The following is a 121,896-nucleotide window of genomic DNA, read 5'->3' as shown; positions in this document are numbered from 1 at the left end:
AGAAACCTCCCCACCCTACACGTCATGCTGTGACCTGAACATATCCATCACCGTAGGCAGAGAAAGTTAACCAAGTGTGTTTGGCTTTGCTAATTGTCAGAGACTGGAGGACACACAGAAGGCTTTTCTCTTCCCGCCAGCCAGCTTACCTTCCCTGGTTCAGTTAACTTCAGCTCAAACAATCACTTGCTCTTTTGTTCCGTGCTTCATCTTTCAGCGCCCGTGATGGCTCTTAATTACTGTGACACTGCAGAACTGCCGGCTAAAAATATCTGAAGTAACAGAAGGAAAGGTTTTGCTTCTTGCAAGAGGAGGATGTGGTAGAATTATACCACAGCTTGTGAAGGAATTGATCAGCCAATTGATGAAGCCTTTCTGGTAACCTTTCCCTATACTTTTATGGCCTATTGTTGCCTGCTGGGGGAAAAAAACCATAAATGAGCTCAAAGCTGAGTAAGGGAAATTGTGGATAAGTGTTTGCAATTTGGCTTTGGACTGACACAGTGTGATTGCACTCAAAGAATGTGAAGTCTTTGCACTGGCAGCAGTACTTGAATGTGGGACTATAGGATTCACACTGGAAAAAGAGTGGATGTTTGCAACGATTGAAATGAACAATTCCAGCTAGAGAGTGGCTGAACAGAGCCAAGTAAACCCTTCACCCTGACAAAGAACTGGCGGGAGGACTGTGGAAACTCATCCAACATTTTACCAACATGAATGCAGAGTAATAGGTCAGTGAGAAGCATTTCTGTATTTTAATGGCACTCTTAGAATCCAATTCAGTTTAAAACAAAAGTTGTTTTACAAATATGTGGAGAATGCAGAAGGCTGGAGAGGGAGCAAGTGGCCTGCATCCTCCATCTGCTCCATCCTCCCTCTGCTCTCACGCAAGGGACTGCCAACTGCAAGTCCTCCTCCTTGGTGGACAGAAAGGTAAATGGAAGCACTGCCCCAACCCAAGGGTCATAAACTTCTTCCATTCTGCAGGGACACAGATGCACCCCAGGCCCCACATCCCACGTTTCACAGGTGCCAGGGCTCTCGAGGCCCAAAGCCAAGCAGCAGGAAAACTACAACTGGTTTAGTTGATTAGGTGGTGTTGGATGATAGGTTGGACGCAATGATCTTGAAGGTCTCTTCCAACCTGGTCTGGTCTCGTCTATTCTATTCTATTCTATTCTATTCTATTCTATTCTATTCTATTCTATTCTATTCTATTCTATTCTATTCTATTCTATTCCATTCCTATTCCATTCCTATTCCATTCCCATTCCATTCCCATTCCATTCCAGTCTATTCCATTCCAGTCTATTCCATTCCAGTCTTTTCTATTCCATTCTATTCCATTCCATTCCATTCTATTCTATTCCATTCCATCTGCAACACACAAACCTATGCTCCCACGTCAGAAATGAGGCTGCAGAACCACAGAGAAAGAGGAAGTATCCCAAGACAAGCAGCACTCTTTCCTGACAAGAGATGTTGGGGATCGCTTATCTCTGAGAGGGAATGGAGCAGGAGGATGTGAGAGAAGCATCCACTGGACAAACAAACCAGAAACAGCAGACTGGCTGCATCTGCTCTTCAAGTGTTTTGCAAGAGGCAGTGAAGCATGGAAAGGGACCTCTTTTTTTCTGAGCAAAATTCCTAGTTAGACCCTGATGGCTCACTGCTGCAGGATGCTGGGGGGAAAAATGAAAAAAGCCAAGCAAACCCAAACCCAGAACTGCAATCAGTCTGGAGAAGGAGCCAGAGCTTCCATGAGGAACAGTGCATGCAGCCATTGGCCACAACACAGCCTCCTGCTTCACAGACCTGTGTGAATTACTCACAGGACAGTAAGAATTTTTCTGGATGCTCTTCTCAAACACTGGATGCTCCACTGCTGAAAGCAAATTGGTCCCAACTTGATACTCAATATGATGAGTGTTCAAGGAATGGGGAGGCAGAAATGTTTGCAGTAGAAGGTACAAAAGCAGCCCCAAAATTTCACTTCCACTGAAAAATGTCACCCCACTGGTTCCTCATGCCTCAACTGTAGAACACTGCTGGCCAGCTGCCAGCAAGAACTGACCATCTGCCACCAGCATCCATGGAGAAGCGTCCTGCTGCAGCCTTGCTCTCCTATTCTCAGCACTAAGAGGTACTACATGAGGGCACCTGCACTGGGGTGCTGCAGTGACCCTCAGAGCCTCCCAAACCAGCAGTGCAGAGACCTCTCTGCCTGCCTAAGTATCAGCTAATGACTTCCTAGGGGCAATTTCCCAGGCTGTGTAAAACCTGTCACACCTAACTGCAGAACTACCTGGCTGACAGCAAAAGCAGATCTTCAGCACTAGCAATCCCAGATGAAGAGAAAAAAGGAGCACTTCAGTCGTGGTTTGCACTGGGCTGGAGCACTTCACCCTCAAGTTGCTGGAGACAAGAGTCAAAGAGGTGGAAAAAATGGTTTCAAACCCCCAAATTCGGGCTGCTAGGAGCAGTAAGCATGGAGGACAAGTCCAGACTGCCTCTGGAGGAGGACCCTTCTGGCAAGCTGAGCCTTGTGCAGGGCAATGACCTGTGGTGCTCTGGCTCATCCAGGCAGCCAAGTGCCCACCAATGACCAGTGCTGTCTGGGTTTGCCTTCTGGAGACAGAGGTGAAAATCAAAACCCCAGTCTGAAGAAGCAATTAAGCCAAGGCCTACCTCTTGAGAACACATACCTTGAGTTGTGTGGGTAACAGCTGAGAGGTTTAGAAAATCTGGATTCATTTTTATTACAAAAGCCATTCTTCTCAGAGATTTAGCAAGAGTTGGGTTTTTTACATATCAGCCTCAAAATCACCTCTCTTTACAAAGTTCTCAGCATAGAAGGAAAATCCCAACAGGATTTACAAAGCCACTGCAGGTCACGAGCACAGGAGCTGAGGCTGCAATGAATCAGAAAGGACATTTGTCACTACAGGTGTAGGAACAACTACCTGAACTGCTTAAGGGTTTAATCACAAACCTCAGGGCTGGGGCTTTATTTAAAACAGATGCATAGCTCAAAAGAAAAATCATCACTACAAAGAGGCACGTGGTGTTTAGCTGATGGCATTCACTCTGAAACCCAAACAGGGAAACTAATCCACTTCTCAGCAGCTAATTTGGTTTTTTTTCTTGCACTGTTTACCTACTTTACTGAAGTATTTTCATCCCAGAGCCTCACCAAGCATCTTAGAATATTAATGAGTGAAGGCTGGCAGCACTCCAGCGTTGGCAAACAAGAAAGTAACAATTCCCATTTTATCCACAGGGAAACTGAGGCACTGGGATTCTTCAGATCCAGGTGACTGCAGAAAGAAAACTCCTGGATCTTGATTCTCTTACTGACAGGTCTGACTGGACAGAGTTGTCCTCCTCTTTGTGGGATGGCTGGAGTCCATGCTCAGATGAAGCCTGAGCAGATTCAGGGTAGAGATACATCCCTGGTGCAGAGGCAGCATATCCAGGCTTGCAAGAAACAGAACATTTAGGGCTAATAGGTTTGAAAGTTAGTACTCTGTTACAGCACACCCTGCCTTATCAGAGTTGCTCTTCCCATCCATGATTACTTAGATCTTAATCCTGTGTGGTTTGAAGTACCTCCAAGCTCCTCCTCGGGGTTTTCTCATGGCTTGAGCTGCCAGTTTTCAATGAATCAGTCTGAGCAACAGCCTGAGTACAAAACACTCTTGAAGCCTAAAAGTCAGCAGATGGCTACACACAGAAAATAAGGAGGAAAATCCCTTGGAATACACTGTGCAGGAGTTCCAGGACTCTAGCAGGGACCTTTACAATGCCAGGAGATTCACACAGAAAGCATCTGCTGCTTTCTCTAGTGCAGGCTGCATTGCAGGTGACAGCAGCAGTGTGTGAACCACAAAGTGCCCTCTTCACCTGGCCTTCTAAACCTGCTGGCAACCTTGCACAGTTTGTTCATTTTTGTCCCTAGACCCATTCTCCAGAAAAGGTCTGATCCCACTGAACAACAAAGCTGTATTTTACAGAAAAGAAAACAAAGGCAAAATTTCACATGTCCATACACCAGTGGGACAGAAAAGCAACTAAGTCCTCAGGTCCTGAGCACAAAAACCACAGGCAAAGGCAGAAAACGTGGTCCAGGTGATAAAGTGCAATTATTAGTAGTAGTATTTCAGTTGTGCAAAAAGAGAAAAGTTTCCCAGTTCTGTAGTTTCACTTCTTGGTGATTTTATTTGACTTCTAATCAGAGCTCTTCCTGCTTCTGTCCCCATCTTTCCAGTACTGTTCAGTCTGCATTTCTGTCAGGCGTGAGAGAGTCCGCTGAAAGGCAAAGATCTCCTCTTCTCCTGTAAACATGGAGAGTCCTTTGGCAGAATCCTACATTAACACACAAGAAGAGTGCCACAGACCTGTGAGAGATGCAGCTGTGCTGGAGTGCATCCTGCCTAACTCCTGAGGCTGGGTGCTTTACAGCCTTTTGACAATTTAAGGCAGCACCACAACAATTAAAGCTAACATCCAGAAATAAACCAAAGCCACCTACTCCAGCTAGGCAGCCCTGTGAAGGAGCACAGCAAAACCATCACTTGGCTTTAAACCAACAGCTTAACCATCTCTATTCGCTTCTCTGTTGACTAACTGCATACTGGGTTAGAAAAGTAATTTTAAAAGTCATTAACCAGGTTACAGGGAAAAGGAAAAGCAGGATAAGCAACATCCAAAACAGTTCTGTTTGTGAGGGTCTGTAGGAGGTCCAGGGAGAACTTAGAACACCCTTCCAGTACCTGAGGGGGGCTACAGAAGAGCTGGGGAGGGACTTCTGAGAAGGGTTTGCAGTGACAGGACAAGGGGCAAAGGATTGAAGTTGAGGAGGGCAGATTTAGATTGGGTATCAGGAAGAAATTCTTTCCACTGAGGGTAGTGAGACCCTGGAACAGGTTGCCCAGGGAGGTTGTGGAGGTGTTCAAGGCCAGGTTGGTGAGGCCTTGAGCAACCTGGTCTAGTGGGAGGTGTCCCTGTCCATTGCAGGGTGGTTGGAACTAGATGATCTTGAAGGTCCCTTCCAACCCAAACCATTCTGTGATTCTAACATGGACCTAAACAGCCTAGGAAGAGGTAGAACAGACCATCTTTTATTTCTGTAGTTTCAATGTAGGGGCTAAACTTAAATCAGTATTTTCCAGTATGACTGAGCAGCTATCATGATTAACAATCCAAATGGCTCTCTATATTGTGGCCTTTCCTTTGGCTATGACTAAAGAGCAGGCCTTGCAAGGATGAGAGCAACAGCTCTCTGCAGAAAAAGCAGCAAATCACCAGTTCAATGCTCACTTGATTCCTCTTCCTGAAACGCTGCTGTCATGATGAGACCAAAACCAATTTCCTTACAAAAGGGAGAGGATGATACTATCATGTACCTGGCTCAGGTCCAAATCATCCATCAACACTCTGTTGTCCTCCAGCTCACCACTGCCATGTTCTACCAGGAACAGGCTTTGGAGAGGAGTCACTGCAGAACAAATGATGCGCACCTGAGGGGAGGGAAGCAGGGAACAGCAGCATCAGTTGGGCTTTACAGAAAAGGGATCAAACACAGGTTTTATCAAAAGCAAATCTCAAATCACAACCACTTTGGTTTTTCACAGGTGTTTTCCCTTCCCCTGATCAGCACTGCTGTCACAGATTTACCTCTGTGGCTACCTCGGGTTAGGAAAGAAATAACATCCCTATTCAAGAGAGGAAAATGGGCTCAGGCTTCAATTTATGGCCATGCTTAATTCTCTCTGAAATAATCATTCAAAAATACCTGCTCAATTGCCTTTGCTGCAATGTGGCCTTTTATGTGAAGCTGGGATGATGTTTCTAGCTCATTCTGCTTCTGTTTTCCAGATGACCACTACAGAAAGCCTCACTTCAAACCCATAGTACCAGCCAGGGTTTAGAGCTCCCAATCCAATACCTATGGGAGAGGCTTGGCTCTCACCTTGTGCTCATAGAAGGTGTCAATGAGAGTAATGAAGCGACGAGCTTGTGTCCTTTTGGCCATCGTGAGAAGCGGGATGTCGCGGACAAAGACTGTGTCAAAGTGCTTCGATAGCTCCAGGTAGTCGCTGGCCCCAAGAGGCTGAAACAAAACAAACTGTAAGAAAGGGAAACCCAGGACAGGATGATTCCTAAACACTGCATCCTGAACTGCTGCAGCTACAGAAGAGAGGGTGTGAAGGCTAATTATCTTCTTGGTTTTCTTTCTTCTTACCACAGAATCACCCAGATTGGACGGCACCTCTAAAGGTCATCTAGTCCAACCCTGCTGCAGTGAGCAGGGCCAGCCTCAGGTCACCATCTCCTATCTTGCCTCAGGAATGCCTGTTTGCCCCTGTCTGCACAGGTATATACAGGTGTGGTGTTCCAGAGTTTAAGAAGTGGCTCTTCTGCATCCTGACAACCTCAAAGTAATTACTTAAACCATAATCCACAGAGCAGAGGTCAACCTAAAGCATAAGTCATTTGAGCAGCTCTAAGGGTGCTTTCCCACAGCAGCATTTGCAAACACAAAGGCATATCCTAGTTACTAACTCCTCAACTGATCTGCATTTAGTTCACCCAAGGCTAAGCCAAACTGGGGAGGGGGGGTGGAAATCTCAGGTCCTAAGTACTACAAGTAAGATGAAACAGACAAAGATACAAATCTGCAGCTGTTCCTCTGTTCATAGTTTCACCTGCAATGATGAAACCAAACTCTCTAGTAAGAACTTATCAGTGTCTATTTTGTATACCTTAACCATCCACAAGGAAAATGGGTTGAGGGCCAGGTGGCACTACTGCCAGAGATTCTGGCTGTACAGAAGCTCCACTGAGGGGCACAAACTTTTCAGTATTGCCTGCAGACCCTTTCTCCTCACCTCACAGCAAGTATTGGCTGAGTCCTGACTGCCAAGCTCAGCCTAGGTACCAGGAGCAGTGCCAAATGATTTCAGACACTTAGCACTGTTCTCCCTATAAACCTTCAGGGCTGAAATTCATTTTCTGAGCTTCACCCATTCACAGAAAGTATTTCATTTCAGGCAGTAGCATACATGAAGGCATTACTTCCTCTGAAGTTGCTAATGAAGCTACAAATCCTCCTAATATTGCTACATATATATGTAATCCTCTTATTAAAAGTTTAGCCTGATTAAACTGGTCCTTCTAAAAATAACTGCTTGGTTTGGTGTGTGGGGCTGGGACTGTCTGGTCTTGTTTGCTTCACCAATCATCCATCACAACTCAGCTTCAGAGCCAGCCCATATTAACATAACAATTGCCACTTACCACTCCTTACCAGTTCTTTCACAGCCTGCGATTCATTCTTTCTTAAAACACACCTAAATATTAACAGGAGAAGGCTCTTTCCTCGGCCATTTTTTTCCCTGCCCGTGTGTGTGTGTAAGGTAAAACTGTTGTAGAGTTTGGTCATTAACTCTGATGGCAGGAGTCAGCATTTTCTAGGCATCACACTAATGCAAAAAGCATTACCAGTAGCCTGGGCTAGCCTCCTGACAAAGTGTTTGCTCCACTTCAGCCTGCTTGACTGAGTTCTCACCTTCACTGGGTTTTGTTTCTCTGTCTACTTAATGCATTTCCAGCTATCATCAGCTCAGCTCAAGTAGGATGTTTATCCTTTGGAGCTCCCTGTGGACTGTTTTCAGAGTTAGTGTTTCTATTATATATTCCCTTTAATTAAAGCATAAAGCATCCTTCTTCTTTCTTGACTCATCAGTGACAAAGCAGCTCATCTTTCAGAGGTTGTCTGAAGAACACAGAATGCTTTACATGGATTATTTCATCTCACAACATTTATTTGCCTTGATATTGGAAGATATTCCAGGGCCAGTTCTAACAACATCCTGAAGAGCAGTGATTGACAATAACTACAATTTAGTGCAGTTGCTCCAGCACTTCCCAAAACCAAAACACAGTTTGAAAACAGGCAATATTTACAACTTAAAACATTAAGCAGTAATAAAAGACTACAGAGCTCTTTCTGTTGTTTTCAAAGAAGCCACACTCTTATCACTGAAAAAAAATGGAGCACTGAGGTCATGTTTCAAGATCACAGTTCAGGAAGGGAACAGAACTGGAGTTCAAGAAAGGAACAGAAGTGGAACACTGCATCCGGTTCTGGTGCCCCCAGCATAAGAGGGACATGGAACTGCTAGAACAGATCCAGAGGAGGCCATGAAGAAGATCAGAGGGCTGGAGAACCTCCCCTATCATGACAGGCTGAGGGAGTTGGGGATGTTCAGCCTGGAGAAGAGAAGACTCCAAGGGAGACCTTAAAGCAGCCACAAGAAACCTGGGAAAGGACTTTTTACAAGGGCTTTGTAGTGACAGAATGAGATGGAATGGATTGAAGCTTGAGGAGGGCGGATTTAGACTGGAGATTAGGAAGACATTCTTGACAGTGAGGGTGGTGAGACACTGGAACAGGTTGCCCTGGGAGGTAATGGATGCCCCCTCCCTGGAGGTGTTCATGCCCAGTCTTTTTATGGCCTTTCCAAATGCTTGTGTGGAAGGACAACCCTTCCCAGGTTGTTCATCAACTTCCATGCACTTCTGTATCAAACCTTTACCATTTAACATGCCTGTTCTTTAGCTTAGCCCTCCACAAACCCCAGGTTAATAGATGTATCAGGTTCAGTCACAATGCCCATTGGCACTTGGCAGTTGGATGATTATTTAACTACCTAATGAGGAGATGCTGGGATCCACGAAGCAAAGTTACTCAACCTTTACAAGGCAAAGGCTAAAATGTGCCGTTTTGAGCACACGACAAAGCTGTGCTCCCAGCAGAGGGCAGCAGCTGCTATCCACAAGTGAGAGGAAGACTTTGAAAGACAGTCCTGGGAGGAAGACTTTGTCCCCTTACCCCCTTAGGACCCTGGAAGATCACATCGTGGTCTAAGCTATTTAAAGCAGCTCAAGGTTCAAGCCAAACTGTCACAACTGCCAACCCTCAAAGCAAATTTTAAATGGGAAGTCAAGGGAGAGAGCTGGCAGAGGGTGGTTATTCTAAGGCATAATCAACACTGACCTGGATGTGTAAATGAAGAGAAAGGAAAGCACTCTGCTGGGGGCAGCAAGACTTAAGTTTTCATGGCTGCTAGTTTGTGACATTGAGATTTTACAATCAAGTGTTCTCTTCTGTGGATCTTCCTTTGCAGTACATCTTTCTCAGCCTCCCACTTTCTTGTTCTTAAGCACCTCATGATGCCTGTCAACTTACCTACCATTTGGCAATTTTATTATCTCATTGAAGTACATGAAGCATTCCCTGGGCTAAAGACTTTCCAAAGTGTTTGTTGGCAGCATGACGCTATAATCAAACCAATATAATAGCATATCAATATCATCAATCAGCACCCTGAGCTGAATGTGCTACCGGCCCAGTGAGGTTCTGCTTCAGGTGCCTTTTTTCTTTTTAAATAGAGAGTTTTCATGTCTCAGATATTTATGTCCCTTTCAGACACTGACTTTTCATGCTTCAGGTTTTTCTTCTTTTCAGATAAGTGACTTTTAATGGCTCAGATTTTTGTTTGCTTTTTAAGCAGTGGCTTCATAGTGTGGCCAGCAGGAGCAGGGAGGTCATTGTGCCCCTGTACTCAGCACTGGTTAGGCCACACCTTGAGTCCTGTGTCCAGGTCTGGGCCCCTCAGTTTAGGAAGGATTTTGAGTTGCTGGAAGGTGTCCAGAGAAGGGCAACAAAGCTGGGGAGGGGTCTGGAGCACAGCCCTGTGAGGAGAGGCTGAGGGAGCTGGGGTTTTTTAGCCTGGAGAAGAAGATGCTCAGGGGAGACCTTCTTGCTCTCTACAACTACCTGAAGGGAGGCTGTAGCCAGGTGGGGGTTGGTCTCTTCTCCCAGGCAACCACCAACAGAACAAGAGGACACAGTCTCAAGTTGTGCCAGGGTAGGTTTAAACTGGATGTTAGGAATAAGTTCTTCACAGAAGGAGAGATTGGCCACCAGAAAGTGCTGCCCAGGGAGGTGTGGAGTCACCATCCCTGGAGGTGTTTAAGAAGAGCCTGGCTGAGGCACTTGGTGCCATGGTTTAGTTGATTAGATGGTGCTGGGTGATAGGTTGGACTTGATCTTGAAGGTCTTTTCCAACCTGGTTAATTCTGTATTCATGTTTCAGAATTTTTTTTTCTGTGTAAATAGTGAGGTTTAGTTTCAGATTTTTTTCCCCTTTTAAACAGAGAGTTTTCATGGCTCAGATTTTTTTTTCCTCCTCCTTTTTAAATAGTGAGGTTTTGTGTTTCAGATGTTATTTTCCTTTTTAAATAATGACTTTTTATCTTTCAGATTTTATTTCCTTTACAAATAGTGACTTTTCATGTTTCAGGTGGGTTTTTTTCCCATTTTAAATAGTGAGGTTTTGTCTTTCAGATACTTTTTTCCTTTTCAAAGAGTGATTTTTCCTGCTTCAGATTTTACTTCCTTTTCACATAGTGACTTGTCCTGCTTCAGCTTTTACTTCCCTTTCAAATAGTGACTTTTCCTGCTTCAGATTTTGCTTCCTTTTCAAAGAGTGACTTTTCCTGCTTCAGCTTTTACTTCCTTTTCAAAGAGTGACTTTTCCTGTTTCAGGCTTGGGTTTTTCCCCCCTCCCATTTTAAATAGTGAGTTTTTGTGTTGCAGCTTTTGTTTCCCCCCTCTTTTTAAGCTGTGAAAAGTCTGAGTGTGAACTACTGTGGATTGGGCTTGGGTACTCACTCTGTCACACAGCTCTTCAAACGTGGAGTCTGCAATGGTTCCACATGCTTTATTCAGCCTCAGCTCTCTGCCTTGCACTTTTAGAATCCTTGGTCTAGTTACTATGGGAACATGAACAAAGACTCAATCTTCTCTGGATAATTACTATAAAATTCATCTCTTACAGATAGGAAATGCATAGCTTGATGAATAATAGCACATGATTCAACACATAAATTAGACAAAATGCTGATACAATGACTGCCACTTGAGTGTGGCATCAACCCATATACAGCAATGGAACTTATTAATTGGTCAGTGGAGATTGGGCATTGTGTTCTAAATGTATTCTCTTTCAAGAGAAATTAACTTACGTACAATCATTTTGTTTCTGAGCCAGCTCATCAAACAACTTATCCATGACAGCCTCCACATCAGCTTCACTTGTGCTACAGTGAAAAGAATAATAGAATATGAAATTAATAACACTTGAAGCCAACATCAAACAGCTGCCTGAGCCTGCTTAGCTTTTTGCCCATCAAAAAAAAAAGAGAGAGAGAGAGAGAACAGGATGTTATGCTCTAAATACAAACATTAGATTTAGAATACACTTAAAAGTAGAGAATATTAACTCTCAGGTAGATGATTCTGCCTTATTTGCATACACTGAAAGACTTCTGTGTTTGGAGCTGTTTCCAGTAATGAGGCAATACAGGCTGAGCAGATCCATTAACACTATGTGTACACAATGAGGGAAAAAAGGCTTCTGCCTCTATCTTGCATGCAAAATAAGAGCAAACAGACAAGGCAAGGCAGTCAAGCACCTCAAGGAGTATCCCTGGAAATTTCTGAGGGGAGAGTTTGTGAAATTAAATATTGCAGCATCTTCCTGGGGGAGTGGGAGGTGTGGAAATCAAGACAACTGACTGTTGCAAAATGAAAGCACAACATCCCACATACCTGCGTGGTATTACCGGAGCCATCAGTTTCCCTCCCTCTGTCCCCAGTGCCATTTGGGGAAAGGCAAACCACAGCTAGTGAAAAGGCAAACTACCTGTGCTGAGAGCTGGAGTAAAGTTTATATTCATCTTCTGGTGGCAACAAGAATTAAAAAAATCAGTCTGCTCAGAGGGTATCTTCTGGGAGTGAATGGGTCAGAGGGCCAGCCTTTCTGTGCTTCATTCTTCATGAAGCTAAGAGAACATTTCCAGCTGTTTGCTGGTTTGGGGTTCCCCCCCCCCCCCCCCCCAGCTAGTTTAAAAGCTGAGAACAGTAAATTAATGCTATGGTAGAGGCCAAACTAGAATTAGGATCCTGAATGGTTCACTGAAGTTTGTACAATCCCATCTGGGGTGAAAAGTTTACTTTTTAAGACTCCAGTTGCATCATTTCACACAGTTCTACACTTCCTGTGAAGGGTAAGTGCTGATCAGCATACCACAGTTCCTGTCCTCTTCATCAGGCCTCAAACTCCTCAGAAATCTGAAGAGCAGAACTGAAATGACTGCTTTTTAGCTCAAGCTTAACAAGAGCAAACCTTGCAGATACAAAGAACTGGGAGGAGAAAAACCCCACCACAGTAAGTTCTAGAGGTAATCAACATCCTTTAAGCCTCGAGCAACCTGGTCTAGTGGAAGATGTCCCTGGCAATGCCAGGGGGGTTGGAACTTTAAAGTCCTTTCCAATCCAACCCATTCTATGAATCCCCCACTGAAAGAACAGGAAACTGACTTCTCAACAATCTCTGCCACTCACTTATCTCAAGTTTTACCGCAGAACACCATGAAATACTTTGGCTGGGCACTACTCCTGAGTCAGAGATCACAGGATGTTAGGGATGCTCCTATTTCTTCTCCTCTGAGAGCTTAGACACAGGCATTATGTCCAGCCTACTACCTGCTGTAAGCACACATGTGCTCTTCCTTTCTTTAGAGCATGGGCAGCAGGGAAAGAGAATGGTAGGTGTTCTCCACAGATACCAAACAAAGTCACAGAGTGGAATGGGCACAGGCCACAGGCAAGGACAGCTACACACAGGCATCAGAAAGGAGCCACGATGAGCACTGCTGAGGTGAGAGTGGTGGCTGCAAACAGCACTTCTGAGCAGACAGCACAGAACTTCAAGCAGAGTCAGGCCAGAATATAGAAAAGGGGTCAGGTCTCTTGAGTTCATACAGTCACACTCTATCTGGAGACACAGAATCTGCATTTGATCTGGTTCCCATTTAAATTCTGTCTCCTTCCAGAAGCAGAGTGAGTTACCTGTTACAATTCTACCAAGCTGCACTCCTCCTGCCACGCAAACCACCCCAATTCCTTACTTTTATTATCAAGTGATACAAGCAGACTCCATTCCAAACACCTGCCACATCAACACTGCACCTTCCTTAATGGAACCATGACTTCAAAATCAATATTGCATGCTGAGCCGAAAGATCCAATAGGTTACAAATCACATTTTAAGCTACTGTTGTACTGCCTTACTCAGGTGGGCACTGATTAAATGGTAATATAAGAGAAAATACGAGAGAGAAAAGCCACAATGCAAAGGTTTCAAAGTGTTTTAAAGCCTGTTTCTCGCAGGCAGATAAATGCTGCACAACTGGGAACAGATTTTTACATGCCCTTATTTGCAAATAAAGTGCTGAACAAATTTTGTCCTGGTAAACAGAAACAATCTGTCAAAACAGGAGGGGGGGTGGGGGTGGTTTTGAGTTTATTTTTCTGGTTTAAATCCACAGCACTGGAAACACCCAACATTAAATGAATCCTTGTCAGTGGATTTCTATAAATACTTAATTACTTAAATACAATAAGGATGCTCTTCCATTAGAAGAGAATTGTGCAATCTCTTACAAGAGGATATTCATTACTTTCTAACCATCTGTCACTTCAGTTCTCCAAACACCACACCTCCCCCCCCACCCCCCAAAAAAAAGAAAATCTAATTAGTTTTTATTCAGGCACCCATTAGAAATGATGCTCTGTGTGGATACTGGAAATGTAGTTTAATGAAGTTAATCTCAGGGCATAATGGAAGGCGGTTTGCTGGACCAGAAGGCATAGAAAGGAAAAGTCACACTCTGCTAATTCTGCTGTACATTTTTCATTCCCCATTGGCTAGGGAATTATTGGCTAAGAAGAAGGGGAGTTAAAACAAAAGGGTAAATACCATATCATAAGATAAACTTACAGGTAGTAGAGTTTTCCAGCAGCAGGAAGCACTCGTTTCCTGTAGTCTATTCCAGAATCAAGCTGGACTACGCTGCAGTACTTCTACAGAGACACAAAAAAAAAGAGAGAGAAAAAGAATAACTCTCCTCAAGCTGTGCTAGAGAGAAGCCAGACTGCTGTGCTAAACCATCAGCCTGAACAAGAGCTGCAAACCTGGAATTCAGAACCACAAAATCAAAGTCTCCTTTACAATTAACGAAGCAAAGAAATACGATGGAAGTCATTCACACAGCCCCAACAGCCCAACAAAAAGTAACCATTTCCCCAAAGGCCATCCACTAGAAATTGAATACAGACTGGAAGCATGGGGGAACGAAATGAGAGTGGCTGTTGCTTGCTCTGAATAGTGCTTTGCTGGGGGAGTGTGTGAAGATAATGATTTTCACGTTACAGAACACACATTTAGAGGAAACAGAAAATGAGGAGCAATGAAAGTTTAAGAGACCACAGTCGAGTTCTAACAACAGAGGCAGCTGAAACTACTTCTGCTCTCTAGCTGAAACCAATTTTACTTTCCCCTTCTGCTCAGAAGATTACACATTTTATTAGTCTGACATCAAATATATGAACAACATATATTTTGCCTCGCCACAAAACAGACTGAAGAATAAAGGGTCATAAACAAAGCTTTGTAGCACAGAGAGTTTGTTTCATTATGTCCAAAATCACTCAGAAAAGGATCTTTTTATTTTCCCCTTTTCCCCTTTAAACAACCTCTATGATTCCAAGTCTGAGTAGTTCCAATGATTGCCTCTATTAGAAAACTGAGAGCCAGCTGTGCTAAAGGGTAGGGTATTCTTTTGATTCAAGGCCTGAGGCTGAGAGGGAAATTCTCACTAACCTCAGCTAGATGAAGATTTTACACCCTCTGGCAAAGGGAATAGCTCTGCTTATCTCTTATTACTACCAGCAACATCCACAACTTATGGGTATTACATACATTAGAAGCTATAGAAGCTGTAAAGGAAAGGGAAGAGAAGGTGTTTAATATTTTAGCAAACATACCTCTATCAGCAATTTAATTACAGCAATAAAACTTGGCTCTGTAGAATTCCACACCATGACAATCCCTTGGATTGCTCAGCACCCCACTAAATTACTCTGCTTCTTCACTGCACCATGAATTATTAGTTTATCATAATACTCTGGTTAAGCATCTCACATTTTCAGGGTCCAATTTTTCATAGCCTCCTTGGGGCCATTCAAGTACCAACACTGGCAATGTCCAATCTCATTTATAGCCACTATATTGCAGCAGGGGGGGAAACAAACAACTGCCCTACATTTCAGAACAACTATCATCAGTGATTTAAGGAACACTGGGACTGGCTGCCCAGGGGGGTTGTGGAGTCTCCCTCTCTGGAGACAGTCAAGACCCACCTGGATGCCTCCTGTGTGATCTGCTCTAGGTGATGCTGCTCTGACAGGGGGGGTTGGACTGGAGGAGCTTTCAAGGTCCCTTCCAGCCCCTAACATTCTGTGATTCGGTGTGATTCTCTGAACAAAGGCCCTCTGGAACAAATGCTTAGCTTACAGATATCTGCAGGAGTGACTGTGCTGACTCACAGCACTCATTTTCTGCCCTTGGCTATTTCTGAAGGTTCACTTAACTATTTTGATCCTCCCACATTTCCACAAAGATATACAGCTGGGAAAAAAAAATGAAGAGGAAGGTAGTGAAAAGAAAACCATCCTGGAACCAGAGAATCCCAGGAAAATCCATGTGTCTTTAATTCTGGTAAGTGAAAAAGCCATGCTAATCAAATCATTATCTTGGGCTAAGGCTACTGCAAACACAATAGCATGGGTGCTACAATATTATTATAATCTATTCCCTTTCTTTTCATGAAAGCTTACAAAGAAAGAGAATAACAGAGCAGAAGAAAAAAGTTCCAGAGGCATGTAATAATATGCACAAGGGAGGGAGGGAGGATGTTTAAGCTTTTCTTCCAAGCATCAGTCTGGCAGTCAAGGCCAGAGGGAAGATTCCTGAATTTCCCAGCAAAGCTGCTGTACTTGGCTTTCCTTTGCCAGGCCCTGCTGTTGAACATCTTTCTGCCTAATAAACATTTTGCCCATTCAACATCTTTCTGCCCAGTGTTTTACCCACATCTTCCTGCCCGGTATTTTATCCCCATCTTCCTGCCCAATGTTCTGTTTGGCTGTGCTGCCAGTCCTTTGTGAGTCTGAGACCTAACACTGCAGGGAGTGAGTTTGGGAGGTTAGAACTGTCCATGGAAACACTACCAGTGTAGCTCTGAAGATGCATTTCTTCTGATTCCTTTCCTTTTTTCCCCTTCACAATAATTAGTATTATGAGTGTTCAGAGGAAATCACTATCATTAGTGACATCAGTTAAGAAAAGCTGGTCTGTGCTCAAAAGCTTATTTATGGCTTTTTGGCCTCTTTTAAGCTACAAATGATTGCACTGGTATCAACAAGACAATGCTCCTGCCTCACAGAAGCAGAAAATCAGCAGTGGCATTTAGAAACCCTGCAGGTTTCAGAGGGGGACAGGGGAAGGAGAAGGTAGGCTTCTCTACTTCTTACCCTCCATCTTTTAGTAACCCAGGGAAAAACCTAGTGGAACACTGGAACAGGCTGCCCAGGGAGGTGGGAAATATTCAAGGTGAGGCCCTGGGCAGCCTGGTCTAGTTGGGGATGTTCCTGCCAACTGCAGGGAGGTTGGACTGGATGACCTTTGGAGGTCCCTTCCAGCCCAGACCATTCTGATTCTAAGAACACACAGAGAATTTCTACTTTCTCTCCCCATCTTTGGACTAACTTCCCCAGCACTGGGCTGATTAAACTCCACAGATGTGATTGCACCCTCACACTCACTAATCACCACCACGGAATCCTAATCAACAGCCAAAGGACTAACTGGAGTGCTCAGATTGTTAGCACTTAATTGCCAAAGCCAGGACTGTAACTACTGGTTCCCAGTTATTAAAATGGAGATCTCAACTTTAAAATTTCATCTGCTTGGGCTAAACTTCTGCCTTTCTTTGGAAATAAATACTCCACATTTAAGCTCCAGTTAGTCTGGGCTGTCCTCGTGGAACCATCTACCGTTTCCAACAGATTCTCTGTTCCACTGAGACATTTCAAGTCTGCCTTGCCCTATTCAATTCCAATGCATGAAATTAATCAGTCATGCAATGTATTTTGAAGTCATTTGTGTATTTATGTATACAAAGAACAAATACAATTACAGAATTGAAAATGCAATTAGTTAAGTTACAAATAAAGCACGATCAGGCTCCCATTCCCACTGAAGTGGCAGAGGAACTCTTCATTCCAGAAGGGAGGGGGGGAAAAAGCCCACCACAAAAGACAAAGCCTCAAGGCTCAGCTAGAGGCAGAACACTTAACAACCTCCAGACAGAATAGAGAAAATCAGATTCTCATCCCATTCTTATACCTACTGTATAAAGTTATTAATTATAGACTAATAGGATTTCCCCCCCCCCTTCCTGTAAGCACCTCTAATATTCCTTTGTTGCCACAATCAAGAATGGTGGCTATTAAAATACTCAGCTGCAGAAGAAATTAAAGCACACAACATGACAGATTGCTAAGTGGAGGAAAAGAGGATTCAGAGGATTTCAAAAGGCAGGCAGAGTTAACTGGATAACCTGCAAGTTCTCAAGAGCTGTGTTTTCCATGTGCCACAACCCCCCCTGAAATGCTAATAGGTGGCCTTGCTATCCACATTAAACACTCTACCAAATACCATGTGAGCTCAAATATTGTGATCTGCTCCTGACCCTTGAACATGCAGGTGAGAAGCTATCTCTTAACTTTACTGAAGACCAACATAAGTCAACCCATGAGGGTAGTGGAACACTGCAATGGATTACCCAGGGAGTTAGTGGAAGCTCCATCCCTGGAGATACTCAAGGTCAGGCTCAATGAGGCTCTGAGCAACCTGATCTAGTGGAGGATGTCCCTGCTCACTGGAGGGTGTTGCACCAGATGACCTTTGGAAGTCTCTTCCAACCCAAACCATTCTATAATCATGCAGACACATGGTGAGAATCCTCAGCCAGGAACAGAGTTTCTCAGGTACAGAGTTCCCCAGACTTAACCTCTTGTGTTTTTCATTGACTCCATACAGTATTATCAACCAGAACATTGTTTCTTCTTCCTTACAATTAGAAAGAAATTATTTTCAGTGAGGGTGGAAGAGGTTGCCCAGGGAGGTTGTGGATGCCCCTTCCCTGGAGGTGTTCAAGGCCAGATTGGATGAGGCCTTGAGCAGCCTGGGCTAGTGGAAGGTGTCCCTGCCCATGGCAGCGGGGCTGGAACTAGGTAACTTTCAAGGTCCCTTCCAACCCAAACCATTTTATGAATCTATGAACACTTTAATTCAGCAATTTCAAGGAAAGGTTTTTTCATCCAAGTGACACAAATTGATACCATGTGGCCTCAAAGATTCCCCAGTGATTCATAATTGTGGTAGAACAAGAATCACAGAATCATAGAATTGTCAGGCTTGGAAGTGACCTCAAGGATCCTCTAGTTCCAACCCCCCTGCCATAGGCAGGCACCCCTCACATTAGAGCAGGTTGCTCAGAGCCATATCCAGCTTGCCCTTAAAAACCTTAAGGGCTGGGGCTTCCACCACCTCCCTGTGCAACCTGTTCCTGTCAAGCAAAACCAGTGTGCCATGAAAAAAATTCTTTCTGCCCCACAAAGCACAGCCACAGGTTTAAACTGTGGGGTACTCTCAGAAAGTTATCAGCAAGTGACAATCACCAGCATGTTTCAGAGCACGAAACTGGTGCAACTGGAACTCAAGAACTGGGCAGGTCTGTCTGCAGCCTGCTGAGAGAGGTGTCCAAAGTTAAGAGCTGTGTTTCCCGTCCTATGCAGCTCTAAAAGGAGACCAACCAGATCACTGGTCACAAGCAAGCATGGTACAGGTGGAGGACATTCAGAGGGCTCTGCTCCTTTCATCTATGTTTAAAATTGGTACAAAGAGAGGGTAAAGTAATCAAGTTTGTAACACTCCTAACTTTCTGATACACTGCTTCATGGGAACAAAATTATTTGGTGATGCATTAAAAATGTGGTCCAAGTGCTGCTGGGTGTGCAGACAGTTTTTGTCTCCCTGTTCGTGTGTTGCTGAAACAGTAGACTTTAAAGAAAATGTCAATGAATCCTCACAAGCACCATACATGACCTGTGGGGTAATTAGCAATCATTTAAAAGCAGCAAGACTAAAATGTTCTATTCTTTATTACTGGCAGCTCTTGTCTTGATCAGCATTTTAATAAAGATGGTTCATTGCTGAGACAGTTCCATGAATCAGTCATAATTACATTCTGACACGCAGTGAATAGTAAAGCAAAACTAAATATCACTTCATCAACCTTTCTCACCTTTCTGCAAGTATTAAGTGTAAATAATTTTTACACACAACCTTACAACAGAACAATCTGTGTATTTCTTAGCTTTGTGCATGCTCTACCCTAACTGAATTTTCTGTGACCTATACCTGGGGGGAAAAAAAAAAGCCCACCACCACCTTACAATCAGGCATAATTACTTAGCCTTGCATGATATTCAGGTGTTGCCTTTCACAGCTTGAATCAGCTTCAAGCACAAAAGGCTGTTTGTTCTACAAAATGCTCTAAGGGGTTAACTACTCTCTTTTTTGGGGGGGGCGGGTTGTTTTTTTATAGTCTTTTCCCTCATATTCTTCATCAGCTGCAATAATGAAATATGGGAAATTGCTACAATAGCCTTAGACACTTCTTGTCCAGAGGAGGACCATGAAATTGATCAGGGGGATGGAGCACCTCTGCTATGAAGACAAGCTGAGGGGGCTGGGGGTGGTCAGCTTGGAGAAGAGAAGGCTCCAGGGAGACCTAACAGCAGCCTGCCAGTACCTGAAGGGGGCTACAAGAAGGCTGCAAAGGCCTGGGATGACAGCATGAGGGGCAATGGTTTGAAATGAGAGAAGAGCAGATTTAGATTGGATGTTAGGAACAAGTTCTGCACCATAAGGGTGGTGGAACACTGGGACATGTTGCTCAGGGAAAAGAGAAAGGAAGAAAAAGAGGGAAAAAAGGAGAAAAAAAGGAGGGAAAAAAGGAGAAAAAAAGGAGGGAAAAAAGGAGGGAAAAAAGGAGGGAAAAAAGGAGGGAAAAAAGGAGGGAAAAAAGGAGGGAAAAAAGGAGGGAAAAAAGGAGGGAAAAAAGGAGGGAAAAAAGGAGGGAAAAAAGGAGGGAAAAAAGGAGGGAAAAAAGGAGGGAAAAAAGGAGGGAAAAAAGGAGGGAAAAAAGGAGGGAAAAAAGGAGGGAAAAAAGGAGGGAAAAAAGGAGGGAAAAAAGGAGGGAAAAAAGGAGGGAAAAAAGGAGGGAAAAAAGGAGGGAAAAAAGGAGGAAAAAAGGAGAAAAAAAGGAGGGAAAAAAGGAGAAAAAAGGAGGGAAAAAAAGAGAAAAAAAGGAGAAAAAAAGGAGGGAAAAAAGGAGGGGAAAAAAGGAGAAAAAAAGGAGGAAAAAAGGAGGGAAAAAAGGAGAAAAAAGGAGGGAAAAAAGGAGAAAAAAGGAGGGAAAAAAGGAGAAAAAAAGGAGAAAAAAAGGAGGGAAAAAAGGAGAAAAAAGGAGGGAAAAAAAGAGGAAAAAAAAGGAGAAAAAAAAAGGAGGAAAAAAGGAGAAAAAAAAAGGAGGAAAAAAAGGAGAAAAAAAAAAAGGAGGAAAAAAAGGAGAAAAAAAAAAAAAGGAGGCAAAAAGAGGAGGGAAAAAAGGGAGGCGAAAAAACAGAGGGGAAAAAAGAGGGGAAAAAAAGGAGGAAAAATCCTCCTTGCAGAGAAAATACCAACAAACCCCCCACACCCAAACCCCACGCAAACCAAACCCACCCCACAACCCACTGCCTACCATTCTGTTCTGCTGAACACCCAGCAGTGAGTGCAACTTTCGGTCTCCTGCTACACAAACTGGGGTGGTGTGTGAAAAGCAAATGCCAAGAGTTCACCCTGACTTTCTAACGTGATCTTTCACAAGCTAAGGGTCAGAGTCACCCCTAATGCAGGGAGTTTGCTGGAATGGTATCCTAGATGAAGTTACTTGTTTAGATTTCTTGCTTTTTCTTTTTTCCCCCTGGTGTTTTTCCTTTTAATGTCTGATTTGTTATTTCTTTGCCCGGTATTAGCCTTTGCTCCTGCCAGAACTGTTGGCAGGCAGGAGAAAGAGAAAAACCCACCCAACCAACCAACCAAACACAAAAAGTAGCCTTGATTTACAAAGCTGGATTTCCCAGAATGATGATGATTAATAATAATAATAATAAAAATAGTGATTAAGATCTAAACAAAGGCTAAAAGATGGCTTAGGTTTCGCTCTGATGAGGGCTGCTGCCTCATTACCAACCACTGAAAACTTCTGCTGGGTTTTGTTTCAAGGGAATCCAAAAGTCCTTGCTGTAAAGCAGGCTGGGGGGTGAGGGCTCCATTCACTCTTTCTGTACCACCACCATTATGTAAGAAGTATAAAACACTGCCTTTATGCTGCCAAGCCACAATGACTCTTCTCACATCAAAGAGTTTGCACCACTAGGGTTAGTTTGGGGTTTTTTTCTCTCTCTCTTTTTTTTTTTTCCTTTCCCTCCCCTCTGAAATTTATTCAAGCCAAGGGCAGGGAGACAACAATTCATACACACTAATTACACCTAATTATCTATTCCTCTTTTTTTATTATCCTTCCCACCAGCTTCGGCCAGTCTTAGTCGCTATCTGGGTTTCTCACAACCTCCCCTTGCCCTGTCCATCCAACTCCCCAGCAAAAGTCTTTGAAGAGCACAGTCCTGGCTTCTCAGAATGTTAACAATGTCAGGTTCAACTCAAATCAAATTATTCTATGCTTTGGGGGGGGTGTTTTTGACACGTTTCTGTGTTAAATATGAAGGCCTCTCGGTTAATTTGGCAAATTCCTCACATCTCTTCGTGGCTAGAATTGCTGGTAACACCCTCTCTTGCAGGAGCTTCTCCTCATGCTTTCTTTTCATGATCTAAATGAAATGTTTATTGGATTAAAGTCCTTCTCTGCAGACCTCCACGGTGGCCTGTGACAAAGAGCTTAAAAGGTTTATTAATTGGCTGGGGCTTTGGCGGGGGAGGCAGGACCTCATTTCACATTACATCACGAGCAAATAAAACTGCCACGTGCAATTAGACTAATTTCCCCTGATACAGCAGGAATCAACTATTCCATACCTATCATATGCTTTAATTTACCCATTTTAACCAAGCAAGCAATAACTCAGGATATCCTAACAAGTAAAGGCAGGGAGAAGGCAGGGAGCCTAACACCGAGCTACAGTAGCAACTGTTTGATCCGAAGATAAAAGTTGTGTTCTGCATCTAAAGAAACTGTCTGGGACCAAGCAAGCAAACAAACAAGTAAATAAATAAAAACAAGTAAATAAATACACTGGGAGCAAGCAAGCAAACAATGAAAGAAAGAAATAAACTGGGAGCAAGCAAACAAATACATAAATAAACTGTCTGGGAGCAAGCAAACAAACAACTATACTGCCTGGGGGTGTGTGTGTGTGTCCAAGACAGACACAGAAGGTAACCAAACTGAACAGCTCAGTATCTAGAGACTACACCAAAGCAACAGGTATGTTGCGAAACACAGTGAGAATTAAGTGGCCTGAACTACAGACTTCAAATAATCCTTGTGCTGAAATGTAACACACACAGAGGCTTAGAAGGCTCGAAGGCAGAAAGGGTTTGGTAACTTCTAATCTGACACCTCGCCTTCCCAGATACAACATTTTGTTAGCTGCTGGTCTTACAAATTGGCCTTAGCTACAATCAGCCAGAAATTGTGGTGCTGCTCAGCACAAAGCCTCTTGCAATAGTGCTGTATTTTCCATTTTTTTTCATTTCTTCTGTGTTTAATTAGGTACACTTCACAAAAGATGTGTACTTCTATTACTCGCAGAAAGAGAGAAGGAGAACAAATGCTCCTTCTACTTAGGGGTTTGCTTGGTTACATACTAAGAAGGGAAACAAAAGGCCCAACATCTTCAGTAATGAAAAAGTCAATTGATAGGCGAAGCCATCACAATATCAAAGGCCTAATCCCTGCAATTCTGACTCAGGTGACAGTTCACAGGGGTCAGAGTGGCTGACACTGACCTCAAAAGCAGGTTTTAACTATTCAACATACTGAAAGCTGCTGGGCTATCACACCATTAGACTGGAACAAACTGACAAATCAATTTCATCAAGGAGATGACTTTTTTCTGAGGGGGGAGGAGAGGCAGATCTGCCAATCAACAAATCCCTGCATTTCTCACACAGGTGGTTGGACAAAAGCTGGGAGCACCATCAAAGACATTTTACATCTACCAAATGCCTTTGTACAAAACCAAACACCCCTCCCACCCCCCCACCCCCCAATTTCCTTAGGGGCAAGCTCTAGATGTTCTAAGCAAATATTTTTTGTGTATTCAAACCACAGTTATTGAGAAGTGAAAATACTTTTCAATTCCTCCATTTCTTGCTTTGTAAGGCAGGATGCATTTTAATTAAAACCTGAGTAGGCAACAATGTCAATAAACAATCCTGACTCAATTTGGAGAAAGCCAGTGAACAACACAGCTCATGAAAACACACTGCTTTCCATTTGAGAGGAGTGGAAAATGCTTAACCAAATCAAAGAAAGAATGATTTGCTCCCTTCATAGCAGAAAAGGGAAACCAAAGTTCACTGTAAGGAGCTCAGAGTAGTTTCATGCCCAACTGACAGCAGGTTTCTGGCTGATTGTTTCTCTTTGGTTAAAGCAAAAGGCAGGTAGGCAAAGCTAAACATTTCATTTTAAAACGGTGCCTCAGTTTTACTCAGGCTATGAAAAGCCCTAAAACTTCCTGATTTTCAGTCAGACTTCTGTGCAGTGCACATCTCCCAGACGAAGAAAATGCAGAAGTCAACATATTTGGTACTTTGACTCAGTCTGACATTTTAAAACTTCACATTGCAGTTCCAGGAGACCTCTGGAAGCCCAAAACTGCACATTTGAGCTACAGGCTCTACAAAACAAACTATCTGAGGTGCTTTCCTTCCTGACTGTCCAGAGAATGAAGCACTGAACTCATCAGCAAGTTAGAACTGGGATTTCAGAAGAGTTAAGGGCTGATGCAAGTATCTCCATTCAGCATCTGCAAAACCTAAAACATGGTCAGCATGACTGCCGGAGCAGCCAGGTAAGGTGTGCATTCTCTTCCATTTTTTAAGACCCTCGCTTCAGAGCTTACATCAGGGCTGCTGCAGACACAGAGCTTTATTTGTCTATCAGTTCTTTAAATGCTTAGAAATTTTTCCTCATCAGTTTAGATGAACAATTGAAGAAAGTAGCTGAGAGGGTTTCTCTTTCCAAGAACTGCCTTTCTTTTGGGGGAAAAAAAACCACCAGCAAAACACCACTACAAAAATCATCACATTAGGAGTTCCATGCACTTCAAAATTCTTGGGAAGAGATGCTGCAAGATTAAAAGCTCAATCAGAAGGGACTGAACCTAATTGCAATTACAGAATTAGAAGATTTTCCTTTCTAATACTTCTGATCTCTGTTAAGCTCTGTCTCTGTAAAATTTGAGAGACTGAAGCAGCACTGCTGCAGAAACTAAGCCCTAAGCTGCATCCAGCTCTGGAGCCCTCAACACAGGAAGGACATGGAGCTGATGGAGCATGTCCAGAGGAGGGCCATGAAGATGATCAGGGGGCTGGAACATCTCTGCTATGGGGACAGGCTGAAGGAGCTGGGGCTGTTCAGCCTGGAGAAGAGAAGGCTCCAGGGAGACCTAATAACAACCTGCCAGTACCTGAAGGCTGCAGAGAGACTGTTTACAAAAGCCTGCAGTGACAGGACAATGGGTTTGAAATTAGAGAAGAGATTCAGACTGGATGTTACGAACAAGTTCTGCACCACGAGGTGGGTGAAACACTGCAACAGGTTGCCCAGGGAGGCAGTTGAGGCCCCATCCCTGGAGCTACTCAAGGTCAGGCTGGACAAGGCTCTGAGCAACCTGATCTAGTGGAAGATGTCCCTGCTGACTGCAGAGGGGTTGGACTGGATGAACTTTGGAGGTCCCTTCCAATCCAAACCATTCTAGGATTCTATAATAAAGAATATTGCATGCCAAAGACTTTTAGCCACAACTGGACTCTTTCAAGCAGTTCCCTGAGGTCGTTCTTGAACTGAAGCACCCAGAACTGGACACAATATTCCAGATGCAGCCTCACCAGGGCAGAGCAGAGTGAAACCTCACAGATGACAACTCAGAAAACCACTTACACACAAGAAAGACCCAGAAACAAAGTAATTGAGGGGTACATACTGAGTGCTACTTTCCTTCCACCAAAGGCACACTGAGCTTTTGTAGCACAATAAATGTAAGACAATAAATGTAAGGCAGCCCCAGGTAGAGTACAGGAGAACTGTTGGAGGAATATTGTGTTACACAGCACATTCACCCCAGTCAAAAAAGCCTTTTCTAAACAAATTCTGCTGCCTGAGTCAGAAAGATAACTTCTTCTCATAACAAAAACAGTCCAGTTTTTGAGATGTGTTAATTCTAGAGAGCAAGAGCTCCTTTTTGCCTTACCTTCAATTATTTTTTGCCCCAGCCAGTTAAAGCACAAACATGTTATCTGGAAACAAGCATCAAAGTGATCCTGTGGAAATCTCTAATTTATTAACACAGCAGGCAAAACTGAAAAGCATTTAACAAGTGACTCACCTTCAGCACAGCTATGAATGGTACAAAATTAGCTCTCTGAAGACCATTTTTGTAGAGATCTGAAAGAAAGGAAATCAGTACCATTTTGCTACTTAGTCTTAATAACAATGTCAGCTTGTCTTCTAGTCTGGCAAATCAAACTCTGCATTGCTAGAGAGAGGAAGGGAAGAAAGGTAGGAAATGAAAGCTGAAATTGATTTCTTTTGCTGTATGAAAATTCAATACATTCTCAAGGAAGAAAGGAATGTCCTGGGAAAGTCTGAAAATGGCAGGGAGTGAAAGATGACTTAAATTTCTAATGGCATATAGCTGATTTCAGCAGAAGAAATAAGCAGCATCTGTTTTCAAGCAAGGATATAACAAAGGATTTGGAACCCCTGCGTGCTCAAAAGCCATACAGACCTGGGGATTATATAGAGGGATCCACCCAGGTAGTCATTCTCTGTCTAAAAATATTGTTAGAAATGGAAGCAATTCTCCACTTAATTCCCAATGAATGGCCTCAAACTAGGCTGTGAAAATGGCATCTTGACAAGGCATCCTGCTTTGTCTTGGTGGATCAAGTCTGTGAGTTTCCAAGTCAGAAACTGGGAAGCTCTATGTACTCTTCACTTCCACTCCCTGCTGCAGAATATGACTTTTTCCCCATCCTGGAATACACCCAAAGCAGAAGCAATATCTCACTCTTTCATCAAATATCCTCCCACTGGCTTGGACAGAGTAGAGAGGATCAGAAAACACAGAAGGATTTGAGGGGAGGTGGGGGGAGGAACATCTTGAGTTTGAGAGAAAGGAGGAATAAGACTTAGTGAAAAACCTTCCTTCCTTAAGAATAGGGGAGAAAAACCAAGGGACAAATTGAAGTATCTCAGATTTGTGAAGGCCAGAGAGTTTATTAACAATAAATGCAGTATGATTTTAATATGATTGTTCTGCAAGGCACTGAGGTTCATTGTACTGGGACAATAGCAGCAGCATGTTTGTTTTTACCTTCTGGAGGCCTGTCAGATGTTGCCACAACAACCACCCCATTTGGAAGAGGTTTTCAGAAAGCTGCTTCAGAATCATGGCATCAGCAATGTCAGGGCAGAGCAGAGAGGCTCAGAAAACACAGAAGGATTTGAGGGGAGTTGGGGGGAGCAACACTTTGAGAGAAAGGAGGAGTAAGACTTCCTGGAAAACCTTTTCCCCCTTAAGTACAGGAAAAACCAAGGGACAAATTGGAGTACCTCAGACTGTCAAAGGCTGGAGAGTTTGTCAGCATCAAATGCTGCATGATTTTAATGTGGTTGCTCTGTAGGACACTGAGACTGGGACAACAGCATTAGCATGTTTGTTTTTACCTTCTGGCGGCCTGTTAGATGTTGCCACAACGACAACCCCATTTTGGAAGAGGTTTTCAAAAAGCTGCTTCAGAATCATGGCATCAGCAATGTCAGTGACCTGGAGGAGACAACACATTTGTTTCATCTTGCTTTCAGCTTCTGCTGCAATAGATCTGCAAGTGGCTTTGTAGCTAGGGGGGGAAAAAAATTGCTTGTTAGTGAAAGCCGTGGAGAAAGATTCTAATTACTGCTTGGTGAGGGGAAAAAAAATCAAAGGGATAATTAATAAGCAGTGAATGTACCACAGGCTTGCAAAACTTGCCCACTCTTTATTGTGGAACTCTACCATTTCTTTACCAATCACTAAACGATTCCATGTTAACTTCTATTCTAAAACTACAGGTGGGAGACACAGAAAGCAGACCTAAACATTTAAGAGGCCTAATTAATTAGAAACAACATGAAGGGATCAAAAAAAAACCAACCAACAAACCCAAACCCAGAAGAGAGAAAGAAAATCCACACCGGCTGCTTTACATTTCTATTACCTTTGAGGCAAAGGTTTGCAGAGGTGAATTTAAATGGTCATGGGGCTTTAGAAATAAAGACAAGTAGCCAACTAGACATAATCAGCTGCTGTTGAAAATAGAATGATATGACATAGATACTATTGTGTGATTGTTGCAAAAAAACAATTCAACAGATGGCCCATCACAAAAATAAGCAATTTCATTGTTCTTTTTAAGTGCCTTCTATTACTGTCCATGAATAATCAAAAGGCACTGCAGTCACTTCCAGCACAGTCAGCCTCTTCTAACCTTCAGGCACAAAACGTGGATAAAAACTGAAAAATGGGTGAGACAAGTGATGCTGGGGAAGGAAGGAAAACCAAGAGGAAAGACTGAAAAATAAGCCATAAAGTACCATTGCTTTAAGTATCTAAGTTTAGCTTAACAAACTTGCTTTACAGTACCAAGAAACAACAGGAAACAGAAACCACCCTGCACCCTGCAGAAGTGAGAAAGAAAAATGCAATAATGCAATAATTTCTTTTCTGAAGAAACCCTTTGCAATAGCAATTTGTATTTCACAGGAGTTCACCTGCAAGAGATCAGCAGTGGTAGTTAAGTGAACCATCTTTATCATCATTACTCGTTTCTCCTGCATTCCCTTCCTTATGCAGCAACTTGTTGCATTTGGACTTACCAGAAGCTCAGTTGTGTGGCAATCCAGAAAGTGATGGCATGCTGAGAATCAGATGCATTCATTACACAACAGGTAGAATAGAATAGAACAGAACCAGACTAGACCAGGTTGGAAGAAACCTTCAAGATCATCGAGTCCAACCTATCACCCAACACCATCTAATCAACTAAACCATGGCACCAAGCACCCCATCAAGTCTCCTCCTAAACACCTCCAATGATGGCAATTCCACCACCACCCCGTCAGCCCATTCCAATGGGCAATACTCTCTCTATGAAGAATTCCTCCCTAACATCCAGCCTAAACCTCCCCTGGCTTGAGACTGCCAGACTGATGTGCTTTCACCAGGTGAGATGGGTCTGTTGTGATAGCAATGCACCACAAAAAGACCTTAAGCAGTACCAATTTTTTTCTCCCCTACTCCACCACCACCCCACCCCTTATCATTCCCTCATTTCTAAATGACATTTCTGGGATGAAGGAAACAACTCTCAGAAGTTCTGTCAAAAAGCAAGTGGCATTTTGAGAAGTGAGAAGCAAATATGAGCTCTTTGTGTGTATTACAGCTTCAGAAAGCCAGAACATTTCTATGAGGTTAAGTAGGTAGAAGACAGTAACTAGACAATAAATAAGAAGTGGGTCCAGAGGAGAGCCACAAAGATGGTCAGAGGGCTGAAGAACCTCCCCCATAAGGACAGGCTGAGAGAGCTGGGGCTGTTCAGCCTGGAGAAGAGAATGCTCCAAGGAGACCTTTTAGCAGCCTTCCAGTATCTGAAAGGCAGCTGGGAAAGGACTTTTTGCAAGGGCTTGCAGTGATAGCAGGAGACTGAATGGATTGAAGCTTGAGGAAGGCAGATTTGGACTGCAGATCAGGAAGAAATTCTCTACAGTGAGGGTGATGAGACACTGGAACAGGTTGCCCAGGGAGCTTGTGGATGCCTCCTCCCTGGAGGTGTTCAAGGCCAGGCTGGATGAGGCCTTGAGCAACCTGGGCTGGAGGGGGGTGCCCCTGCCTGCGGCAAGGGGATTGAAACCAGATGATCTCCAAGGTCCCCTTCAACCATTCTATGTATCCATGAATTTTCCAATTGTTTGGGGGTTTGTTTAAATTGCAATGGAGAACAAAAGCAAAGGCTACAAATTGTCAACGAGAAGAGCCTCCTAATGGAGAGAATGGAGACATTTCATTAGCATTTAAGAGAGAAGATTTTATGACCTAGTGCTGCTTTCCATTATCAGTCACAAAAATAGGGAAAAAAAAATAGAAAGGAAAAAAAAAAGACAACAAAGAAAAACCAAAGCAAAAGAAAACACAGTAGAGTAACAGCTCATTTACATATGTAAGTGCCTGAGCCTCAGTCAGCCACTGATTGGTACAGCTCCACGTAATGAATGACAAACATAGGCATGTATTAAAAGCAATTAGTATTAGCACAAAAATAAGAGCTTAATCTTTATTAGAGGCTTTTAATAGCATGCAGGTTAGTAAAACACTCCCTAAATTGTAGCCTGCCTCAAGTCCATGTGGTATATAAAGATGAACACTGTACGACCATTCAGCTTGCCAAGATCAGGGCTTCTGTTTTCATTATCAGTCCTACCACAGGCTACAGTCACACACCAAAATTAAGAGTCTAATTACCTCTGTATAGTTATTTGATCACCAAATAACTCATCTCTTTTTTATTGGCCAACCTCTGTGTTCCGACACATCAAAAGTATCATTACAAATGGCTTAGCTCTAGGGGGGTTCTTCCAAAAGGTTCTTCTGGGACAGCTGAGTTTGGCTGGGGCTGTTTAGTTTGAGGAAGAGGAGGCTGAGGGGAAGTCTTATCACCCTCTGCAACTACCCTGAAAGGACAATAGAGAGAAGTAGGTGATGGTCTCTTCTTACAGGTAATTACACAGTATCACAGTATCACTAAGGTTGGAAGAGACCTCAAAGATCATCGAGTCCAACCTGTCACCACAGACCTCATGACTAGACCATGGCAGCAAGTGCCACATCCAATCCCCTCTTGAACACCTCCAGGGATGGTGACTCCACCACCTCCCTGGGCAGCACATCCCAATGGCAAATGACTCTCTCAGTGAAGAACTTTCTTCTCACCTCCATCCTAAACTTCCCCTGGTGCAGCTTGAGACTGTGTCCCCTTGTTCTGGTGCTGGTTGCCTGGGAGAAGAGACCAACCCCTTCAATGAGGTTGCCCCTGAGCCTCCTCTTCTCCAGGCTAAACAATCCCAGCTCCCTCAGCCTCTCCTCATAGGGCTTGTGCTCAAGGCCTCTCCCCAGCCTTGTTGCCCTTAAACAGTGATTAGTGATAGAACAAAATTTTTCACTGAAAGAGTGGTCAAGCATTGGAACAAGCTGCCCAGGAAGGTGATTGAGTCACCATCCCTGGATGTGTTCAAAGGTCCTTTAGATGCGGTGCTTAGCAATACGGTTTAGTGGTCAGTTTGGTAGAGTAGGGTTAATGGTTGGCTCTCATGACCTTAAGGGTCTTTTCCAACATGAATGATTCTGTGCAAACACAGACACATTTTTGGAGTGGCTGAAGACTTCTGTGATTGGGGAAAAGACCTGAATATTGAAACTGTATGACAAACACAAGTAAGCAGCAATGCTTCCATCACCTGAGAGCCTCTGGCTCAGGCAAAGGCTGACCAAAAAACCTACCTGCTTCAAAATGGCCAAAGTCAGAAGCTCAGTTCCATGACTAAGGTCCTGGTTACCACAGAGTACTTGCAAAAAAGAATCATTCAAGAATCATTCCTTTTGTTTGGAACACATAAAACTACTTTAAGAAAGTTTTCTCCATCAATTAGGCAACTCCCCACTTGTCAGCCAATTCCCCAGGCTTTGCAGGAAGATTCACTCCAGAGTACTTCTGGTTTCAGCCCACTGTCACAGATGAATGTGCCACCTCAGCAATGCTTTTTGTCTTTTGAAGTTCTGCATTTGGGTTCCTCTGAAATGTGAGCACTAACAATACTTTTTGCTGTTCCTGTTGCAACATCACTCAGGATAAGATAAATAAATAATTTCAGCCTATCATTTTTTCCCCCCCAACATGTATTTGAAAGCAACCTGAAGTGTTTAAAGCAAATCTCAAGTTTTCTAATGTTTCCTCCACACAAACATTTGGCTAAAGTAGGTAGACCCAGCTTGACTTTCCACCTGTCAAAACAGACAGCAGTCTTGTGTGCAAGTCAGAGCAGTACATGTTCTGAGGCTCCAGCTCTTTCCAGTTTCATTTTAATCTAGCAATCCTTTTAACATGAGTTAGAGGAAATGGCCTCAACACACACCAGGGGAGGGTTAGGTTGGATATTAGAAGAAACTTCTTCACTGAAAGGATTCTCAAAACACTGGGATAGGCTCCCCAGAGAGGTGGTCAAATCCCCATCCCTGGAAGTGTTTTGAAGAGAGAGATGTGGTGCTGAGGGACATAGTTTTAGCACCAGCTTGGTAGTTAGATAATAGTTGGATTGATGATCTTAAAGGTCTTTTCCAACTGAAATGATCCTGTGAATGGGACTGCAGTGGAATGTAGCCATTAACTCCACTGGGGAAACCAGCTGCAAACATCCTGAATCAGATACAGTTCCTTATTGCCAGTGTTAATTGTGTCACCATACTTGTACTTCAACCATCTGTCACCATACCACACCATGTCACTGCACTACTTTATGACTACTTAAGCAGAGAGGTTTCTCATCCCAAATTCAGTGCCTTCTGCAAAATTTCAGGGCACTCAGCCTCCTCTTCAGCAAGCAAAGCCTGCACAACCTTCCACATTACAGGCAATCAGTCCTGAAGCCTAGCTGCTGATAAAGCTGTGAATTTAGAACATTAGTACACCCAGATTTATTTTTCAATCCACTTAAGAATCCAAGGCTTAGACACACATTTTAAAGCACACTCCCTGTATTACTTTCCCACGGTGACCCACCGACAAAACCAGAGGGGACTTTCACAAGTGAAGTGACTGATGTACCCCAAGCAAGTCAGCAGAGGGAGCAGGCAATCGATTTGGGAACAACTACCAGTCTGTGCTCTTAAAATGAGGAAACTTGACAGACAGCCTGGAAACACAGCTGATTGAAGCTGCCAAATGTCACCACATCCCCCCAAAAATTAATCAAGCAGTTCTAAACCTACATTAGTGACATGCTCTTAAACCAATATTCACAGGATATGTAAAGCAAATTAATCAACTACAGATAGTTTTATGAGTTTGGGTCCTTTTCCTTCATATTTAGTTCAATAGAAGTTTCTTTAAATCACAGTATCACACTCTCACAGTATAACTAAGGTTGGAAGAGACCTCGAGGATCATCGAGTCCAACCTATAAACACAGACCCCATGACTAGACCATGGCACCAAGTGCCACATCCAATCCCCTCTTGAACACCTCCAGGGAGGGTGACTCCACCACCTCCCTGGGCAGCACATTCCAATGATGAACGACTCGCTCAGTGAAGAACTTTCTCCTCACCTCGAGTCTAAACCTCCCCTGGCGCAGCTTGAGACTGTGTCCCCTTGTTCTGGTGCTGGTTGCATTGATATAATCTGGCACTGCCATGCAAAAAGGCTCCAGTAACTCTAGGAAAGAGTTTGGGTTGGATTTGACAGGTTATTTCCATGTCCTTAATGCCACTGAGACAATTTTCTGGCATTATATGAACTACACTGTGATGGTTCCTGTTCTAAACTACTCATGAGTCTCAAACTCTAAGGCATGTACACCCTTCCATGAGCAGTAACCAGACTGGTAAATGAAAGCACTAGAAAGGGGTTTCAACTGCTAACTAGCATCTTATTTCCTGGGGAAAAAAAAAAACCAATGAGCCAAAACCCTACCACTTTCAAAACCATTAAGTAACTTCAGCTCATGACTGCTCAGCAATTCAAATGCTGCAGCAGCAGCAGCAATTGTCACATTTTCAGATTGAAAGTAATCTTATGAAGCTTCTCTTGAAGCCAGGAGTGACTTCTTACCTGAAATTCATCAAAACACAGGAGAGCAGCCTCTTCACTTATTTCCTCTGCTACTGGTGCAATTGGGTCATATGTTTTGGCCATGAATCCTGGCTTCCTTTTCGGCAAGCTCTGCTTGAGGCGATGTATTCCTCAGTTGGTAAGAGAGGAAAAAAAAACCACAAACAAACAACCAAACAACAAATATTCCTCACTTTTTTTTTCCCTAAGACAGGGACAAAAAAATTATTTAGCTGCCAAATAACATGTCACCCAGTCAAGCGAAAATAGGAAAGCTGAAAAGTCTAATTTCAAGAGGGCAAAACAGTTTACATCCACATCCAGGCAGTTATTTAAAGCCCAAAGATTCTGCCATTCCTCTATGCTTGGTTAGAAACAAATATCAGAGAGCCTTTGAATACTATGCACTTAAGTGTAGCTCTGAGAAGCTGATAGAAATTATCTTGCTGGAATTCATGACCTTAGTTTCAGTTTCACTTTGTAATTTGGCATTTTCTGCTTCAATTGTCAGAGCATGAAAAGCTCTCACAGTGTTCAGAATCAATGCATGCTCTGAAGGTATACTCAGAATGCAATTAAAGAGCTAAAGAACTTTACATTTTCACATGTAAATCTGATGACACTGACACAAAATAAGATTACTGCATCCATACTTTACTGTCTCATGGACTGTATTTCATCTGACTACAGGCAAAGGTCTGGCAGTGAGAACCTACCTTTGTTAAAGCACATCTGACAAGAAATGGAAACAGAAAACCCCAACAGTGACCCAATGATGACAGAAAAGAGGGCACTAAAAGTGGCAGAATGATGAAAGCTTCCCAAGAAAAAGGGAGCTCTCACACCACTTGTAAACGACAGCATCAGCTAAGAATTCCACAGCGTTTTAAAGTCACAGAGTTCAGAAACTGAAACAACATTTTTAATGTATGAGAGTATCTGTGTCAAAACAAAGCAGCTTGTTCAACCTGTTAGAAAAATTTCCTGCAATAAACTTCCTCCTATTATCTTCTCCTCTGAATTCCTGATACTAAGTCTGCCAACCAGAACAGGTCTCCCTCGCCTTGGGGTTTATACCTGACTTAGCTATTGCTTACTCAACATGCAGATTGAATCAAACATTCACTCTTCCAGTCTCAGCAATTGCCTTCTCCAGATTTCATGCAAGCTAATTGGTAACTGGAGAACATTTAGTGAAGGATTTCATCCTAAATATACACTCAAGTTTTCCACACAATCAGGTACACAGAATCTTTGAGAAGAGATACTTGAGAAATAATATGCAATTAACACCTACTCTGGGATGGCAGACAATGCTCAAGTCTTTTAATGTCTCTCTTATTTTTTTACCCTTTTTAGCTTACATGCTGCAATAAAGCTAAGCTGATTAGTAGGATGAGACAGACTTTTTGCACAGATACTGGTAGTTGATACAATTCTTGTAAATACCTGTGGGGGCACTTACTCTGGTGTACATCTAGCATGAAGCCGTGAAAATGGACTCTCTTTTTCCTTTCTACTTCCAGGTGAGAATAGAACATGTCCATCACCATTGTCTTTCCTGTGCCTTCAAATAAAAAAAAAACCAAATACCCAAGAGGGAGTTAATTTAAGAACAGCATGGAGTGATTCCAATAATGATTGATCGTGAGAGAGGGGCAATGGTTTGAAATTACAGAAGAGGAGATTCAGATTGGATGTGAGGAACAAGTTCTGCACCATGAAGGGGGTGAAACACTGCAACAGGTTGCTCAGAGAGGTAGTTGAGGCCTCATCCCTGGAGCTATTCAAGGTCAGGCTGGACAAGGCTGTGAGCAACCTCCTCTAGTGGAGGATGTCCCTGCTCAGTGCAGGGGGGGAGTCGGACTAGATGACCTTTGGAGGTCCCTTCCAACCCAAACCATTCTATGGTTCTATACTCTTTGACCAAGTCAGACTGTGTGAAGGACAAGTAGTTATAGTTTCTGTTCAAAACCTTTCAACTACATTTTTATTTTGGGTTTAAAATTTTAATTCATACAGAGATGGTCCAAAGGTTGCACAAATGGCTCCCTAAGCATCCAGGAAACACCTTTAGAATAGAATAGAATAAACCAGGTTGGAAGAGACCTTCAAGATCATCGCCCTAACCCTAACCCAATCCAACACCACCTAAACAACTAACCCATGGCACCAAGCACCCCATCAAGTCTCCTCCTGAGCACCTCCAATGATGGTGACTCCACCACCCCCCCAGGCAGCCCATTCCAATGGGCAATCACTCTCTCTGTATAGAACTTCTTCCTAACCTCCAGCCTAAACCTCCCCTGGTGCAGCCTGAGACTGTGTCCTCTTGTTCTGGTGCTGGCTGACTGGGAGAAGAGACCAACATTCACCTGTCTACAACCTCCCTTCAGGTAGTATTTCCTCTTGAGGAGTGAATGTGTCTTCATGCTGTGTTGTTGCAATCAGAATGCATAAATCCACCCCGTGGCACCCTCAATTACTTCCCACATTCCCAAGTTGTGTTCTTAAATGTTAATGAGCAGGCAACACTGAAAATAAGCTATACATGGTAAGAGTGTCCAATCACAGAATCACCAAGGTTGGAAGAGACCTCAAAGATCATCAAGTCCAACCTGTCCAACAGCTTCCAGAATTTGGAATGTACCTGTATTAAATAAAATCAGAAGGTGGAAGAAAACTAATCCTGGAAAAATTCATTACAGCAATAATTATTGCTGTACACAAAGCTTTGAGACACTTCAGAACTGGGATATAAACATGCATTTAGAGAAAATTCTACAGACATAGCTGAAACTTACCAACATCTCCATAGACATAAAGACCTTTGGGGGCTTTGTTTTTAGCAAAAAGCTGCAAATCAAGAGGAAAACAAAAATTAGATGAAAACAAAACAAAAATTAGATGAAATATGGGCTAAAAAAAAAAAAAGGAAGTACATTGCTGGGGTAAAGTAAGGAAACAGCTACATTTCACAGAATTGTCAGGGTTGGAAGGGACCCCAGGGAGCTTCCAGTTCTAATGGGCTGGGGCACTTTCCACCAGAATCTGGGACTCTGTGCCATCAGGCTGCCCAGAGCCACATCCAGCTCAGCCTTAAAAACCTCCAGGGATGAGGCTTCCACCACCTCCCTGGGCAACCTGTGCCAGTGTCTCACCATCCTTATGGTGAAAAACTTCTTCCTGATGTCTTATCTATCCCTCCCCTCCTCTAGCTTGGATCCATTCCCTCCAGTCCTACCACTAGCTGACACCTTAAGAAGTCCCCCACCAGAGCAGCACTAGGTAGCAATGTATAACCTTGAATAAATCATTAGCTCAGAACTGGAAAGGAATTTCAGTGCTGTATTTGTGCAAATTCTATCAAAGAGGCCAAACAAACACATATGCAGGGTTTGGTTGGGGGGCTTTCAGTCCTTGTGAAAACAAGGCCATCTCCAGTCTCAGCACACATGCCTTTTGACCAGAACACATATAAAATGATGAAATGTTTCCCAATCCATCACCATCAACACAAATCCTTTTCCTCATTAAGCCATTTGAACAAACAGTCCTAGGGTAAAAGGATATAAAGTGAACAACATTGAAGTATCCATAGATATATCTACCACATTCTTATTAAAGCAGCTCTGCTTAAGGTAGAAATCATTAGGATTGAGAAAGTCAGGATTGCAAAGCCACTGAGCAGGGTTCCACTCTCTCCACTTTGAATCTTAAATGCAGAATCATCTCTGGTTTAAACATGATTAAAAATCAGTGGAGCCACAGTAAAAGTAAAAGGCACCTGTATATATGTGCACCTCTGTGTATATACAGATAAAATCAAGCCACTTGTAACACCATGCAGCACATCTGTTGCATACTGCAAGTTACAAGCTGCAAGCTGCAAAGTGCAAGGCCCAAGCTACAAGGTGCAAGATGCAAGCTGCAAGGTGCAAGCTGCAAGGTGCAAGCTGCAACTTGCATGTTACAGCATATTTTTAAAAGGATCTTTTCAAAGTATGCCTTTTATTAAGCCTTTTCTCAAGTGAGTTATGTTTATCTGGAATGAATCCTGCCCAGACAATTTTGCATCTCCTTCCTATTACTCAGGACACGTGTTGTGGCACCTAAAGGTTTCTTCTATTTTATTCACGTGTATTTTAATGGGGGAAAGCAAAGCAAAGCAGAGCAAAGCTAAGCAAAGTTAAGCAAAGCTAAGCAAAGCAAAGCAAAGCAAAGCAACCAAAACCAAAGCAAAACAAAACAACCCAAACCCAAAAACTTGCAGTAACAGCAAGACTTTTAATGTGCAACAGTTCCAGCTCCAATTGCTGTGCATAGACACAAACAGAATTTTACAAAGAAAAAAAGTGGAAATCCTAACCAAATTTTCCTGAAATTCAGGAAACTGAGCTGACACCCCCCCAAAAAAACACTGCAGATGAGTATTTGGTTGTTTTGAACTGCTCCACTTCCAGACTCCTACGAGCTGAGCCAAAACAGAGGGAAATGATAATTGCAGCCCTCTGGTCTCGTTTGGAGCTGGCTAATTGCTAAACGACTTAACTCTAAAGCACTTCTCAGAATGCAGTGCCACATTTGAAGAAACCTAGGAGTCAGCAGCAAAAACACCAATTAAACCTGAACTAAAATAACGACCAAGAGGCAGAAAGATGTCTCTGGTCTATATAGCAGCGGTTTATTCAGCAAACAGGAAAGCAGAGCTCTTGTGTAAGACCCACTCTCAGATTTAATTCAGGGCTGTATTAATAGGCTAATCAAAACTCTGCATCATCAATCTGTGGCTGAGCAGGGTTTCAGATGTTCTGAAACAGTTCCATTAATAGACAAGGCTGCAACTATTTGCAAGGGCTTTGAAAGCACCGCAAGAGAACGGCGCGGAGGAGCATTTTCCAGCGTGTGCTTTGTAAGAGCCTTGCTCTCATTAGAAGTACTGAAGCCCCCGAGTTACACAGTGAAGAAAAGAAGGGGAAACAAAAATCCAAAGGAGACATTCACAAGAATTGCATTCTTTTTCATTCCAGAGGAACAACAGTCATTTGGACAAGACAAAAGATTACCCCATCACCTCTATTTCTTTTTTTGGCTGTATTTGTGCAGTTTGCTGTTTCACAAGGAAGGACACTAAGGCAGAAGAACAAATCAAGTGTTTAGAGCACTGCTTTGCCTCTCTTTGTAGAGGTTACAGAACAAGGAGTAATGCCTTATGGCTTTTCTTTTTCTTTTGTCTCATTCTGAAGTGTTTATTAATTACATTTAACCATCCTGAAGTTTTGTCTTTTTTGAGTGTATTTTCCCAACTCCAGTACTTACCACATTACTTAAGTGTTCCAGAAAAGTGTGAGGGCTGGCTAAGGGAAACAAACACAATGGCTTGGTCTCCACAAAAGTCTTAAATAAATCTCTAGTTGATTTTTAAAAGTGACTGAGTTGTTTTGTTGTTATGGGGTTGGTTTGGTTGGTTGGGTTCTGTTGTTGTTGTTGGGGTGGTTTGGTTTGGTGAGGACAGCAAGATAGGATAGGATAGGATAGGATAGGATAGGATAGGATAGGATAGGATAGGATAGGATAGGATAGGATAGGATAGGATAGGATAGGATAGGATAGGATGGGATAGGATGGGATAGGATAACTAGACTAGACCAGACCGGAAGAGACCTTCAAGGTCATCATGTCCAACCCATCATCCAACACCACCTACCTAATTAAACCATGCAACCAAGCACCCTATCAAGTCTCCTCCTGAACACCTCCAGTGATGGTGACTCCACCACCTCCCCAGGCAGCCCATTCCAATGGGCAATCACTCTCTCTGTGTAAAACTTCCTCCTAACCTCCAGCCTAAACCTCCCCTGGCACAGTCTGAGACTAAGTTAGACCTAATTGCAACACAACTAATAAAATAGATGGATATAGTGGCAGGTCCAAACACATTTGCTGAACTGAGCATCTCTAAAAGCAAACCAAACACCAGAAAAGCTCTTAATCCTCTTTAGCCAACTGAAGAAGTTTATAGGAGATATTTGATGCATTCCCCCATCACAGGAGATGCTGCTGGTACTTTTAGGATCCTTCCTTCCCCAACCCTAACGTGTATTTTATAACAGTAAGAATTAGTTTGGTTTGGGTTTGGATTTTACTTGGAGTTTTGCTTGTTTATATGCTTGGAGTTTGCTGTTGTTGGGTTTTGTGGGGGGGTTGTCTGTCTGTTTGTTAAAGGAAAACATCTTTTATGTTAACAAATAACTCAACTCCATCGGTGGACTTTTACTGCTGGAACACAGACACCCTCCTGGCCTCAAACTGTTTTCCTGGTCTCAAACTATTCTGCATGATCATAAAATGGCTTTTTTGTTGTTGCTGTTGTTGTGATTATGATGATTGTTTTGAAATTACTCTCATGCATCTTCTGAAGCCTGGCAGTTGCAACTCATTTCCTAGGAATGTTTACTGTGATCTGAAAAACCTTCAAGTGCAACTGCATGTCAGCACTGAAGTGGTTAATGAAAATATGCAAAATCCAAGAGGCAAGTCTCCAAACAGCAGATTTTATTGGTTCTAAACACTAACAACACTGCCTCTTTCTCCCACTCTTTCAGGCCTCCTTTTGGGTTGTAAGCTGAGCACATTTTCGAGGTCTTGAATGGTGTTTACTACTGTTCATACCTCTTTTCAAGACATGACCTCACTTATAATTGAGCTTATTTCAAGTCATTAGCACAGCAACTCAACAACTCTTAAGATGTCCCAATTGGTATTATTTTGAAAAGCTGGAGATCTAAAATGTCTGTGCAAACAGTGACTGCCTTGAACTCCTCTATTCAGGGGGAATCTCAAAATATTCCAACATACAAGGCCATGCTCTCAGCAAGTTGAAGATCAAAGTCATTGTTCAAATTTGAGTCATAATTTAGAAAAACAGAAGCCTTCTTGCTCTGCAGCAAGACTAATTGGGTTTTCCCCCTCAAATTCACTCTAAACTGATGCCAAAAAAACCCCACCACCATAACAACAAAATGTAACATAAAAATCCCCACAGTTTTATTATTGAAGGAAATGTTTTGTGTCATCCCCTCCAGATTACTGATTTCAGAAAGCTTTGGCCTGTGAGGTAGTGCAAGTCCCTTGGATAAACACTGAAATGTGTCTATTGTGCCTGACATAAATATTTGTTTCCTAATCCTGCTTGTAGTGACTGAATCTATTGAGAGAGAAAATGACAAATGAACAAAACTAAAGCCAAAGCAGATCCTTCTTGTTCAGAAGGGCAGAAAGTTTCTACTTCTGGAATAACTGTCAGTTCAGAAGAGGCTTCTGCAAGTCTATCACAGAAGAAATCAAACAATAAAACAAGGAATATCAGACTGCAGAAGAGGCTGACAGAAAGAGGCTGCTCTCTGTCTCTCCTTTTCCCTCACCTCAACCTCTCAACCACATTCTCTCCAATGACAGGTTCAGGCAAAATGAGCATCCTCAAAATGCTGAGCACCAATATTTCTTATTCCTAAAAAGCTGCAGCAGATTCTTTCCAATGCAGATTTCCTGCTCAGAGTAAGGTTAGTCAAGTTGCTAGAAACCTGAAAAGGCAAAAAGTCCATCTACAAACTGCTATGTGTAACTGACTGAGGTGTTTGACTGCAAAAAATCATTTCATTTAGATCTATGAAAGCCCATAAAGCACAAAACATTAAGCAAATCCAGTGCAAATGTTTGAGTATAAAAGCAAGTGAACATGTACAGCATGAGGTTTATCTTTCACTTCCCAGCATGTTCAAAGTTACAAAGCCTGAGGCCTTCAAGGGAGGAGAGTGTCAACGAGCTATTCACAAATACAGATTTATCTCTACCCTGTAACATTAGAACTCATCCTGGGCAAAACCTTCATTAAGGATGTTGATCATAACTTTGCTGAAGCAAAACCTGGCCTGCTCTGGAATTTAAACCATACTTCATGTGGCTTCATTATATCACAAAAGGAGATCTGGTTCAACTGGAAAATAACTTCCCCAAAGACACCAGAAGAGAAACAAACTTCTCCATCATTAATCAGGATTTGATCACATAAATCAGCAGGCTTTAACAGATTTACACAAAAGTCCTCTTCTGGAGTTCTGATGTATGCCACTGCACTACAGTGCTCAACCTGATTATCAATCTTCTGTGATTTCCACAGAGATATCAAACTTCAGAAGAAAAATCTCCAACTGCAAACAGTATTTATCCCAGTAGAGAGTAACTCTACAGCTGCTTCTGACTGACTGTGGCATTTGTTCCCAGGTATCAGCAAGCCATGCAATGATTTTTCAAAGCATGGAATAGAAGCAATGTTGAATGAAAGAGAGGAGTGTTTTAAAGGAACTAATGAAAACCACATTCTCAACCTAAAAACTGGCTTTTGACTTATCCCTTTTAAGAAAGTGTCAGTCTGGTTTCACTGCAACCAGCTTTGCTGCACAGGGACAAAGTAGCATCACAATTTCCTAAATAGAATAAGATTAGTATTTGTTCTCTACAATAAAGACTTTCTCCTCTATTCATGCTTCCCAATCAAAGAAACAGTAAATAACAAACCCACATAATGCCTGATCTACAAAGCCATTACAAGACACCTGCTCTAACAACTCTAATGATTCAGGGCACTCCAGTTAACACAAGTCAGCTCTCCAAACTATTCTCAAAGGCTGTGCTTTTAGAACAGAGTATCTAAATGTCCAAAACAGTTTAGCAGAAAAGATCAAACTGCTCTAGCCTACTGATCCTCAGGTTGGACAGCAGCATCAGCACCTTCATCATAACAGGTTTTCTAAAGGATGATAATGAATCAATGTCTGGCAGTATGTTCAAAGGATACTGCAGGAGCAAAGCCAGATATCTGGTTTCCTTTTGAGTGGCTTTTACTGTCCACTGTCCAAAGGTGTGATGCATAAAGGATGCTGAGAAAGACTAACAGGAGATTTATTATCAAGGTCTGCAGATGACAGCATGCATTGACTGCGAACATGAAAGTTACTTCTGATGAAAAATAAAACCCAAAGCAGGGCAAGAGAAAGAATAACATTCAGTGGCTGGCTGGGAAGAGCAGTGACAGCTATCACACAGCCTCCTCTTAGGGTTAGGGAGGTGTCTGTCCACTGCAGGCAGGGAAATTAAGATAATGATGGCAACAAACACTTTGCCATGCTTTTTCCCCCCAGTACTATACTTTTATCATCAGACTCCCTTCTTGTTGTTTCCCTTCATGTTTATGAGTAAGTGTTTTAACCGAGTGCAAATGGAGCATATTCAGTGGTGCTTCGGCTTCTGTGCACATCTGTGGTTGCCTAATATGTAGCAAGTAATTAAATGTCTTATCTACTTTGCTGGGCACTAGTTTGGTTTTCTGGGGTATAAATTCAAATTCACACAACAAGAGGCAAGAAAAGCTAAGGGGAGGATTCTCATGCCAGTCCCAAAGCTGTACAACACTATCAAGACTTGCAGGTGCAAGGCCACAAGACCAACAATCTGACAACATCAGCATAAGAACAAGATGTGAAAAATACTGCCACAGAGGCTCTGGAAAACACTGCATCAGCAGCTTCAGGGGGAAGTTACAGGGCTGCTACAAAGGCTAAAGCACTATGGTTGCTAAGGTGCTGTGCAACAGGGACACATCTCAATTTCTGTTCATACTCTAAAAAACAGCTGAGATGTCCCCAAAAAGCAAACTAGGGTGCAGGTCACACCTCTTCCTGCTTTCCTTACCTCACCTGGAGACTAACACCACTGGAAAGAACAGATTTGGGGTTTAAGTCATGTCTGATTGACAGGATGATGTTTGGCAAAGCTGAATTATTTAGAGCCTCACTTATATTCAAGGAAGATCTGTTAGAACACAAACCACCACTGCTCAATATGTGTAACACATGTTACACCAGTGCTTGAAAATTAAAACCTGGTCTAGGCCCCCCCTCTCCTATAGCCAACCAACATGTAAATGAGGTTTGGGGCGGGGGGGGGGGGGTGTTTGAAAGGCAGACAGTAGGACATAACCAAAATCATAGCACATTTTCTTACACAATTATTTCAATGTATTTAATTTGGTTACTTCTAGAGTGCCACTGGAGTTTTAGAAACAAACAAACAAAAGAACAGAGACCCAAACAACAGATCTACCTGTAAAGACCCCAGCTACAGAAGGAAGAGATGTCAAAGACAGGAATTTCTGTACTTTAAGCACATTCTTAAGAGCAAAACTAAATGCAAAAAAAAATTATCATGATAAACCTCACCTGTGCAAGAAGATTTTTTGAACTGATGCTGTAGCCTTTAAGGCTCTCATGCAACTTCTGCAGGTGCTGCACAACTTTCCTTTGCTGCTCATCGTTCTTCAGCTCTTCTTGCTTGATCAGAAAGTCATAATGTTCTAAAGGTCCGTGGCACACCAGCAAGGCTCTGGCATTAGCATCTGTAAGAGTACCAGGGGCTGTCTTCTCATCTCTCTGAGCTGTGTATGCTGTAAAATGAAGAGTAAATGATGAATAGGGAAGTTCTGATTAGCATCCTCTTATGTCATAACCAATTCTGACTAGTTCACACAAAGATGTATTCACACCACTTACCAATACAACTGCTAGAGCACATTAACCCTGTGTTTATCATTAAATCAACTTCCAACTTTAGTAGTAAACAGCTCTACTGAGGTCTGAACATGCATTTTTGTTGTTAACAAGCAGAGAGCTGGTAAGATTTGGATGAGCTGTTGCAAAGGAAGTTTTGTTGTTGTTTGTGTTTATTTCTTTGGAGGTTTTCTGCTGGGGTTTTGTTTGCTTTGGGGTTATTTTTGTTGTCATTGTTTTGTGGGGGTTGGAAGTTTTGTTGTTGTTTGTGTTTATTTGGAGGTTTTCTGGTGGGGTTTTGTTTGGTTTGGGGTTTTTTTGTTGTCATTGTTTTGTGGGAGTTTGGGGGTTTTGTTGTTGTTGCTTTGTGTTTTGGGAGCTATTTGTTCATGTTGTTGGTTTGGTTTGGTTTGCATTTGGTTGTTTGTCAGGGTTTTTTCAACTAATTAGAGCAAAATCATTTCAAAAATTCCAAAGTTCATTTCTCTAAAGAGGTTAATCCTTTAGAGAGCAGTGGGCTTAACCAGACAGAAAGAATTTAAAAGCTAGCAAACAGGAGACCAAAACAGGATTTCTGTAAGCAAGCTGAAAAGAGGCAAAGACCACACTAAGCAAAGCAATAGCTGTGGAACTCTGCTCTGCTGGCATTACCTTCTCCCTAAAGGTAGCAGGGCCATCTCCCAGCAAGAATTCTGTTTATATATATATATATATGTAAGTTAGAATTGCTAGGCATAAAATGACATACAACTAGGAAAGAAGATACAGGATTCCAAAGAAGCCTTCCTAAATCAGTATGAATGAAAATGCCAACCTAAAATGATTAACATTTCCTTTAAAGCAGGGAACTAAAGACACCTTCAGTAAACTGCTATTAGTTTGCAAGTGCAAAGGTACCCATGCCTACATAAAAACATCAAAAAGCATTCTTAACTCAAGGGACCTTCTGCTTTGGAAGAGAGCAGCAAATTGAAAAACAGATCAGTGTGTTGTCAAGTTTCCTACTGCCACTTAGAACCCTTGGCTAAGATGACACAGGAAAAAGGTATGTGAGTTTCAATGACACTGCTTATGAAAGCAACAGCCACAGCTGAGGCAGGCACTAGAGTTATTTATGTACAAAGACAATCTGAAATGAGAGCTTGGTTGTGTCGTATCACAGACTGATCTTGATAGCAGGAGGTTGAGAGCACAGAAGGATAACCAAGATAAACACCACCCATCCTTGTAATCCTTATTCTCCCCCCGCAGTAGTTGCATTTCATTAGGTAAGGTTTTGAACTGTGATGTCTACAAATCTGTCAGAAGATAATTCCCATGACACAAATCCCAGCAGGTCCTTGTCTCACTCCTATTTCAGGGCCTAGGAAAAGAACCTGGGCTTCCCTGACATGAATTTCATCTCAGCTATCTTTCTGTGACTGCAGAAAGTGACACCTTTAACTTTATTAATCTGTGAGTTTTCAAGCAATGCAAAAAGATTTCATGTGAGTGAATTTAAGGCAATTATTCCCTTCTGGGAGAACCTCTTGTACTTCCCAAGATGAATTCAAATTTGGTCTGCGAGATCTCTTGCTGCCATCAAACTAAAAATCTTTTAAACACATGATTAGAATCACAGACCTTCAGTGAGGTGAACAACAAAAACCATGACAGGTAATATCCAGCTAAATATGCAAAGATCAAACAAATGGCACTGAAGTCCTTTCATTGCAAAAGGTTAAGTCATGACAATATTCACCTGACTAGAGGGTCACTCACATCCAGTACACATGAAAATCATAGGATCACAGAATCAATAAGGTTGGAAGAGACCTCAAAGACCATCAAGTCCAACCTGTCACCCAACACCTCATGACTACTAAACCATGGCTCCAAGTGCCACATCCAATCCCCTCTTGAACACCTCCAGGGATGGAGACTCCACCACCTCCCTGGGCAGCACATCCCAATGGCTAACAACTCTCTCTGTGAAGAATTTTCTCCTCACCTCAAGCCTGAACTCCCCCTGGCACATGTGTATGATTAATGTGTATGATTAACTCTGGAAACAAAGTTGAAACAAGCACTAGAAGCGATTAGTGCTGAAAAAGATAAAATCGAGACCATCGAGTCTAATCCCCCTGCCAGATCCGGATCACCCAGAGCAAACTGCACAGACCACATCCAGGTGGGTTTCGAATGCCACCGGAGAAGGGGAACCCACGACCTCTCTGGGCAGCCTGTTCAGTGCTCTGCCGCTCTCAAAGTGAAGAAGTTTTTTCCTATGTTGACGGGGGATCTCCTGTGTTCTAGCCCACTGCCCCTCGTCCTGTCCCCGGACACCACTGACAAGAGTGCAGGTGTCTCAGACGCCATCCCGAGGGCACGGTGAAAGCTCTGGCAGAGGCCAGCGTTCCCGCCCAGCTCCCGGCGCCGCCGCAAAGCGAAGCGTTTGAGGAGCAACGCACAGAAGGCGCCTTTTCGCTAAGGGAAAGCGGCATCCTTAACTCGGCAAGTCATGAGGCGGCTCCCGGGAGTCCGCGGGCGACTCTCGGCGCCTGCCCCCGGCTGTCACTCGGGGCTCCCCCGGGGCTGTGTCAGCGGACACGCCGTCCCGGCCTGCGCAGGCGGGGGAAGATGAGGACAGGGGCAGGGCACTGGGTCGGTGCGCGTCCCGCCGGCTGCCCCGACCGACAGACACCGGCGAGTGCCCTGCCCTCGGCACGGATCCCCTCTGCCCGAAGGGGAGACCCGCGGCGCAGAGGGACGCCGGGGCCGCCGCGGCCGCTGCACTGTGCCGTCCCTATGCGGTGCCCCAGCAGCCCGTCTCTCGCCCGGCTGCAAGCCGGGCAGGGCTGGGCGCAGGGCCGGCTTCCCTCTCGGTGCGGCGGTACTGACCTCTCCACAGGGCCGGCAGCAGGCGGGCGGCTCGCCGCGCCGAAGCCCGCAGCAGGCAGCGCGCAGTAACCAAGGGCGACACGGGCGCCGCCATCTTCCCAGGCTCTGCAGCGGCAGTGCGGGGCCCGCTGGGAAACGCAGTTCCGCCGCCTCCGCGCTGAGGCCGCAGCCCTTCGCAGGAGCCCAGCTGCGGCCTGTGCTGGCCCAGTCGCTTCACTGGAGGCCTCGGGCTCCTCTCCTTCCTTTTGCCCTCCAAACCAAGCCGCAGGCTGGGGGGCAACCCCTGTGGAGCAAGCCCTGGGGAGCCGAGCGGCGAGCAGAGGGAGCAGAGCCGGCCGCGCCCGCCCTAGGGCCGCGCTCAAGGCGGAGCCGCTCGGCACTAGTCGCAATTGAGCGAGGCACCGAGGTGCCACACCGGTGTCACTGCAGCACCTCAGCGCCGCATCCACCCTGCCCGATTTCCCAAGCAACTTGCTTGTCTCCTGTGATTTGTATTATGCTGCGACGTGGCTGTATCCCATGCAGCAGCTTTCAGGCTGTCGCTGAGGAGTTCCAGCAACTGAATTCGCAGTTCGTGTTGTTTGTTTACCTTTAAAAGCATGGACCATAAAATATCACGGGCAAATACTTATGAAATCTTAAGGACAAATATTGCTGGCCAGAGTTGCAGCCTGGCCAGCACTTCAGCAGTACAACCACTTCAATGCCTATGAACAGAAGCTACAACAGCAAGATAGAATGATGTAAAGAGGTGACAACGTAAAAGCAGATTTCCCTGAAGATAATGCAAAGCCTAGAGACTGATTCAGCCCTGTACAGCTGGTGTGTGCTTAGCACACAGTAAGCATTGTCCTTGGAGGTATCAGTTCAGACCAGAACAGGAGCTCCTGAGGGCTCCTTGGGAGAACACAGACCTCGTTTGGTAGGTCCCTGCCTCTCTTATCCAGCCAAGTCCATTGTGACCACCAAGCTCTTTGGACAGAAAGGCACAATGCAAAAAGCCTATGCTCCAAGAGAAAGGCACTGTCATTCAGGAATTAACCATGTTCAGTGGCTAGCCCTCCATTGCCATCAGAAATGCATCCAAAGGTCAGGATGGAGCTTCAGATGCTGCCTGCAGAGCGTGTCATGCAAGAAAGATAACAAGATGTCTGCTCATGGTAAAAACACAAAGGAAATGCTTTAACTGACTTCTAGGTTTGCAGCTTGAGAACTCCTGTCTTATTCTAGCATTCCATTTCTGTGCAATATAAGAAAGTGAGCAAGAGTATTTCACAGAGTATTAATCAACTTTTTGGAAGAGCATAGCAAAATGTTGCACCAGGGCACTATAGAACAGCTTGCAAAGGGAAGTTAATTATATTCTAAACAGTATTGGTAATTTTGCAGATAATGTTTATGGTATTGATAATATTAAGTGATTGATGGTCTAACATGTTCAGCTGTTTTAAAATATGTAGTTGCTCCAGAGGCATCTTCAGTGCTACATACCCAATTAAGCAGTGAACTAGATTGCTAATTTAGCACATCTTAAAGAGTTGTTTTCGGTGCATTTTCTTTCATCTTTCCTTTATTGAGCATTTATTGGGTTTGACTCATTCTAGCATGTTACAGCTATCAACACCTGTGCCCATTTAGAATGAATTCCAGTACAAATCACAGTGAATTGAATAGACTTCTCCAAGATGCAGCACAATTGTTGCAATATTTTTAGAAACTCAAAGCAAGGAAACAAACAACTTCAGTAAAAGTGATTTAAATAACAAATAACTTATCTTTATAAACAGCTTATCTCCTTGAGAACAAAGAATAAACAAGGCAACAAGAGCTGGGTTTTCTTCCATTATTAACTCAGATCACAATACAAATGGGTAAGATGTCAAGAATAATTGGAGAAAATGACAGCATAATCTTCAGCAAAAACATCTGATTTATTTAAATTGTCACTGGGTTTTTTCTTAACCTCCTTACCCCAGGCTGCATAGAAAAATTTCTCATTGGGATCTATTCTGATATTGTCTACCTAAGTGAATAAACCCTCTGCAGTACTATGGGCCTTCTATACGTGGGCAAGCTGAAACACCACCAGGGGTATTGCACACCCCAACTGTGTCTGCACTGGCTGCTAGCACTTGGCAAAAACCATGTTTTGATGTGAACCCAAAAGAGCAGGGCTTTGAATTATACTCCTGTAGATTAGGCACTGGTTAGGCCACACCTTGAGTACTGTGTCCCGTTCTGGGCCCCTCAGTTTAGGAAGGATGTTGACTTGCTGGAACGAGTCCAGAGAAGGGCAACAAAGTTAGTGAGGGGCTTGGAACACAGCCCTATGAGGAGAGACTGAGGGAGCTGGGAGAGGAGGAGACTCAGGGGTGACCTTATTGCTCTCTACAACTACCTGAAGGGGGGTTGTAAACAGGCAGAGGTTGGTCTCTTCTCCCAGGCAGCCAGCATCAGAACAAGAGGACACAGTCTCAGGCTGCGCCAGGGGAAGTTCAGGCTGGAGGTCAGGAGGAAGTTTTACACAGAGAGAGTGATTGCCCATTGGAATGGACTGCCCAGGGAGGTGGTGGGGTCGCCATCACTGGAGGTGTTCAGGAGGAGACTTGACAGGGTGCTTGGTTACATGGGTTAGTTGATTAGGTGGTGTTGGGTGATAGGTTGGACAAGTTGATCTTGGTCTATTCTATTCTATTCTATTCTATTCTATTCTATTCTATTCTATTCTATTCTATTCTATTCTATTCTATTCTATTCTATTCTATTCTATTCGCACAGTAGTTGTCCTGTAACACAGATCCATTCTGTGGTACATTTGTATACTTCATTCCCTCTCCCTTTCCTCCTCTCCAAAAAAATGTGACAATTGTATAGATGTTAAACTGATATTTGTTCAGGCCAGCTACATTATTAGTCAGCATTTAGTCTTTGGACTCACAAACAGAGGTCACCTCTATCTCTCTCTCTAGGTTTGAAATTTGGTCCCAAAGTTCATGTCAGGAACAGGAACCAGAATGAACACTTTCATTTCTGGATTTGTGCTCACCCTCATCCTGAAAAGAACTTTCCTAGCAAACAGAAACAGCTGTTGATGATGTAACTTCAGTCTCATGGAGCACAAAAAGAGATACAAAATACAACTCAAAATAACCAAATGCATTTGCTGAGGGTTGGAAGGAAATAAGGAGGTTCACAGGACTGTGATTTCCCCCCCACCTTCATTCCATCGTTTTGCCTCATCAGCCAGTGTGGCACACAGGCTTTCACATCATGTTACTGGGAGTCTAATCAGGAAGTGGGGGGCATCTTCCCCTTCACCTCCCAAGTCAGGGGATGTGTATTTGACCTCAATTTGAAAAGCAGATATGGGAGACCTCACCAAATCATTGCTGCCTCCTTATTTACCAATGCTATTGACACACAGGCACTACAATATTCACAGCCTGTAGCTTGCCTCTGTACAGCTCTCCACCACAAGCTGTCTCTGTTAAGAAAAGGAGGCAGAAGAGTTTTGCTGAGGTGGTGTTCTGTGGGAAGAACACTTGACTTACTCCTCACTCTTAGTACTTACCCAGTGTGAGAACATATTAATTTCTTGATTAATCATAGGCTCACCAACTTCACCAGTATTCAGTATTAGGCACTTCTTTGTTTCTTTGGAATAGATAATGAAACCAGGCTTGGCCAGGAGGCAGACAATACTGAAGACAATACCAGTGCTCTCACATATTTGCAGTCAGATGTGGTAGCACAGGTTGTGTAGCAAAACAAAAGGCTTAGCCAGATGCATACATGTGCATTTCAGAAGAATTCCTGAGTTTTTTTCCTGCCTTGCTGCAAGACCAGTTTAATAACTAGTATAATTCAGGTGAGGTTCCCTTTCACTCCCACTTTGCAAAACTCTTGTCAGTTTAATTTCTGTTTATAAGTGACTAGCCGGCAGCTATTAGCAGAAAGGAAGTATGGAAGGTGCACGAGTAAGGGGCAGAAATAAGGCTGGATGAGCGATGAGTGGGATATTCACAGAGAAGTCAGAAAGCAAACCACCTACAGCATACTGCTTGTGTGGATGGGCTAATTTTGTACTTTGGGTTCCTCTCTGCTTTCTGATTATCTTTTCATTAACGTAGACAGCTGCTACCCAAACTTGGCAGATCTTAACTTTAAATGTCTGGGATGTGAGCTATGGGCACCCTGCTATTTTACTACTGCTTAGACACAGATTTTTAGGGGGGGAAAGAGAGAGAGAAAAGTAACAGGTTTTCTTACAGTCTCATTCTACCTGGATATAATGTTGTGTAGACATAGAAGGTAGCACCACCAGCCCACTTTTCATACAGAAGGACAATTATATATGCTTTAAATCATTGGAAGGGTACCTTTATCAGATATAAACAAATCCTGGAAGATCTCTAAGATGACAGAGTCATTTAGGAATATTAGCATGTGTTGTTAAAACCTTCTTTGGTTTAAAAACACCCGGTTAGGCTGCTCCTGCACTGCCTAAATCGCATCCCCGCTCCCTCTGCTCCTGATCCGCACAAGGGCCCCGTCTCGGCCTCACTAGTGGCCGGGCGCAGCCAAGCCCTTTCCTCCCCGGACCGCCGCACCGCACAACCCTCCCCCAGCAAAGGCGAGAGGGTCCGCACAGCCAAGCCTTGCCTGGCCGAAAGCAGAGGGCTCGCTGCCCTGCCCGGCGACCCCGCGCCGCCGTCTGCAGCCTGCCGAGCCCGAGAGCGGGCGGGCGGGTCCGAGGCACGGCGCACGCCGGGGGCTGTAGTTGAGAGGCGGAGGCCGCACCGAGCCGTGCAGGGCCGGGGCGGCCCCCGAGGACTACAAAGCCCAGGCTGCCTTGCTGGCGGCGGCGTGGGTGCGCGTTGCCGGGCAGTCAGCTGGCCGCGGGGCGATAAGAGGGCGGGCGGCGCGGGGCGGCGGTGCTGCTGCTCCTCGGTGCTCTCTCGCGTCCTGCCGCGCTCCGGGGGGAAAGGCGCCCGCTCCGCCATGGCCGAGACGATCGCCGACACCCGGCGGCTGATCAGCAAGCCGCAGAACCTCAACGACGCCTACGGGCCGCCCAGCAACTTCCTGGAGATCGACGTGGGCAACCCGCAGACGGTGGGGGTGGGCCGCGGCCGCTTCACCACCTACGAGATCCGCGTCAAGGTGAGGACACGGCCTGGCTCGGCTGGGTCCCGTGCGGCCTGGCGGCGGGGGTCGCTGGAGCCAGATCCGCTCCATGCTGGCCGAGGGTCCGGCCCCGCCGCCCCCGCCCGGGCCAAGGCGGCTGGCCGGGGGCGCTCGGAGGGGTACGTGTCCGCTCCTCCCGCCGCCGAGCCCGGCGCCTCAGGAGCGAGTATAAGGCGGGAGGTGGATGGGGAGCCTCTGGGTCGGTATTGGGCTCTACGGCGGGCTCGGGATGGCTCTTATGTAACCGGTTTGGGTGTCCCCGGGGCCGGGGTGGCGGTGACAGGCTGCTGCCGTCCTGTCCTTCAGGGCCTGCTTCGCAGCCAGTGCGGTGAGTGCCGCAGGGGAGGTGGTGGCTGAGCAGTGCTGGACTTCATCCTCGGTGTGGGAGCAGGCCCCAGCCTCTACAAGCAGCAGCGTTCGATAACTCATGGTCTGGTAGTAGCCGAGGCAACGCCTCTCGGTTGAGATAACTAAGGGACAAATGCACTGCTGTGAGACTGAAATGTTGCTGTGCTGTGAGCAATTGCCTGTCTGTCTCCTGAATAAATAGAAGAGGGTGAACTCAGCTGTCTGTAGTAGTATGGGTGGATCTGCCCAGAGAAGGTCAAGTTCAGGATTCCAGCAGCCTCAAAAATGCTGTGCAGAATGTGTAAATAAGACAAGTGAGCACACGTGGTAGATCAAAGCTAGCTGAAGTGATAAGGTGAGTGTGTATGGAGGAGGGCTTCCTGGTTTCTTCTGTGCCTAAGCACAAATTGAGTTCCTAATAAATAGAGTTATTTCTCACCCTGTGTTATCAAATACTTTTTCTTGGTAGCACTAGACCCTTTCCTGGCTGGAAGGGCCATGTTTGCTGACTAGCCTCAAAAACTGGTACTCTTGAGCTTGAGGAAAGCTATGTGAAATCATTGCACTGATCCTTGGGCTTTCTAGTTTCATAAACAGGGCCTGGAGGAGCGCAAAGAAAACTACTGTCTCTGTGATGTGATCCTTGCCTGTGACTGACAGGGACCCTTTTAGCCTGTGCTGCCAGGCATAAGTTGTGTTCAGGAAAGATGACCTCTTGGAATGTATTTATTTTTTTCCCTAGCTTGTGGTTGAGTCTCTACCTTGTGTAGCTTTAGTCTGTCACAGCTGATTGAACCTGGCAGTAAGAGAGGGGGAACAAGCCTCACTGAACCCCAGCACACATTCTCTGCTATGAGTTCTTTCACTGGACACCATGGAGTGCACGTGGCACAGGGCTTCATCTGAGGGCTGCTGCCTTGCTCACTCAAATTGCTAAGACAAAACTAAAAGTCTGTGTGGATTTTCTGATGTTGAAAGTCTTTAAGTTCTAAACTTAGTGTAGCTTTACTTAAATCTCAGTTGATTTTGCTTTTTTTTAAAGCTACTAAGGAGGATACTTCTTTAATTCTGATGCTCTTCTTATGTTTCAGGATGTGTCCATAGGGCAAGAAGAATAAATTAAAACAATTGCTACCTATGTTTGGCCTGTGCCTGAGGACAGATTAGAACTTGCTGACTTGGGTCATGTTACACTGCCCTTATCATAAGGACCCTAGCTGTCCACTTAGCAGAGGGATGTAACTCTACCTTGCTGGAAAGTGTTTGTGCCTGAGGTTCCTGATGACTTTTCTTTCCATGAGACTGAGCATTTAGAATTGCTGCATCTGGGGAAGGTGATACAAAAGGGATTTAGCCTTGGCAATGAGACCAAATTTACTGGGGCTAAAAAAATAATCATTTTGGGTTTTAAATCCTCAACTGAAGTAATTCAGCAGAAAGGAAATCAGAAAAAAAAACCCAGGTTTTCAGACAAATTGCTCTTAGGGTAGGCTGTTTGGGGTAGAAAAGTCTGGATTCCTGTTGTAAGGAAGACCTAGATAGGACTTAAACAAACATACACTGGGATAGTGCTGTGACCTTCCTCTATTCTTCCTCCCAGTCTGGCTCCTGTATAAACATTGCTTCCTCCTCCCTCCTTATGTGTATCTGTGTACAGAACTCAAATACATGACCATTCCCTCTCCAGTTTGCACTGTACACATAGTGCATCCCTGCTTTATACATTCATAGCTATCATGAAGGGCAAAATTGAGCTTTATGTCTGTGTGCTGGAAGGCTACAGAGCAGGTAATACAAGTCATGCAGAGCTGTGTTCACTGTCTAAACTTGTATCAGCTAACTGCTTCTCAGCAGAGCACACAAGTTTCAGCATGGGAGAAGAGCTGAAACTTGGGTTGCTGTAGTATTGTATTTCTAAAAGGTAGGCTTTGTAGTGTAAGCTGCTTGTTGGAGTGTGGCAGCCAGTAGCCACCAGTTAACCTCTGTGGTTTGACAACGGCTTGTGGTCACAGAAAGTTGCAGCTGGCATTTGCAGTTTCTCCCAGCAGTGCTAGTGCAGTGCAGCAAAACAAACCTGAGAAGATGGAATGAATTATCTATGTCATATCTGGAAAGCTGTATCTTCAGCCAACCCCAACATTAACATATTAAATGGAGCAGAGGTGGATGGTTTCACTGCTGCCAAGGTCTGGTAAAAGCCATTGGACAGCCTCATGTTGTGGCTGGAGGTCACACTAAGCCAGAAACGTTGTCAGATTGGACACTAGAGATTCAAGGTTGTATTGAAGCCATTAAACTTGTGCCATTGTCACAGTGGTCACAAAGGTGGTCCAAGGGTCATTCTGCCTATTGCTTTGTCTGAATCTTGGAGTTCAACTTCTTTTTGGCAAGACTGAACTTTGCAGCAGACTCTTGAAGTGAGGTCTGGTAACTAATACCGTGCAGAAAGTACCTGCGTGAAGTACTTCAGAGTTCCTCCTAAATTTCTGTTGGCAAGCTTTCTACTGATACTGCAGCTGAAGCATATCTGTTTCCTGGAAAGCAGCAAGTGGAACCACCTCATGCTTCAGTTTGTGTATTGCTGTACTCATCAACTTCTGGTGGAAGTTGGAAAGCTTAATAAGGAACCCAAAAGTTTTGGGTGCTCTATGCAGCAGCTGGATACTGCTGGATGAGCAAGTCAGTTGTATTCCAGTGCTTAGGAAGGCTTTTCACAGCATGTGTCTCTGCAGGCTAGCAGGATGGTTGTGTGTTGGGGTATTTCCCCAAGCAATTAAGCTCTTGGAGTGCTGCAGGTGGAACCTACACAGCACTTGCTGTGGGGCAGTTTACTTCACAGATGGTCAGTTGGCCAAGGTATTGACTTTCTGAGGCTGAACTTGCATGAAATCATGTTCTGTTCTTGGCAGACTGGACAAGGTGATGACAAAGCTTTCCACTGTAGCAACACGATGTGGTGGTATGCCACTGCAGCACAGCTTGGTGATGAAAGCTAAATGCCTTGTTCAGTAATGGTAAATGGTACAGAAAATGCCATCCTGCAGTGCTAAAATTGTACTTTTGAGTGGGTCTTGTTCTTGACAGGGTACTTGAGAATTTGCTTTGCAGCAGTGTTAGGCAGTGAGTTTGTACCATTTTGAGGTATCCTTTGTGTGAAGGCTTGGTATGAGCTAAAAGGGAGAGCAATGCAGTAGGATATAAAGCTCAAAGTGCTTTCTCTAGTGAAATAAAACTTAATAGTAGTCATCTCATCTAAAGGTGCCTAGATGATCACAGTGTGGTGAGTAGTGGCTAAAACTAACATAATGGATTAGATTTTCCTGCTGAGGTAATACAACAAACCATTGCCCTTCCCTATCGAGGAAGAGTATGAACCAACAGTTAAACTTCAGTGTAAAGACCCTTGCATTCCACATGCTTTTTGTCATGAGTCTTTACTAGCTCCTCAGGAAGTGGCACCAGAGAGGTGGTGGTTCTCTTCTACTTGCTGCACCTTGTTACAGCTTTTCAAGGTGGGCTTGTGCATGCCAACGCTTCAACAAGAGCACACCTGTTGCTATTTATGGGCTGCAAGCCGATCCTCTCTCTGAATGCCAGGAATCCAATGTAGAGAAAATGACACTTGTCATATCCTACAACATGTCTGCAGTCTTCAGTCCCCTTCCAGGTATACTTTGACTTCTACTGTAGTTGAGGCAAATAATTGGCTTGTTAAGTGGGTCAACAGGAACATCTTTGCTCAAACAGATTCTGTGAAACAGCTTCAGTTGCTAAATCCTTTTAGGAGACAAGACTTAAGCTTTACAAGCTAACTCTGATCCCAGCAACTGGTGACACACTTCAGGGCTGTATGCTCACTGTAAGAGCAGTGCCATAGGAGATAAGCACATTGGTTAGAATACTGTCAACAAAGCATGCAGATGTCTGGGAACTTTCTAGATGGGAAAATATCCTTTTGTTAATACTTTAATCTGTTACTGTAGAAGTAAGAACAACTTCTGTGCTGCTCATTTCAGTTGGGTTTGTCACCTAGGCTAAAAGGTTCCATTATCTCCTTGTGGTTAGTGAGGACTGGCAGAGAAGTCCTGAATATTCAGACTGATAGAACTGAAGTCCCTGTTACAGGAGCTACAAAGTCCAAGCAGTTAAAGAATTTTCTTAGTCAAGCCAAAGTTAAACAAAAAGCTTTTATCTTAATTCTGTCCTTCAATGTTGAATGGTCTTGTGCCTCTCATCAGTGTGATGAAACTCATTACTAGAGCATACCTTAGCTTCTCAAGGTTCCACAGCTCAGTGGCCTGTCTTGAGGTATAGAAAGGTCAGGCCTTGCTGCTGTGCTTCCAGATGTTGTGAAATTCATCTCTTGGGTGGTGCCAGCGTTTCACCTTTCCTGTATCTTCTGCAGAAAGGCTTCTGTAGACCTGCAGAGGTATTTCACTACTCAGGCCTGGAGTGGGGAAGGAAATGAACACACAGGCTGTGAAGTGCCCACACTGTTAAGAATAGTATTGGCCTCAAGGGCTGGGGAAGTATATCTGCTACACTTGAGCTGCTTTTGAAAGTCTCTTCTCATTTTAACCCCTTTTTTCAAGACCTCACTTGGATACAGTGTTTGCATTTCATATTTTTAGTAGTCTGATTGGAGTTTAACTTCTGTGACCAAGTCAGAGTAAGGTGGTAAATGAACTGAAGATACAACTTGGTCAGAAAGCCCCTGTCTGACCCCATGCTTGTGCAAAGTGACAGCCTTGATCTGGTGAATGTCTTCATATCTTGCCCTTCATCTGCTGGGCAGAGTTTGAAGTTGCAGACTTGTCTGCCACCACGAGAAGAAACAAATCTGCTGGTGCACATAGTTGACAGTAGCATTGTTCAGTTTCATCATCAGCAAAGCCTGTAGTGGGGTAATGACTAAACAGTGACTCAGTGTGAATGTATTTAGGGATGCCTAGTCAGCACTAATTCTGTTTCCTTACTGCTGCAAACCTTGCATCACACCAAGTCTGCTCAAACTGGAGTTTGTTACTCCTAATAGCCTATTCAAGACACTGCTATAAGTGAAGTGTTTTTAGACACTTCTTTAAAGGATAAAACTGCACTGATTCAGGTGACTTTCAGATCTACAGCCCAGGTACTGCACCTTTGTAAACACGAACTGTTCCTTCAAGTAGTAGTTGAGACAAGAATGGCTGGAAGCCTAAGAACTGCTCAGGACACTGACTGGGGAGACTATTGCATTTCTCTGTGTGGGTGAAAGAAAATTGCAAAGCAAGCAAAGTGGCTTTACAAGTGGCTATTGCCTGCATTTGCTCTGAGCAGATGACTTTTCTGTAGAGGTTTTGATTTAAACTACATTCAAGATCTGGTCCAAGGGTGCTGAACTAGTTTGGTGTTGATGTCTGTTCATGTGTAAATAAAATAATCAAGTCTCTGAATAGTGGTTCTTATGGATATATTAGCTTCACTGGTGACTTGGACTCTATTTCTGCACATAGTGTGGGCCTTGACTGTCATGTATTAAGTGTCCACTCCAGTACAGTGTTGAGCAGACCAAATCCAACAGAACAGTGACTAATCTTTGTAGGACAGATGGCTGTGATCCAGGGAGGCATGTGATCCCAGAGTATTTTGATACCTCTTTATTTTTAGATGCTTCTTTACCACCTCTATACCTGGAAATAGTCTCTGAAACTATTTCTGTGGGCCTAAGCTGCAGTATCCCCTAAGACAGGCTACAAATTAATGAACAGGAGCTGTCAGCCTTTCTGTAGGTGTTAGGTGTCTACTTAATGTGACTGTCACTGCTCCAATAGAACTGGAAATATGAAGATAATTTTTTTTGCTTCTTGATGCATCTATTTCTAGCTGTGCTTATGAAGTGTAGGGGTACTGTACTGTCTCTAGCTTGCCAAACATGTTAAACCTTTCATTTCTGATGAAAACTATCAATGGCAGTAATTTTCTGTAATTTCATCAGCCCCCTTTGACTGTAGCTGGTAGATGTCAGGTAATGACACCAAAGCATCAGCTTAATGGGATCTCTTTTCAGTCATTCCCAAGGAGGAGTGAATAGTAATGTTACAGTAGGTCAAACCAGAACTTGTGGCAGTCATGGCTTGCAACTGTGCAAAAGCAGCAGTCCCTTCTCTTTAAGAGGGGTATTTGGTGTTTCAGAGGGCACTTTGGCTTGCTAACCTTGAAATAATTACCCAGAGTTAGTAATTCTGTTTGGGTGTTGCAAAAACCTTTACCTGAATGTGTCCTTTTTAAAGTGGGCTTCCAAGCATGGAATCTGAAGAATAAAGAATCCCTAATCAATCTGTTTTTCAAACTTGCCCTGCTTTGAGCCTTTTGACCATGGCACACTGTGATTGAATGATGTTGGTGAACTTGGTCAGGTGATGATAGATGCTGCTTGGCAAAACTCAAGACACCGTATGCTAATTTTCCCAGAGCAGCTCTGGGCTCAGGGCATTGGACTTGGCAAAGGTTAACTCTACTCTAAAGAGACTGAGATAATCATAGAATCAATAAGGGTGGAAGAGACCTCAAAGATCAAGTCCAACCTGTCACTCAGGACCTCATGACTACTAAACCATGGCACCAAGTGCCACATCCAATCCCCTCTTGAACACCTCCAGGGATGGTGACTCCACCACCTCCCTGGGCAGCACATTCCAATGGGTAAAAATTCTCTCTGTGAAGAACTTTCTCCTCACCTCAAGCCTAAAGTTTCCCTGGCACAGCTTGACCCTGTGTCCTCTTGTCCTTGTGTTCTTCTAGGGTTTCATTGCCTTAAAGGTGGGAAGCATCCTAGCTCTGTCTCAGTACTGTGGAGTGGGAAGCTCTATAGTTCTTGGTATAGCTTAAGCCAGCCTTGTTAAAAACGTAGGTGCCTTCATATAGTCAGAGTTATTCAGTGTTCCATTAACTTCAGATCTTTTTGCAGCTAGTTGTACATTCAGTAGGCCTGGGCACCAAGTGGATAAAAGAGGAAGCAGAACTCTGCTTAGATCAAAAGGTCTGAAACTTGGACAAATAACAGCCTCTTATCTCACCTTTTGCAGTGGGGAAAGAGGTTTCCTTCAGTGAAGTACACAGCAAAAACCTGAACTTGTAGCAATGAAGTTGAGAGCATGTTTTCCTTCTTTCATGAGCCTTATAATTGTAGGAAATGGGGAGGTAGCTGCTTATGTCAGGTCGGGAAGGAAGCAAACCACTGGCAAGGTTTCTGCAATTGCACTGGGCTGCTGCAGCCAGTTTCTAGAACTGAGAGACAGCAGGCTCTTGCTTTAAGAAAACCATCACACTTTTTATCCACCCTGAAAGCTGCTTACAGTAACCCCCCCAGAGCTCCCATCAGGTAACTGTAAATGTAGCCAAAGGGGTAGTCTCTTGACAAAGATAATGCTTGTATGATAGGAAGAAGCTTGAATTTAGCTTCTGAGAGTCAAGGCCACAAACTTCTATCAAAAGTGAGCTGAGTGCTTTCTTTCACTCTATTTTAATGGAAATAGAGTTGTATCAAGGCTGCCATAACCTACTTGAAAAGACAACATCAAAGTAGGTGCTATGGCAACAGTGCAGCTTTATTCTCAGTCTGATGGGGTGGGAGACCTGGGCAGTGCAGTGCTGCTGTTACATTGACAGATGAAGAAATTAATCAAATTTTCCTCAGACTATCCTGGGCAGCCACAGTTGTGGAGTTTCTGCAGTTGTAGGGATGGATTGAGCTGCAGTGTCACTGAATCAATCTTGCAGAGCATCACTGTGTGCTCTGAAGGGACCCAGATGCTGTTTGCATTCAATATATGTCTAGAAATGAACTTGTAGGAACAAGTCTGGCTATTTGCAAGCTTTTTTCCCACTTGCTGGATCAATTCATCTAGTCTAGATAACAAAACACTTAGGTACAAACTGATTTATTTGAAGTGCTCCCATTTTTCCTCCTCCATTTAAGGCAACTTGTACACCACAGTGGCTGCAGCAGGGAGCTGTGTATCTGAAGCTGAATGGACAGTATTGACAGGTACTTGGAGCTCCTTGTGTTCTGCTGGGGAGAGTCTCTTCAGTCATATATTACAACATTGGTTTCTAACTAGGCATAACTCAGGGAGTGACTACTAACAGCTAGAACACTGTAACCTGGTTGTCTGAGCTACTGCCTTAGGGCTGTCACTTGCTTCTGAGGTGAATTTGGGAACCTCCTGAGGTTGGAGGCAGACTTGCACTTTGCATATGTTACAATGACAAATGTAGCTGAGGAAACATGCTTACCCTGAGTACAGGTTTTGCCCTGAAGTCTGGTAGCACACAACCACTACTTTCTATTCCTGGTTTGTTGAATGCCAGCCAGATGACTGTAGAAATCCATTTGGCATTTGAGTGGAGAAATGCAGGAGTGACTTAAGGGTCTGGGTTTGTCATCTGCTGTTTCACTATGTAATTTAACTTGCCACCAGCTCTGACAATGTTTATTCCAGTGTTCTGGGTTGTCCATTAGCTCACCCAGCAGAACACAGACTGTTTGACAGTAGCCAGAGAAAGTTTAATGAGTGTCTGTCTACATGTAGTCTGATGCAGAAGTAGTGCAAGGCAGAACCTGGTATCTTTATGATTAGGATTTTGGGCTGTGTGGGACTCCTGCAGAGCTGGTTTATTTGTGCTTTTATTGTTCTGCTTTACCTGCAGTTCTGACTAGAGACTTCCGGTTGTTTGATGCCCTAGGCAGTGTGCATAATCCTTTCAGGTGGAGGGCTTGCATTCAGACTAAGAGGCATGATTTGGGGTGAGGAAGCTGCTGAAAATGTTCCATATAAAAATGAGACTAATTGCCCTTAGAGAAGGAAAAAAACCACCAAAGCAACTTGCTGCAGCAGTGGTGTTGAACTTATCAGAGGAATCAGCTATGCTCCAGGGCCTGTGCCAAGTTGGGTCATGAGCTTCATGACAGACTGCAGATCACCAGGTCAGAAAGCTGACACTGGTGATGAATGAGGAGAAATGTTTGTACATACGAGACCAGCCTGACTTCAAGTTTTGTGCCTTACTTCTGGCCTTGTTCTAGCAGGAAAAGCAGTCTTCAGAATAGCTGCAGGCACCTCAGTGACTAAACAGGGATAAGTCTCAAACTGAAGCTAAAAACTGATTTTGATAATCCTGTGTTGTAGTTCTCAGTGAAAGGCAAGTACAGTAACTTCAGATGTGAATGGATCCTGAGTTAAAAATAGAGAACCAAGGTGTAAATAGATTAAACAGTATGAAACAGGACTCTCAAATTGCTTTTTTCCCCCCTTTTCTTCAAAATGAGAGATTCTTTTAGAGCAGCATTCTTCAGAGAGGCAACTGTATCAGTACTGATTTCTAGAGGAAGGAAAATTCCTGCAGTTTCTGGGTCTTAAGAAATATGAGGTTCAGAGGCTGATCTCAACAGGTAGCCCTGACTTGTACCCAGACCAATGAACAGAGGGCATGCACTTTCCTTTACCATGTAGTTGTCAAGTTGTGACTATAAGCCACTTCATTTAATGACATACTTTCCAGTTTGAACATTTCATAGAATCAATAAGGTTGGAAAAGACCTCAAAGATCACCAAGTCCAAGCTGTCACCCTGAACCTCATGAGTACTGAACCATGGCACCAAGTGCCACATCCAATCCCCTCTTGAACACCTCCAGGGATGGTGACTCCACCACCTCCCTGGGCAGCACATTCCAATGGCTAACAACTCTCTCTGGGAAGAACTTTCTCCTCACCTCCAGCCTAAAGTTCTGGTGCAGTTTGAGACTGTGTCCTCCTCTTCTGGTGCTGATTGCCTGGGAGAAGAGACCAACCCCCACCTGGCTGCAACCTCCCTTCAGGTAGTTGTAGTGCTTATAATCAAGGATTTCTCAACTTGAAGGGAAAACAAGTACTTTAACTCTCCTTTTCTCCAGCTCCCTAGCTGCACTAGCATGTCAAAAGGGAATGTAGAAGGTAAAATGAGCTCAGCTGGCACCTCTACCCCTACATTGTACCTGTAACCCTGATACCTTGTTTAGAGATTAACTTTATAGACTTCATGCCCAGAAGCATGAAAAGAGTTCCTGAAGACCTGCAAATCCATTGTTTTTAGCTGCTTTCATTCAGTTCTAATCCCTCTTGTAAGTAACTTGAGAGGAGAATGGAATACATTCTGCAGGTGAGAGCCTATGTGTTAGAGGACTTTTCACCTGAGACTGACAAAGAGTTGATGTTGTAATATGGAAGGCTGAGCTTGGTTAAAAAGCCAACAGCTGAAATCAGAGAAAAATAATCCAGTACTTCAACTTCTGGGAATCCCCTTCATGCACTCAGGGAGACATAGCTTCATTCATTCTGGAGTAGAGCATGCTTATCCTCAGGCCAGGAGTGTTTATTTATAAAGTCTGACTTTTGGAGTAATAGTCTTAAGTGCAGTTTTCTTGTTAGTCACTGGTACAGTCAACAGGGCCTTACCTGGGAAGGGGAGCTTGAGTACCTTCAAACATTTAGCAATAAGAGATTGCATAACAAAATACTGTTCTGTACTTGATCAGCTGTAAATTATGGACTAAACAGCCACGATGTGAAAGCACACAGCTAACTTCTCAAGTACTTTTGAACTTTGACAGCCAAAACCTTGTTATTGGCTGGCAGTAACACAATGGCCCATAGTCATGCAGGAGAAGTATCTCTGCAATTAAACCTGTTTTGAGCAGCCAGAAGTATCACTTGATACCTTATGTATGACACCTTACAAATTATACCCTCCAGGGTTAGCCACTCAAACTGTGACCAGAAGCTGAAAGAGATTGCTTAGAACTTAAAAGAAATAAACCAACAGAAGAAAGGGGGGAGGGGGGGAATGCTAAGATGGGAATGACTACTGTGCTTCTGCCAACAGGAAAACAGAGAATAATTGTAGTCCCATGTAAACATCAGCTTCCTAGGGTACTTCAAAGGTATATTAAGATAGTGATTATGCAGACTGCTAACAGTAAGCTTTATTCTGTTGCTTTGGTTCATGTATGGCAGTTACAGACTCCTGGTCTTGCTTGTAGGAGTTATGACCTACCAAAACCATTTTTATGACACTCTAGCCAGTTTGCCACCTTAATATTTAAGCTTCAAATTGTGGTCTTGGAGCTTTGCATCGTGGAGATGTTATTAGGAGAGCACCCTCTGCATCTGTTCTTAAAAGAACGTGCAAGTTGCATTACAGCAAGAACACTGCACCCCAAGAACAAACAGAAGAAGAGAGGCTTTCATGCAAGTTAGTGTAAGGACACATCAGGGTCCTTGTGCATTTAACATGGTCTTGTGCAGCCTCATAGCCTGGCTCATGTTTGATGTCCCTTTCAAGGGTGTTAGAGTTCCTTGTTCAGGAGAGTTTTGTGTGGTTTAACTTCATAGCTAAACAATCTGATTAGCATTGAGCATTGTGTTGTGTCTTAGCTTTGGCTGTTTTGGAGCTATCAGAGCTTTGCAGCTTGTGCTGTTACATCTTCAGCTTTATCTGTCCTGAGTGGATTCACTGTAGGACTTACTGGATTTTGCTTTTGAAGGTGTTAAAGGCCAGTTCTATCAGGTAGCAGGGTACAGGAAGCTGGGTCAATGTCCTATGCTGGTACCTGAAACACCCTCTTGAATGCAATAGAAGGAGCTTGTATGGATTAAGACACTTCCTTCCCCTCTCCTCCATCTCCAGTTTTGTACATACGTTGGCTTTGGGAGTTGAGCTCCTGAGACAGAATAGCAGATGCTTCTGTGACCCTAGAGACATCTCAGAGGGCCAGCAAATCTGCTACCCTGCTAGGTGATGTGGTGGCAAAATACCAGTGATTAGGATGCCATAAAATGAGGCCCCCAGTTAAGCAGTTTGAGGTACAAGTTACTCATGTAGCTTCCAGAGCTTTATCTGTTTCTCTGTCATTTCTCAGTACTGTTGCTGGTGCTTATGTGGAACGGATCTTTAACTTAAGTTTGTTGCTTCTGCCTATCAAAACTTCTAATTTGTCTAATCAATAACTTGTGTTCTTGTTTTCAGACAAATCTACCTATCTTCAAATTGAAAGAATCCACAGTCAGAAGAAGATACAGTGACTTTGAATGGCTAAGGAATGAGCTAGAAAGAGAAAGCAAGGTGGGTGAAAGGAAAAGTGAATCCAAGTCTCTATAGACAGAGTAATGATGCTGAAACTTGTGCATTATATTATAAAGCAAATATCTCATGTGGGGCAGATACTGTGGTTGATGTCCAGAGCTAAAGCACTGTGTCAGTCTTTCAGCAAACCTCAGTCATACAATGCTGGAGGCTGTTTAATAAGTTTGAGTTAATTGAGTTAAAACTACTTGAATTCACCTTACCTCTGTGGGGCAGATACTGTTCTTCTCTGCTCATCTGTTGCTTCACTAGGGATGTGATTGGGTTGGGTCCTCTAAGAGAAGCAGGTGACACTGGAGGTGTGTTGAACTTGCTAACAGACAGCAATTTAAGGACACTTTCTAAATCTTCTAGGTTGTGGTACCTCCTCTCCCAGGAAAAGCTCTCCTCCGTCAGCTCCCTTTCCGAGGGGATGATGGCATATTCGATGATTCCTTCATAGAGGAAAGGAAGCAGGCTCTTGAGCAGTTCATCAACAAGTAAGTGATGGGGCTGGTGATCTGGAGACAAACCCAGAGCTGAAGTCTCTAAAACTGAATGCAAGCTGTTCATCCTCTAATGGTGGGAACTGCAGTGGGTTTAGAACAACAGCTTTCACATAATCTTGCAGCAGGACATAGTAAGAGTGCTCCTCCAGTGTTTAGGTTGGATATCCTAATGTGTACCTGAACAGCTGAGGTGGATGTTAGTGTTATTGGTAATTTATGCAAATTACTACTAAAATTATAGCTCTCAGAATAGTTCTACTTTTTCATTTCTGAAAAGCTATCCCGCCCTGGCTGAACAATGGAGCTTACAATGGGCTTGCAGCAGTTTACTTTGATTGCAGATATGAGGTGTTATCAGTTTGTGTAATGATGCATATTCTCTCTAATCATCATGAGAATCTTCCTGAAGGTGTAAAAAACACTACCTGAGGTATGCACATTGTAGTTTGAAATAGACACTTTGTGGTTTTTCTCAGTGCTTTTCAAAGGGTGAGCAGAAATGACAGTAACAAAATCTTAAGATTCATTTCCCCCCCCATCTGACACTAACTGCTCTCTGTGTATTGACCTGAAGAGCTGCTTCAGTACCTTCAACAGTGTAGATCCAAGCAGTGAGGAAGAAGGTGCTGTCTGTCAAACAGCCGTTCTGGTCTCTAGAACCAATGCTGTTCAGACCAGCTGGATTTGGGACTGCTCCCAGGCTTGTCAGTTCCCCTGGCATTCTAACCTTGTTTAATAGCAATGCCCTTCAACAGGAGCAGAGGGGCTCTGAGTTAAGCCAGACCTTAGGAGAATCTGCTTATCAGTTGTTATTAGTTCAGGCATATCTGGCTTAGAGTTGCAAGTGGCTGGTTAACTCAAACTGTCTTTGTGCACGTGTGACTATGAAATCTCTTCAATTTTTCTTCTCATAGTTGCTTGTTAGATCAACTTAGGGGTGTTGTTACTAGTTCTAAGCAAGTAAAATGCTTCAGACTGCTCTCCCCTCTGTCCAAAGACAAGTGGAATGGATTTTTGAAGCATCTAGTTTTGCATTTACACTACATGAAGGCAGATGACCTTTTATAGTAAGATGGTTTTAAATGCTGTGCAATCAAGGCAGCCAGGACTATGAAGTGCAGCTTTTATCCATGCAGGTTTGGGACACTAAATGCAGGAGAAGGGCACTCAAAGTTTTGTAAGCTGACTATAGCAATGTGTGGGGGAAGAGGACTGCTTATGTTTTGGAGCAGCTGATAGTGAAAGGGTCATGGTCCCTGGAATCTCTGAGAAACTCAGGACACCTAACAGAAATGGAGTGGCCAGCTTGCTGCTCTCACTTGTTTAGTCCCCCAGCAGTTAATCCACTGATCTTGTGGAAGTGTAAAACTTCTTGGTCTGTTTTCCCTCCTTTGAAACATAAAAGCAGACTGTTAATGTAGATATTGATGTAGAGGCAGACTGGAGCATGGCTGGAGCAAGACTCCTCAGGCACAGCTCCTAGCTATTCAAACTCATCAATTTATTTCAATGGCATGGCCATCAAGCAAGTATTACTAATTAAAGGTTTGAACCATGTAGAAGCTTTAAGGCTTCTACCAAGTACTCTGCACACTAGTGAGATTAGACCCAAAGATAATTTGTGTAATAAATACTCAAAGCTGGTCTCTGCTTGCTTCTAGAAGTAGAATCCCTCAGATAACCAGCATCACTGTATCCAAAAAGATCTTGAGGCACCAATGTCAATTCTTGATACCCAAGAGTGTCAGGATGGATGTTGTTGAGCAGCTTTGTCCCTCTGCATGTAAATCACAGCAGTGCAGCTTGAGTTGGGTCTCTTGGGCCAGCTTGTTGGCACCACCATCAGTACTACCTGGAATGACATTCACAGGGGTGTTGCCACACTTTTGTCTCCTGAACTTGGCTTTGGGATACATGAAAATTCTTGAAGTAGGAACTGCTGTGTGGAATGGTCACCTTAGTGAAGAATACTGAGGAAAAGCCCCTGCAGAGTGAGGTACTCATGTGCACCCAAGAGCTGAGAGATCAGATCTAGTCTTACAATTCAGCCACCAATTTACCAACCTTCCTGAAAGGGAGAAGAAATATGCTGCTGCCTTTTCTTTTTCTGTATTTTTTTCCCCCCTCTTGAAGCTCCAGGCTGGCAACTTCAGTCTGATGGGGGTAAGAAACTCAAATTAGTTATTGCAGACTATCTTCTTGTGAACTAGTGCTTGAGGCTGGCCATATTGATAGATCATTTCAAGTGCAGTCATAAAAGCTTATCAATGCTGAATAGGAGAGCTCAGCTTCCTCATTAAAGGACACCCTTAATGACAATTGAATCTGTCCTGTGGTGAAATCAGCACTGACAGATGTTTGGAGAAGATGCACAGAAGTGCTTGGCAGTACTGATGCTGAGCCATTGCAGTTTGCTGTATTGTACATGTTCAACCAGACAGCTTCCATTTAGAGTAGAAGTGTTCTGACAGATGTGGAGGCCAGAAGGCTGACACAAGCTGTCCTGGGGAGCTGGTGGGGGCTGCTTGTTTTGATTAACCAAACTGCTTTAGGTTTTCATATCCTTAAGTGATCAACTTCCAGGAACATTGCTTCTCTTGGAATTTCACCTATACAGAAGGCTGCTTGATAATTTAAGAGTTTACATGCAATACCTTGTGGCTTTCTCCCAAGCTTGGGAGTGTCTTCTGATTCAATTTCAGCTCCTTTACTGTTAAAAGGATGGTGGCTCAGTCTGTATGTGGAACAAAACTAAATCTACAGTAGAGGTTCTGGCCTCTTCTAGAGCAGACAAGCTCTCTTATGTCTCATATCTAAGAACATCTGCAATTTACAGCATGCCCTGTGGCTGTGTCAGTGCTGCTTGTACATGCAGTGACCATGGCAAGTCACTGCTCTAAACAATGTCAAAACCTTCAGAAGACCTTCACCCCCCCTGCTGGAGTAAGTCTTTAACTTTACCTGAGCTAACTGCTTTTGAATTAGACTGAACATGGAGGGGTTAAGCAGGCTTTGGAAAGATGTCCTGTGTCGAAGGCTTCTAGACCAGTAGAAATCTGCTTGTCTCACTTGGCTCTAGATCTCTTATTGCTAGGATGGGCACTTCAATAGTCCCTTTAATGGCAGGTGACAGATGATGACATCATGCTCTTCCAAATGATCAGCTGGGGAAGGATGACAAATCTTGCTGTCAGATACCTCTCTGGTCACCAACAGTGACCTGGAATTGAGATCTATGCCTAAGTGCAAAGCCATAGGGTATTGGTGTGAGAGCTTGCCCTGCTGGCTAGCTGCCAGCAGCCTCCATTTGTCAGCACTAACACTTGTTTTTTCCTCTCCAGGGTTGCAGGCCACCCACTGGCACAGAATGAGCGCTGCCTTCACATGTTCTTACAAGATGAAGTAATAGACAAAAACTACACACCATCCAAAATAAGACATACTTGAGCTCTGAATCTGTCTTCTCAAACATTTAGTTGTTCTTATGCTTGGTTTTAAGAGGTTGTAGTTTGTCTTAGCATGCTGAGGATAAACAGGCACGAAGTCTCCACTAACACCAGTACACTGCTTGGTCTTTGCATATGCTTTCTGGCATTAAAGAACTCACTTGTCTACTAGCTAAATCCCTCCAAATTCTTGATTTGAGAGTATTATATTATGAGACCATCCACCCCTTGCAACACCTCACAAACCTTTCCACTCTTCTCTGCAATGACTTAACAATGTTTACTGACTTGGCCTTACTTGAACTTGCACAGTTGTAGTGTCACGTGTGCACTTGTATTTGACTAAACTGCTCTGCTGTTTCTGAGGTAGTCATCTGTCTGAACTTCTGTAGAAAGACTGCTTTATTTCTGATACTCTGTGTGAGGAACACTTATGCAATTGTCTTCAAGCTTGTAAAACACTTTATACTGAAGTAATGAGGGAATTTATCTTTATATTCTGTAAGAGGGGGAAAAAAAAAAGTCAAATTTATATACTAAAGTAACTTGTCTAAAGTTTTGAAATAAAAGTGAAAATGCACTTCAAATGTTCTCTCACTCTTGACCTTGAGTTGGGGGGCTTCTCATGCTTTCTGAGAAGCAGGGTCTTGGTTGTACTGAGGGAACTGCTGTGTTCCATCCTTGCCCTTCTGCTCTTCAGTGTTGTCTTGTCACTAGCAGCCAGCACTAAATACTCTTAGATGCTGGCACTCACTGTTCAAGTACTAAAGAACATATAAAGGTATTGAAGCTGTTCCTGTGTTGTGCAGCCCAAGCTGGAACCCCATTCATGGTAGGCAGGCAGCAGATGCATGGCTTCTATGAGTTTGGGAAAAGAGTAGCTTTCTACTTGGCATGAAGTATCACTCCAGCTTCAACCAGCAAGTGACAATTATCCCATCCTACAGAGAAAGGAATGTTGTCATAACCTGTAATTTATCTGCAGTCCTGGATTAAAGTAGCTCTGCTCTGCAAGTACAGCTAGGGACACAAAGTCATACAAGCCTGGTGTAAGGTGTGATCATGGGCCACTTCCCTGAAGCCTCTGAGGAGAGGCTGAGGGAGCTGGGGTTGCTTAGCCTGGAGAAGAGGAGGCTCAGGGGAGACCTTATTGCTGTCTACAACTACCTGAAGGGAGGTTGTAGCCAGGAGGGGGTTGGTCTTTTCTCCCAGGCAACCAGCACCAGAGCAAGAGCACAGTCTCAAGCTGTGCCAGGGGAAGTTTAGGCTGGATGTTAGGAAGAAGTTCTTCCCAGAAAGCGATTGGCCATTGGGATGTGCTGCCCAGGGAGGTGGTGGAGTCACCATCACTGGAGGTGTTTAGGAAGAGACTGGATGGGGTGCTTTGTGCCGTGGTTTAGTTGATTAGGTGGTGTTGGGTGATAGGTTGGACTCGATCTCAAAGGTCTTTTCCAACCTGCTTAATTCTACTCTGAACACTAGAGGTGAAGCTGTGGTTGTGTGATCACTGGTGAAGTGCAACTTGTTGATGCCTGAACTGCAGTTCCCAAGCAGTGCAGCTGAAGTAATCTTTCTCACTGGGTGCTTCTGTGGCTGGAGAAGCTTCCTTAGTGCTTCCAAATGTGACATGGGAGTGACCTAACCAGATGCTCTTGAAAACAGGTTCAAGAACACTATTGTAAGAACCCAACTTGCTTCTGCTGATTTTTGTCCTTGCTGTTTTTGAAAACCTCTAATGATGGAGACTCCAAAGCATCCAAGGTATTTGAGTAGGGAATACTTTTGTTCCCTGGTCAGTAGAGTACAGTGGAAGAATCTAATCCAGGTAGAAGTGTTAAAAGAACAGTGGAAAGTGATGTAAATTCAATATATGTTTATTCTCTTGTAAATACAATGAGTACAACTTTTTAACTTCACAAATCAGTTAATCCACTTTGTACAGGAAAAGTTTTACTCATTCTATGATAGTCCAAGTGCTGATTTCTTTCTTTCTTTTTTGTTTTCCTCAGTGCTAGTTCCTAATAACAAATCAAATGTTGAAAAGTACAGCAGCTATCTTTAAATGTGGTTGGGGTTTGGTTTTTTTCCTACTTTTCTTCCTTTTTTTCCATACATCAAATAAGCAGCTTATAACATTTGTGTGTGAGAGAGGGTGTAGGTGAACAAGGCTTCAAAATTAGAACCTGGAGGTTTCTAAGAAGGCATTGGAGACGTTTGGAAATTGTTAGCATTGTATCAGTCAACAACTTTTATTTCTTTCAAATAAAATTCCTTCCATTGAGTTTCTTTTTTTCTTTTTTTTTTTTTTTTTTCATTTAATTATTAATAGTCATTTCACTTCTCTGCACATCTCATTGACAAAGAGTTTGGCCACTCTTGCCTTTGGTTTCAGCACTGTGCCAAGGGGACAGCCAGCAGCTCACCGAAGCGCTCATCTCCGTCGTATTTGGTTTTGCTGTTTCAGTCTTCCTTTCTTGACTTGTTTTCTCAGAGGTGTGTGTGTGTGTGTGTGTGTGAGTATGTTTCTGTGTGTGGAAGAAGGAGGAGGGAAGGTCAGGGAGGAAATGTATAAAGCTCTTGTGTCTTTGAGATGTTAACCAAAGCGTGGTGACAAGCTTGATCAGAGCTCACCAGTTCATCTGGCGGGAAGAGCAGAGCTGCCGTCATTAAGCTACTTTGTAATCAGTTCCGAAGGCCACTTCATGATGTGTTACAGCAGAAGCAATGTTTTGGTAACCTGGTCTTAAATGTTGCCTATCATAATAAAAACATATATTTTTTTTTTTTCCCCAACATAGGCTACTTTTAAAACAGTTCTGAAGGCCACTGCATCTCATGTTAGACAGAAGCCCAGTTTGGTCACCCAGTTCCAAATGCTGAACAAACCCAAGTACCATTTTTTTTCCATCTCTCCACATTTTTGTCTCAGATCTGCCAGTTAAACGAGAGAATAGCAGAGTCTTTGTTAACTGTGACTGGCATCTGAATTGCCTCCATCCTGTAGTAACAGGAATAGCAGCCAAATTCCAACCACTTTTCACTTTTTCTGTAGAACAAAGCGTTCTCTCCACGATCTAAATCACTCTGTTCAGAGCAGCAGAATCATATCTACTGGGATATATATGTTTTGTTTTGTGTCAATGAGTTTAAAGGCTAAACATTCCCAGGCTTATGCTTCCTGTAGACTTTTGTTAGTTGAGGCTTATTCTCCATAGGTCCAAGTTCTTCTCGCAACTGTCCGTCCTGATGGTTGGTGTGAAGGTCGGTTTAGATGTCGCTGGATTTGTACATATCTGAAAGCAGTCTTGTGATTGGTACATTCCCAATGGTCTTTTTGAAGAACACCTCTTCTATCGTAGAGGGACTAATGGAACGTAAAGCTGGTAGAAGCAACAAAAGCTTTCCAAAGCGACAGGGTTGTGTGGGATACCTGGGAGCCATAGAGAGAAAAATGCTGTTGCAGTTGGGGTTTTTTGTGGTGGTGTTGGGTTTTGTTCCCAAAGAAAGTGTTTTTTACTTTACAGCAAACACCAGTGCTCAACAAATTCTGGAAATGATTGCTACCTGTGCTCTCCTAAGGGAGGCTAGCAGAATGAAGACCAATGTCTGAGTTTTGATTACCTCCTTTGTTTATTCCCTCAGAGCAGCACCAGTGCAGGTAGGGAAACCAAAATGATTCTCAGAGCAGCATCAGTGCAGAGAGAGACTCGTTTGGGGTTCCCTCAGAGCAGCACCAATGCAGAGAGAGAATTGTTTTGGGTTCCCTCAGAGCAGCACCAATGCAGAGAGAGACTCGTTTGGGGTTCCCTCAGAGCAGCGCCAGGGCAGAGAGAGACTCGTTTGGGGTTCCCTCAGAGCAGCGCCAGGGCAGAGAGAGACTCGTTTGGGGTTCCCTCAGAGCAGCGCCAGGGCAGAGAGAGACTCGTTTGGGGTTCCCTCAGAGCAGCGCCAGGGCAGAGAGAGACTCGTTTGGGGTTCCCTCAGAGCAGCACTGGTGCAGAGAATCGTTTTTGCTTGAAGGTCTCTTCCAACCTGGTTTATTCTATTCTAATCAGTTTGGGTTCCCTCAGAGCAGCGCCAGGGCAGAGAGAGACTCGTTTGGGGTTCCCTCAGAGCAGCACCAATGCAGAGAGAGAATCATTTGGGGTTCCCTCAGAGCATCACCAGTGCAGAGAGAGAATCATTTGGGGTTCCCTCAGAGCTGCACCAGAGCGCAGAGAGAATCGTTTGGGATTCCCTCAGAGCAGCGCCAGGGCAGAGAGAATCGTTTGGGGTTCCCTCAGAGCTGCACCAAAGAAAAAATTTTCACTGGAAGGGTTGTCAGGCTCTGGAACAGACTTCCCAGGGAAGTGATGGAGTCACCACCCCTGGAGGTATTTAAAAGGCAGGTAGAGGTGACACTGAGGGACATTGTTTAGTGGTGAACTGAGCATTGGCCTTGATAACTTTTCCAACCTTTTCTGGGATTCTGATCCATCAAGAAATGCCAAATCCCAGCAGGCTGACAGCCAATATCTATTTGTAACAGCCTGGGCCCCATGGGCACTTACTAGCATGAGAGCAGGATTTTACCCCTGCACCTGCAGGAAGTACCGAGAGAAGACAGCACTCACCTGGTGTGAATGTAGCTGTTGAGAGTGAGCTGGGCTTCATCCTGCAGGGCTGCGATGGCAGCAGCGTTTCGGAAACTCCTCAGTTCAGAACCACTGTGTGTAGGTACTGGAAAGCAGATCAGTTACTGGTTCAGCTTGGGTGGGTCACAACAGTTCAGCTAATGCTATCACCGTTCCCTTTAGTTCCCCAGCACCCCACTGTCAGCCTTTCAAAACACAGTGCTGACTATGGGAATGAAGTAAGCAGGAAACCTATTAGGTGATATGAGGCTGTCTGCTTTAAAGGGGCAACCTCATAGCTCTCAGCCTTTCAAAATGTAATACTGCCCATGGGAATGAAATAAGCAGGAAACCTGTTGGATGACTTGATGATCTTTGAGGTCTTTTCCAACCCTGTTGATTCTATGATGATACAAAGCTATGTCTGCTTTGAAAGAGCATTTTTTTGCTTTAAAATAGCAACCTCGTAGCACTCAGCCTTTCAAAATGCAGTACTGGCCATGGGAATGAAATAAGCAGGAAACCTGCTGGATGATATAAAACTATGCTTTAAAACATCATTTCTTTTGCTTTAAAGGAGCAACCTCATAGCACTCAGCCTTTCAAAATGCAGTACTGGCTATGAGAATTAAACCAGGAAACCTGTTGGATGATACAAAGCTATGTCTGCTGTAAACCAGCATTCTTTTGCTTTAAAGTAGCAACCTCGTAGCACTCAGCCTTTCAAAATGCAGTACTGGCCATGGGAATGAAATAAGCAGGAAACCTGCTGGATGATGCAAAACTATGCTTTAAAACATCATTTCTTTTGCTTTAAAGTAGCAACCTCATAGCACTCAGCCTTTCAAAATGCAGTACTGGCTATGGGAATTAAACCAGGAAACCTGTTGGATGATACAAAGCTAAGTCTGCTGTAAGCCAGCATTTGTTTTGCTTTAAAGTAGCAACCTCATAGCTCTCAGCTCAGGGGAGCGAGAGATCCTTCCTGCTTACCAGCTTTGAAAGTGACAATGCATTTGAGACAGGCAAACTCAGTAGCATCTAGCCGAAGTTGTCTAAATCTAGCTACAACCTCCTGCAAAGCCTGTATTTCTGAGATGATTTTATTCAGCTTCTGGGAGTCTGTATTGTCACCGTTCATGCCTAGAAGAGAAACAGATGAAATAAATCACATTAAAGGCATCTGCTTTATTTCACCCTGCTTTCTGACAAAAACCCTCTGTATCAGTATCCACTCTATTGTCCCACTTTGTCTATCTGCTTCCATGTAAACTGACTATATTGTGAGAAAGTTAATATAAAATCTTCTCTTGGATGATAACAAACACAGCAATTTGCATTTCAATGACAATGCAAGCAGTCATGAATACAACAAAACAACATTATTTGCATTTAAATATAGATTTATAAATGACAGGTATGCTCTATTGTTCAGCAGGGATTTGTTATTCTTTACATGTTGCTCTTTTTTTTCAGTAATGTATTTTTATGGTAATTTTTTGTAACAAAGTCATTAAATGGTGCAATTCTTACCAGATACAGCCAGTAGGGTGTTAGCATCAACTGGAATGGCCCATTGTGCTATTCCTAGAACAAACAGTTCTCTCCAAGCATCTTCCAAAAGCATCAGCTGTCATACAATAGATGTACAATATGACATAGTGTATAATTTATAGATTTATAAACAATTTAAATATGTAAATGTCTTGTTATTTTAAAAACTGCTTTAAATGCCTGTCATGGTGTTTCCCCCCACAGCATCCCTTAGCCCTTCTCTTAGCTTTTGGTGGCTTTGGTTGTTTGTTCGAGAAGGTGTCTCGAAATAAGTCTGTGGCGTTGCAGAGCAGCGCCGGGGGTTGGCTCCCTCTGCACCTTGTGGTGGACCAAAAGGCAGGGGAAAGAGAGAGCAGGAGCTCCTGCCTCGAGGAGCTTGCTCTCAGCAGCAGCAGTGCACAGCCTGAGCTCTCTCCTCTCTCCCTTGGCACACAGATCTGTCCTAGAAGCCGAGGGAGTCCTCTCCTATGGTTCTCTAGGGATTACCCTTCTTTCCCTTGGGAAGGTAGGATTTGTGAAGAAAAGCCTGGACAAGTCCTGAAATGACATCACTCTGTAAGGAGCACTGCTGTAGAGCACAAGTGTAGCTTTAACCCCTTCCTTACTGAGCAAGTCTTTAGCTCTTTCAAGCACAGCATCTGCTCAGGGGCAACTCTTTTCCTGCTTTCTGCTTGAAAACCCTCATAAATTCCAGGCACTAAGAGCTGTTTCAGAGGACAGAAGCACCTATGTTGGCAGCACCAGTAGTTCTCTGCAGGTTTTGTGCATCCCCTGGGTGTATGGAGGAGGTCTTTGTCTCTGTTTGGAGGCAATGCCTTTGGTTTCTGTGGAGAGGCACTGGTGTGTCTGATACAAGACCGCTGGTAATGGAGACTGGCAAAGCCACAACAGAGATGTTTAGTCTTGAGGGCATTTATGGGTTGTTGGCCTAGACCAACTAGTCTTAAGAGAGGTCTGGAGGGTCCCCAGTTCATCCAAAGGCATGCTGTGCTGCACACACATTGCTGGGCTCTAATCTCTCTCAATAGAGAGAGATTTGGGGGCTGAGAGCTGTAGTGGCCTCGAAAGGTATCATCTGGTGGCTCCATGCAGTGAAAAGAGGTTGTCCAAAACTCAAGCAGCTAAAAACCCAAGCAACTCAACCCAAACCACAAGGGTTAATATTGCTATGGTCTCTGAAAGTATCAGCAGTTTAGATTCTTAAGAAAATAAGGAGGAGAATGTTTCAAGTCTGTGAAGAGTCTGGTGATCCTCATCTGGCCTACTGTGTCCAGTTCTGTGATTCCCAGTTCAAGAAGGATGGAACTGCTTGACACACAAAGGGCTGCAGAGATGGTTAGTCATTGTATGAAGAAAGGCTGAGGGGTTTGGGGCTTTTTAGCTTAGAGAAGACTGAGAGGGAGTCTTGCCAATGCTTAGAAATACTTTGAGGGCAGGTGTCAGAACAAGAGGTGTCAGGCACACATTTGACCAGAGAAAGTTCCTTCTAAACGTGAGGAGGGATGACTTTACTCTGAGCATGGTGGAGCACTGAAGAAGAGACAAGACTTCTGGTAATGCAGACTGCCGAAGCCAGAACAAGGATGTTTACTCTTGAGGGCACCTATGGAGCAGGCTGCCCAGAGAGGTGGTGGAGTCTCTGTCTCTGGGTCATTCAAAAACTGCCTGGATGTGATCCTGTACAGCCTAGCCTGGGTGAACCTGCTCTAGGAGGGCAGTTGGACTGGATGGTCTCCAGAGGTCCTTTCCAGCCCTTATCATTCTGTGATTTCCTTACATATGTGAAACTAAGAGATGATACAGAAAGAATGCAGTAAAAGTAAATCCTTCATCTGGACCATGAGTTTGAAACCACCCTGTCCTGATCAGAATGGGAGGAGGAGCTCTCAGAGCCTCTGCTCCCAGCTTGTCCCTGGGACAAGCTTCTACATAACCTAAAGAAATTGTGACAGGAAAGTATTTCTGTTTGAAATAATGACACTGGATTTTGCAGTACTGGAAGCTGCATGAAATAGGAGGGGGGTGTCCAGGGTGTGATGACCATCCCAGCTCTGTTCTGAGAGCAGCTGAACCTGCTTGTAAGTCTCCTAACCGCTCCAGCCTGTGAACTCAGCCCCTCCTCTGATAATCCTGCCTGGTGAATGTGCAGGTTTCTTTAGGACATAGGAAATGATTCACCAGCCTTTCATTTGCTTTTGTCAAACTTTTTTTGTGTGCCATTCATTCATGCAGATACAATGGTAATGAATGGTGGTTCCTGGAAGATATCCATTTCATATGCTCTTTCTCACTAAGTCTTTAAAGTCAGGAGACTTCAGAAATAAGAGACTATTCCAATAGCTGAAGCTTTCTATATGCTTAGGCATAAGTCTGTAAACCCACCAATTAAAATCATTCCTGCTGAAGTCACATTCCTTCAAAGAAACGAACTATCAGGCTTCCTGAAAGGCTGTTTTTGTGCTTCTCAGCCCCAGTCTGTAAGTATGACCTGTTGTGGGTGACCTGCATTGGGCCAGCCTGCCTTACAGACACGCTGGGCAGGTGTGCAGGCCAGCAGAACTTGAAGTGTGGCATTTTTGTTGTGTGGCTTCTTGGGATTAGCTATATGGAGCCAAGGAAGGGACACAGCCACTGCTTTCCTGGGAGCAGTGACACAGCAATCTTCAGAACTGTGTTTTGTCAGCAAATTGCTTTCTAGTTATTGCCTTATCTTCCTGATGAAACTGTCACAGAGTCCTGGAAAGCCTTCCTTTTAGGAAGGCCACAAATAAAAGCATCATCCAGGAAAATGTTTTAGACTCTTCTGGAGCAGATGTCAGGGATGCCAAAAGAGAAATGCAGACATTTACAGCTGGGCCATTGTCAAATGAAATCATGCAGTGGCACTGTTCTACAAACCAACTGTCTGATTGCTCATTAAATAAGGTGATGGCAGTCACAGTTGTTTCTTCTGCAGCTCTCCTGAATATGATGGGAATCATGCAGAAGGAGTTCCAGGTTAAAGCTTTAGAGCTGAGAAGCTCTGAGTTTTGAGGAAGCTGGTTTGCAAGGAGGTACAGCAAGTCAGGGTGGTGTTAAGGAGAGGTTGGGATTTTATGATGTAATTCAACATTAGTCCCTAATATGAGAGTGCAAGATACTTAAAGATAATGAGAACAGTCTGTGGCAGATAAGCAGGCCTGGCTGTTTGAGGCATGCTTGCTCCTGTGCAGTGGAGACCTCCCTTGCTTCCACATCCTGCTGTTCCCCTGGCTGCATTCTAGCAGAGATGACCTTGTGGAAAATGCAGCCATATTGTATCCCATAAAACCTTCACCTAAGGAGCCTCCTGTGGACATCATTGGTCTAAAGATGGACCCAGACTTTTCTAGTGTGCTGAGCTTGCTGCTCATCCCTAACATTTGGACCTGTTCCTTTGGTTGCTCATTGTGAAAGAGCTGGTGCTTCACAGGAGTAGTGGCAGCAGAAGACAACATGAGAGAGCATCATGCCTGCCCCACTGGAACTGATGCCTCCCTGCCAGCTTGTGCAACCTGCCAGCCCTATCTCATTGCTCCCTCAGTGCTGCAGCCAGAGCTGAGCAGCATCCCCCACTTGCCTAATTTCACAGCAAGGATTTCAAGATGTGGATCTGGTGCTGCAAAAGGAACATTTCAGTGTAGCCCAGCTTCACCTCACGTTGTGACCAGCGTGGGTCACCTTCAGGCAGAAAGCACTACTGGTTGCCTGAGAAGCTCTTTCAGTTCAAAAGATGGGTTTGCATATCAACAACTGCAACGTGCATCCATGGGAAAGAACTATTTCCTCTGATGACTGCTGTGTAGCATCTAAGGCACAACATTTCTAGTTACCATTCTGAGAAATTAGCTCTATCATAGCCAAGTGTTAGACATCTTTTATGATTTACATAGATCCCCTCCCCCTTCCTGGTTACTTTTGGGGGTTTTTTGTGTCTTAAATTAGTGCATTATACGAAGCACACCCAGTCCTCATCGAGCATCAAGTCAGTAAGGAATTGTTTCAGCTTGTATGGTTCATATATGAGTCACTTGATGCAAAGGCAAATTGTCACAGAGGGAAACAAGACCAACTAGGAAATATTTCAATTAACGGTGAAAAATATTGGGGGCTGGCCAAATTCTGCTTCCACCATATTGATATGATTGGAAATTCACTGAAGCCAACATAATTAAGGAAAAAATGTTGGGGGAGGGAGAGGGAGGGGAGAGGAGAGGGAGAGGAGAGGGAGGGGAGAGGAGAGGGAGAGGAGAGGGAGAGGAGAGGGAGAGGAGAGGGAGAGGAGAGGGAGAGGAGAGGGAGAGGAGAGGGAGAGGAGAGGGAGAGGAGAGGGAGAGGAGAGGGAGAGGAGAGGAGAGGAGAGGAGAGGAGAGGAGAGGAGAGGAGAGGAGAGGAGAGGAGAGGAGAGGAGAGGAGAGGAGAGGAGAGGAGAGGAGAGGAGAGGTCTTCAAAAATCACCTTAGTCATATCCTTAGGCCATATGCTTAACTAAGCACTCCTCATCTCAAAATAGCAGAGCAGGATGATGTTCCCCATTTCATAACTGTCCCACAAGCAGAGCTGCTCTGAACTTCAGAACTGTTGAAATCCATTACAGATTTAAAAGTGCAGGACTCAATCTGAACTCTGAGCTTTCTTTAACAGGCAGACCATGCTGGTGTCACTCCCACCACACATGCCTTACCTGGTCTTGCAAGGACAGGGTGGAGAAGGCTGGGACACTCTTGGCCCACTTGATGCTCATGAACAGAAGTCTGGCTGCTGACTCACAGACGGATTCAGTGGCCACTTCGTAGAGATACATAGGGGTGCCATTGACTTCATGTGGGTACTAATGTCAAAAGAGAAAACAAAGCAACTTCATACAGTGCCAGCAAGGCAGCCTCATCTTCCCCTCTCCTGCAGCTGCCACTCAGTGCACCCTGCTTATGCCCAGTACGATGTGCACTCTCTTTTTCTGCAAGCAGAGGGCATTGCTTTCAGTGGGCTCACTCCAAACTGCTCTCTGCTGCTCATTCCCGTGGGGGAACTGCACTACAGGCAACTACACTACAGTTCTCCAGGGGAGATGGAAGGGAAAATGCAATTATTACAGCAAAGGGGGGATGGGGAAGTATCAAAATGCAGTGTCATCCTCTGGTAGCAGAGTTAGAAGAATACAAGTTTGCTTAAGAATTTATAGTTTGTAACCTGTGCTTTAGAAGCTGGTTTAGCACTCCAGCCTTGCTCAGCAAAGCAGTCAGTGCTCATTCACCCTTAACCTTCACCCAGCTTTAACCTTCGTTCAGCCTTAACCTTCATCCAGCCTTAACCTTCACCCAGCCTTAACCTTCATCCAGCTTTAACCTTCATCCAGCCTTAACCTTCATCCAGCCTTAACCTTCATCCAGCCTTAACTTTCACCCAGCCTTAACCTTCATCCAGCTTTAACCTTCATCCAGCTTTAACCTTCATCCAGCCTTAACCTTCACCCAGCCTTAACCTTCACCCAGCCTTAACCTTCACCCAGCCTTAACCTTCACCCAGCTTTAACTTTCACCCAGCTTTAACCTTCATCCAGCTTTAACTTTCATCCAGCCGTAACCTTCATCCAGCCGTAACCTTCACCCAGCCTTAACCTTCATCCAGCCTTAACCTTCATCCAGCCTTAACTTTCACCCAGCCTTAACCTTCATCCAGCTTTAACCTTCATCCAGCTTTAACCTTCATCCAGCCTTAACCTTCATCCAGCTTTAACTTTCACCCAGCCTTAACCTTCATCCAGCTTTAACCTTCACCCAGCCTTAACCTTCACCCAGCCTTAACCTTCACCCAGCTTCCTGACTGCAGCAGGCTACAAGCAGATGTGTAGAGCTAAGCACAGCTACCTAAAGGGTGTGTAGGGTCAGAATGGTGTTAGGTATTGAAGCATCTGCTGTGTTTTCCTCCTAAATTATTTCTGATTCTGTAGTTTCCAAGACTATAATATAAAGCTGTACGTTGGCATCGTGTTGATGATGGATTCTCCCATGCTACCAACTCTGGGAATCATGGAATGGAGAACTATTTAAGTTTCCTCTGCTTTGACTTTCTAGGTGCTGTAAATATACAAAATGCCATTTCAAAAGGGTTAAAGTGTCACCTTCTGACTAATTCCTGTGCAGCTGAGGCCACAGCAGCGAGTCCACTGAGCTGCTTATGAAATGTCACAGCCAGAAGCACAGAGCCAGCCTAGACAAGTTTCTGTCTGTGTGGACAAGCTGCAGGCTTTGGTCAGTACAGTACTACAGTCTGGACTATACCACTATGGTTATTTTGCTGAAGAAAACTCAGTGGTTGCAGCTCATCCTCATGAAACAAGGTTTAAAATCTACTTGTGGGTGGCCTCCAAGCAGAAGGAGGGTGTAAGGATGTAGGAAGGGCAGGGTTTGTACAGAGCAGTCTATCAGTCAGTCCTGCAAATCACTTCTGGAGAGGGCCTCTTACTCCTTTGTATCTTCAGAGCTTTTAGGAGTATAACAAAAGAGACCTCACTACAACCAGCAAGACCTCAAGCCTTGCTCTTTGCTACGTCTAACCCAGGGGCAGGTTGCCAGCACCTCAGCAGCAAGGTCCACAGGCTCACCAGTGGCCAAGGCAGTGGCTGACCTTTGGGGTAGGCTGTGCCAGGCCCACCAGAGCCTGCCTCTCTGGGGTGCCGGTGACAGCAGCCAGCTCCAGGCTGTGGGTCTCCAGCTGGGAGACAGCGGTGAAGAAGGCAGGCGCTGGCAGGGCGGTGGCAGGGAAGTGTGGGGCACTGCCACTCTCCTCCTTGTGCCCACGGAAGTAGAGGGCCACCTGCTTCCGTATCGTCGACGTCCGGGGACCCCGCTCGTGCTGCACTGCTGTGGGGCACCAAGGAGAGAGAGGCAAGGGGGTCACTGCAGGGTCCTGCACTGGGCACCCCATGCTGCTGAGCTGGGTAGGCTGGGATTCCCAGCCTCAAGTTGTGCCACAGAAGGTTCAGGTTGGATATTGAGAAAAATGTCTTTACTGGAAGAGTGGTCAGGCATTGGAACAGGCTGCACAGGGAGGTGGTGCAGTCACTGTCCCTGGAGGTGTTCAAAGAACATTTGGACGTGGTGCTTGGGGACATGGTTTAGCGGGTATGATGGTGCTGGACTGATGGTTGGACTTGATCTTAAAGGTCTTTTCCAACCAAAATGATTCTGTGATTCCCTCCCCACAATTTTGTGCCACCCACTGAAGGGGTGTCTGGGGACAAATGGGTGAAGCTGCTAGGGGAAGATATGGTCATTAGGGGCCCAGGGTGGGGACGGGGGCACACCCCACTCCCCGGTTCAGAGCAGGGCCCGGCCCCGGGAGAGGGGAGCAGGTACCGTCTTTGTTCATGTTGACCTCCAGGCACTTCTTCAGGCGGCAGGCCCGGCACTGGTTCCTGTGCGTCTTATCCACCGGGCAGCCTCCCTGCAACCACACAGCCAGCGTCGGCCGGGGGGAGCCGCGCCCTCGCCCACCGGCACACGGAGCCCTCCCCGCGGAGGCAGAAGGTGCGGAGGGGCCGCTCCTGGGTGTGCAGGGCAAGGCCGTGCCGGGGTGCTTGGCCCCGCAGACGGCCGTGCTGTGCCATGGCAGGCCGTGCCGGGCCGTGCCACCTTCAGCACCCGAGACAGCGACTGCGGCGCCTCCCCCTCGGGTCGCCCCAGTCCTTTGTGCCCCCCTCCCGGTTCCCCATCTCTGCGTCCCGCCGTCCGATGGTCCAGGTCTGGAACTGAGCTCAGTGGGAAGGGGCAAAAGCAGCCCCGCCTGGGTGGGAATGATATCGGCTGCCTATCGGCCAACTGTGGATCGTGACTCACCGAGGGGCTGCCCCTCTCTTTCCTCCTGCAGTTAGCACCCCCACCGTCGCCATCCCGGCTTCCTCTTTGGGCATACCTCTGCCCTCCCCGGTGGGCTGTGACTGCACGGCCCAGGGCAGGGGGACGTGTTGGGACCCCAGCCTCGGCCCAGGACCCCCTGGGAAGGGAGGATTTGGTGCGTGCTGAGGGGGGCTACAGGGGAGGTGCAGGATCGGAGGTGCAGGATCGGAGGTGCAGGATCAGAGGTGCAGGTGGCGGGGGCACCGCGCTGCTGCCGGTACCTGGTTTCCCGATTTGCAAACGTAGGTCCTATTCCTCCTGATGCTCCGCTTGAAAAACCCCGAGCACCCATCGCAGGCGTAAACCCCATAGTGCTTCCCGGAGCTGCGGTCCCCACACACTTTGCAAGGGATGTCTAAAATGCGACCTGAAAGCAAAGAGGGGGAGAGAGAGAGAGAGAAAGAGAGAGAGAGCGCTCAGCAATCTGACCTCCGGAGGGATTAGCCCCAGAGCCGCAGTACAAGCAAATAATGAAGTGATTTTATAGCCAACTTTCTTTTCCTTGAGCAAGTGTCAGTTTTCGACAATGAGCATTATTCATGCCCCGCTACGTTTATTTGGATCTTCTATAATCGCCAAGACCCATTTTGGAAGGGAAGATTACAGCAGCGGGAGCAGCAGACTTGCCTGCTAGAAGTGGGGATGCAGAGGCGGGGGGGGTGGGGGTGTTTAGGGGAGGGAGGGGGGGCGTTTCTTTTGCCTTCTGGCGCTCAGCAGAGGACGGCCCTTTCCCCGGGCAGTCAGGAGACCGAATCACAGAATAAACCAAAACAAAATAAAATGACCGGGAAGCCAAGTAACCTCCTCTCCCGCCTAGCAACCCCAGCAAAAGGGGGCTGGCTTCTGCTGCAGACCAGACGTGCCGTTTCTTCACCCCAAAACCTGCCGCAAAACTTTCCGCCTCGCCTTTGTGCGGGGACGCGGCTGCCTGGCTTTGCCCGGAATTGCCAGAGCTCCGGGCTACTGTGAAAACTCGTACACATTATTGCAGCTCGGTGCAAGGAACCCGCCAAACCCCCGCTCAGGTTCTGCCTATTTTGGCTTCTCTCGGGTTTCTTTTTTCTTGGTTTTTTTTTTTTTTTTATCTTTTTTTATTTCTTTTTCTTTTTCTCTTTTTTTATTTCTTTTTCTTTTTCTCTTTTTCTCTTTCCTATTATTTTATTTTTTATCTTTTCCCCTTTTCTGTCTTTTTATTCATTTTTTTACTTTATTTCCCTTCCCTTCCCTTCCCTTCCCTTCCCTTCCCTTCCCTTCCCTTCCCTTCCCTTCCCTTCCCTTCCCTTCCCTTCCCTTCCCTTCCCTTCCCTTCCCTTCCCTTCCCTTCCCTTCCCTTCCCTTCCCTTCCCTTCCCTTCCCTTCCCTTCCCTTCCCTTTTTCTCCTCTTCTCTCTTCTCCCTCAAAAAGCTTTCTTCCTTCCTTCCTACCAGAACTTCAGTTGAAGATTCAATTCCTCTCACTAAACCTTAGTCTTCAAACTCCAAGGGAGAACAGTTGGGGCCCCTATCTTTGTTTGGAAGTGTTTCAGGGAGAGCCGCGGCTGCGGGTGGGAATGAGGACTGGAAGGGGAAAGCGGTAGCGTGCGGTGCAGTGCGGTGCTGGGGGTGCGTGGGGGAGAAATGGAAACAGGCCGCAGGGGCTCCTTTCTCTCCCTGGAGAATTTAGGAGTCCGAGATACTTTCAGACATGTCTATGCTAAGGCTCTAAGACAATGCCTGCTGTCAGACAATAGACACATTAGATAAAGTGTTAACTTAATGATTTTGCCCATTGAAACTCGTTTGACTGCCTCCAATGAGCACAAGCTGCCAGCTTCTCCCCTAAATGAAACCCGACAGCTGCTATACACAACACGGCGAGAGGGACGGGGGATTAGGTTAGGGACTGCGAGAGGGAGGGGTGGCGGAGGGAAGGAAGGTGGGAGGGAGGGAAAGAGGTTAAAGAATAGAAAACTTTTGCGCAATTAATAAGGAGCGCAGCTGAAGGAAGCCCCCCTCCGCCCCCGCCTCACTGCCTGCGAGCTCGCCGCGGCTTTGGAGCTGCAGGTAGGCGCCCGTGAGGAGGGCTGGGGCCAAGGCACGGTTTCTGGGAGTGTGTAATTACAAGCCCTCCTTGCCACCTGCCTATTGGGGCACCAGTGACCCGTCAAAAAGTGTAGCATGGGAATTCGGATATCGCACAATGCCAACGGGGGGAAAGCGCTCGACTTCCCTCTCCAGCCCTTAGCATCCACGGGGAGAGAGAGGGTCCACACGCACGCACACAAAGGAGGAGGAGGAGGGGCAGGCTGGGGGGTGGGAGGAGAGACACTGGAGCGGTACGTGCAGCGCTGGTGCATCCCGGTGCGGAGCCCGGCACCGCCGCCCTGCCCTGGCGCACCCCGGGTCGGGGGACACCCCTCTCCCCACTCTCTGGTCCCCCTTCCCTCGGCCGGGGAGCCCACCGAGGGGCCGCCACCCGGGACACCAGGAGATCGCGGGGTTCCCCGCTTCTCCCACCGGCCTGTGGCCAGCCGACTTGGTCGGTGTTAAAAGCAGCGGCGGAGAGGGAAGAAACTGGGGTTAGTTTTACAGCACAGTTTTCCCCAGACGGAATTGAAGTTTGCGAACCGCTTTCCGAGAATCCTGTGCGTGTTCTCTGTACCTATCCGCACTGTGCGTGCTCACACGCCTTGTATACATTCCTCACACGTCCATGCACTCCACTGATAGGACCCCAGCACCTGCAGCACCTTGCCGACCCCGAATAACCACTCTCCCAACCGTCGGAGCAATGCGGCCCGTCCGATCAGCCCCGCGGTCCCCGACGAGGCGGAGGGAGAGGCTGGAGCCCCCCACCCCGCAGCCCGCCCGCGATCCTGGCCACTCTCTACCCCCTGCCCCAACCCCCTCCTCTTCCCCCCCATCGCCACTCCACGGAGGCTGTTGTGAGAAAACTTTCGTGCCGGGCAAAATATAAAACAAGTAGACGGGGAAGAGGCAGCGCAGGGGGTGGGAAGAGAAAAATGTAAGCTTGACACGGGGTCATGAGATAACTGATTAACTCTGTTTAAAAGCGCTCCGGTTCCCCGAGGTACCGCTTCGTCTCAGAAGTTTAGCGCTAAGAAAATGGAATTTCTGTTCAGCTGGGAAACCGTTTTGAACATCCCACGACAGGGGGTCCTTGGGGGCTTTTTTTGTGTGTCATAATTGCTTAAAGGATATATGGCAGCCCTGATTACTGTAATTACCATCAGAGGTTGTTGAAAGAAGTTAGTCTGGGCTCGGGGGACGGCGGGATGGGGTCTTGTTACCACCCAGGCAGACATCGCCGCTGACATATCTAGACGCCCACCGGCGGGCAGAAAAGCCAGGCCGGAGCACCCCTTGCCTGGGACCTCCCCCCGGGACCCCCGGGGTGGGCGCCCAGGCCGCGGGATAGCGGCTCGGCTTTTGCGTGCGCTGCCGAGGCCGGTGGCATTCGGGCTCCGGCCCAGAGTGGTCCCCGCCTGTACACATACCCGTAGGGCCTGGCCGGGGCAGGCCTGGGGGTCCCTTTCGGGCGGTCCCAGGGATGTCGGGAGTGGGGTAGGAGCCAGGAGGAACAGCAGCAGCAGTGCCAGGGGTGGCCCAGCTCGCTGCGACCGGAGGCGCGGTCCAGCCTTGCGGGCTTTCTCGTCCGCAAATTATCTCCGGCAGAAGCTCCGCCGGCCTTTGGGGACGAGGTTCCCCGGCCTCTCCTACCCCTTCTCCAACACTCAGAAACCTGTCCGGAGCCCCTACAACGTCCCAGCGCAGCTGCCCAGGGGCCCGATCCCGCTCCCCTCGTTTTACCGATCACTTCGAGCAGTGTAGCCGGCGGGAAAGCAGCATCGGCCGCCGCAGGTTTGGGGTTTTGCCCTTGCCCCCTTCCCCTACGCCCTTTACCTCTTCCACCATCGTCCTACTATTATACATATAGATATTTTTTTTTTCCCCCCTTCGGAGGGTACTGGCGAAGAAAAATGCCGCGCTCAGCCCCACGGGGGACGAAATCAAGCCATCCCAGGCCAAAACGGCAGCATCCCGGCCACAGCACCGGGTCCTCGCCACTTCCACGCTGCAGCCCCTTCCTGTCCGCCGGCCCCACCGCCGCGGACCTTCACCCTCCACGTCCCGTCCCGGCTTCCCTCTCCCCGTGGACAAAGGGCGGACCAGGGTCAAATAATGGAGGCAGCGGCAAGGAGAAGGCCGCGGGCCTGGCGGGGGGCGGCCGGTGGCAGGTACCAGCGGCGGGTCCCTCCCGGCTCTGCCGCCCTTTCCCCGCCGCTCCGCAACCCCGGGAGCTCGCCGGAGCGCAGAGGAAATAACTGTCCGATCCATCACTTGTCAGACATTAAATTGGATTGAGTATTTTTGCCCCCCCTTTGTTACTGACTCCATCCATATTACAAACTCCAAAAGTCCCATTGGGATTATAGGAATTGAGCCATTCTGTAAGAGCGGTTAGTCATGCTTTAAATTCCCCAGTTATGAGGTGCATGGATTAAGGATTAAGGAAAATGTGACTTTTAAGTTGTTTCTGCTTTCCTCGTTGCAGGATTATTTGTTGTAACTGGAAATGGTGTGCAAAGCATTGCGTTTAAATCCTCCTTCAATAGAGTTGCTTACGCGATTCCGTGACCGGAGTTTCAAACTCTTAAAAAGAAATTATTATGTCGCAGAAGATTGCATAAAGTCCGTGAGAAAAGCAGCACGTTTCAATTCCCTAAGGTCCTTTAAATCCAAACCTTCCTCCCTCCACCCCAGTACCGGGGACCCGCAGACAACCACCCGCGCCCCGGCGGGACGAGCCCCCTGCCCGCCACCGAAGTTGCCTTTCCCCGGGGCTCGCTGTCCCACCCCGGGCTCCTGTGCTGAAAGCCGGGGTGGGCAGCTGGAGAGCGGCTTGTTGTGAGCCTTGGGCCCAAACTCCACCGGGGCAGCTCCAAGCCCATACATTCGTTGCCAATCCGAATGGACATTTACACTTCTTGGATTTTTTTCCCTTTTTTTTTTTTTTCCATTTTTTTTTTAACTGGGGAGGGGGAAAGCAAACCCAAACCACAACACCACCCCCCCACCCCCCCTTCCTCTTCCCTCCCCTCCACCTCCCTCTCCTCAGGCTGGGCTGCAGCCGATGCTCGAAGCCTCCACCGCGTTATTACCCACTTGTTGATCCCGCCGGCTTGCTCATGCTCGAAGCCCCCGGGAGTCGTTAAACTCGGGGCGAAGTGTCAGCGCCGGGGCGAGGGGGTGCGGTGCCCCCCCGTCGTCGTGTCCCACCCCCCCCACCGCCGCCGGTGCGGCTGCTCCGCCGGGCAGGTGCCTCCCTCAGGCTCTCACTGCTGGCTCCGTCGCTGGGACCGGCACATCCTCGCAGCTGCCCCGCTCCCCAACGACGTCCTCCGGAGGGACGGGGATGCACTGCGGGGACGTGGCAAAGTCGGGGGGAACGGGGGGACGGTGTGTGAAGAGAAAAAAAAAAAAAGCAAAAAAGGCAAGAAGAAGGAAAAAATAAAAAAGGCAACGAAATGACCCAAAGTCCGCGGTCTCTCGTTGCCCCCTCCCCCCGTGAGCAGATGCTCTCGGGACCCCGGGAGGATGTAGGGGGATGCGAGTGGGCTCGCCACCGCGCTCCTGGAAGGCAAGTGAGAGCCACAGCAAAGGCAAGCGAGAGCCACAGCAGCCAGGACAACAATGAGGCGAAGGAGAAGGTAGGATGGGGAGTGGGGCTCTGCGCCGAGCGCCTCGGTGCAGCGAGCAGGGAGATCAGAGCCTGGAAAAATAATGGAAGAGGGGAAAAGGCGTCAGAGGAGGCTGTCTCTGCCTCTCAGAAACTGAATGGTATAAAAAGGGAAAGGTTTCCAGAAGTTCATTGCACTGGCTGACTTTGCGCTTTGAGCTCCAGGCTTCGGCCCCTATAATATCGGCAGAGGTTGTGACAGGCAGCGGCGGGGAGGGGAGAGGGCCGGAGGGACGCCCCTTGCCCACTGAGCTTCCCTCGCTTTCCCCCCAACTCCTGACGTCACCCCGCGCTGGGAAGGGGAGGGGGCCGGGAGAGGGTTAAATGCTAATGATATTAATGAACCCCCGAGCCGCTTCCACACAAAATGCAGCGGCTGCCGAGATGATTCCGCCTCCTCGCTCGCCTTGTGCCCTCGCTGTCATAAAAAGCGACGACCTCCCTCCTACAACAACAACCCCCCCCCCAAAAAAAAAAAATAAACAAAAAAAAGGAAGAAAAAAAAAGAAAGAAAATTTTTAAAGAATAAAAAAAAATTAAAATAAAAAGAGACAAAAACAAAGCAGAAAGAACGGATCAAGATCGCATTTCTTCTGCGTTTCCCCGTGGCGAGCTGGGGCCCGCCCGCAGTTCGTCCCTGCCCTTGCTCCGGTCCGGGCGGCGGCTGCGCTGGGGGCCGGAGGGCGAGGCGAGGCGGACCGGACCGGGCCGGGCCGAGCCGATAGGAGCCTGGCCGGGCTGCCAGCCTTCCAGCCGGGCGGCCAGAATTCCTGCTGCCGCGGGAGCCAGGGAATGGAGCAGGGGCTGGCTGCCGGGGGGTAGGGTGAAATGTGAAGGGAGCGGGGCTAGTTTCCCCCCCCTTGGGAGGAGCCGGGGAGAGCTCTTCCCTGCCCCAGCCTGGTAAACATCCACGTTTCCCAGTGCCTGGAGCCGGTCCATCTCCACTTGTTGCCCGCTCAAGCGACCCGTGCACGGGGCACCGCTGGCACCACCAAGCTCAGCCCCGCGGCTCCCGACTCCGCGTTGCTTGGCGCCGGGACTTGTTGCACAGCGGCCGTGCAAGGAGCCCGCCCAGAGTTACTCCTCCAGCCCCAACACCGGGTCTGGCGAGCGGGCATCCACCGCTCCGGTCCCCGGGGGTGATCTCTGGGCACTGCCGTCCCCCCGAGTGCCCTGGCAGGCGCTGCCGGGCCTGGGGTGCAGGGGGATGGCGAGGGGCCAGAGGTGGGACCCTTCCCAGCATAACAGCTCTGGTTCCACTCCTGGAAACTCTGTGAGGCAGGAGCTGGTGGAGCAGCCCGAGGGTGGGGAGAGGTGCGCGTCTGGGAGGAAAGGAAAGAGCATCTCTCCTGCAGGTACAAACTGAGGTGGGCAATGGCACCGGAAAGCAGGGGAAGCGTTGCTGAGGAGTTTGTGAAGCCCTCACAAGTCCCTCGGTGACTGCTTTCTCCTCTCTGCTGCCGGCGTAGTGTGTTAATGCACCAGCTGACTTCTTTGCTGGCTGTGATTCAGCCCAGCCCTAAACATGCTGTTTCTGACCTTCTGCACTTTGTCCTTCTGTCCCAGGTCATAGGTGACCCCTCTGGTGCCTGGTACTATACCTGTGTCACAGGGCTACACAACTCCAGACAGCTGGATGTTCCAGACACTGGGATGCCAGGGACTTTCTGCTTTTGCTCCCCATGATACTGGTTCATCCAGGGCACAAACTGAAGCCTTGAATCTGGACAAGCCTGGTCCTGCCTGACAGTGAGGGACACTGTCCAGAGGGCTGAGAAGTTGCTCAGGGAGATTCCAGAAAACAAAGAAACTAGTGGATCAGGGAATGCAAACAGATTTTCACTCTAAATCTGCTTCCAGGGAGGCAGGGATAAGTTCACCTCTGGTACCAACCTTCAGGACAAGGCGGGAGATGACCATGTTACCATGTCAGAGTAGTGGTGCCTGGAGGCCAAAAGGAGAGCAACAAGGACATAACCTGTCCCTGGACATCTCCTGCACTAACGAGACAGATCTCTGGCTCTACAGCTGCCACAATCCTTTGCCCCCCTAAACTCAAAAGCCACCTGAAAAACACTGCAAAGGCCAGTCAAACTGCATGGGTTCCTGCCACACCTGGGACAAGATGCTCAGAATTAGAGCAGGGTTTTCCCTCCCATGTACAGCATCAGGCTCTGCCAAAAGAGAAAAGGCAGAGTTCAGACTATCCTACCTCTCCACCCAAAACTCCATTAATATAAACCAGATACACAAAGCTAGCTCTGGGCATCAGCATTTCCCTGTCCCCTGGGCTGTGCATGGTGCTGCTTTGCCAGCCTGCACCAGCTGAGGTTTGTCCCCTGTCTCCTCAAAGCCTTTCTTGTGGTTTTTGTGATGGACAGAGATAACTCAGCCCCTGCAGGTGAAAGCAGGATGCGTCTAGGGAAGAGTTTCTCTCCTCACTCCAGCTTTTCACTGCAGCTTCTATCAAAGCTGTTTCCATGGTCATTTAGTGGAAAAGTAGTCCAGCTCCCAACAAGGCAGGAAATTATAGTCAGCATTTAGCATTTATTGTTATTACCATTTAGCATTTGCAATTATTGTCCTGGTTTCAGCTGGGATAAAGTTAATTTCCTTCCTAGGAGGCTGGTACAGTGCTGTGTTTTGGATTTAGGATGAGAATAATATTGCTAACACATTAATGTTTTAGTGGTTGCTGAGCAGTGCTTAATCTAAGCCAAGGACTTTTCAGTTGTTCATACTGCCCTGCAAGGGAGGAGGCTGGGAGTGCAGGAGAAGCTGGGAGGGAGCACGGCTGGGACAGCTGACCCAGGCTGGTATAGTCCATACCATATGATGTTGAGCTCAGTATATAAATCTGCAGGGAGCTGGCCAGAGAGTTGTAGCCCACTGCTCAGGGACTGGCTCAGCCTTGGTCAGCAGGTGGTGAGCAGTTACAGTGTGTTCTGGTTTGTATAAGCTTTTATCAGTTGTTATTTCCCCTTCTTTTTCTGTTAGACCCTCTTTATCTCAGGCCAGGAGTTTCACCTTTTTCTTCTGATTCTCTTTCCTGTCCCACTGGTAGTGAATGAGCAAACAGCTCTTGGCTCTTCAGCTGCATGCCAGGTTGAACCAGAACTGTTATTTTGGGGGGTTAGGCAGTCCTACATATACAGAAGATGCTAAAACAGTAATGGAATTTATTGTCTCCTTGTAATGTCTTGGAAGTACAACTAGTTCTCAGTCCTGCTACAGAAGCTGACATGTGTCCCTTTTCAGTGTCTCCTCCAGATTGTGGTCTGTGACTGTAATTCCATGGTGACATTTCTCAGCATTGTGACAGTCTCTTGCCAGGTATCTTGTCCTCCGTTGGAGGCTTAGCAGCAAGAAAAAATCTGATCACCGAATCACAGAATGCACTGTGTTGGAAGCAACCCTTGGAGGTCATCCTGTCCAAGCCCCCTACAACTTGCCATCTTGGTGCCACCTCATGGATGGCCTGGGGCTGGGCACCTTTCAGGGCTGTAGGTCCATGATGGGAGCCCTGGCTAATTAAGAACCAAAATGCCACAGCTTCACACTCTGAGTTTTCTCCAGGTGGTGCAAAGAAAGGCAGAAGGAAGGAAGGAAGGAAGGAAGGAAGGAAGGAAGGAAGGAAGGAAGGAAGGAAGGAAGGAAGGAAGGAAGGAAGGAAGGAAGGAAGGAAGGAAGGAAGGAAGGAAGGAAGGAAGGAAGGAAGGAAGGAAGGAAGGGAAGGAAGGAAGGAAGGAGGGAGGGAGGGAGGGAAGGAAGGAAGGAGGGAGGGAGGGAGGGAAGGAAGGAAGGAAGAGAGAAAGAGAGAAAGAAAGAAAGAAAGAGAGAAAGAAAAGAAAGAGAGAAAGAAAGAAAGAGAGAAAGAAAGAAAGGAAAGAGAGAAAGAAAGAAAGAGAAAGAAAGAAAGAAAGAAAGAAAGAAAGAAAGAAAGAAAGAAAGAAAGAAAGAAAGAAAGAAAGAAGAAAGAAAGAAAGAAGAAAGGAAAGAAAGAAAGAAAGAAAGAAAGAAAGAAAGAAAGAAAGAAAGAAAGGAAAGAAAGAAAGAAAGAAAGAAAGAAAGAAAGAAAGAAAGAAAGAAAGAGAAAGAAAGAAAGAAAGAAAGAAAGAAAGAAAGAAAGAAAGAAAGAAAGAAAGAAAGAAAGAAAGAAAGAAAGAAAGAAAGAAAGAAAGAAAGAAAGAAAGAAAGAAAGAAAGAAAGAAAGAAAGAAAGAAAGAAAGAAAGAAAGAAGAAGAAAGAAAGAAAGAAAGAAAGAAAGAAAGAAAGAAAGAAAGAAAGAAAGAAAGAAGAAAGAAAGAAAAGGAAGAAAATCCAAGGCACAGAAAGATGTCCCAGTGCAAAGACTGTCTTGAGAATATTCCCTCTCTCCTGGTGCAAGAAGGATTTCCTCCTGTTTAAGTATCCTCTGGAAAGTGAAGACACCTTCCCGCTGCAGCTGGTGATGAGTTTGCCTGTGCTGGTGGTGCTCCATGTTAGATCTCTGTGTTGATGTGTCTCAGTGGATGTACTAGTTACCTCTCATGGCTTTTGGGCTTGAGTAGCTCCCAACCTCCACCCTGAATAGTCTATCCAGCAAAAACGTGGGGAAGATCTGCATTCCCTGCAGATGCCAGTGAAAAAGGGGCGAGTTCCTCCCTTCTGTGTGTGCATGCTTGGTTAAATAAGTTAATGACTGCGTGAAGCACTGACCACAGAGCTTTGCTCCCACACGTGCATGCAGAGTGCAAGCTGGCAAAGCTACCTTGTGCGCAGCAGCAGGGGAAATGGTACCTAAGGAAGGAAAGTGAGCAAAGAGTGCCTCTGTAAGTCATGGCACTTCTTCTCAATACTCCATTCAGGGGTGGAACAAGCCTGAGTTCACTTGCAGCAATGAAATGCCCCATTAATCACGTATGCCTTTGAAAGGGATATGTCAGGCTTGGCTTAGACGCCTACATGGGTACCTGATCCCATCTAGACAATGCCAGACAAGTGCTTAACAAAGCAGCTCTAGTTAGCGACTTGACTTATTTGTTAGTTTGCTAGTTAGATATAAATCAAAGTGTCGTAATAAGGCAGTGATGTAGCAGCAGCTGCAATCCCCCTGAGAGAGGAACAGCCTCATTTTAGCTTTCCTGACACGAACACAAAAGGTGGTAGCCACACCGAAGCCGGGAGGGACACAGCTGTATAAAGCTAGTGAGAGGTCCGAATAGGAGGGCAAACATTATCCCCATAAAAGAAAACTTCTAATAAGGTTGGGCTAGTGCTTTAACAGCCTTAACCTGCCAGCCAAAGAAGGCTGACTAGAAGGAATAAACCCATCTGGGAGCTGTGCTGTGGCATTTGAAAATCATTTCACCCAAGTGCTGAAGGAATAGCCCTGGTTACATCCTAAGCGCTGGTGTGTGTGTGTGTGTGTGGGAGGAGTTGCCTCATCTCTGACCTTGATTGATTACACTTTAAGCATAATGATTTCTGTGGTAGACTGGCCTCCAAAATTTTGCTGTAGGAGCCTATTGCCAAGCTGAGCCTTGAGGCAGTTGCACAAAACACTGTGTAGTGGCAGCAAAGAAAGGTCTTAGAAAGAGCCATATATTCTGGCTGGCAGAGGAATGACTCAGCTCCATTGACTTCAGTTTAGCTATATGTCTTGATACTGGCTGGAGCCCAGATCTGTGGTATCTATTTCAGGAAATGAATTTAGAACCAACAAAAATAAATACTTCCAGATGCAGCATTGAGTCAGCACATTGCATTCAGTGCTGCTTGAACATATTGAGTCAGTTGGTGCAGATAGATTTTTCGAGCTGAATGGGTTTGTGGCTGTCTATGACATTTATAGACGTGCTTGCTTCATCTCCTGCTGCACGCAATGTAGGTCGTAGAGAAGCTTTGCAGGTAGAGCAATTGCTGCCATTCCAAGCAGAGAAGAGGAGGGGGTGTGTCACTCTGCAACTGGATAGAAGTATTCCAATGCTGGTTGGGGTCTTTTGCATTTTGAGACTTCAGACATTGGTGAGGTCAGGATGGTGAGCTTGAGAAACCAGCAGCCTGAGCCTGTGTAACAAAATAGAGTCATAGAACTGGTTTGGTTGGAAAAGGTCATCGAGCCCAACCATCAGCCCAATACCACCATGGCCATTAGAGTGGAATGGAATGGAGTGGAGTGGAGTGGAGTGGAATGGAATGGAATGGAATGGAATAGAATAGAATAGAATAGAATAGAATAGAATAGAATAGAATAGAATAGAATAGAATAGAATAGAATAGAATAGAATAGAATAGAATAGAATAGAATAGAATAGAATAGAATTAACCAGGTTGGAAGAGACCTTTGAGATCATCCAGTCCAACCTATCATCCAACACCATCTAATCAACTAAACCATGGCACCAAGCACCCATGTCCTGAAGTGCCATGTCCAAGGATGGTAACTCCACCACCTCCCAGGATGGTAACTCCACCATCTCCCTGGGTAACCTACCTGGACACTCCTAGGAAAAGAGGAAAGCAGATTTCTCCCATATCCCTCTGTAAAATGATTTAACTCCTCCAGCTATTTGCACTTGCTCTACTTGGACAGAAAATGCAGGATAATAAAAACATAACATGGAGACAGATTCTGATCCCATAGGTTTCCATCCCTTGCACTTGCTATGTATTTTGGTGATGATGACCAGGGCCAGTCATGCTAAGGCAATACAGGGTGGGAGAGTTAAGCTTCCTAGGAGATACCATTGTCCCTGATACCAGTGTTCTCACATGCCAGGGAAGAACAGTGTTAATTTACTTGTGCATTTCCAGAAGGGGTAAAAGAGTGAGGCCTCCACAGCAGAAATGCCACATAGATGTCTTTTTCTCCTGGAGTTTCTGGAGAAATCTGTATTTGAACATGTTTGCAATTGTACTGCTTGACTTCTAGCCCTTCTCAGTGCCTTGCATCATTGTAAGCTGTATCCATCCTTACTTACTCTTAAAGCCTCTCTGCAGATGAGGTCTTTCACCTGTCTGCTGCAACTGAGGACACAGCTGTTCTCTGACTGTTTGTTGAACTCTTTATCCCCTGTTGAGGGTCACCTAGAGCATGTAACACCTGCTGGTGTCTTCAAGCATGGAGCCTGATCTTTCAGTTTTAGCTCAGAGTGTCCTAGTTCTGCTGTAACCCATTTCACCTGGAAGAGCCCTAACCTAACTGTAAATGACCCCAGCTTCTGGCTGGTTTCTAATCAGGTAGCAGCAACTTGCACCCTTTTCCACGAGCAGGTGTAAGCAGGCTTAGGGAGACTTGGTGAGTATAAAGCAGGCTGGTGACATTTTTGATGTCAGTTTGAACTTGGCCTCCATCTTTTCTTGTGTCTTTCAGGCAATGCCTTGGGAAGCCCATCAAATAAATGCCAGTGGGCTGGGCAATGCGCAGACAATGAGGTTCTTTGAGTAATGTAGATCAAATCCACTTAGGATACAGCGAGACAAAGTAGTCTGACAGAAGAGCTGTCACCCAGCAATGGAGTTTCCAGAGTTCATTGCAAAGTTTTAGGGCTGTCTTGCATCCATTTCTCGTGCCCCTCCTTTTTGGCCACACAGCTGCAGCAGATCTGCTTCAGCTTCATTTGTGAAGCCAAACTGCCTGAGCAGCGGTAGATAAACACTGTGACTACAGCAGAGCTCCTTGTTCTCCTGTGATCTTGGCATCTCTGCTGTGCAAAGGCCTCTGGGGCTATTTTTACTGGCTGGGTGGTGAGATGATAGTTGCTTATATGCAAAGGGCAACCTGTGCCTGACTGAACAACCTCTTCCAGCCTTTCCTAGGAAAAAGCAGTGGTCTGCTCAGAAGCAGGTCTCACAGAAACCTGCTAGCCACATCCTTGCCACCCACCCAGCAGGTGCAACAGAAGGTGGAGCCACAGGTGAGATCAAGCATATTTTCTCTATTTCCCCAAAGTTCATGCTTTTGAGAGAGATTAGTCTACAGGGTTGGGAACTTCCTAGCTGCTGCCCTTTAATGTGAGAGCTGGATTTTCTCCAGGCTGCCAGGAGAGGTGGTGTGTGTAGGGATCTGGATATGCTGGAACTCAAGCTGGTGAAAGAGTTTCCTGTGTTTTCTCCCTCTCTGCTTTTGGAGGACATTGTAGGGAAGGGCAGGTCCCAGGGGTTAGCCAGGGCTATTGGGCAGTGCTACAAGCCAAAGGTGGGAGCAACAGCAGTGGACAGGAACAGCTGCAGTTTGCAACAGAGGAGGTTCAACCCTCTGACCATGCAAACAGTCCATGAAGTCCAAAAGGAATGTGCCTGTAAGGAGCACAGGAGCATCGGTGCAGGAAATGCCCCTGGGCTTGCTTCACCTTTTGCCCTCTGGGTTATGGGCACCAGTGCACTGTGCATAGGAGAATCTACAGCAGTCTGTTTGCAAAAAACCCCAAACAACCCTGCTTGTCTTGGCTTAAATGGAGGCTTTGGTGGCAAGATCACAGAGAGGGAGGCCTGATGCTCTCAGAGTCGAGCTGTCGGTGGGGTATTTGAGTCTGGGAAACCCTGGCTAGCCCAGCACAGTGCTGTGTAGCAGGCATGACAATGCCATGTAAAAGAAGTTCCCTGAAAGGCTTTCAGAAGTCAGAGCAGCTATACAACAGCCTGGGAGCTTGTTAGCTCCCTTGCTACATCTGCCTTGAGATGAACAAGAGCCCCCATCAATGCCATTTCGCCCTTCTGTACCTCAGGCCCTCAGCCCACCCCACCTGCTCAGGACAGACCCCCAGACAGACAGACGGATAAGGATGCACTTGCTCTTACCCCTACACTCCTTTTTCTCCCCTTTTTCCCCCTCCGTGGCTTTTTGCTTTTAAAGGTTGCTGCTGACAAATCTATCTATTTGGGGCAAATTGTCAGTGAGAAACTTCCGCTCGAACTCTTTGGGACAAAACTGCCTCTTTGAAAGGGTAAATCCCGTTGCATGAAGGTCTGAACAATGGCCAAATGTGTTGCTGCTACTGCTGCCGCTGCTGCTGGGGCCGGGGCTGTGACAAAGAGCGGATTAATTGGTGCCGCGGCTGACTGGTTCGAGATGGCTCCACTCAGCCCGCACCGCGGGGAGCCCCATTGACTGGGCCCCGAGTCCCACTTTTCACAAACTCCAAACAAAAGTCAATTTCTTTTTTATAAGGCGAGGGAAGAGGGGAGGGGAAAAAAAAGAGAAAAGAAAAGAAAAAAAAAGAAAGAAAAGAAGGAAAAAAATAAAAAGAAAAAAAAAATCAGTTCATGTTTGAGCTCGGGAAGTTGACTTGTTGGATTATAGGGCGTCATGCTCGCTCTGTCTCTCTCATGCTTTAAAGTTGCTTCTGCTCCCTAAGAGAAGAGTGAGGAGGGGGGCAAATGGAAGCAGAAGTGAGCCAGCCCCATCCGAGTGAACGTGGGAGTGGGCTCAGGGGATAGAGCTACCAGGCAGCCTCCACTCTCTGACCATGCTGACGACCAAGCCAGAGCTCTTCTTTAGTGGAGATGAACTTCTCCAGCCCTCTGATGCTGTTCTCAAAGGTATCTGCAGTGCATTCAACCCTGCTGACAGGCAACGGGACCGAGTGATTTAGACTGTGTTAGACCAAAGTCAACACATCCCTGTGGGACTTCATGACAAGCAAAGTCTCCTGCCCTCTTCTAGCAGGGAAGGTTTTGCCATGTGAAAGTGGGCAACACAAGTAGGTGTCTCCTTCTTGAGGAACCTTTGACTTTCTCTGATTATTAAGCAGGTCCAACCTCCTTAGAGGGAATGCAAAACGAGTTCCCAAGTGGTACTCCTGTGCATTCAGAAAACCTGTAATATGTATAGGAGCAATCAGAGAGGGGGAGAGAGAGAGAGAGGGAAAAAAGAAAGAAACCCAGGGGATTACTCTTGTGCATACAGATGTTAATAGCTATTACCAAGTTGGCACAGCTTCTGCAGCTGAGGTTATGCTGGAGCATTTTGGGGAGTTAATCCCTGTAATTGCTTTGATAATCTTGTGGTATTTGAGATATCACTTCATCAATATTTAGCTTCTCTTTTGGAAACAAGTGATGCCCAAATGCAAGGGAGAGGCTATTGTCAGCTGTAACTGCTGACCCTCTCCTGCTGGCGGTGGTATAGTATCAGAGCTCCTACTTACCTGCAATTTATTTGCATATATTCTGTCTTTGTAGGAGGACATTTCACACCGGATTCTGTTTCTCTCTTTTCTATAGAGTGGGTCCTTTGATCTGACTCTCACTAATTGCTTTGACACACAGGGGAGGGAGCAGGGCATCCAGCAGTTAAAGTTAATTCCCCTGATTTTTTTAGTCATAATTTTCTACAAGCTACTCTCACTTTAAGAGGAAACAGAGTGTGTTTTATCACCCACAGCTTGGCTGCAGGCTGTGTGGCAGGCAAACAGGGCTTGAAACAAGGGTAGAAGGGTACAGAGTGTGTCTGTTCTGATTTGAGGTTCGTGATCATTCTCCTGTGTTACTTCTCCATGCACTCTGTGCAGGACTCTCTGGGGTTTTTAGCATCCATATCAAGTGATGACATGATGACACATTTTAGTCTGTCCACTTTTCATGGACAACTATCTTTGTGAAAAGTGAGAGCCAAGCAGTGAGAACATCTCTTCATGCTGTCCATGTAGCTCTGCAAGTTATAGTCCCAAGTTGAAAAGAGCCTCTGGCTTCACTGCTGTGCTGTAGCATTTAACCCCCACCCCAAACCTTTGACTATGACCTTCGCTACGCCACTGTGTTTGCTTTTACCCTGTACAATGTTCTGGCTTTCAGCCTGCTTGACACTGGAAAGACTCTACTATCTTCCCAGGCTGATCCTCTTTCTGTCTGCACTCTAAATCTCTGCATTATTGATTGATTGGTGAACAGAGAGAGACATGAAACAAAATATCTGTAGAAAGGTGAAATTATTTGGCTTATTATGTTGCCTTTTCTTCCTCCTTACAAGAACCTATCGAGGAAACTATGAAGATATGAAAGGTGAAAATCTCTTGTGTTATCCATTGTCTGGCACAGAGGTCTGTAGGAAGCAGAGAGGTCCTGTGCTGGTGTTTTCCTTGCTGTTGGATACACCCTTAAAATTTTCATGGTTTCTTAAGAGGAGCTTCATTAGTGTGCAGAAGACAATACAAAGAATTATCCTTTTCATTGTGTCCCTATTCTTATGCTTCTGGCTGTCAGCTACCCAGCTCTCCTAAAGCTAAAGATGGTAATTTTCAGCAAAGCAGCTGAGTTGTGGGGAACTCCAAGGGAAGGAATGGTCTGATATGTCAAAGGTGTTGGAAAAATCAAAGGGAAAGAGGCTGGAGAAGAGGCGGTTAGAATTGACTAGAAGGACATCATTAGTGATTTGAGAGAGAGCAATTCCTGCAGAGTGAAGTGGCTGAAAACCAGACTGCTGAGTGTCAGAGAGGTGAGCTCAAGAGAATGGGAGTAAACTAGTCATTTGAAAGGATAAGAGGTAAAGGAGATGAGAAAGGCATAATGGTATGTAGAGGAGGGTTGTTTTTGCAGACTTCAGAGGCTTATTTGAAAACAGACCAAGAGGGTGATCCATAGAAAGGGTATGCTGGTGAGTCGTCAGTCTGGAGAAGGAAAGTGCTGATCAAAGAGTGAGTAGGGGCAGGAGGAGGCTGAAGAGAGCCTAGCAGGCAGAGGATGAAGGGAGGATTTTTCTTTCCCAAGGCTAAATGCAAAGATACAGAGGATGAACACGAGGTTCCTGAAGAATTCGCCAGACCACGTGCCTGGATGAGGCAAGGCAGCTTAGAGGCTGGCAGAGTTGGTAGTTAGTTGGTGTGAGAGGGCAACAGGGGAAGCTGAGAGGAGAGTTATAGCTAGCTATCAGCAGACTGATGGAATAAAGAGAGGAGAAAGGAAGACAAAGAAATCAGAGCAGCCAAACAGTAGCTGGAGAGTGCCCAAGGTGTAAAAGGCAGAAAGAGCTATGCAAAGAGGTCAGTGACTGTTGAGCTGGCAGCTGAAACCTGAAGCTCTTAAAATAGGACTCAGGCTGCAAAAATCAACAAGAGAAATCCAATCAGCAACAGTGAGGAGAAGGAGGAATGGTTACCAGGAGCACACTTATTATAAGGCAGCAGATAAAACAGAGGAGAAAGGGACCAGCACCACAGCAAGCAGACATAATGGAGCTCACAGTGAGGTTAAGAGAACTGGGGACACTGGAGTGCCATTAGATACAGGGGATTAGGCCATATTCATCTAGTTTCAGGTGTGGCCATAAGGGTTTTCAAATCCCAGAGTCCTGCCTCAGTTTGTGCAATGGGGAAATATAAAGGAGGTCCTTCAGGCAAGACAACAGCAGCCAGGGAAAGATCTATGGATTCTCTCAATTTGCTCTGCATCCATACAAAATCCTTAGAATCCCCAGAACTTCTTGGATGTCAGGATTTGCACCTTGGGCAGGTGGTTGTGCCTCCTGAGCCTGTGGTTGTTGCTCCCTACCTGGAAAGTCTGGTGTCCAACAAGAGATTCCTCTGCTAGGACTGAGCCAAGTGCTTTCCTTTCACTCCTGGTTTTCTCTTCAGTGCCCAGGATGAATGTACAGGCTCCTGTATCAACCTGGAGGCACCTAAAATACTGATTTTGGAGCTACAGCCTTGGCTTTCCCCACACCTCTGCCGCTGAGCAATGCTGGGCAGCTCAGTCACCCTGTCTGTGATTCTGTGTTGTCAGGTGGTGTTGGGTAATAGGTTGGACTTGATGATCCCTGAGGTCTTTTCCAGCCTAGTTGACTTTGTAAGACTGCTTTGTACATCTAGTCCAGCTCATCCACAAAGTTCTGGCAGTGTAAAGGGGCCTGCAGAGAATTGAAGATATGAGCTCTGCTTGTTTTTAATCACAAGAGCTGTGTGGATGGCTCTTGGCTTCCAAGAGGAGCAGCCATTAGGCACTATATCTGCTCACACAAGTTAGGCAACAGGGTAGAGTTGATTTTTTGATGCCTACCAGACATGCAGATGCTGTAGTAGGTACTAGAACACCAGTGGCACTGGGCTGCACTGTGCTCACCCCAAGTGGGGCCAGCAGCTCAGCCCCACTGGGTAGAGATGCAATATCAGTGTGGGGACAGCTGAGAGTGAAGACAAGACTGCTGCAGAACATCTGGGTGATCAGGGTGACCAAACCTCCTGCTCCTCAGAGCCCAGGCTGGAACACACACTACTTCTTTTTTTTCTATTCTTGTAAAATAAACACATCTGGAGTGGAAACCACCTAGAGGAAACAAATCTGCAGCCTTGTTCTGATTTGTATAAGACTGCTTTTGAGCATTGAGCTGACTCCAAAGTTGCAAAGGGCAAGGACTGACACCTCTGTTTCTGTTGGGTCCATGGGATTCTTCTCCACAGAAAGTTTCTGAGGATGGAGAAAGTCCATATGAGCCTCCTAGGCTGGGAATTCAGCTCATCACACCCCTCAGGGCTGAGAATGTGACAAGGTGGAATTTCTAGTCCAGCCAGTACTGGATTCAGAACACTTGGGCTTCTTGAGGTCTGTCTCCAACCCTGCTAAGAGTCCTGGTTTTGCTGGGATAGAATCGTAGGGCAGCCTTGGTCTGTAGGCCACTAGCAGTTCTGAATCTGCCATTGCTATTAGTTTAACAGTTTCATTAAATCCATTTTCATCTTTACCCATGACATTTTTCCTTTCCTTTTCCCAGTCCCCTCTCTCTGGTGGTCATTGGCTGATAGAGCAACTGCTAGAGTTTAAGCTCAGGTATGGGCTCAATGTAGACACCAAGGCAGCTGAACTCAATGAGCTGTGTGCCCAGGACTTGGATATCACTTTGAGCTAAAAAAAGACCTTTCTTTTATTTTGTAAGAAAACACATGAAATGCATTCCAGGAGCCCTGGTTTCTGCTCTCTGCCAGTAACTTCATTTTGTGGTTATTTGTGTGATATTGTTGTGGATTCTGGATGACAAATGATCACAGATTTCATTTCACAGCACACTAACAGGTTCTGCAAGACTGTCAGGTAAAAGGAATTTCTATCCTCTAGAAAAGGATAGGCTGAGCTGGAAGGAGGCATCAACCTCTTACTGCTGCCTCTTTTACAGACTGTGAAACATGACAAAGAATAGAATAGAATTAACCAGGTTGGAAAAAACCTCAGAGATCATCAAGTCCAACCTATCACCAACACCATCTAATCAACTGAACCGTGGCACCAAGCACCCCATCCAGTCTCTTCTTAAACACCTCCAGAGATGGTGACAGCACATTCCAATGGCCAATCTCTCTTTCTGGGAAGAATTTCTTCCTAACATCCAGCCTAAACCTCCCCTGGCACAGCTTGAGACTGTCCTCTTGTTCTGGTGCTGGTTGCCTGGGAGAAGTGACTTCAACGTCGGAGTCAGAGAGTGAAGTCCTGCTTAATAATTTGGCTACAATCCCACCCCCACACTTTACACAGTAATAGAAACCTGAAGTATAAATGGTTTTGGACCAAATTTATAGATCAGAATTGGACACCAAAGCTGTAGGGATAGATCAATGGATTTTTCCTCCTCACCCACCCCAGAAGGGATGACTTTTGGTAAGATTTGCAGCCTCAGCTACACCAAGTGTGTTATTTTACTGCGGGTGGTTACACTTGCAATTGTATTGCCTGAGAGCTACAGAGACATTTCTGCAGCTTAGAGCTTGCCCCCAGCAGTCTTAAAGAATCTATTGATGTTGCAAGTGTAGACAAATCCTGGTATCCTCCCATCCAACTGCTTAGAATAGAATAGAATAAACCAGGTTGGAGGAGACCTTCAAGATCATTACGTCCAACCCACCAACCAATCCAACCCACCTAAACAACTAACCCATGGCACCAAGCACCCCATCAAGTCTCTGATGTAAGTCTCTTAGATGCAACCAGACCCACAATAAAGCTGGCCTGCTTGTGCCTCTGGTGTGGGGCCTACAGCAACACATCTTAATGGGCATACCTATTATTATTAATTATTATTGGTCATAAGGTCTTTTCCAACCAGGTGATTCTATGATTCTTTGATTGTAAGTCCATCCACTAATGCTGAGCACTGTCTAGAATGCAAGGGGACTCATCTCTTAGGGAGTTTGCCCTTCATGCAATACCCTAAGAGCCTAGAAGTAGCTGTCTGCTTCCTGCCAGGTGAATCTCAGTAAGGACTTTGCTGTTTAAGAGGGCAAAAGATAGAACAATGGGAATATCATCATCTCCTTCTCACAAATTAGAAGTGTAGAGGGGATGAAGGTGGGATTCATCTGATCACAAACCAGACATGTGCATTATTAACTTCAGATGTTGAGCTCTTCATGCTATGGGGGAAAAAAAACACAACTCTATCCCAGTGTCAGAGAAGAAATTTGCTTAGCTGCATTCTCCCTGAGCAGCCTTGTTTAGCATTAGTGGCTTAGCATTAGCAGCTAAAGTAGCTGAAGCTCTGGGCTGTGAGAGCTGACTCGAGAATAAACTTCTCCTTGAGAAAATGAATGCTGCTAACCAAAGAACTAGCTGAACTTACCAGATAAGAGTGGTACAAGATGAATAGAATAGAATAGAATAGAATAGAATAGAATAGAATAGAATAGAATAGAATAGAATAGAATAGAATAGAATAGACCAGGTTGGAAGAGACCTTCAAGATCATCGCGTCCAACCTATCATCCAACACCACCTAATCAACTAACCCAGGCAATCCATGAGGACCAAGTTGATAATTCTGAGTCAATGAAGTGACTTCAGAAGAGGGCCAGCCCAGTGACAGCGAAAATCAAGAGGACATAACTAGAATTAACTGTCTGGACTTGGGTGGGTGATGGATGGTATGGCTATAACTGAGAACTGGGGTAAGAGCTCCTCTCTGGAGGCACCCAGCTTAAGGTTTAACCGAAGAACTAATAAAAGATCAATTGGAAACCTTCACTTAGGCTTGGCATTTTCTGAAGATCCCTGGCTTAGACCCTCTTACAGTGGTTAGAGTGTGTTAACCCAGAACACTTAGGCAAACCCAGCACATTCTGTACCCCTTGTTCCGTACTATTTGCATCATACTCAGCTCCTACACTATCCAACACACCCTCATGAAGTCCCCTTCCAGTCCTTTGATATAATACATAGAATTCTCTTAGTCTGTGGACCACTCCTGTGAAGTGTCCATAAAACACCTCAAAAATGTCCACAAAAGTTCCACTGAGTTTATTCAATCCATGATTTTGTGTTCCATCTCTGATGGTGGTCCCTCTGTGTGTTGTGTGGAGTTAGTGGGCACCAAAGCCATCTCAGGCTGGGTTGCTGCTGCCCTTGCATTGCTTCTTGTAAGGCTTGTCCTCCACTGGTTCAGGTGACTCCTGCTGTAATAATTCCCATAACATGGGACTCAAATCCTGGGATTTAAGAGGGACCCCAATGCCAGTTCACACCTCTCAATTATACCCACACCCTAAGGCTTCAGCTACTTTAGCTGCTAATGCTAAGCCACTAATGCTAAATGAGACTATTCAGGGAGAATGCAATTAATCAAATTTCTTCCATAATACTGGGACAGAGTTAATTTTCTTCATAACACCTTGTATGGGGCTGTGTGTTGGGTTTCTGCTGCCAAATGGCATTGATAATGGAGTTAATTTTTGTTGTGGCAGCTGGTATGGGGCTACGTTTTGGATTTGTGTGGCAAACAGCGTTGATAACTCAGGGATGTTTTGGTTATTGCTGAGCAGTGCTCACACAGAGTCAGCAAGGCCACTGCTGCTTCTCACACCACCACGCCAGTGAGTAGGCTGGGGGTGCACAAGAAGCAGGAAGGGGACACAACTGATCCCAACTGACCAGAGGGACATTGTGCTTACCACATAAAGCTGGAGGGAAGAAGAAGGAAGACAGAGTGATGATGTTTGTCTTCCCAAGCCTCCATTTCATGTGATGGAGCCCTGCTTTCCTGCAGGTGGCTGAACACCTGCCTGTGGATGGGGAGTGCTGAATGAGCCTGTTTTGCTTCGCTCACTTGCACAGCTTTTGCTTTACTTCTTGAACTGTCTTTACCTCAGCTCATGAGTTGCTCACATTTACCCTTCTCACACCTCCCCCATCCCTCTGGGAGCTGTGATGTTTAGTTGCTGGCTGGGTTTAAGCCACAACAATCCATCAAACCCACATGATGCCAAGCCTCCTTTGGGACCTTGCATGCAGAAAGGTAGAAGGCATTTTCAACTGGAGATATTTTTGACAGGTACTGCTCAGATTTCCTCAGAGTTACGTATTCACTGCTAGGACCTACAGGGGACGCTCAGGAGGATGATTAATATGCTTTGCATCACTGGACTGGAGAATAAAGAAGCAGTAGGTGCCATTCCACACAATCACAGCAACATTCAGGTTGGAAAAGACCCTCAGGATCACCAAGTCCAACCGATAAACCTACTCTGCAAAGTTCACCCCTAAACTGTATCTCCAAGCACCACATCTAAACGACCTTTAACCAATCCACCCCCCGTCTGCAAAACTTGAAGTGCACCAGAAGCACTCCATGTCTATGCAGACTCAAACCTGAGCTTCCCCTGTGTTCTGAGTTGACCAGCTGTGAACTAGAAACCTTTTGACAGTTTATTAGGCTGGGGCTGCACTGCACTACTGAAGCTGTGCGAGTCCTTGGTCAGCTGGCTTGCCTTCAGCGAACTTTGAACCATGTTACATACCAAGAGCCAAAACATCAGAGAAAGAATTTGGCTGTTCAAACCCTCAGAGGTTTGCTTTGGCCTGTTGCATTTTGCAGACCTGCAGGTTCCAAACCTGAGCAGCTCAAGGCCTTTTTAGAGAAAGGCTGCTGTGGTGAAACTGCATCAAAAGTCAAGGCACCATTTTCCACTGTGAACCAATGGCAGTGATGGATGAGGCTAGAGACAGCTTGCTTTTTAGGCCTCTCCTAATCACCAGATCACGCTTCCTCCTCAGTTAATCCAAAACTTTGCCCAAGCTATCCTGTCCCAGATTTTGTTGAGGTTTTTCAGGGTTTTGGTTCTGGTGGCTTTCTGTTTGGTTGGGGTTTTTTTTTGGTGGGATGTAAATATTTATCCCAGTACACTCTGGGATATGAGTTGCACAGTCAGATAGTTGTGCAGGGATCTCCACTTGTATGTTTGTGTTGGGGAGCAATTATTACTCTCTCCTACCCTGCTCTGTTGTTCTCTGTTGAGTCAGAAGGGGAAAGTAGGAACAATTAATTTCATGTTTCTTCCCTAAGCCAAAGAAGCGCTCTCAATCTTTACTTTCAAGCAGCAATTAACTTCAGCTTTATTAGTCAAGTTGTGCTATGAAGTTTCAATCTTTCATTGTGCACCCTGCATTTTAATTACAATTTATTAAAATAATTTAATTGACTTCAGTCAATGGGCGTGAATGAGGGCAGAATTTCCCTGAGAAAGCTGGAGACAGAAGAAAAAGGGCCACCCATCCTAAATGCCTTCTGCCTGCCCTTTTTCTTCCTTTTTTTTTTATTTTGGGGGGGGTGGGGGGAGGGAGTTGCATCAGACTGCTTGAAAGAGGGCTGCATTTATCATCTTTGATGCCTCCAGCTCAATGGTCAATTCATATTAGATTCCACAAAAGGCAGTGAACCAAATTCATCTCTGATACAATTCCAATGACTTCAATGGTCTTACCACAGGGATTAATCTGGCCTAATATAGTATTAGAATGAGTGTGTGTGTGTACTATTAGCCCAGTTTCTTTGCTGGAGATCATGCCTTCTAAAAGCTGATAGCTGTTGCAGTTGCAATTTGCTCAAGAAATCCAATTCCTTTTGTTGACCCACTGAAGTTCACATTCCAAAAAAAAAAGGGGGGGGGGGGGAAGACCCCTCCAAATCCCTAATCAATTTGAAAATGCAGCTGAATTTAGATGCATATTTGCTAATTTGGTTTATTATGCATGCAAATATTGGCATAAAAGGTGTTTCAATTATTTTCTAAGGCAGGGACCTATGCATTCTCTGCAGTCACAAAGAGTTTAAATGGAGTTATTTTTCCCTGCCTATAATCGTTCTCCCTTTTAAGTACCCAGGCAGAAAAAGTAAGTTTACTGCTTCCAGCACAATGGCTCTCTTCACTTTTAGGTTTGGGAGACCTGGGTGACCTACGAAAGTTAATTAGAAGGTTAACAAAGACTAAGGCAGAGTAGAATACAGCGCCTCTCCTCCAGCCAAAGATGTCATCCATTAATTAGGGAAATCGTTAAGGTGGCCTTTATTGAATCCATAGAAAATCGGCAGTTGGCGGTCGACAGTTTTGATCAGATTTTCCTCTCCCCAGTAGTACTACCCTTAATGGTAGGAGACACGGAGGGTTGGGGCTGGGACGGGAGGGAGAGGGGGGAAAAGTGTGTGTGCGCGTAGGGGGAGTGTGTGTTTCAGCGACATTACAGTTAAACAGCCGCCGATTGTGACGGCTTTGATTCTCAGGCTTACATGGCATACTTTTTCCATGATGTAATCTTTATTGAACCTGGAAGCTTGGGGGTGGGGGGCAGGGGGCAAGTGAAACTCTCTGCTGCTGCTTGCTGCTGCCTCTCAGCCGCAGGAAGCCCTGGGAGTTAATATCGCAGTCATCATAGGCAAGAGCTCGCTGCTTTCGCATGGTAATACGCCAGCGGACTCCCCTTCCCTCCTCACCGAGCGCTGCCTGCTCCTAGCAGGGAAAGCAAACAGCCATCTGCACAACAGACCCTTCATTTCTCCACCAGTACATTCACTTTAAAGTTAAGGGCCTTTTTCACTGTCTTAGATTTCTTTTCCCCCCTCCTTTATATCTTTTCTTTAATTCTCCTTTTTTCCCCCTTTTAATTTTCTCTTTCCTCCCCTTTAATTCTCATTTTTCTTTAATTCTCTCTTTTTTTCCCTTCAATTCTCTTTTCCCCACTTTAATTCTCCCCCTCTCTCTTTTTTCCTTCCTTTAATTCTTTTTTCCTTCCTTTAATTCTTTTTTCCTTCCTTTAATTCTCTTTTTTTCCTTCCTTTAACTCTCTTTTTTTCCTTCCTTTAATTCTCTTTTTTCCTTCCTTTAACTCTCTTTTTTCCTTCCTTTAACTCTCTTTTTTCCTTCCTTTAATTCTCTTTTTTCCTTCCTTTAACTCTCTTTTTTCCTTCCTTTAACTCTCTTTTTTCCTTCCTTTAATTCTCTTTTTTCCTTCCTTTAATTCTCTTTTTTTCCTTCCTTTAACTCTCTTTTTTTTCCTTCCTTTAATTCTCTTTTTTCCTTCCTTTAACTCTCTTTTTTCCTTCCTTTAACTCTCTTTTATTCCTTTCTTTAATTCTCTTTTTTCCTTCCTTTAATTCTCTTTTATCCTTCCTTTAATTCTCTTTTTTCCTTCCTTTAACTCTCTTTTTTTCCTTCCTTTAATTCTCTTTTTTCCTTCATTTAATTCTCCTTTTTCTTTAATTTTTCTTTAATTTTGGTGGGTTTTTTCCCCTTTAATTTAGGATTTTTTTTCCTTTATTTTTTTTCCTTTAATTTTGTTTGTACTTTTTTTTTTCCCCTTTAATTTTGGTGCTTTTTTTTTTTCCTTTAATTTTGTTGGTCTTTTTTCTTTAATTCTTTTTTTTCCCTCTTTAATTCTTTTTTTGCCCTCTTTAATTCTCTTTTTTGCCCTCTTTAATTCTTTTTTTCCCTCTTTTTCCCCATTAATTTTCTCTTTTTTTCCTTTTAATTCTCCTTTTCCCCTTTAATTATCTCTCTTTTTTTCCCCTTCAATTCTCTTCCCTCCCCTTTAATTCTCTATAGTTTTAAATAATTTTTTTCTTTTTCTTTAATTCTCTTGTTTTTCCCCCACACACACTACAGTGCCCAAGTGGTGTTGCTATGGAGAATTTCAAGTGAAGCATTAGACAGTCTTGGCATTTTAACATGTACATTTTTCAACCTGCTGGGTGAATTGGCTGGGTGGAGGTCTTCACCACTTTAGTTTTGACTTTTTCCCCCTATGTGTTGAGTAAGTTATGCCAAGGACAGTGATTACAGCAAGTCCAGCTGTGTTATAACCAAGAAAGTCAGGCAGCACTGAGGAAGTGTTTTGTTTGAACATGGGAAGCCATCACTTTCCAGGGGAGGAAGGCAAAGACAAGAGCTACTGCAACCCAGGCTATTTACATCAGAGCAATGCTGCTCCCAGCTCTGACATCCTGGGCCATATTGCTTGAAGCCCTTAGTTCAAGGGAAAAAAAAAAGATAGTGGAATCAAGAGCTGTTTGGATATCTGAAGGACTGTACCCTATGCAACACATGGTACAAAGTGTCTCAGAAAGATTTAAACAGATAAAACAGCTGGGTGGGTAATATTTTAACTGGCTGCTCTTCTTCAGGAGAGATGATACACAGCTCCAGGCCATTAAGGACCAACAAGTCATTAGAAAAACTTTGTACTTATTCTTGCACCTCATATTCTGGTATAGATCTTCTTCACAAGAATATCAATTTCTTTACCAAAAAGAACAAAAAGAGTGAAATACCAAAGGGGGGGGGGGGGGGGGGAAGCTACATTTTAGAAGGAGTTTTAATATGTACAGGCCACACACCTGCCTTATTGCCTGTATCTTTCTGTACACTGCAGTAAGTGTGTGTGGGGGGGTTGTTTATACAGCCAGCCTGATCTAGTGTGGGGTGTCCCTGCCCATGGCAGGGCGGTTGGAACTAGATGATCCTTGTGGTCCCTTCCAACCCTGACTGATACTATGATATAGAGCCTAGAATTTAAGCTCTCCCATAAAGCAATTCAAGCTCACTTAGTGTTTCTATGTCAAACTGAGAGCAAGTATCAGCACAAAAACAGTAGCAAAGAGAGGCCAGGCTGCTTTCTGATATGCTCCATGCAAGCCTCAGCTTTTCTGCTTCCTTCTTGTGTCAAAAAGGGAGATGGAGCAAGGTATGCTCTGTGAGTGAGGCTTTCCCCATGCTTTGAAGAGCTTCCACAGAACTGTGCTTTGACCTGGAGAGGCATTGTGTTCCCACAGCTCTGTTTTGGACCTTTTTCTCTTTTAGGCTAAGAGACAAACTAACTCACCCATTGTGTAGCCACTGAGATCCTCAGATAAAGTGCTGTAAGAGGGCCACACACTATTATTCTTTTATTGTGGAGCAGCAGTGGCTGCTCAAGAGTTACTGTGGATTTTTTATATGTTTTCCTACTGCCTTTTGTCTTCTAGTAGCAATCCTGTGGCTTTGAGAGCTTTGGTTTCTGACTAGAGGAAAGTTCCTAAATTTAAGGTGGCATCTTTGGGAGGCTTTGGAAATCGTTCTGGATAGGGGAAGAGGAAAGTCCCCATTGGCTTAAATGTATTTTTGTATCAGTGTAGCCTCCATATTAAAAGGCATATGAGAACAAGGAGCTGGTGTCAGTGTTAACTTCAGTGCTCCTGCAATGAATTTCCCAGCAACATTGAGCAGTGTTTGTGCACAGCCCCTGGCAGGCAGTGCACTGCTAATGGAGATGTTGTCAAGAGGATGGACAGGATCAAACCTCAGGGGTGGGAGAAGATCCTTATAGCTGTAGCTATAGCTATAAGAAGCAGGGGAAGGATGAGAGGGTGACTTAGAGATGTTGTTTTCTCAGCTGGTGCTCCTGCTCTTGCAGCCCAAACTTGTGTCTTGGATATGAAACTTTATAGATACAGATTTTTTTCAGCAGGACTTAAAAGTGACTGAGAAAGAGAGTTTGGGGGGTTTTAATTAATTTAAACTTCCTGAAAGGACACAGGAAAAGCAGTGCAGGAGGCAAAGTGAAAGAAGTCCAGCCAAAAGTGTAGAAAGCTCTCTGGATGCCCAGGAGCCTGGTTTGGGTTTCTTGTGCAGTTTCTTCCCCTGCCATCTTCTCTGGAAGTGTCATGGCAGTGGTTTCTGGGGAAGTCCAGGTATCTAGAAGGTAAATAACTTCACCTAGCTTTAGACATCTGCTCCTGTTTCAGTGTCCTGAGTGTCTTTTTCCATTGAAGGGCAGAGGAACAGCTGTAAAGCTTTTTCTTTTGACCTGGTTCAGACTTCCATGTCAAGGTGAGATGGACTGTGCCCTCAACATGCCCACTCCCCTCCTTGCAGCATAAAGGGCATCTGGGCAAGAGTTTCATATTAGTCAGGGTTAATTTTGAGACAGAGTGCTGCAGCTAAACCAGAAACATTTTCTAGTGAAGGGACTCCAGCTTACAACACCTTGTGGGAAGAATGGGCGGGCTCTGAGGTGGAAAAGGAGCTGGCTGGAGAAGAAGAAACAGTTGGCTGTGCTGAAAGGGGAGCTGTCAGACTGGGGAAAATCATCCCTGAAGTTTCTCCAGAAGAATTATGTATTTAGTAAGTATCTGGGTGCAAAACCCAGCAGCATCAGCTGTGCAGAGAAGGAGAGGAACCTCTGACAGCAATATCCAACAGAAAGAGCTGATGGCCTTTACGAGTGGCATGGAGCTGATTTATAATCTTGCAAAATGCCCTTAAGGATGAATGGGAAGGATTTCTGCCTGAAGCCAGAAGTTCAGTAGGTAGAAATGCAAAAGAGAGAGAGAGGAAAAAAGACTTTCTTCTATTTCTGACCACACTCTGACCATGAGACACTAAAGTGCCAGGGCTGCCAAGCCGGCAAATGCGATTCTAGGTTCTATCAAATGAGCTGTTTCCAGTAGAGAAAGGCAAACAGGAATGCTGTGCTCTGCCATGCACTGAGACTTCCTGTGGAATTCTCTGAACAAAACCTGCAGAAATGGAGGCTATCACAAGTGACTAAACTAAAGTCTAAAGACCCAAGAAAAGAGCATGAGACCTTGCAGAAGGGATTAAAAGCAACATCTGAAGGCTTTGCTGAAAGGCTTGGGAGATGGCCTGAGACTGAAGGTAACATTTTTTGGGGGCAGCAGGAGCTGGAACAAGTTCAGAATAGATGAATAAGGAACCAGTAACCAGATGGCTGAGGACCAGCAGCTTTTCCGGGGACAGAGGAGGCCAAGGAATCTTTGGCAAGCTTGTAGGTTACTAACTGAACAGGATGGCAGTGGGGATTAAAAAAGCTAAGAATACCAACAGCACAAGGAAATCAGAAAGCTGCAAAAGTCAGACACCTGATGAGGAATTAAGGCAGCCAGAGGGCTTCCATTGCATTACCTGCAGCAAAAAAAAAACAACAAAAGGCTCAGTTATCCACTCCCTTTCCAAGCTGGGTCACATAGTCCAAAGGCAGAAACCAGACCAGTGAGGACCTTGGAGAAGAGATGGGGAGAATCTACCTAAGCTGAGGGGGAACCTGAGGAGCTGGCACCTCTCAGCAAGGGCTGCCAAGATGCTTTGACAACGGACCAGTGTAGAGGGACTCAACTGGATTTGGCCTGGCCAGCAGAGATCAGCAAAAGGAGGCCAGAGCTGTTCTGAGAGGTGCTGGAATTTGCCATGGGGCTCAGTGAAGCTGTACAGGAAAGGACACAGCTGCAGGAGAGAGACAGCTCAGTGCTGTGGACATGGAGTGTATGGGCAAGAGACTGAAATGTGAGGTGGGAATCCTCCTGGTCAGGAGTGATTAGGAGGAATGATTTAGAAGCCTCATTCCTGGGAACTTTTAAGGTCAGGTTGGACAGCACTCTGAGTGACCCAACCTAGTTGCAGATGTCCCTGCTCACTGCAGGGGGGATGGACTAGATGAACTTTAAAGGTCTCTTCCAACCCAACCCAACCCAGTCTATGATTCTATAACTCTATGAAACAACTGCTTTGTGTGGTGAGGAAATGGTTGTTAAGGGAAGCAGCTCTGTTAACTGCTCATTTAAGGGGAGCAGGTAGGGAAATACCACAGTAAGGATAGCCTGGAGTGTAGCCAAAATGGAGTAACTGGTGGTACTCCAATGAAAGCCCTTGCCCAACTTGGAAGGTGAAAGGGTGACCAGAAAGTCACAACATGGAAGTACAAGGGTCAGAGCTGCTGAACTAGACATCTTAGACAGGTGAATTGGCTATGGCCAAAGGGCTGTGGCCAGCTCTGAGAACAGTGGGCACCAGCTGGGCATGGGCATGGGCTAAAGTGAGGAGAGACCATGGTACAGACCATGCAGCCAGACTCTAAACAGAGGGCTCTAGACTGTCATCCTTGCAGGTGTTGCATGGATGAAGATGATGAGCTGAAAGTATCTGATCTGTAAGGCATAAGTGACCTTGCTTCTAGGAGAAGATGTCATAACACAATCTGTACTTTGCCAGTAAAAGGAAGCTGTGGGGCATCCAAGATGTGCCCTGAGATCTGGGAAATCCTGGCAGTGAATGCTGCTGGGCATCAGGGGCAGCACCTGCAGAAGGAGGTTGCTTTGGAGCAGCAGTGCAGCTTTGCAGCTAATCCCATGATGGCCTCTGCTTGCTGCAGGCTGGCTCAGTGCCAGAACAGTGGTAGTGCTTATGAGCTCTTCTCCTGTCACAGAACAGTACCTGGGAAGCTAGGATGAGGGGGCATCATGAACATGGCTTCAAGAGTCTCATCTGCTTGTGTGGCTGCTGGCTAAATGTTGTATGAGGATAACCCCTCAGAGTTCATGCAGTGCAGATTTGGAGGCCAATAACTGGGCCAAGTTCTTGCTAACATGGACACAGCCAGAGGACAGTTGTGAGCTGCAGGCAGCAGACAGAGAAAGGGTGAGTGCTGTGTCTTTTAATGCCTCTAGTTAATGAAAAAGACTTTAAAGCTATGCCTCTGGTAAGGGCTCAGAGATGGCTCCTCTGAGTCCTGAAGTCACTGGGTTTACTTCATAATGAGGACTGAAGGCTCATCTTTAGAGGCACTGACCCACTAAACTGCCCCACACTGGCTGGGGAAAAGGCATTGTACAGACCACTGAAGACCTAAAGGTGCCTTCAGTAGTAACTTGGATGTCATCCAAAGGCCTGGTTAAAGGAGACAGGGATGTGTTCCTCAGAACAAAGTAGAACATGCTGGAAGGAATAATGCTGCGGTAGGAGGTGCAGTTGCTGTTGTGAGGGGATGACACCTGGGATACTGCAGTGCTTCAGTCTGTTTTGCATACTTGGTTTTAAGAAGAGTTGGCAAGTAGCAGTGGAAGCAAAAAGCAGGGGTGAAGGGCAGGAAGACAGCATTTCTACTGCGTCAGTAAGCAGCACTTGAAAGTGCCGGCTGCTGGCTGACACTGAGTGATCTTGGAAGCGGTCACTGCAAAATAGGTTCCCCTCTCAGCCTGTCTCTGGGCACACTGAGAGACTGCTGGTAAGAAAGACTGCATTTACAATCAGCCTGGGATCAGATCAAGGCTGCCACTGAACTTGGGCTTCCTGAAATGAGAGTTGCTCTGAAAAGAGTCACCTTCTCATGGACACACAACCCGGCGGGAGAAAGTTCTCTCCAACAGAGAGGGAAATATGGCTGTGCACAGGGCTGGGCAATTTCCCAGGCACTCACAGATGTGCAGAGTTTTGTGGGGCTCTGAATTTACTACCAAGGCCTTATTTGTGGGTTTGCCAATATTGCAGAGCCACCACATAAACCGGGTGAGAAAGAGACACCAACTGCAGTGGCACGTGAGACTTAACCGCTTTCGTAATCAGGGTTGCTTTTGGCTTGGCAGATTCAACTTCAAAACACTTTTAGAGGGCTTGTAGCCCTTCTACGCCCAGATGCTAGCTCCTACAGACAGGAGGCTGCTCTGAAACAAGAACTGAAATGGTATGGAAATGTAAAGATTCAATATTTAATGTATGAAGCTGAAGATCTAATGCTGACAATGATCTTAGTAATCCAGAGACTTTGTGAGCAGGAGTTCAGAGAGGCAGCTTGCCTGGGAATGGGAGAAGTGGTGAGGCTTGGTAGTCACCCCCATGTCCTGCTCTACGGATGCCTTATCCCAGATGCTGGTGGAAATCCTAGAATCATAGAATTGTCAGGGTTGGAAGGGACCCCAAGGATCATCTAGTTCCAACCCTCCCCTCATGGGCAGGCACACCTCACAGTAGAGCAGATTGCTCGGAGCCACATCCAGCCTGGCTCAGAGCCTCATCCAACCTCCAGGGATGAAGCTTCCACCACCTCCCTGGGCAACCTGTGCCAGTCTCTCACCACCATCATGGGGAAGAACTTCTTCCTAACATCCAACCTGAATCTATCCATTTCTATTTTCGTTCCATTCCCCCTAGTCTTATCACTCCCAGACACCCTAAAAAGTCCCTCCCCAGATTTCTTGTAGCCCCCTTAAGATACTGGAAGGTCACAATTAGGTCTCCTTGGACCCTTCTCTTCTCCAGACCGAATAGCCCCAAATCCCTCAGTCTGTCCTCATCAGAGAGGTGCTCTAGCCCTCTAATCATCCTCGTGGCCCTTCTCTGGCCCAGCTGCAAAAGTTGCCCTGGGTCAGACTGCTCAAGAGAGGTGGTCTAGAGGTAAAGATCGTCTCTCCACTTCCACACCAGTGTTCATGTTGAAGGGTTTCTGGTGTGTGCCTCGAGTACTGCTAGGCACAGGGGCAGGTATGCTGGAGAAATGTAGATACTTTCCAAAAGCTTTGCCTTAGATGGAGCACATCTGGTAAGTGGAAAGTCTGCTGGTGAGGGCACTGGAGAGCACTGGAGAGCTGTCACTGGGACAGAGATTAAAGAGAAAATTCTGTACAAGGTGGGAAAACTTACCTGGTGATGGTTTTGGTACAAGCTGATGACCCTAAATACCTCACAGCTCAGGCCTGAGCTATACCAGAGTTTTGAAACTGCCAGATATTTGGAGAATGCAAAACATCTTAGGCAAACTGTTAGAGGATTGGCACTGAGTAAAGCACCAGTAAAAAAAGGTATTAAAAACATTGCCAATAAATAAGCTCTTTGCAGTCATGAAGCTTTCAGGATGGAACAGACATCTGGCAGTAAGGAAGAAGCTGGTCAGGGACTTACTAGAGATGCAGAAAGGAAGCCAAAGACTTACAGTCTCCTGAACTCCTCCTGAAACCAGAAACATCTCTGATGAGGGAGAGAGTCTGTACATGGTTGTCCACTGCACAATTATGCAACATATGGCTATGGATTATAGGTCACATCATCAGCTGGAAGAAAGCAGCACAGCTTCATTTGCTTTCAGGGAACAGTACCCATTGCCCTCAGCTGCAGACTGGGCTCCTCTGAGCTCTTCTGCTCCACTAAAGGGAGCTGTTTTCCCCAGCAACTTGGCTTTCTGGGCGTTGTTTCTTGCTGTTGGGCTTGGGAGAAGAGCTAAATGTGTCCTCTGAGAGCAGACCCTGGAAAGAATTGGAAAGATGACTCCTTACACAGCCACCCTTGGCCACCTTTTCCTGCACCTGAGCTCAAACCAGCAGGCTTGCTTAGGGCAGGTCTCTACTACTCTGCTGCAGAGGGAGCTGCCTTCCTGACTCCTGCCAGCTCTGTGGTGTGTGTAGGACCTTTAACTCAGTTTGGGGAAGATGGAAACTCTGTTTTGCTTTTTCAGAGAGGGGTAAAACAGAGGCTGAGATATCTCCTCAAAGGTTGCCTTGCTCTGCTCAACATGAATCTGCCTCTCCAGAACACACAACCAAAATAGTTGTGTCAGGGTGAATAAAATGTAACCCCACCAGCTGCAGTGGGAATGGAGAAGACTGAGAAGGGATAACATAAACTGAGGACATGATCTAGGAGACAGTGAGGGACAGAGAGCAGTTTCCTCCCAGTATATCACTGGATGACTGACTGCTGAGGGACTGTGAGGCTTTTCTGAGGCATCTAGAACCGAGGAGAGGGGTTTGGTAAGACCAAAGACAATGATCTGTGTCCTGTGAGCTGTGGGTGATCTGAGAGAGGCAGAGACACCCACAGAGGAAAGGGACAAAGCCTAACAAGAACAAATTGAGGCAAAGTGTGAAGGACGAGGGGGTATGTCAGGTTTGCAGAGCTAAGAAACCATGCTGGGGACAGCAGGGTGGCAGGTGTGGAGAGAAAAAAAATCTCTGCTTGGAAGGAACATCTGCAAGTCACTGTCTCTCCACTCCTGGACTCTGTTTGCTGTCTGTTCAGCTATGCCTTCTGGTACATCAGGGTGAGGGGAGATGTACCTCTGGTGTATGTCCCACTTACACTGATGATTTTGTGCCTCAGCTCCTAGCCCTTGCACTGGTAATGCCTGGAAGTCCCAGGGGAGTAAGGAGGCTCTCTGTGCCTCAAAATCAGTAGGAGAGGGGAGAGTGCTGCATTCCTGGAGGGACTCTCCTGCTCCAGGGAGAACCAACAGAGATACAGGCTGGCAATGAGAAGGTGCCACTTCTTGATCAGCAGGCCTTGCTCTAACAGCCCACAGAACAGATGTTGTTTCCTACCGTGCCATATTGCCTACCAAATTGCCACACAGCAAATAAAGTGAGAACCCAAACTTCCCAGGTCGTGAACTCCAGGCTGTGGCAGGCACTGCCAGCCAGCACATGCCAGGGCTGGGAGCTCAGCATCCCTCCCCACGCCAGCAATCACACCCCAGCCTCCCAGAGCCCGCCAAGGCAGCTCAGGGCTCCCTCCACCGGGGCTGCTACCCAGGCAAGCTGTTCTTTGAGTCCGGTGGGCTGGGGATCAGGTTTATGTTCCTTTTGAAACCCTGGCTGCATGTGCAAACAAGTTGCCCTGGGTGGTGTAATTTGAGAGGGAAATGAAATGAAGAAGTGACACGCCAAGGCTGGACACAAAGCAGGGGAAGCCTTTCCAAATCACACAGCCGCCGCAGCGCGAGGAGTTTGTGCATAATAGCAAACTTAGGGTTTGGGTGACTTGGTGTGCTTCAAGCAACTTTTCAGAGATATTTCCTGGAGCAAACCCAAAGAGAGAATCCTCATTTACCCTATCCCTTTCAGAAGTAATTGAATTCACTTGTTTAGGCTTTCTGCCTCCTCCACCTTTCATTCAGCGGCAATGTGAGTTCTGCTAATCTCTCTACAAAACAGTCAATCTCCTCCAGTCTCACTAACCATCATTCAGCCACCTAGTCATCAAAAGTTGCTTTGATCCTTTCCCTCTGCCTCAGCTCCAGAAATGTCTCAGCTGTTCACAACATTTTCAAATCTGTAATAAACTCTGCCACCAAAAGGAATCTCTCTGATTAGTTCAGCAGGGCTTTTTTTCCCCCTCTCCCCCTCTGCTTGCAGTGGATTGTCTGAGAAACCCTGGGAGTCAGGAAAACTCCAGGAGTGGCTCACAGCTTTGACAGGGGGACACAGCATTACCACCAGTGGCCACAGAACTGGGCAAGCTGTGGAAAATGAGGTGGAGGAGAAGAGGGAAAACGCAGGGAGTGGGTTGGCAGGCAACCTTCCTGGGTGCTGCATGTGTGAGCAAATCTCAGTTAAAGATCTTTCAGGCTGTGGCCATCCTGCTGCATGCAGCTACCCAGGGCAGTATTCACACTCTATTAACTTAGATAAGCAGGATTGGGCTTTCAACATCTATTTGGGAAGGAGGTCTGAAAACCATCTCCCCAGGAGATTACATTACTTGCCAATCATTTAACACACTCCCCACGGTTGTTTTTTTTTCTTTTCTTTTTTTTTCTTTTTCTTTTTTTTTGGGGGGGGGGGGGGGGGGGAGCGGCAGCTTACTGCAGCCTGTCCACCTTCAGTGGGCATCTGCTTCTCTTTCTTCTGGTGTTTTTTTTACATATAGGAATTTTCACAGCAACCAGCAACAACCCAAAGCTGCTCTGAGAAAACACACCCACACCACACACCCCTTCCCTGCTCTCCCACACCACACACCCCTTCCCTGCTCTCCCACACCACACACCCCTTCCCTGCTCTCCCACACCACACACCCCTTCCCTGCTCTCCCACACCACACTCCCCTTCCCTGCTCTCCCACACCACACTCCCCTTCCCTGCTCTCCCACACCACACACCCCTTCCCTGCTCTCCCACACCACACACCCCTTCCCTGCTCTCCCACACTACACACCCCTTCTCTGCTCTCCTTGGGAATAGCTCACACTTGCAACAAGTGTAGAAGATGCTCTACTTCTCTCTGAGAGGGAGACCATGGAAATGAACCCTTCTCGGTCCTTCTTTCTGTGGAAGCCACAGACACGGTCTGGTAAAAGAGGTTGGCTTTTCTCATTCCTCTGCATCCCTTGGGAAGAGAGTATGGCCAGTCTGAATACAGCACAAATCTCCACTAATATCTCTGGTGAACTCACCAGAGGTTAATTTCCTCCTGCCTACTGATCTGAGCAGTCAGATCATGATGAGCTGCTGCTGTAACGTAGTCTGTAACACCTGGAGAAAAAGTTGTCGTGCTTTGAAGTCATGTAGCACTCTTCAGGCAAGGATGGCAAGGCACACTGCAAACACTTGGAGCCAGATCAAGGGACTGCTGTGAGTGAGTCATTTTACTTGAATGAAGCACACTTCCATTCCCCACACAAATATGTGTCTATATGTGTGCTTTTATTTTCCTAGACACATTAGTTTTAGTTATTTACCCATTTGTGCTCCAGATAATTACATGCTGCAGATTCAATTGGATGCAGATTTATTCTTCACTTCCTGTCCTAAATTCTCTGCAATTAAACAGCTGCTGTGTGCTTGGTGTAATAAATTTACACAAAATCTGGGATGGTTTGGCATAGCAGAAAGGTTGTTTGGCACGGGCTTAGGACGGCTACATTACGTACAACTGGCAACCCCTGCGTGTGGGTGATGCTTTCTCTCCCAAATGAGAATTGCCCTGCCACTGTGCAGCCTGAACCAGCCCTTTGCATCACTGAACTGTTTACACATCTATAACTTCTTTCACTTAGCTGGTTCGAATATTCCCTCCCAAGCTGAAAAAGAGAATTTCCTTAGCTTTCCCAAGCTAAATCTCTCAGGAGACCCAGCTGGAAAAGAGTAACAAGAAGTTCTTCAGGAAGCCTCTGCCTGCAGTAATACCTCCATTCCACTTTACCAGGTGGAGCTTTCTCCCCCTGCTGCTGAGAAGGGTGGGGAAATAGAGGGTGAGGCTCTCTTATGCATTTCTCATGTGTACCACAATATTTCACAGCATTTTGCACTGTTATTAATCAAAGGCATATCACATGGTGATCTTATCCTTTGGTGTGCAGCACCTCTCAGTCTTTGCTGACCTGTACCCTGCTCTGGTCCACCTCCCTCAGGAGCAGATTTCACACCCCCAGGTCAGGCAGCTCCCCTTTGATATCTGCCCAACTTCCATCCGGCATCCCCAGCTCCCGAGGCATTTGCAATCCCAAATGACTGTGGTCTGTGTGCCAGCATGAGCAGCACACAGTCCTTTTGGGGGAGCAGATGTAAAGTCTGCTCTAGAGGGGCCTGCAGACTGGAATTAGCAATGCACTTCTGTTTAGGAGTTAGCACATGTGTCTTTTTGTTTCCTGATACCTTCTGCATAATGAAGTCAATGAGAGTTAAACTCCTCAGCTGTGATTCACATATTCATTAATCTCCTACAGTAACAAGTACAAATTGTACAGCGCAGGCAGTGCGCTTATTACCAGTGGAAATAACTTGCTGCATCCAAAAAAAGTGTTGCAGGAATTAGATCCCATTGTATTGAACTGAAGGGAAGGAGAGTTAGAAAGATTCGCTGCGTGCTGCTGCCTGGGCTCAGACGGCTGTGAGCTGCTTACTGCACGGCAGTAATTCTGGGTCTGAGAGAGACAGCTAGCCCCGTCACCTCCACAAGTGTCAGCAGGGTTTGCTGAGGCACTGCAGGAATTAGCAGGGATTTAGCAGACCCTTGGAGTCGCTAAAAAACACCCAGGGAAGCAGCATGTCTGAAAGCCAGGCAGATTATTTCTTGAATTTATCACTTCTGGGGTGAAACGATGCCCAGGTGGAAGAGCAGCCCAGGTCACTTGGAGTTTCTTCACCAGGAGCTCCCAAGGTAGCTTCTTTCCTAGACATTGCCCTGCAGGTTATCTTTTGGGGTCACAATCTAAGGCATTTCTGTGCAGTATCAGCTCCCACCCTGTCCCCTGTCTCTGCAGAGTTGCACTATTTTGGTTCCCTTCAGCAACCCGCACGTGGTACCCGTGCAGCTGCAGGACCGCAGATGCCTCTGGGATTAAAGAAAATGTGACGTGCCCAGGATAATGTTCATAGGGAAGGCTGAAGGAACTTGCTTCTTTTCAGGAAGGAGCATTCATCTCTTTCTTCCCACCCTTTCCACAGCTTGTAGCTGTGCCTGCCCCTTCCCTGGGAATATCCAGGTTGTTTTGACTTAAATAAACGGCAAGACCGACCTCCCCTTGGCCCTTGGGCATTTAAATGGGGAAGGATCATTTTCCATTTCCCAAATCCCTTTGGCTCAGCTTCAGGTTATAGCGAATTTCCCCCCATTTTTAACCCCACCGAGCTGAAAAGGAACAGGCTCAGGCCCATGATATGACGGTGTGATCCTTCTTGTGCTTTCTGCTCTTTGAAGGTTCAACTTCAATCCGTATTTTCTTCCTCCTGTGAAATGAAGTCAGAACTAACAAAGCCACAATGGAGCTTGGGCCAGATAAAAATACTGCAGGGATAGGAGCTGTTAGCAGGTTGTTAGCTGCCCATAAAGATGTACAGCGAGGAGCATCTCTGCCAAGCAGGCTGACATGGTTAGTGACATAAAGTGTTTTGACTGTTAGCTTCTTCTTCTTCTTCTTCTTTTTTTTTTTGTTCTTTCTAAATGACAAGACAAAGCCACCTCTGCTCTCCTGCAACTCCCCTCACTCTTCCCAGCCATCCCCT

At 45.6% G+C, this 121,896-nt stretch overlaps 3 protein-coding genes across 4 annotated transcripts; 1 reads left to right on the top strand and 2 right to left on the bottom strand.

The window, feature by feature from the left end:
- Window positions 1-750: 750 nt before the first annotated feature.
- AFG1L (AFG1 like ATPase) lies at window positions 751-47,050 on the bottom strand. The gene is made up of 13 exons (XM_068160488.1): window positions 46,736-47,050; window positions 43,529-43,752; window positions 36,056-36,107; window positions 34,717-34,818; window positions 33,252-33,382; window positions 27,061-27,160; window positions 25,718-25,776; window positions 13,917-13,999; window positions 11,102-11,172; window positions 10,745-10,845; window positions 5,975-6,115; window positions 5,409-5,522; window positions 751-4,368 (listed from the first exon to the last, which is right to left on the bottom strand). The coding sequence occupies exons 1-13, from the start codon at window positions 46,827-46,829 to the stop codon at window positions 4,231-4,233; spliced, it is 1,410 nt and encodes a 469-aa protein (XP_068016589.1). The 5' UTR covers window positions 46,830-47,050; the 3' UTR covers window positions 751-4,230.
- Window positions 47,051-51,621: 4,571 nt separating this feature from the next.
- Window positions 51,622-68,877, top strand: SNX3 (sorting nexin 3). The gene is made up of 4 exons (XM_068160487.1): window positions 51,622-51,898; window positions 64,318-64,413; window positions 64,789-64,913; window positions 68,264-68,877. The coding sequence occupies exons 1-4, from the start codon at window positions 51,737-51,739 to the stop codon at window positions 68,367-68,369; spliced, it is 489 nt and encodes a 162-aa protein (XP_068016588.1). The 5' UTR covers window positions 51,622-51,736; the 3' UTR covers window positions 68,370-68,877.
- A 1,751-nt stretch (window positions 68,878-70,628) lies between these two features.
- NR2E1 (nuclear receptor subfamily 2 group E member 1) lies at window positions 70,629-88,511 on the bottom strand. 2 transcript variants are annotated; one of them, XM_068160485.1, is made up of 9 exons: window positions 87,617-88,511; window positions 82,673-82,818; window positions 81,912-81,999; window positions 81,181-81,413; window positions 79,238-79,384; window positions 74,515-74,611; window positions 73,975-74,124; window positions 72,982-73,087; window positions 70,629-71,798 (listed from the first exon to the last, which is right to left on the bottom strand). In XM_068160485.1, the coding sequence occupies exons 1-9, from the start codon at window positions 87,639-87,641 to the stop codon at window positions 71,636-71,638; spliced, it is 1,155 nt and encodes a 384-aa protein (XP_068016586.1). In that variant the 5' UTR covers window positions 87,642-88,511; the 3' UTR covers window positions 70,629-71,635. The 2 variants fall into 2 exon arrangements, with proteins under 2 accessions (XP_068016586.1, XP_068016585.1); XM_068160484.1 differs by having other exon boundaries at window positions 81,181-81,416; window positions 87,617-88,509.
- Between the last annotated feature and the right edge of the window lie 33,385 nt (window positions 88,512-121,896).

This window comes from Melanerpes formicivorus, unplaced genomic scaffold, assembly GCF_026170545.1.
Source record: "Melanerpes formicivorus ecotype bairdi unplaced genomic scaffold, bMelFor1.0.p_v2 SCAF_50, whole genome shotgun sequence".
Lineage (NCBI taxonomy): Eukaryota > Metazoa > Chordata > Aves > Piciformes > Picidae > Melanerpes > Melanerpes formicivorus.
This window is presented reverse-complemented; position numbering and strand designations above follow the sequence as displayed.

Coding starts and splice junctions, on each gene's coding strand:
- AFG1L (XM_068160488.1), bottom strand. CDS start 46,829: ATGGCGGCGCCCGTGTCGCCCTTGGTTACTGCGCGCTGCCTGCTGCGG. Junction 36,108..43,528: donor CAAAAAATCTTCTTGCACAG/GTGAGGTTTATC, acceptor CTTGATTTGCAG/CTTTTTGCTAAAAACAAAGC. Junction 34,819..36,055: donor TTATGTCTATGGAGATGTTG/GTAAGTTTCAGC, acceptor TTTTATTTGAAG/GCACAGGAAAGACAATGGTG.
- NR2E1 (XM_068160484.1), bottom strand. CDS start 87,641: ATGAGCAAGCCGGCGGGATCAACAA. Junction 79,385..81,180: donor TGGCACAGCCTACCCCAAAG/GTCAGCCACTGC, acceptor TTTTGACATTAG/TACCCACATGAAGTCAATGG. Junction 73,088..73,974: donor CATTGTCACTTTCAAAGCTG/GTAAGCAGGAAG, acceptor TCTGCTTTCCAG/TACCTACACACAGTGGTTCT.
- SNX3 (XM_068160487.1), top strand. CDS start 51,737: ATGGCCGAGACGATCGCCGACACCCGGCGGCTGATCAGCAAGCCGCAG. Junction 51,899..64,317: donor CCTACGAGATCCGCGTCAAG/GTGAGGACACGG, acceptor TCTTGTTTTCAG/ACAAATCTACCTATCTTCAA. Junction 64,414..64,788: donor AGCTAGAAAGAGAAAGCAAG/GTGGGTGAAAGG, acceptor TAAATCTTCTAG/GTTGTGGTACCTCCTCTCCC.